The sequence below is a fragment of the Hyperoodon ampullatus genome (assembly GCF_949752795.1).
Source record: "Hyperoodon ampullatus genome assembly, chromosome: 2".
NCBI lineage: Eukaryota > Metazoa > Chordata > Mammalia > Artiodactyla > Ziphiidae > Hyperoodon > Hyperoodon ampullatus.
Window position 1 is genome coordinate 75,634,042 of NC_136915.1, and position 135,906 is coordinate 75,769,947.

General features: G+C 41.0%; 2 protein-coding genes across 4 annotated transcripts; both read right to left on the reverse strand.

Annotated features, from left to right (window-relative positions):
• Positions 1-16,653: 16,653 nt before the first annotated feature.
• MCOLN2 (mucolipin TRP cation channel 2) lies at positions 16,654-80,457 on the reverse strand (the record flags this gene model as incomplete). 2 transcript variants are annotated; one of them, XM_079697487.1, is made up of 14 exons in its annotated part: positions 16,654-16,690; positions 19,066-19,187; positions 20,582-20,788; positions 35,203-35,325; positions 35,429-35,530; positions 37,350-37,499; positions 38,700-38,812; positions 44,020-44,119; positions 45,838-45,934; positions 46,039-46,123; positions 52,767-52,920; positions 54,674-54,847; positions 61,617-61,776; positions 80,381-80,457. In XM_079697487.1, the coding sequence occupies 14 exons, from the start codon at positions 80,455-80,457 to the stop codon at positions 16,654-16,656; spliced, it is 1,701 nt and encodes a 566-aa protein (XP_079553613.1). The 2 variants fall into 2 exon arrangements, with proteins under 2 accessions (XP_079553613.1, XP_079553612.1); XM_079697486.1 differs by lacking the exon at positions 16,654-16,690 and having other exon boundaries at positions 18,948-19,187.
• A 4,353-nt stretch (positions 80,458-84,810) lies between these two features.
• On the reverse strand, positions 84,811-117,903 carry MCOLN3 (mucolipin TRP cation channel 3; the record flags this gene model as incomplete). 2 transcript variants are annotated; one of them, XM_079697291.1, is made up of 13 exons in its annotated part: positions 84,811-84,945; positions 86,874-87,080; positions 87,980-88,102; positions 88,211-88,312; positions 91,448-91,597; positions 91,681-91,793; positions 95,926-96,025; positions 101,510-101,606; positions 101,683-101,764; positions 102,907-103,060; positions 108,788-108,955; positions 112,793-113,022; positions 117,828-117,903. In XM_079697291.1, the coding sequence occupies 13 exons, from the start codon at positions 117,901-117,903 to the stop codon at positions 84,811-84,813; spliced, it is 1,737 nt and encodes a 578-aa protein (XP_079553417.1). The 2 variants fall into 2 exon arrangements, with proteins under 2 accessions (XP_079553417.1, XP_079553418.1); XM_079697292.1 differs by lacking the exons at positions 108,788-108,955; positions 117,828-117,903 and having other exon boundaries at positions 112,793-113,020.
• Positions 117,904-135,906: the final 18,003 nt, after the last annotated feature.

Consider the following 135,906-nt stretch of genomic DNA (forward strand, 5'->3'; position numbering starts at 1 on the left):
TTTTCTTTGTTCTAGAACTTCATATATAGAATCATATACTATATCTGGCTTCTTTCACTCAACTTAATGCTTTTGATATTTACCCCAGTTGTTGTTGTATTAGTAGTTCATTACTTTTTGTTGTTTTTGTTGAGTAGTATTCTATTGTATGGATATTTAAAATGTATTCATTTATCTGTTAATGGACATTTGTGTTATTTCCTGTTTTTAGCTACTACAAATAAGACTGCTCTGAATACTGCTATACAAGTCTTTTTGTGGGCATATGTTCTCATTTCTCTTGAGTAAATAACTGTAAGTTGAATTGCTGAGTCATGGAGCAGGTGTATGCTTAAATGTGTAAGTAATGGCTAAATAGGTTTTCAAAAGGTTGTACCATTTTATACTCTTTCTGGCAATATACGAGACTTCCAGTTGATTCACTTTTTGCCAACATTTGGTATCCTTAGTCTTTCTAATTTTAGTCTTTATAGTGTGTGTGAAGTGGTATCTCATGGCAGTTTTAATTTGTGTTTCCCTGGTGACTTTTGATCATCTTTTCATGTGCTTATTAGCATTCATTTATATTCTTGAAGTGTCTGTTCAAGTATTTTGCCCACTTTAAAATTGGGTTGTCTTTTTATTATCACTCTTGTGTCTAAAAGTAATCACAGAATGCCCAATTATCTAATAAAAATTAGGACATTTATGAGACTTGCCTATGACTTCACCTAAAAGACAAGGAAAAGGCCTGATCATACATCAGGGTTAAATGGGAATTTGGGGAAAGATTACAATTATAATCTGTTTATATCTTATGAGTCCTGCTCATACAAGAAGTTGAAAATATAGCAAGACACTTTTAAAAGAAAATAGGACAGTGAAAAAAGAGAATCAAGAAGAACTTCTAGAGGGTTTCCCTGGTGGCACAGTGGTTGAGAATTTGCCTGCCAATGCAGGGGACACAGGTTCGAACCCTGGTCTGGGAAGATCCCACATGCCGCGGAGCAACTGGGCCCGTGAACCACAACTACTGAGCCTGCACGTCTGGAGCCTGTGCTCCGCAACAAGAGAGGCCATGATAGTGAGAGGCCCACGCACCGCAATGAAGAGTGGCCCCCGCTTGCCTCAACTAGAGAAAGCCCTTGCACAGAAACGAAGACCCAACACAGTTAAAAATAAATAAATAAATAAATTTATTTTAAAAAAAGAACCTCTAGAAATGAAAAATTGAGTCATTTGAATTTCAAAAAAATTCAATGAACCACTTGAACAAAAATTTTAAAACCTCTCAAGAGAGAATTAATGAACTGAAAGATAATACCTAAAGAAATTCATTACACTGTAGCAGAAAGAAAAAAGGGGGATTAAAATAGGAAAGAAAGATTAGGAGATACCAAAAAGAGAGGGTTCAACAGGTTTATAATCAGAGTTTCAGGAAGCCAGATAAGAAAGAATGGGCAGAAAGAAATACTTTTTTTTTTTTTTTTTTTGCTGTACTGGGCCTCTCACTGCTGCGGCCTCTCCTGTTGCGGAGCACAGGCTCCGGACGCGCAGGCTCAGCGGCCATGGCTCACAGGCCCAGCCGCTCCGCAGCATGTGGGATCTTCCTGGACCGGGGCACGAACCCGTGTCCCCTGCATCAGCAGGTGGACTCTCAACCACTGCACCACCAGGGAAGCCCAGAAATACTATTTTTTTAAACTACTGACTCAGTATTTTTCAGAATTTAAGAAAGACATACATTTTCTGACTCAAGAACCGAGGTTCTTATGCAATTAAAGAGTAATATTAAAATTTTGATTAACTTGAAGGACTTCCCTGGTGGTCCAGTGGTTAAGACTCCATGCTCCCAATGCAGGGGACTACCTCAAACAAGTAAATTTTAAAAATACACACACACACACACACACACACACACTTGCTGAAGTATTAAAGATGAGTAAATCTTAAAAGCAACCAGTGAGAAAAGACAGTTTACTTAGACTGATAACATTTCTCAACAGCAAGAGACCAGGGCAGCGGAATACCATTACCATTTAATTTAATTTCCAGCTAAAGAGTTACATATTGACAACCGACTGTGAAATAAAGATGTTTTTCAAATGAAGACAGAATAGATAAAAGAGCTACTAAAGAAAAAAGGAAATTAAACCCAGAAAGAGGAAGTGGTTTGCAAAAAGCATTTTTACTAAAGTAAGTGGTAAAACTATGAGTAAATCTGAATAAACATTGCCTGTACCAGACAATAAGTAAAAATAACAATTAATGAGGGAAATGAGATAGAAAAAGGAAGTAAATTACTAGACAAGAAAATCATGTAAGACAGACAGTAATTGGAAAATGAGGGTGACCTGAGGCAAAAGACCAAGGTTCTTATGCAATTAAAGAGTAATATTAAAATTTTGATTAACTTGAAGGACTTCTCTGGTGGTTCAGTGGTTAAGACTCCATGTTCCCAATGCAGGGGACCAGGGTTTGATCCCTGGTCAGGGAACTAGAGCCCTCATGACGCAGCTAAGAGCCCACATGACATAAAACTAAGACCCAGTGCAGCCCAATAAATATCTTTTTAAAAAAACTTTTTTTATTAACTTGAGACTTTTCTAAGTCAGGTAAAAGATTCAAAAGTTAAGAGTAAATACTAAAAGAAAAGAAATAGAAGGGAATAAAGAAAAGCTCCACTAATCCAACAGAGGAAAGGAGAGGGAAAGAAACGAGAAAAAAAGAGCATAATTTATGAAAATTAAAAATTAGGATTGTAGAAATACGTCCAAATATGTCTGTTGTCACAACAGCGTAAACAAAATAAACTATCCAGTTTAAATATAGATGCTTTGATTGAGTTAACAAATCCAGCTACATGCTCTTTGAATGAGATATATTTAAGTCATAATGATAAGAAATATATACTAAGCAAGGATTAACCCAAAAAAGCCTCTGGGGCTTCCCTGGTGGCACAGTGGTTGAGAGTCCACTTGCCGATGCAGGGGACACGGGTTCGTGCCCCGGTCCGGGAAGATCCCACATGCCATGGAGCGGCTGGGCCCGTGAGCCATGGCCGCTGAGCCTGCACGTCCGGAGCCTGTGCTCCGCAACGGGAGAGGCCACAACAGTGAGAGGCCTGCGTATCGCAAAAAAAAGAAAAAAAAAAAGAAAAGAAAGCCTCTGTAACTCTATCAATATCCAACAAGTGAGACCTTAAGGCAAAAAGTATTTGAGATAAAGAGAATCCTCACATACATAAATTATTCTCCAAGAAACTACTTTGCTAAATAAAAAAGCACAGTTTTGGCTATGAAACTGTTTTTTTCCTAACTTCCCTTGCAACCTTTAGAGAAGTATTTCTACTGGAAAAAAACAATAATAATAACCCCTTTCCATCCCACCTCCCAAATAAATTAGATCTAGAAATTACTAAGTTTAGTTCTTTTATCTTTCCTTTTAAATTAACCCCATGGCAATTTAAAAGGTTTTAAGCTGCTTGCAATTTTCAGCAATGTCAAAAGAAAAGGAAATCATGTTGAGTGCTCGTATTATTTTATTCATTAAATCCTGATTGCAAAGAGCAGCAAAAGGAATTATAGATTTAAGTGAGGGTTCTCTGCAAGGTGGGAACACTGACTATAGTATATCAGCAATTATATTAAATATTAAAAATTATAAAAGAAATGAAAGTTTCCAGGCAGAACAGTAGGTAGTTTCAGAAACTGAGTTCCTCTTTTGCCAGGTTTCAGATGCATTTCTTATAATGCATGGGCATTTCAATTAACTTTCTTTATTTAGTTTTTCTGTTTGTGAAAGAATATAATTTCTCCATATATAAAATAGGGATAATAAAACTTGCTCTACCTAGTGCAAGATTATTGTCAGAATAAAACTAAATAATACATGTGACAGCGCTTTGCAAACCTTTTAGTTTTTACTATTGAATGTAAGAAGTTATTATGAATCCATGGTCCTAGGATGGATTGTTAGTATTAGCTTTACTCACCATTTCTTGAACATGCCTATAAAATCTCAATTATATGTTATTGTGCTTTGTCTAATGTTTAAGAGTAAAACTACTCCCATTCATACAGTTACACAAATATAAGCAAATCATGACCCAGTAAAACAATTCTCACCATTCATCTCTCTCTCATTGGAAATGCACACACTGGAGTTAAATGTATACCAAAGAGAAAGAAAACTTGTTTCAGTGTTTAGTGTAAAGAAGTGTTTTTTCTTAGTGGTTGGTTTTGTAGCTCTTGTAAGTTTGGTTAGAACATCTAACCCATCATTCTTATTTAGGTGACCCTGAATTTTTGAGGTGGAGACATGAGTCTGGCAAAAAAAAAAAAGTGGTAAAAATAGTAGAGAAGAGGGGGTGCGATGGAATATGCAGTGGATATGATATAGCAGTGTTCCCTCCAAAAGCAATGGCCGCCTTCTCTTTCTGTGAAGTCTGTGGATTCACACAAACATATCTGCAGAAAGAGCAGGTGCGCTGACCTGTCAAAAGGCTGGGAGCTGGGTGAATAAAGGCAAGTCACTCCATCTCTCTGAGCCTCCATTTTCCCATGTATAAAATAAGGATAAGAAAGTCTACTAAATACGGTCTTCAATCCACAGCTCAGTCTGTCTGCTTTTGCACTTCAGGAGATCAAGTGCTCTTGTAAGCTACCACCAAGACCTCTGGCTCTCACAGTAGGCCTTTAACTACTTCTCAGCCTTAGTTTCTCACCTCTCTGCAGAGGGCCAGTCAACTTAGAAGTAATCAGCCAACTCTACTGTCTTTGTAAGCATTCTTCTCCCCATATCTTCAAAATCATCGCAGCTGCAATGGCATTCCTGACCACCAGGACGCATTCCCAGGTCACTGGTAGTGAAATCTTTGGCAAGTGGGCCACCACCTTGTATCAGAGACTATGTGTGCCCCACCTACCACTCAGGACGGTATCCTCTTCACCCACCAGGGATGAGTTAACCAGTCCCAAATCTCCATCCTAACACCTGTTTTCAACCACCTCTTTCTGTATCATTTTGTGTTAGTTCAGACCCTCCAAGAGGCAGATGCCGGGAAATGCAAAGGAATTTGCAGGGAGAAGGAGCGGCTGTGAGGGGAAAAAGGGGAGTGAGCCACAGGAGGCAGGGATGGCTGGCAGACAATGCCAGTCTGACCTCACGAGGGAGGGAAGAGAAGATGAGTTCTGGGTAGGAGAGCTTTAGATGCAACCCAGCTCGAAAAGGAATTCAGCCAGGCTGCTGGGAGCCCATCAGAGGGGTCCCCGTCTGGCAGGAATGGGCCTGCCTTATGATTGTTGCTGTGTTCACTCATTGGCCAGAGCAGTCAGTGGAGAGTGGGATCTCCACACAGAGGGATTCTGTGCACAGCAGCCGGGACAGTCATCAGTTAGGCTTCTCACGTTGGGAGATCTGAGTTGTGCATTTTTATGACCACTATAATGATGGAGAAACCAGATAACATCTTGACAGGGTGATCAAAATAGATATCACCCATGAGGAGCACACCAGTGTCATGTGCTTCTAGATATGATACCGTGAGGAGGACACCACAACGCTTCCGTGGTATTCCTACCAAAAATATATAACCTATATGTAATCATGAAGAAACATCAACAAATCCAAATTAAGGGGCTGTACGTAAAATAATGACCAGTATTCTTCAAAAATCTCAGTGTCATGAAAGACAAAGTCTGAGAAAGTGTTCTAGATGAAAGGGAACTAAGGAGATATGACAACTAAATTCAGTAGAGACTCTGGATTGGATTCTGTGCTGGAGGGGAAAGAATGTTATGAAGAATATCACTGGGACAATTGATAAAACTGGAATATGGATTGTAGATTTGATAAAAGCATTGTATCAATGTTAAATTTCCTGAATTTAATTATTGTACTATGATTATATAAGAGGCGATTTTTGTTTTTTGTTCGCTTTTTAATTGAGATATAGTTGATGTACAATATATATAAATTTCAGGTGTACAACATAGTGATTCACAATTTTTAAAGGTTATACTTCATTTATAGTTATTATAAAATATTGGCTATATTCCCTGTGTTGTACAATATATCCTTGTATATAAGAGGCTATTCTTGATCTTAGGCAATACACACTGAAGTCTGAAGGCATAAAGGGACATACTATATACAACTATCTCTCAAATGGTTTAGAAAAATAAATTATATAAATTAGACAGACAGAATATGAAGGGCGTTTTCCAAAAGGTACGTTGATTGAGATGCACATACAACTGCTGACTTTGTCAATGATCAAATACTGCACAGAGGCATGAAAAGTACGTGAGCAATATTAAAACAGGTTTTAACACTGACTCTCCTGGCTTCCCGCCAGTGAGATGAAAGAGGTGCTGAGTCGAGGTTTTATGGGGTGGCTATCTTTTCTCAATCACAACTATATGGTGATTCATCATTGCACATGCCAGAAACTCCACCCCAGTGGATGCAATTATCTGTTTTATTTTCATTTTCTTTTTTCTTTTGAAAAAGCTAGTTGGGTATGATTCTAAGTGTGGACATGTTGTCTTTAATCCATTAATCAGTACTGCCATACTGGTTTACAAAAAGGGGATGGGAGGGAGGGGATGATCAGACTGCCAGTGTACATTTTAAGCTGTAGAAATTTTAAAATAGATACTAGGTCAAGAAGGACACACCCAGACATCTGAGATGTCCCTATCAAGCTCTTATTTTCACAATGCTTGCACACACAAAAAACAGGTTTATAACTTTAATTTTTATCTCCATTCACCCAATGTGTCCAGTTTATCCTTTTCAAACCTTGCTGACATCCCTTATCTCCTAGACATTACATCAACCTTGTGAGCTAGCCAGCTCTAATGATGGACTGCCTGGGTCTGAGTCCCAGCTCTGGTGATTACTGCTGTGTGACCTTGCACAAATTACTTGGCCTCTCTGTCAAGAGAGTCTCAATTTTATTATCTCTGTATTAAAGATAAGGATTCTCAGGTTTCGAGCATCTTGACAACTTGTTTAAATCACTTGGCAATTTAATGTAAGAAGTGGGAACTTCTATGGAGCTTTTAACTCTCCTACAAAGATACCGATTAGTTTCCACTAGCACCAGCATTGTGTGAGTTCAAGGAATGTTGCTTAACAGGGTGTTGTTTGAAAATAGAAGTCACATTTCTTATTAAGGAGGTTAAACATTTTTTTCCTGCCATTCAGTTCTATTCAGCAAGCATTGTTTAGAAAGCAGGCAGAAGAAAGGGAAGATGAGAGAGAGCTTTGGAGTCAGAAGCTTTGGATTTGAAGCCAGGCTCTGTCACCTAATCTGAAGTTTTCTCTTCAGTAAAGTGGAAATCCTGGTACATACACTGTAAGTTTGTTGGGAAGAGTAGCAATAATAGGTGTACGTAGTAGGCATCCAGCTGAATATAGCTTTTCAAAAATATACTGTTTTTTGTGTGCTTGCTACTCGTCAGGAAAAATGCTATACACATGAAATACAGAAACACAAAAAATTTAGTCCTTACCTTTGGGGCTCACCCTCCAGAAATTTGTAATGTTTCTTCTCTGAGAAAGGATACTAAGCCAGTCATATATGCTGCAATTCTTTTTTCCCAGGGCACTTTAAAATTTTTGTTTACGTTCTTAATTCTCTGAAATTTTCCCTTTTTGTGTAGTAAATCTGTCTGATTTTTCTCTTATGGTTTATTTGCAGCTTTAAACTCAGAAAGCCCTTCTCTACTTCTTAGGTCAGATCAATATTCATCTATATTTCTTTCTAGTTCTTTTACAGGCTTAATTTTTCATGTTTAAACCTTTAATCCATCCAGAGTTTATTTGGCTACATGGTTGCAAGGTGCTGAATAGTTCTCTTTTTTAAGACACATTTCTGATGATGCTGGTTGATGAGACTAGCTCATTTGGCTTGTACGCATTTCTATCTCAATAACTTACTGTCTGAACTGCCTGCTGTGAACATGAATTGCCCTTCTTGGAAAAGGCCCATGGGGTAGAAGTATATATCTACGGGGTTTATCCCATTTAGTTGCTTCATTTTTAATGCAGAATAACAAATGTCAACTCTTTTGTCTCAATCGTATGCATGTGGAAACTGTGACAGAATATTTTGCATAAGGGCTAAAGGTTAGAGCCTCCTGAAGCCCAGAGAAAAGTGTGAGAGAGATCAAGCCCTGTCATCACCCATTAGCCATAACCATGCCTGCACCCAAACTTCCCTCACCTGCCTGTCATCTCTTCCCATGTGCTCATCTTTCCCAGATGGACTCTGGAGCCATTTATGCAAGGGAGATAAAAGTCTAGTACAAGAATCATCACTGATCCACCCATCCCTTCCTCAGTCCATTACTATGGTTCCTTAAGTACTGTTCCAGGAACTTGACTTTCTCAAGAAAAGATACAGGAAACAGTCTCCGAGTTAGTCTGCCTGGAAACTCCAATGCATTTTCCCCAGAGATCAGACTCGGGCTGGGCAGCCTCACTGTCCAGGAACAGTTGTGGACAAGACACTTTGCCCGCATAGGGTCTTGCTGGTCACCCAGGGTCACAGTGCTGGTGTAGAGTGCCTGAAGATCACGGTTTGGCCCTCTGAGCATGCTGAGAGGGTGAACCTCCAGCAGCCGAGCCAGGCTGCCCACTGTGCCCCTCAGGATGCTCAGCCTGTAGAGCTTCGAGTGTTCTCTCTCACCACCAATGCCCAGCCTGGCTTCCCTGACCTCCTACTTTGAGAGGTGAGGAAACCCCTGATAGGGTTCCCACCCCCTGCCCTTCACCCATTCCATGAATAAGGAAGTGTTAAGAGTCTCCCACCTCTAGTCCTCATGAGGTGAGTTCACTGGAGCAGGTAGACCTTGAAAGGAGGAATGACTGAGGTTGGTCTCAGCACAAACTGCTGACCTTCTCTGCAGGGGTCTGGAAGGAAACAGTGCACCTGGGCACTTGTACATGCCAGGTTTTCTACATTTGTGAGATGGAAGCTATGCCACCCTCTCTGCCCTGGCTCTCCTCCCAGTCTCAGGCTACTTGAGCCCAGGGATATTCCTCTAACATGACCACGTTCACTACAGACCTCCAAATCACACAGTCTCTTCTCAGAGTCCTTTTCTTTTTTTTTCTTTTTTTTCTTTTTTTTGTGGTATGCGTGCCTCTCACTGTTGTGGCCTCTCCCGTTGCGGAGCGCAGGCTCAGCGGCCATGGCTCACGGGCCCAGCCGCTCCGTGGCACGTGGAATCTTCCCAGACCGGGGCACAAACCCGTGTCCCCTGCATCGGCAGGCGGACTCTCAACCACTGCGCCACCAGGGAAGCCCCTCAGAGTCCTTTAATCAGTTCACCCTGCCGTCCCCTAACCCTCAACCTCTCCACACCCCTCTGCCACGCTGTCCTAGCCTAAGGAGGCAACGAGGCAAAGCACCTCCCAGCACTTCCCAGTGATACCGCTTTCCCAGGTGGCCACACTCAGTCTGACCTTTGTGATCCCACATCCAAATCTTGATGGTTGTCCTGGGTAGGGGGCAGGGAGATGGAAACTTCCAAAAGTCTGTGTGCCACCCGTAAACTTCAGACTATAGATGTCAGGCTGGCTTTGTTAGCGGTCACACCTACAAGTCTCTCCACATTTACAGACACAAACTGTGGCTGGTTAAGTTCAGGGTGCTGCAGAGTGGTGTGTGTGTGTGTGTGTGTGTGTGTGTGTGTGTGTGTGTGTGTCTAAGATAGATGGGGAAGGATGATGTGGAGACAGTCTTAGATAAGCTGCTTTTTTTTTTTTTCCGGTACGCGGGCCTCTCACTGTTGTGGCCTCTCCCGCTGCGGAGCACAGGCTCCGGACGCGCAGGCTCAGCGGCCATGGCTCATGGGCCCAGCCGCTCCGTGGCACGTGGGATCTTCCCAGACCGGGGCACAAACCCGTGTCCCCTGCATCGGCAGGCAGACTCTCAACCACTGCACCACCAGGGAAGCCCTAAGCTTCTTTTTAAATATGTGGGAAGGATAAATACCATGTGATAGAAATATGCATTAAACCCATTCATCCTAATAAATACATTTCTCAATAATAGAAGTTATGAAAAGAGACCCTCCCTCTAAATGCATAGGCTAAAAGCACAAACTCTCAGGGAAATGACAGAGTATTTAGCAGAGAAACCTTTTAAGAAAGAAAAAATATACATACAGATAGATAACACATATATGTGAGAGCTGATATATTCCTCAGAGACAGTTTTCAGGCAAAGTTTCTCATTGTGTTTGTTTTTGAGTTTAATTACAGGGTAATAGCATCACTTTTTTTTTTTTAATTTGGATGATTGCAGCTGCTTTGTAACTGATTTCCTTGCTTATCTCATACCACTCTGATCCATCCTTCCCAGTTCTGCCTTCTCTGGTCATGTACCTACCGGGTCTAAAGCCCTCCTTTGTCATTTCTCGAGTTTTGTCTTCTATCATTTTCCCCAACATGTGACCTATATTCTGACCACCCCAAAACATAGTTTCCCTAACTGGCTGGGTTCTCTCTCAGATGTCCAAGCCATTGCCACACTGTTCCTTTTAGCCAGAAAGCCCTACCCACCCACCCTACACCATGGCCATCTGGTCAAATAAAATGTGTTATTCAAGTCTCAGTTCTAGCATTGTCTACTTCTCCTTCAGAGGCCTTCATTTATACTCCAGGCAGGCAGGAGCTACTGCCATTCTGCTCTCATTTAGTACCGTGGGTGACCTTGTACTATCCTTGCTTGGTACATGGCTGTCCCTCCCACTAGACACCAAACTTCGTGAGGGCAGGGATCGTGTCATTCATTCAGTACTTCCTAAGTTCCCAGCACAATGTTGGAAATCAACAAATATGTATTGAATTACAGTCTTTAATAGCGTCACCATTTTCCATCTACACACGTCTTTATCTAATATTTCCCAAAATTAATGGTGCTTATCACTTCCCTTGCTTAACTTGTCATCCTGGAAATGTCCATGTTTCTTGTCTAAGTCTACCTTTTAAACTCCCAAGCTGGAAAAGATTAAATATTGATAGCAGCTCCCTGATTTTTCTCCAAAGGCAGCCAAGAGCTAAGACCCAACACACTGTCCTGTACTCATAGATAACACATGCAGGATAACACAAAGCTGGAAAAAACTAAATATTGATAGCAGCTCCCTGATTTTTCTCCAAAGGCAGCCAAGAGCTAAGACCCAACACACTGTCCTGTTTTCATAGATAACACATGCAGGGTAACACAAACAGCCGGTGCTGGGTCTGAAATCAGGCATTATTAATACCCTCTCCTTCTGTAGACCCGGCATGGCAGGCTCACAAGTGAGGATGTAAATTCACTTTGTCAAAGCAAACATTTCTCTTGGGGGACATGGGCTCAACTGCCAGGAGAGAGTAATGACCGTAGCCCACAGGAAGCAGGGGATGAGTAATTTACTGCTGCTAGGCAATTAGTGCTGCTAGAAAAAAAAATTGCTTTCATTTAAAATTCTCTGTAAACCATATGTATCATGGCTCATGGGATAATTTATGTATCATTAGAAACTAAGGAACATATATCACGCTAACAAATTGTCTTTTCCATCCACCACAGCTGATAGCTCCCAGGGATCTTTAAGAAGTCAGAGTTTTGCTGTCCTTATTACAAAAGATGGTGTGGAAATGTTCATGTGTACCCATTTATCTTCTCGTTCACTCCCTGGTTCTCTGGCAGAGACAGATGGCAAGAGAAACATTGGCCATCAGTTTCATCCTCTGGTTTGCAGCCTCATTTGCTGTAAATGAGCCTATGGTAGAAATGCCATGAGTTGTATTGTTTTCCCTAACAACTTGAGTGTCTGTTTTGAGATTTGGTTCATCTTGAAGTCTTCCCAGTGCTACTGTGTTATTTTCTCCAATACACAGCATGCTGAACAATTCTACGGCTTCCCATTCAAAGATGGGTCTTTTATTCTAAAAGCAAATGACTGCAAAGACCTTGGAGCGAGTGCTTGACTATCCAGTGGGTGGAGCAGGTCCCAAAGGACTTTGTTGAGCAAGGTGAGAGGTCATATGGCAACTAGGCAAACATGCTCGAGTTTAGAAGAACCACCCTAAGCTGATTCTCTGTCAAGGGAAAAACATGAAGTGGACATTGGGAAAATGAGGCTCTTCATTGTTGGGGGGTAGGGGGCAGGGTGGTGCACAGGGAAGGGGGTAAAGTTGAGCAGCCCAGCTCCAACCTGCCAGCGTGACATGCAAATGATATTGGCCAATATCACCAACCACAGTAGTTTAATCTGTGAAACAAAGATGTGAGATGAGAAGAAGCCCCACAGCCACTTACTTGTGAGAATAGAAACTGAGAAAAATGATGCACCCAAAAGTCTGTTAAAAAGTATTCCCAGGGCTTCCCTGGTGGCGCAGTGGTTGAGAGTCCACCTGCCAATGCAGGGAACACAGGTTCGTGCCCAGGTCCGGGAAGATCCCGCATGTCGCGGAGCGGCTGGGCCCGTGAGCCATGGCCGCTGAGCCTGCGCGTCCGGAGACTGTGCTCCGCAACGGGAGAGGCCACAACAGTGAGAGGCCCGCAAAACAAACAAACGAAAAAAAGTATTCCCACTCAGCTTCACTCTTTCCTTTTGTTACACTTCAATTGTTTGAAAGAATGTACAACGCTGGGATCCTAGTCTTTTCCTAAAAGGCCATGCTTTAATCATTTTGTTAGTCGCTGAGTTACACAGTCCCATCATCAGAATTTGCTACATCAATTGTGAGGCCCTCTGTTAAAAAAATATTGAGAATTTCAAGACTGTGAGGGCAGAGCATTAAACCTTTTCAGATACACAGGTCACACAGACACGAAGCTGCCTTTTATCAGTACTGAGAGCCCGGAACCTCTCAATTAGAAAAAAAACAAGGAGGGGAGGCAGAGGTGTTCGCACAAGCTCCAGCACCAGTTCCCAGGCCATCATTCACTGTCCTTAAGTGCCTAAGATTAGGATGCCGCGCTTAGGGTTTCGCCTGTGAGGTCCTCAATCATCCTGTCACACAAGAGCAACTTCGTGCATGTTCTACAATTATGGGAAATTCTAGATATTTGTTAGAGAAAGACTCTGCGTCATTGGAATACTGTGGTCGAGACGTTCAAACTTCAAGTCAGGGGTAGCAAAATAAGATTTGCTCAAGTTACATGAAAATAAAGGTGAACCAGTGAGTAGTAAAATGGGGTCTAGTTATTCAATGTTATTGGAAGAAGTGGCCGACACACGAGTGATACAGATATCTGGAATCGTATCTCTAAGCATCACGGCTCTTTATATTGTCAGGAGCAATCCATGGCCAAGACCATAGTTGCAGTTCAGGGAACATACTTTCCCAATGACTCTAGGGACCCTAAACCTCAATGACAGTGCTGGGCTATTTTTACAGGGAGGCCCTCGGGCACTATAGGGTGACTGGCTAGTAACCTCTAAATCAAGAGGCTGGATCACTGTGCTTTTCATAAACCTAAGATGCTAAGCCTAGGCCTCCTCGGGCAGGAGGGTGGGTCAGGCAACCCTCCCACGATTGTATGATGTGAGCCTTCAGCAGGGGTTGGGGACGGTGACTGGAATCTCTTGAAGACCTTTTCCTAAATACCCTTTCTCACCTTTTCACATTTGCTACCTCAGATCAGCAATAGCTGACCTGTACTTCACACATTCTGACAAATTTGGTTGAGACAGTGGGCTCCTAGCTGAGGCCAGAGGGTCTCACCCAAGGTGAAGGACTGGGGATTTGTGACACTTGTACACCTCGGGGAATTTTACCCTCTCATCAGGACTGACAGATTTGCCCCTGAAGGCAGGGCATTTAGGCTGTTCATGTCCACAGTCTCCTGTACAACTGCGTGGACTTTAGAAGCTGAATTGATCACTGCCTCCAGGACAGGGCTGGATATGGGTGTTTACACACTTAGAGTCCTAACAAAGTCCACCAAAAGTGTGTGATGAGCTCACTTCAAAGCAAAGATCTTCCTGGCTGGCCCAGGTGATAGATTTGTACATTTGTAGACCGTGAAAGAAAAGCTTTTTGAAGATCTAACATTCACTGAGCACTTATAAGTCATGCCCTGCTCTACTCACTTTAAATTTGACTCATTTAATCCTTGCAAGCCCCACTTTATAGATGAGGAAGCTGAGGCTGGTATGACCTGTCCAAGGAGACTCGAACAGTAGGAGGACAGGCACCCAGGCAGACTAAATGTCTTAACATCTTCACTCCTCCATGATCCCATGGAACCTACTTACTAACATGGCAGAAAATCAAAAGAAAAGAATGGCTCAAGTTTCAATTCAGTGCCAGGCTTTGCATGAGTTACCTGACTTAAATGCCAATCCCACAGTTTAAGGTTTGTCATCATCACTTAGAAGCAGAAAGTAATTTGCTCAGGGCCCCAAAGCTACAGGATAAACTGGGATTTTGACTCAAGTCTGTCTAGATGTCCTCCACGCCCATGATCTTTTCTACCACCCCAAGTCAACAGGCCTAACGATGCTGCATCTGGCTTTGAGCAAGTCACTGCAAGCCAAGGAGGTACATTCGAAAAGAACAGGAGATCCCATAATGAAACCAATAGGCAGAAAGAATGTGTCTCCTAACTTTCACAGTGAACTCTCCAAGTGGAGGCCTAGGGAAGGAGAGAAAGTGGATTGTCCCAGATATGTCTATTAGCAGAGTTATGAGAAAACATTGTTCAATAAAATCCAAATAGATAATACAGTTGGCAAGGTGACAACTGTTTAAAATTATTAAAAAGAGAGAAAACAATGTTTCCACAGATACAGGGTAAACTTGAAAAAAGATTTTTCTTCCTGAAAGTGTTTTGTCCAGCTGGAGGGAAAAGAAATAAAAGGAAACATGAAAGCCAATAAAAGAAAAATATGAGCATAGAAGACTGTCATTAATCTTCAATTCAAATGGTAGTCACAGCGGCATCACAGTGGCAGATTACATAAAAGGCATTAATAGCAATTCTATTCAGAGATAAATGATGTACTGGGGGTATAGTGAGAGGTGAATAAGTGATCTAACTGCACACTGATTTTGGAGTCATGGGAATGACCCTAGAACCACAGGTTAAATGGTTCTTAATTTTAAAATTGAGGGCTTCCCTGGTGGCGCAGTGGTTGAGAGTCCGCCTGCCGATGCAGGGGACATGGGTTCGTGCCCCAGTTCAGGAAGATCCCACATGCCGCGGAGCGGCTAGGCCCGTGAGCCATGGCTGCTGAGCCTGCGTGTCCGGAGCCCGTGCTCCATGACGGGAGAGGCCACAAGAGTGAGAGGCCCGCGTACTGCAAAAAAAAAAAAAAAAAAAATTGAATATAATTCTTGACATTTTTGGTAAGTAGTTTATAACTAAAATAATTTTAGCAAAGTATTTTGTGTATAGACCTGAGTCACCCACCTACAGACTTTAATGGCCTTAACTGGAAGACTTTCCTGGCCTAGATTTGGTGTGGGCACATGAAGAAAGTATGGGGGCATGGAGAGAGGAGTGGGGCACCAGAAGGACTCTGGCAGGGGCTTGGTGGGGAGGAGCAGGATAAAAAGAGGGAGAGCCCTGGGATGAGAGTCTTACTTAATTCAAACCCTACTCTTCACCAGTAAATTTAAAATAGTTGACCCCTAAAATAGCTCAGGTATGAACTAAATCTATGCACGAAGTGATCTTAATCTGAAGTCATTCTCATAAACATTTCTTGAATAACTAGCCCCTATATCTCCTTCACTGTTTTTAAGAAAGTGGGAAATCCCTTTTGGAGACCAGATAGCTGATAGAGATGTGATCTGAATTTTTCACTAAGTGTATGTTAAGAGACAATACATTTTAAAAAAGTAGTAGTAGTTCCATATATTATGATAAAAATTAATTTAATTTATTTGGGAAAAAATACCCTCTTCCTTGCTTGACAAGGGTAAATCCCCACCACGGTGGAGTTCGGTTGTTAAAATGAGTGACCACTGCTGTAGTATAATGTCCACATGTCATGTGTGTACAATCAACAATTAGCACAAGTAGTAACAAGGTGTCCAAATGACTGTTTCCAGTTTATCCCACTGACTTTACCGATAGTTTCATATCATGCTGAGAAGAAGACCACAGGAAAATAAGCCAAGAAATGTCCACTGCAAGAGGTCTTTTTGTTGATTTAAGTGTAATCTTTACATGGCTTAACAGTTCTCCAGCTTTGAGTGCCTAAATTGTTATTGCAACCAATTTCAGTTTTGTGCAGACCATGAATTAACAAATGTCTTCTAACCCAAGAATCACTTTTAAGACAAACCCATATTTGATGATAAACTTATATCTTCAAATGCATGGCTTTAAACACCATTGTTTTGCACACTCTGAAATGTGATTTTTTTCCATCCCAACATTGTGATGTCATAAATTAAAAGACTAATACAGAATTTCATCATCACTGCTCTATTACACTAATGCCCACTAGCTGACTCTGGTCTATTCTTCATCATCCAAGTTTATTTAAAGGAATTTTGAAACTTCAGTTCTATTCAGACAGCTCATAGCCAGTCCTCTTTCCCACTCCGCAATCAGTATTTTTGGAAGTGTTGGTCCAAGCCATTTGGGATCCCTCTTCATTGTCACTTGATACGGAGACCTGAAACTTGATTATCTTCAGCAGGAGAATTTTAGTTAATAAGTATCAAGTGGTCATCGCTTCCATTCCTGTAATAGAAAGGAAGACAAGGAAAGAGAAAAGAACAATGGCTTAAAAATCTTTAAGATGGAACAGGAATACATACTCTATCATGTATGCATACGTAGGTTATTGACATGCTGAGTGTGACACTTAAGAGGAAGAAAACTTAAGAAGGACAATTTACATTATTGGGGGTTTGACTAGATGCTTTTGGTAATTTTGAGGAGCTGTCTACCCTCCATCTCCCTTTGACAAAGCTTCTCAATGGCTAGAACCGCAGATTTGCCTCCTTGTGGTAGAGAAGGAGAAAGGTTAACTCTGCATCTGCTCAACCAAGCACATCTCTCCCAAGAACCAGATCACATTAGAACTAGAAGAGGTTGCAGAGGCTACTTGTTCCACTCTGATGACACTGGAGGAACCAAGAGGTTTAGGAAAGGTCAGGGGACACATTCAGTAATTGGCAGGGTCCAAAAGGAAAACCCAGGTGTTCTGACCATCAGGCTAGGGGCTCAGTCAACTATTCAAGGGAGAATCAGTCTGTGGGAGATTGAATCTGTGGTGGTTGCTGGACTGCTTGGTTGAAAAAGAGCAACCCGGCCACGCTCCAGAGTAGGTGGAGCTGTGATAGCTGGGTTGTATGTCATGGGCACTGGAGAGGGGCCCAGACACCAAGTCTTATGATGCCCTTAATTCCCCAGGTTCCCTCAGTGAGGTCTGTCTCCAATATATACTCTCCATTCATAGCTTTCCTCAATTTTATTCCATTCTTAGGTTTCCGGCTGTTGAACACATCCAGGTGTATTTAATTTTTGGTGATTTCAAAGCCATCACTTGTTCCAAGGCCCCAGTACAACCCATTTCCTTCATCAGGCCCTATGACCCTCATTGACTCTCTGCAGGGTCCATCCAGACTGCCTAGGTTCCAGGCTTTGATCTGATTATTCAGCTAAAACTGATCTAGCTGACTTCACCCATGACCACCTTCAGCTACTTCTGTTTTTATTTTTGATATCCTCTGTTTTCAAAACTTTCAGCATCTTAGTTCTTCACCTGATTTCCTTTGGTGGACTCTTCTGTTCCATTTAATCCTTTCATTCCTCACGATGGGCAGACCTGCCTCCGCACCAGGCACCCTCTCTACAACCCTTAGCATGTCTTAGGGAAGACTGTCTGCTGATGTTGCTCTGTTCTTCTCACCACTCAGGTCCGATCTTATCACTCAGTCTTCCAAGTTCACTCCTTAAGTCTTTCACTCATTCCATATGGCTGCAAAGAAATCATTTAACAACCTCCCAGGGCTTTTTGTGGTATAAACTGAGGCCCAAAAATCAAACACCAAAGCCTATCCATTACTTTCTAGGATTCACAACAACATTCTCAAATGTTTTTTTTTTTTTTCTTTACAGTTAACTACATATTAGAAAAGCAACTTTGAGAGACTTTCCTTATAATGCAAGGTGCCTCCTAGGAGGCAGCTGCCTATTACGAAAAGTAATTTCCCTTTATCCTTGCTTCCATGGCAACACTTTAATGCTCTGAGAGGATAAACTGTGATTGTAAAAACTTAACTCTTCTCAGAAGACCTCATTTCATATTTACCAGACATTCTTTGGAAATGCTCCAACATACCATTTCAAATCCCAAGTTGCAGTATGACTTGATTAACGGAAAATACATCCTGTGATTTTAAGTAGCAATTATGTTCTCCCATCTTCCTTCAGGAATCTGGTTTAGAGAATCCTTCTCGAAACACATGAGTAGGGGGCACCTGCCGTTAACAACCCCTACTCCTGACTTCAGACGAAAACAAACATGGGCATAATTAAGAAAATTATCCTCATCTGACCCCCTTTCTAGTCCCCAAGCCACTATGTGGAGGCTTTGCCACTGAGGTCCAGACTATTTTTGTAAGTGCACTGATGAATGGCGAGCAAACAGCAGGTGATCAGCTCATTTGTGTTTGCAGCCAAGGACACTTACTGCTTCCTCTCAAGCAAGTTTCCTGCTCTGCTCAAGGAAGGTTATTTGTACTACAGATTGCGAAAAGGGGAAAACACCTTTGACGTTCCCAGAGCTCCACCTCTAAAAAGAAGGGCTTTGACCTCTTCCTTTGGCCAGCTCACCCTCTCGACTTCAGGGACATGGTTCATGCCTTCTCAAAACAGTCTCATAATATTCCCAAGAGATTTCAACCATGTCATGTACCTTTCTACCTTGTTTTATAAGAAACAATTCATTTCTAAAGTCAATTACAGTGGGAGGAAAGCAAGAAGGGATGCATTATTTCCCCCAGTCAGCTGATTCCTGAGTGTAGCATTTGAACTGGGAGGACTCTTTGTTAAGGCAGCAGGGCGTCTCATCCCCGGAACACAGAGACCCGACTGAACACGGTACTGACCTCCTCAGACAGCAGATGCAGGACAGGAAGGCTGATGACTCTTTTTGACACTTCTCTTTGCTACCACACTCCTTCAGGAATTCCTGAAGATCCGTGGCAGGAAACCCATTCTGTTGGTATTTCTTTAAAAAATACACAGTGTTGTTACCTTAGTTATACTGAGAGAAATTGCTTCTTGTCAACAAACCAAATCCATCTCTGCTAAAATAAAATTCTCCTACGTTGCTAGCACAGATCCAAGAACTGACATTAACAATCATTAATCATCAATCAATCTATCAGTCCCTTGAAAGCCAAGCCAGGGTCACCATGGCTTCAACAGAGAGCCATGGGAACAGACAGCTATCCAGAGGAAAACTCCAGAAATCAAGCTATGGTGGGGCAGGGGAGGGGTGTGTTAATTAAAGGAGTGAAGGAAATAGAAGTCTAAAGCTTTCATGTTAATTGCAAGACCAGGTAAGACCTCTTCTTCCCCACACTGCCCATATAGAGTCTGGCTGGGAAGTAATCCCTATTTCCTTTACTTTTGTAGAAGTTGGTCACTTAGTGAGGTAGAAGGCAGTAGGTCCCTCCAAGCAGACATAAAGACCCTGAGAGACCCCTCCCCTCACACTTAGTGAGGTCATCCACCAGGTCACTGAGGCTTGGCGCACTCACGGGGACATGGCCGCATCAAGGACAGGCTCCCACGGTGAGCAGGGCACTGCTCATCTCCCCACGGCCAGCCCCGCTGCGGAGCCAACCACCCATTCCTACAGGAACACTCATCTTCTTGCGCACAAAGTGCTCAGAAGTATTTCCAATCGACTGGCTTCTTCTGAGATAGTCTGAGAAGGGTTCAAGAAGAGGACAACACCCCAAGACACGGACATGGCACCCCTGGTTGCTCAGATGCTGGCCCCGAAAGAGGATTTTCTGAGTATGACCATCTGCTGCGGAGACACCACTGCCCCCGAGGCAGCAGAGCTTCCTTCACGCTACAGATAAGTTAAATGGACCTAGTCTGAAAGGACACACAACCCACCGGGTGGCTTAGGAGGGCAGGAAGCTAAACAGCCACAAAAGCCTTAGCTTTCAAAATGTAAAGGAAACCTGCACCACATGAGCGGCATCCAGTGTGTGAGGTATGCCAATATCTGGACACTTGTCAGGATGACGGTCACCCCTTATCACTGAAACTTACTACTCAAAGTCTAAGTTCCGGGACAGGCAGGTACACCTGTCAGTGCCAAGACCGACAGCCCAACTACTTGATTTACCAAACTCAGCCCATCTTTACCCATTTCCTTTCTCTTTCCCACCACACCTCCAAACCAATCCACTGGGCACCAGGGACAATGTCCTAAATGCATATTTAAATTAACCTCCAGCATCTAAAAAGTTTCTTTTCTACAAAACCTCAAAATCTAAGTAAAACTACAGTATTTCAAGTAAGTAAAATATTATAGTATTTTCCCATGTTCTGATCTATACAGAATTTGCAATAGTTTTTTGGCAGGAAATAATAACTGCTTACCTTAATGGTGTCATAAGAATCTGTAATAATTGCAATGAAAAGGCTGAGAATCATATATATGAAAAGACTGATGAAGGAATATAAATACAGGCGACTGAACAGCCACACCAAGAGGCTCTTCTGCTGGATGTGAGCAAAGGTCGCATACATGTCATCACCGTTGACCAGAGAAAACAAACACTCAGCAACTGTGTTCAGATTTTCAAACTGTGCGGGGGAGACCAAAAGTAGCTTTTGAGACATATTAGCCAAAGAAGCAGAGAAGTATCTAGTTAGCTGGTTTTGTTGAAGATGTTGCTGCCATTGTTATTAACATTCACTTTAGGGAATCTGGAATACCACGCGTAGGAAAGCGTTACTCAAAACTTTCCTCCACACTCACAAAGATCATCTCTTGACACTTCCCTCAGTTTTTTTCCTTTCTACTTTTTATATATTTGTGGTCATATCATCTAACAACTTTGGATCCAGATTCTTCTTTCTTTTCTATTTAACATAGTCTTATGTTATTCATACTTAGCATTTGTTAGATAATGGAACCACTCCTTGGAAATGTCAAATTTAACTATTTCCCTGTCACTGGACATGCCAATCATGTTTGCTATTATAAAGAACAATGCAATGCACGTTTCTTAGCATAATGTTTTTTTCCTATTACTGGGTCTAAGCAATTAACTTTTTTTTTTTTTTTTTGACTGCGTTGGGTCTTCGTTGATGCACGCAGGCTTTCTCCAGTTGCAGGTTTTCCCGAATCAGCTGCTCCTTTAACCCCATTCTGTCTGAGCAAAGAACAGATACCCTCAGGTGACCTACACGCAGAGGTAGGGTCAAATCCAAAGCTGAACCCCGGGAGCTGTGCGAACATAGAAGAGAAAGGGAAATCTCTCCCAGCAGCCTCAGGAGCAGTGCATTAAATCTCCACAATCAACTTGATGTACACTGCATCTGTGGAATACCTGAATAGACAATGAATCATCCCAAATTCAGGAGGTGTACTTTGGGAACAATGATATATATATGTATTTCCCATTTTCTCTTTTTGTGAGTGTGTATGTGTATGCTTCTGTGTGTGATTTTGTCTGTATAGCTTTGCTTTTACCACTTGTCCTAGGGTTCTGTCTGTCCATTTGTTTTTTTTTCTTTCTTTTATTACTTAAAAATTTTTTTTCTTAATAATTATTTTTTATTTTAATCACTTTATTTTATTTTACTTTGTTTAATTTAATTTAATTTTATCTTCTTTCTTGCTTGCTTTTTTACCTCCCTTTTATTCTGAACCGTGTGGAGGACTGGCTCTTGGTGCTCCAGCCAGGCGTCAAGGCTGTGCCACTGAGGTGGAAGAGCCAAGTTCAGGACACTGGTCCATCAGAGACCTCCCAGCCCCACATAATATCAAACAGCAAAAGCTCTCCTAGAGATCTCCATCTCAACGCCAAGACCCAGCTCCACACAACGACCAGCAAGCTACAGTGCAGGACACCCTATGCCAAACAACTAGCAAGACAGGAACACAACCCCACCCATTAGCAGAGAGCCTGCTTAAGATCATAATAAGGCCACAGACATCCCAAAACACACCACCAGACGTGGACCTGCCCAACAGAAAGACAAGATCCAGCCTCATCCACCAGAACACAGGCACTAGTCCCCCCCACAAGGAAGCCTACACAACCCACTGAACAAACCTTAGCCACTGGGGACAGACACCAAAAACAAGAGGAACTACAAACTTGCAGCCTGAGAAAAGGAGACACCAAACACAGTAAGTTAAGCAAAATGAGAAGATAGAGAAACACACAGCAGTTGAAGGAGCAAGGCGAAAACCCACCAGACCTAACAAATGAAGAGGAAATAGGCAGTCTACCTGAAAAGGAATTCGGAATAATGATAGTAAAGATGATCCAAAATCTTGGAAATAGAATGGAGAAAATACAAGAAACGTTTAACAAGGACCTAGAAGAATAAAGAGCAAACAAACAGGGATGACCAATACAATAAATGAAATTAAAAATTCTCTAGAAGGGATCAATAGCAGAATAACTGAGGCAGAAGAACGGATACGTGACCTGGAAGATAGAATAGTGGAAATAACTGCTGCAGAGCAGAATAAAGAACAAAGAATGAAAAGAATTGAGGACAGTCTCAGAGACCTCTGGGACAACATTAAATGCACCAACATTCAAATTATAGGGGTCCCAGAAGAAGAAGAGAAAAAGAAAGGGACTGAGAAAATATTTGAAGAGATTATAGTGGGAAACTTCCCTAATATGGGAAAGGAAATAGTTAATCAAGTCCAGGAGGCACAGAGAGTCCCATACAGGATAAATCCAAGGATAACCACACCAAGAGACATACTAATCAAACTATCAAAAATTAAATACAAAGAAAAAATATTAAAAGCAGCAAGGGAAAAACAACAAATAACACATAAGGGAATCCCCATAAGGTTAACAGCTGATCTTTCAGCAGAAACTCTGCAAGCCAGAAGGGAGTCACAGGACATATTTAAAGCGATGAAGGAGAAAAACCTACAACCAAGATTACTCTACCCAGCAAGGATTTCATTCAGATCTGACGGAGAAATTAAAACCTTTACAGACAAGCAAAAGATAACAGAATTCAGCACCACCAAACAGCTTTACAACAAATGCTAAAGGAACTTCTCTAGGCAGGAAACACAAGAGAAGGAAAAGACCTACAATAATAAACCCAAAACACTTATGAAAATGGAATAGGAACATATATATCAATAATTACCTTAAATGTAAATAGATTAAATGCTCCAACAAAAAGACGTAGATTGGCTAAATGGATACAAAAACAAGACCCATATATATGCTGTCTACAAGAGACCCACTTCAGACCTAGGGACACATATAGACTGAAAGTGAGGGGATGGAAGAAGATATTCCATGCAAATGGAAATCAAAAGAAGGCTGGAGTAGCAATTCTCATATCAGACAAAATAGACTTTAAAACAAAGACTATTACAAGAGATAGAGAAGGACACTACATAGTAATCAAGGGATCAATCCAAGAAGAAGATATAACAATTGTAAATATTTATGGACCCAACATAGGAGCAACTCAATACATAAGGCAAATACTAACAGCCATAAAAGGGGAAATCAACAGTAACACAATCATAGTAGGGGACTTTAACACCCCACTTTCATCAATGGACAGATCATCCAAAATGAAAATAATAAGGAAACACAAGCTTTAAATGATACATTAAACAAGATGGACTTAATTGATATTTATAGGACATTCCATCCAAAACCAACAGAATACACATTCTTCTCAAGTGGTCATGGAACATTCTCCAGGATAGATCATATCTCAGGTCACATATCAAGCCTTGGTAAATTTAAGAAAATTGAAATCATATCAAGTACCTTTTCCAACCACAACGCTATGAGACTAGATATCAATTACAGGAAAAAATCTGTAAAAAACAAAAACACATGGAGGCTAAACAACACACTACTTAATAACCAAGAGTTCACTGAAAAAATCAAAGAGGAAATCAAAAAATACTTAGAAGCATATGACAATGAAAACACGACGACTCAAAACCTATGGGATGCAGCAAAAGCAGTTCTAAGAGGGAAATTTATAGCAATACAATCCCACCTTAAGAAACACGAAACATCACAGATAAACAACCTAACCTTACACCTAAAGCAATTAGAGAAGGAAGGACAAAAAGACCCCAAAGTTAGCAGAAGGAAAGAAATCATAAAGATCAGATCACAAATAAATGAAAAAGAAATGAAGGAAACGACAGCAAAGATCAATAAAACTAAAAGCTGGTTCTTTGAGAAGATAAACAAAATTGATAAACCATTAGCCAGACTCATCAAGAAAAAAAGGAAGAAGACTCAACTCAGTAGAATTAGAAATGAAAAAGGAGAAGTAACAACTGACACTGCAGAAAACAAAGGATCATAAGAGATCACTACAAGCAACCGTGTGCCAATAAAATGGACAACCTGAAAGAAATGGAAAAATTTTTAGAAATGCACAACCTTCCAAGATTGAAGCAGGAAGAAATAGAAAATACGAACAGACCAATCACAAGCACTGAAATTGAAACTGTGATTAAAAATCTTCCAAAAAACAAAAGCCAAGGACCAGATGGCTTCACAGGTGAATTCTATCAAACATTTAGAGAAGAGCTAACATCTATCCTTCTCAAACTCTTCCAAAATATAGCAGAGGGAGGAACACTCCCAAACTCATTCTACGAGGCCACAATCACCCTGATACCAAAACCAGACAAAGATGTCACAAAGATAGAAAACTACAGGCAAATATCACTGATGAACATAGATGTAAAAATCCTCAACAAAATACTAGCAAACAGAATCCAATAGCACATTAAAAGGATCATACACTATGATCAAGTAGGGTTTATTCCAGGAATGCAAGGATTCTTCAACATATGCAAATCAATCAACGTGATACACCATATTAACAAATTGAAGGAGAAAAACCATATGATCCTCTCAACAGATGCAGAGAAAGCTTTCGACAAAATTCAACACCCATTTATGATAAAAACCCTCCAGAAAGTAGGCACAGAGGGAACTTTCATCAACATAATAAAGGCCATATATGACAAACCCACAGCCAACATCGTCCTCAATGGTGAAAAACTGAAACCATTCCCACTAAGATCAGGAACAAGACAATGATGTCCACTGTGGCTACTATTATTCAACATAGTTTTGGAAGTTTTAGCCACACCAATCAGAGAAGAAGAAGAAATAAAAGGAATCCAAATCAGAAAAGAAGAAGTAAAGCTGTCACTGTTTACAGATGACATAATACTATACACAGAGAATCCTAAAGATGCTACCAGAAAACTACTAGAGCTAATCAATGAATTTGGTAAAGTAGCAGGATACAAAATTAATGCACAGAAATCTCTGGCATTCCTATACACTAATGATGAAAAATCTGAAAGTGAAATTAAGAAAACACTCCCATTTACCATTGCAACAAAAAGAATAAAATATCTAGGAATAAACCTACCTAAGGAGAAAAAAGACCTGTATGAAGAAAATTATAAGACACTGATGAAAGAAATTAACGATGATACAAATAGATAGAGAGATATACCATGTTCTTGGATTGGGAGAATCAACATTGTGAAAATGACTCTACTACCCAAAGCAATCTACAGATTCAATGCAACCCCTATCAAACTACCACTGGCATTTTTCACAGAACTAGAACAAAAAATTTCACAATTTGTATGGAAACACAAAATACCCCGAATAGCCAACGCAATCTTGAGAAAGGAAAATGGAGCTGGAGGAATCAGGCTCCCTGACTTCAGACTAGACTACAAAGCTACAGTAATCAAGACAGTATGGTACTGGCACAGAAACAGAAATATAGATCAATGGAACAGGATAGAAAGCCCAGAAATAAACCCATGCACATATGGTCACCTTATCTTTGATAAAGGAGGCAAGAATATACAGTGGAGAAAAGACAGCCTCTTCAATAAGTGGTGCTGGGAAAACTGGATAGGGACATGTAAAAGAATGAAATTAGAACACTTCCTAACACCATACACAAAAATAAGCTCAAAATGGATTAAAGACCTAAATGTAATGTCAGACACCATCAAACTCTTAGAGGAAAACATAGGCAGAACACTCTATGACATAAATCACAGCAAGATCCTCTTTGACCCACCTCCTAGAGAAATGGAAATAAAAACAAAAATAAACAAATGGACCTAATGAAACTGAAAAGCTTTTGCACAGCAAAGGAAACCATAAACAAGATGAAAAGACAGCCCACAGAATGGGAGAAAATATTTGCAATGAAGCAACTGACAAAGGATTAATCTCCAAAATTTACAAGCAGCTCATGCAGCTCAACATTGAAAAAGCAAAAAACCCAATCCAAAAATGGGCAGAAGACCTAAATATACATTTCTCCAAAGAAGATATACAGATTGCCAACAGACACATGAAAGAATGCTCAACATCATTAATCATTAGAGAATTGCAAATCAAAACTACACTGAGATATCATCTCACACCGTTCAGAATGGCCATCATCAAAATATCTACAAACAATAAATGCTGGAGAGGGTGTGGAGAAAAGGGCACCCTCTTGCACTGTTGGTGGGAATGTAAATTGATACAGCCACTATGGAGAACAGTATGGAGGTTCCTTAAAAGACTAAAAATAGAACTACCATATGACCCAGCAATCCCACTACTGGGCATATACCATGAGAAAACCATAATTCAAAAAGAGTCATGTACCAAAATGTTCATTGCAGCTCTATATACAATAGCCAGGACATGGAAGCAACCTAAGTGTCCATCAACAGATGAATGGATAAAGAAGATGTGGCACATATATACAATGGAATATTACTCAGTCATAAAAAGGAACGAAACTGAGTTATTTGTAGTGAGGTGGATGGACCTAGAGTCTGTCATACAGAGTGAAGTAAATCAGAAAGAGAAAACCAAATACCGTATGCCAACACATATATATGGAATCTAAAACAAAAACAAAAAGGTCATGAATAACCTAGAGGCAAGATGGGAATAAAGACACAGACCTACTAGAGAATGGACTTGAGGGTACGGGGAGGGGGAAGGGTAAGCTGGGACAATGTGAGAGAGTGGCATGGACATATATACACTACCAAATGTAAAACAGATAGCTAGTGGGAAGCAGCCGCATAACACAGGGAGATCAGCTTGGTGCTTTGTGACCACCTAGAGCAGTGGGATAGGGAGGGTGGGAGGGAGGGAGACGCAAGAGGGAAGAGATATGGGGACATATGTATATGTATAACTGATTCACTTTGTTACAAAGCAGAAACTAGCACACCATTGTAAAGCAATTATACTGTAATAAAGTTGTTAAATAAATTTAAAAAATAAAAAATAAAAATATATTCCAGAACAAAAAAAAAAAAAAAAGAAGAGGGACAGGATCTAATCTGGGTTTCTAAACGGTAACCGTGGCTTGTGAAGATCTCCTAGAATGAGAACAGCCCAGGGCCTGGATGCCAATGAGAGTGAGTGCAGGGGGCCCAGGACTGCAAGGAATCCACGGGAAACTGAGGAGGAAACTGGGGAGAAAGTAAGTCCAGAAGGGGGAGGGGGAGGGAATCTCTGCTGGACTTAGTTCTAGACGAGGCGAGTTTGAGGGGCTAGGTAGAAGCTGTGACATGAGGCAGTTAGCTGGAGGCTGACTGAACACCTGACAGCCTTGAGGGGCAGAGCTGAGCCGGGGCCGGTGTGGAATGCCCCCGGAATCCCTCAGCCCCCATCTGGCTTACGCAGTTGACAAACGACTTCCACATCGACTGAAAGCAAACAGCAGGTGCTTAATGAATGAACATCTCTGGGGTCAGAGGGTTAAACATTAGATGAATGCAAAAAACTTCTATGTAAAGAATGATAATGACTTAATAGGCAAAAGGCAATATAGTTTTCAGAAACGCAGATGCAACAAGTTACTGTAGAGTTGTGAACCAATTCTGTCCTTAGTGGTGGGGGCCTATACATCCATCAAGTCAGTAAGTGTGGCTTTGGGGACAGCCAAGTCCCTCATGAATGTCTCTGGGACATTTCCAGTTGGCAGTCGTGCTACTAGTTCACATGCAACACAATAAAACCTCCTACCACCTGAACCCAGAAAACATGCTGTCCTTCCAAATTTCCCTATTTCTGTCAGTGATTCCAGTCTCCTACCAAAGAAAAATTACTCCAAAATAATCAAGTGCTTAAAACTGTGTGTCGCTTATATGTGGAATCTCGAATATGACACAAAGGAACCTACCTACGAAGCAGACTCATGGACATAGAGAAAAGACTTGTGGTTGCCAAGGGGGAGGGATGGAATAGGGGGGTTGGGTTAGCAGATGTAAGCTACTATATAGAGAATGGATAAACAACAAGGTCCTACTATTTAGCACAGAGAACTATATTCACTATCCTGTGATAAACCATAGTGGAAAAGAATATTGAAAAAAGAATGTATATATATATATATATATATATGTATATATGTATAACTGAATCACTTTGCTGTACAGCAGAGATTAACAGAATATTGCAAGTCAGCAATACTTCAATTTAAAAAAAACAAAACTGTGTGTTGAATCCATTTATCTTTGCTGCTCTACAATCCAATAAGGTCTGTCTGTTCCTATGATGCTTCTCTGACCCACTCTTTCTACTCCATAAAAAAAAAAAAAAAAAAAAGGGGACTTTCCTGATGGTGCAGTAGTTAAGAATCTGCCTGCCAATGCAGGGGACACGGGTTCGAGCCTTGGTCCGAGAAGATCCCACATGCCGTGGAACAACCAAGCCCGTGCGCCACAACTACTGAGCCTGTGCTCTAGAGCCCATGAGCCACAACTACTGAAGCCCGTGTGCCTAGAGCCCGTGCTCTGCAACAAGAGAAGCCACCGCAATGAGAAGCCTGCGCACCGCAATGAAGAGTAGCCCCCGCTGGCATGGACTTATACACACTACCAAATGTAAAATAGATAGCTAGTGGGAAGCAGCCGCATAGCACAGGGAGATCAGCTCTGTGTTTTGTGACCACCTAGAGGGGTGGGATGGTGAGAGTGGGAGGGAGGGAGACGCAAGAGGGAGGAGATATGGGGATATATGTGTATGTATAGCTGATTCACTTTGTTATAAAGCAGAAACTAACACAGCATTGTAAAGCAATTATACTCCAATAAAGATGTTAAAAAAAAAAAAAAAGAGTAGCCCTCGCTCGCCGCAACTAGAGAAAGCCTGCTCACAGCAATGAAGACCCAACACAGTCAAAAATAAATAAATAAATAAATTTATAAAACAAAAAACTGCACGTTGAATCCATTTATCTTCCCTGCTCTACAATCTAATAAGGTCTGTCTGTTCCTATGATGTTTCTCTGACCCACTCTTTCTACTCCACTCTGATGTCAACACTTACGTACTTATTACAGAAACCTCCAAGGAAGCCTTCTTTACTTCAGCCTCTTCAGCTTCCAGTCCAAGCTGCAGTAAAATCTAAACTTCAGAGAATATAGCCTTCAGGTCATGTCTCTTGCTTAACAATATTCAAAGTGCGGAGGCAAAGTAGAAATCCAAACCAAGAAGTTTGGAGTAAGTTTCCTCCTTTGTGTGGCCTCATTCCATCCCTTCATGGCAGTATTAACATCCTGTGTGTGCCCCCTCCTCTCACAACACCCAGTCATCTTCTCTGTCTTTAAATCATGGGGTTTATTCTCTTCATCTGGTATGTTTGTTGTTGTCTGTGTCCGATGAAGCCAACGTTGAAGGGCCATTTCCAAGTCTGCATCAAGACAGACTGCCCTGGCAGCTCTAGTCTGCTCTCTGTGTCAGTAAGAACCACAGAGGAAACTACTGGTTGGTCTGCTAATTGTTCTCTATACGCTTCTCTGTACCCCAACCAACTAGCAAACACCAGGCCCTACCCTCCCTGCTCCACGGCTGGATGCATGGGGTAAAGTCTGTAACCAAGGGAGAGTACATAAATGTACCCCAAACAAGAATCATGCCCATGGTCTTGCTGCATCAGCAGCAACTCTGAGAGCAGTACTAAAGTCGCTCTCTACAGAGATCTGGAGGGAACATCCATCTGAGCGAATCACTTATTAATATGCAGCTAATTTACCAGTAAGGCAGCCAGTTCCCAGACTAAATAGTTTCCATCCCCACCACTAGCCTTAAGACAATGAAGTTCAAGTTGGTTTCTATGGACGTCAATTACAACTCTGACAGCACCATTAATAATTCATATTTCTCAGAGTTTCTTTTGGAATCTGGCCAATTCCTTTCTGCCCTACAAGTCTGTGTTTCGGGTTCCAGAATTGCAAGTTGGTGGGCACAAAGCAAATTCATCCCTTAGTTTTCTGTGTAGCTACTTAGAATCAGTCTAGACACAAAATCCATCTCAGCATTAATGTTATTCATCTCCCTCTTCTCTGGGCATGTGAGATTTATTTTAACCCACCAAAAAGTTAAACAGAGACCCAATAAGGTAAGTAATTGGTACATACTCTATCATTTCGTCCCACAAGAAGTGGCTGTGAGCCAGTTTCAGTGGTCAAAATCCATAGTAGAAATCAGCTTTTAAAATACCCAAGGTGGAGAACAGTATGGAGATTCCTTAAAAAACTAAAACTAGAGTTACCATATGATCCAGCAATCCCACTACTGGGCATATATCCAGAGGAAACTCTAATTCGAAAAGATACGTGCACTCCAATGTTCATAGCAGCTCTATTTGCAATAGCCAGGACATGTAAGCAACCTAAGTGCCATCAACAGATGAACAGATAAAGAAGATGTGGTGTATATCTATACAATGAAATATTACTCAGCCATAAAAAAGAATGAAATAATGCCATGTGCAGCAACATGGATGGACCTAGAGACTATCATACTAGTGAAGTAAGTCAGACAGAGAAAGACAAATATTATATGATATCACTTATATGTGGAATCTAAAATATGATACAAATGAACTTATTTACAAAACAGAAATAGATTCACAGACACAGAAAACAAACTTACGGTTACCAAAGGAGAAAGGCTGGGGAGGGGGGAGAAATTAGAAATTTGGAATTAACAGATACATGCTACTATACATAAATCAGATAAACAATAAGGACCTACCGTATAGCACAGAGAACTATATTCAATATCTTGTAATAACCTATAATGGAAAAGAATCTGAAAAAGAATATGTGTGTGTGTGTCTGTAACTGAATCACTTTGCTGTACACCTGAAACATTGTAATCAACTATACCTGAATAAAAAAAAATTAGAGCTTAAAAAAAAATACCCAAGGTAAGGAGAAATAAGGTCCTAATGTGCTTCTGGTCTAGAAGGACTGCATTCATAGAAAATTGTTTTTTGGTTCTTACAAGCTTGTAAGTCCTTGGAAAGCAGATACTGCTGTGTCTCTGTTTCTGGTTCATTCAGCAAACTTGCTGAGCCCTTACCATGTTCTATGCACCACACTCAACACGGGGAATGCAAAGAGCAATAATCCATGGTCCCTGCCCTCCAAGAACCTGGGCTAGAAGAACCCGATAGTGTTTGGTGCAGAGTAGACATTTAATAAATATTAAATGAATATCTCCATAAAGGGTCCTCCCAGGTTCCAGAGGAACACAGTGAGAACCCAAGCATTTGTTCCACAAATGATAATTTTGCAGTTGAGCCAAAAAGAACTTTCATTTGAATGAAAACATAACCTGCAATGGCTTATGTCAGAGAATGACATAAAAATTTGCTTCAAGAGCTGGTGCTAAGAACCTCATGCAGCATTCAGATAAAACGTTTTAAGCAGCTAATAGTTGTTTTGAATAAGAGAGGTGCTTGGCTAAAAGCAGAGGCCTTGAAAGCACAAATGTAACACGGGTGCTGCTGAACTTTTACCGAGGGCATCAGCCAAGTCCAACGATTTTTCAGTGCTTTGCCTTCTCATTTGTAAAATGGGGACAATGAACGCAAGACAATGGTTTATTCCTCGGAAAGTCCTCGGGAAACGTCAAAGCCACATGAGAGTAATGTACCTCCTTTCCTCATCTTGAATTATTAAACATCAACAGTCTCCAGCCTGCCGTGCCCAGACATTTTGAAAGGGTGCTGTGCCAACGCCCATTAGTGCTGGAGTTAACATTGGTGGGACAATTCTTGTATTTTTATACTCTTTCAGTTGAACCATTGAAATCCGATGTCTCACCGGAAAACTCGAAGCTGAAATGTGGGATTCCAGCTGCCATACAAACAGCAGGGTGAAATTCTAGTTTTCCCGATACCTCCTCTTTAGAGTTTTTTGTTTGTTTTTTTAAAGAAAGAGTTAGCTTCCACACCCAGGCTAGCTGTGGTTCTAGAAATTCTAGAAAATGCTCACTATGGTGCTGTTTTTCAAGGCTCCAGGCAATCCTGAAGGTCTTCTGATTCAACAGATACTGACTGACTGGCAGAACCTGAAAATTCTGACAATTTGGGTTAATTTGGAGAGAGACGTGCAGGGGCAATAAATATTTCTAACTTCAGACTCAAAGAAGAAGTAACACAGAGAAGAAAAGCACATACGTCCAGATCCAGACTGAAGGTTTTCTCATTTTACTGACTAGTGCATTCACTGAACTAACTCAACTCTGCATTTCCACAATATATCAGCCTGGTTAGAGCTGGGAGACAGAAGCCATAAACAGACCTGCTAGACAACCCCAGAGATACAGTTCTTATCTCTCTACTCCTTGGGGAGAGAAGTTAAAGGCTGGCATTAAGTGAGAGGCACAAGTCGAAAGGTGAAACGTCCAATATGGCAGCGACCAGCTACAGGTGCCTATGGAGCATCTGATGTGCAGCCAGTCCAAAGTGAGATATGCTCTCAGGATAAAATACACACCACATCTCAAAGACTAAGTACCTAAAAAAAGGACTGTAAAATATCTCAATGTTTTATATTGAATACAGGCTGAAGTAATATTTTAAATATATTGGGTTAAATAAAATATATAATTAAAATCAATTTCATTTGTTTCTTTAAAAAAATTTTTTTAATGTGACTACTAGAAAATTTAAAAGGATAGACATGGCTCTAATTTGTAGTTCTCATTATGTTTTTCTTGGATAGTGCTGATCTGGAGTGTCCCAATCTCCCCTGGATTCTTTGAAAGGACAGAACTGAACATATGAAAATGCAGTCAGACTCACAAAGCAAACAACATCATTTTTCACAAGGTAACCTTGATGCACACTGAAAGAAATAAGACTGATTACTTGGCTTTCCTCTCACGGTTGATCTACTCTTGAGTCAGACTGAATGCTCTCTTGTAATGGTCTGTTTTAGATAATACCAAGAAAAGAAGAAAAGCCCTCCAGGGTATTGCTCAAAGCATGTGTACTAGGGTCAGGCAGACCTGGGTGTGTGTCCTATCTCTGCCATTCACTAACTATACAACCTCAGGAAAATTAACATATTAAGATCGCTATTTTCTGTCAAAGGATAATATTTCCCCACAGGGTTACTGGAAGGGTTAACCTAGCAAGGGAGGTAAAGAACATGGGCACCATATCTATCTAGCACACAGCACTTCAGAATGGTAGCTAGTTTAGTGAAACTCAAGCAACATTTTCTGAGCACCCTCCAAAATAATGATGGCGTAGGCAAGACAGAGGGCAGCGGAGATAGGACCACTTGATTCACTCACTGGCCTCAGAGGCTCAGTATTTATGCCGCGTGGCGCAACACTGCCCTCTAGTGGCAAAAATGTGGCAAAGCATCCAGACCATAAAGCAAGCAAGGAAGAAAAATGTAAAATTTCCTGGGCACTAAGACAGTTCTCCGGATCAGAGAGATCACATCGAAGAACAAGTTTTACTCATGAGTCACCTTTAAGCAGTGGAATGGAACTGGAAAGCAATAAGATTACCAAGATTTACTATTAACCCAGAGATTGGCACTTTGTTGATTATACAGTTTCTCAGATAGGAAAATGGTAATTCTCTTTAGACGTATTAAATGAAACACTTAAAGAGGAGCAAGCCTGGGTGGTTGCCAAGTTACTAGGATTTATCTTAGTAGGACAATACCGAACGTTTGAGTTTTGTGGATTGCTCGATTTTTGTGAAGAGTTTGTCAACTAGATTTGACCGTGTTTTGTTTAATGCAACTATCAAGGTCAAAACTTAAGGCCGAGCTGTTATACCAGCATCATTATATTTTTATTTCTCTCCTTGTAGAGCACCTAAGCCAAGATAACAGTACTCTGGGCTATTGACGAGATTAAATGAGAGAGAAGAGAGAAATGCTTAGTATAGCATCAAGTGTTAGCTGCTATTATTTTTATTTTTGTTGTTTCTGTTGTTCCAACTGCCAGAGGCCCATGGAAGAAAAACTGTAAGATGCAGTCATTGCTTTTACTTTTTTTGGTTTGAAAACAAGGCCTACCTAATTTCATTTCCTGCTATATCTTTGAATCAAATTTATCATTTTAAAACAAGAACATCTGAACATAACTTTGATGTCCTTGAGATTATGGTACTGACTGAAGTCCAGCAATAGTTTAGAATTCAGATACTGACCTTTAATAAGGCGCTAAGAGGACACTGAAATCAAAACCACCTGCAAAGGCAAGATGTGTTATCATTTTAATCATAAACTGAACATGGTCACTCTGGGCAGTCTTTATCCTCTAGTCTCCTCAGTTAATTTGGATGAAAACCTTAATACTTTGAATTAGAAAGATTTTGTAATACTTTTCCTCATTTAATTTTCATTTTTATTACAGTGATCTCACGTCCAAACACTTCTTACTTGGTGACTGGCTGGGTTAATATGTGACCCCTTAAGCCAGACCCAGACAACCATGAAACGTGATTTCTGGTTCCCTGCAGTTCTTGTTTCAATATCCCGAAGCCACTTCAATATCCGGAAAAGGGAAAGAAAAAGAAAACCGATGCAAAGATACATGCTTACTGATGTCCAGGGTATGTGCTGGAGAAAAGTGGGATGAAGATCGGTGCTGGAAACCCACATTTAAGGGTCTCAAGGGCTTCATGTGTAGAAGGAAGAATGAGGCTACGCACCTTGTCATGATATGGTCCTAAGACAATCCAGCCGCAGAAGGTGTAACCCAGATAGATCATACCGGCACACGCGCAGAAGCGAAGAACTTTTGGCAGTGAGGCTTGCATTGTTAAAATGAGCACCTGAAAAAAATCAGCACAATGGGGGGGAATTAAAAAGTAGCTACTAGAGCCCAAAGAAATGGACCTCAACCCCAGTGGTGCTACCCAACAGCCATATCCTTACATTATATGCTTGGAAGTAACCCAAGTATCTGATGACGCCAAGCCAGACAAAGAGCGTAGATGTTCCAAGTAAAATGCTGCACAGATCGTAATTTGTGAGATTCTAGGGAATGAAAAAACAGGCACGAGTAAAATATTCTACTCCACGCAGCTTATGAATCTCACTTTAAACTGACAAGAATGGACCGCCTGCCTCTCTGCAGTGATTCTGAGAGTTTTTACACTGAAGAAGGAAATCATAGAGAGCACAATTCCAAATGTGTTCCTCAGTTCCTTTTAGTATTAAGATTGGTTGAACTGAATTCTTGTTCAAATAATATCCTGAAATAGAAATTGCATTTACCACTGACCTAGGCACTAAAGCACATAAACTAATGGTGTTTGTTAAATATCAAACCATACTTTTCAGCTACTTTTTTTTTTTTTTTTTGCGGTACGTGGGCCTCTCGCTGTTGTGGCCTCTCCCGCTGCGGAGCACAGGCTTCGGACGCGCAGGCTCAGCGGCCATGGCTCACGGGCCCAGCCGCTCCGCGGCACGTGGGATCCTCCCGGACCGGGGCACGAATCGGTGTCCCCTGCATCGGCAGGCGGACTCCCAACCACCGCGCCACCAGGGAAGCCCCTCAGCTACTTTTGAAAGAACACTCCAGCGAGATTTGCTAACAGTTCCTGCTCTCAAGGACTCTAACTGAGGAGACGCGCACACAAGCGTAATTCTAATACAATACGCTGTATGCAATGAGAGACACAATGCCGGGCTTGTCATGGAGGGCTTCCCGAGGGCGTGACCCCAGAGCAGTGCTGGGCCTGGAGGACAGGCTAGGGGAGTCTTGCAAGCAAACAGAGATAGGCTGAACAGGGCCCAGTGCTGAGAGCCCGCACGACGGGCCAGAGGGGCAGCACTGAAGGGTCAGGGAGAGCGAGGGCGGGAGGGGAAGGCAGAACCAGATCATGAGGCCCCTGGAGGCCACGCTGAAGAAAGGCCACTTCATCCCAAAGGGGGTCCCTGAGGCAGAAAGGATTGTCACAGCAAGACAGACACTCCCAGAAAAATGACTCCAACAGCTGTGTGAATGGCTGCGAGGGGTATAAGCTGAAGGCAGGACAGCAATGAGGCAGCTGCAGCGATCGGGGTCAGAGAGGAAGACGGTCTGAAGGAAGCCGAAGCAGTCAGGGTGGACAAGACGGAGGTACCTCGAGGTCAGGAGGGAAGGCTGGTAAGATTTGCTGACGGCAGAGCACAGAGGAGAGAAGTCAAGACTTAGGAGACTAAATTGACTAAGTTACCCAAAAAGCCAGGTGCCTAGAGGCACTCAAATATTCCTGCCCTCGCGCCATCCATCAGAGCCCCCATCACTCAGGGATGGGCACCTCGGCTCTTGACATGATTGGTTCATGGGCTAGCTGCTGTTGTTTTATTTATTTTATTTTTTGCGGTACGCGGTCCTCTCACTATTGTGGCCTCTCCCGTTGCGGAGAACAGGCTCTGGACGCGCAGGCTCAGCGGCCATGGCTCACGGGCCCAGCCACTCCGCGGCATGTGGGATCATCCCAGACTGGGGCACGAACCCGCGTCCCCTGCATCGGCAGGCAGACTCCCAACCACTGCGCCACCAGGGAAGCCCCAGCTGCTGCTTTTGCAACTTAAACAAACAAAGCCTGCCCAAACAACCAGTCTTCTCAAACTTCAGTTCCTATTCTGAAGATGCTGTCAAGTTTCCTAGAGGCTATTCATAGGAGTATCACCTTCCACAGAACATCCGCTTCCTCATTTTCCCTTCATGAGAAACCAAGTCAGAGGAGGCTTCCATTTTATGGGCGTGAGAAAAGAGAAAACCTGAGAATCACTGCATATCTTACAGTATTTGAGACCATCCAGAAGAACAGAAAGAACAGAAGATTTACAATGGGTTGCCGCTTACCTTGGCTTTAATTTCCATTTTTAATATGGATCCAATTATTGTCATTAGGTCGCTGATAATCACCAGGATATACCATCTGTTGATGAACTCCCATTGGTCAGCGTTACACACACATCGCTTGTACTTCTCCAGGAAGAAATTTAAGAATCTCTGCGGCAAACATTTTAAAAAGCATTTCTTACAAACCACACTGCCCTCTGGAAGGAGAAAAGCGCAAAACAGTGCTCTCGCCTGTCCAAAGACACGGCATTGCCTTTTCCAATGTGATGGATCCTCACTTGGAGGGTGGAGATTACAGCCCACACCTTCCTCCACCATCCACCCCAGCTAGAGGTGAGCATTCCAGTTGACTAAGTGACTCAAACACTCAATGCTGTGCTCTCACTCCAACAGACTCTTGTTGAAATAGCTAACACAGAGCACATTCCAAACACTTTACATATTCTCAACGCATTCAACGAGACGACAACCCTATGAACTAGGCACCATGGACACTTCTTTCCAGAGGCGGCAACTGAGACATGGGGCGGCCAAGCCAGGACTTGAGTGTAGGCAGTCCGGCCCCCGAGCGTGTGCTCCCAATGGGCCACCCTCGCATCGGCAGAACCCAGACCCTGGCTTTGGATTCAGAATATCAAGCGGCTTGTGGGGTGCGGGAGGGTGGCTAAGAGGAAGTGGATATTTACAAAACAAATCGACACAGGTCAAGCCCTGGAAAAATAGAATGTAGACTGCTTCCTTCCTCTACATATGGTACTCTGATGACTTCCTATGTCCACTGACCCCAGTCTGTATTTACATACATGCCACACACCAGAATAAGATTTGTGGTGACCTACAGTATATATTCACAAGAGCCCTAAGGGTAAAAAGGTAAAATGAAACTCAGGGAAGAATTTTTAAACTAGTTTAAATAATAGAATAAAGTCTTTTATGCTTCATTATAACCCATTTACCATGCCTCCCTGTCAGAAAGAACTCTGATTTGAAGACAAAAGATGAAACCCACACGTGTTATTACTCTGTTCTTAAGATCACTCCTGAATTTAAAAGGGTCTCATTTATTCTAGAAGCATTCAAAAGCTTGATCATTCACCACTGTGTATCTGTGCTTATTAGCTCAGGTTTAAGCGGTATAATTGTCTGATTCCACCTGACACGCTGGGAGCTTTGACTCACTCTCTACACCCCAGGTTGATAATGCCTTGTAGGGGGACAGTCACTCAAAGGAATCCAATTCAGTCAAGGGCCCCAGAAAGGGCAGGATGACCCAATGTCGAGGCCCCACTACTTGGACAAACTGCAGGTGGAGGTCGGGAAGGGAGGGAGGAAATTCCAACACACACTTACCTTTCGTAACCTTAGACCAAGAACAATGGATCTTGTGCACAGAATAAGAGATGCCAAGCAAATCACAATGACAAATGCATCAAACACCAGGACATACTGAGTATTTTTCTGAACTGAGAAACGAAAACAGAATTCAAACGTCAAACACGCCTTACTTGGGAATAATTTCCAAACAAGATGGCAGCTGGAAAATAAGATCAAATGATAAATGCTTCAACATCAGAAACAAATCACACTGTACTCAGTCAGAGGTTCACAAAAAAGGTAATCATTCCCTGATGTCGAGTTATACATTTAAAAACATATAAATTCTTAAGAGATGTACTAAAGTGTATTCATAAATATTTACTATAGAGTGGAATTCAGTAGAAGCTGGTCCATTTGGGCTCCATTCAAAAGAGGCAAAACTACTGACATACTCTGGGTTCTTTCACATAAAAACAAACATCAAGCTCTCCATTAATGGGGGAACACACGTTTTAAAGTCCCACCACTCAGAATCCCCATGTCTGCTTCTCAACCTTACTCTGTACTTTGCCAGCAAAGAGTGCCAATTCAATACGCTTTTTCTGCATGTGGGAAAAATCACTTCTCAGAATGAAAGTAAGGAGAGTAGTAATCAGATTTTTGCCTTGGAACACAGTAACACAGGGAAGGAACTGGAAGAAGATGAAATGTAACCTTCGCTTCTCTCAGATTTCATGGTATTGTCCCAAATCCCAACCACGGCTCTCCCCTGCCCGGCCCCTGCTCACCCCCTGTGGTCTCATCAGCTGCCGCCTGCTGCTTTCTCCCGGGCCCCACCTTCCCCACCCTGACACCACTCTCTTCCTCCTTCCCTGCTCCTACCAGGCGCTGGAGCTCTCTCCCTCCCTCTCTCCTCTGTTTCTTGCCTCAGGGACTTTGCACATGCTGATCCCTCTGCCTGGAACAGCACCCCCTCTCCATCACACATGGGGATTATTCAGCCTTGGGTTTCAGACTGAGTATCTTCCTCCCCAGAACAGAACAGGACAATTCCCTAAATTCCCATCCCCATCAGCCCTCCCCCCAATACCCTATCATAGCCCTGTCCATAAGTATACACACCTATATCTCCATTTACTCCCCTCTGCTTGATGGTCACTGAACTTATAGTTGCTTCTTCAAAGACAGCACAGCAAGGAGCACAGAGACAGTGTGAAATGAAAAAGGACATCGTCTCTGGAGCCTGAGACCTGGGTCTGAATCTCCATCCTGCACTCAGAAGCTGTGGAGCCTTGGGGAAGTTGCCTCAGTTTCCTCATCCAAAAAATGGGTAGAATGAAAAAATACCTATATTGTAGGGCTGTTGTGAGGGTTAAATAAGTTCACACATGAAAGCACTTGGAGCAGCCCCATGCACACAAGAACAGAAAACTCAGTGGTTATTATATCATTCAATGTCCATCTCCCCCCTGGACATGACCGGCTCTGGGAGGCAGGGACCGGGTGTGTTTTATTCAGCATGAGAGTGCCTGTGCTTATGTGTGTCCCCATAATGCTTCAGTACGCTTACAGATAAGTGCAGAGACCCCAGCAGAGCACAGGAAGACCACTGAATAATCTAAGTCAGAACTCGTGAAGGTCTGAACAAAGTTAGAGGCAGAGAAGGCACACAAAGATAAGGCACAAAGTGGTGAAAGATGACGAAGAGAGACTCAACCTGGTCTTTAATGGGACTTAGGGAGTAAGGAAGGACTGACCAAGAATGACTCCTTTTCTGTCTTGGGTCAACTGAGCTCAGTCTGAACATTCATGACAAGAGCAGACAACTTGGTGGCAGTTGAAACCATGGGTGTGGATACAGCCACTCAGAGAGATGACAGAGCATAATGCAGACTAGGAAGGATGGGAAGGCGTGGGTGGCAATGTTTGGGAATTAGGAGAGGAGATGCACTCAGGAACAAGACGGAGAAAGGCCAGGGGAGAAGGAAGCAGCGCTGGGGACAGGCAACCTTCAGGAGAGTCTAAAGTCAGGGTGTTCCACAGTGACACCTCTGCAGAGAAGGCATTTAAGAGAAAGATGGGAGTGTGTCCACGGATTTAGAAATAACAGCAGCGTGAGTGACCATGGCACGGGTGTCTGAGGGCAGCTCATCCTAACCCTAAGTGGGTTAGGAGCATGGCCAGCAAGTAAATGTAATTCACCGAGTGAGTTATTTAGCCTTGCTAAGCTTCAGATACCTCGGGTAACAAATGGGAGCACAGCTGTACCAGCTTCACACGCTGTCAGGAAATCAGGTCAAACAATCCCTGTTGAGTGCTTGTCAGTGCCTCGTACGGAGCACTTACCTCCACCTTTGGCCATTTTATCCTTCACAGGTTTAAGTTATCTGGAGATATCATCTAATGGGTAGGTAAGAAAACAACCTGACCAAAACCCAAGACCATTTTTGGGGGGAGGAGCCATGGAATGAGGCAGAGGGAAGAGGGGCAGTTCTTGGGAAGACGGGACTGCAATCTTAAAAAAAAATGCAAGAACAGCCTCGAGTACCTTCCTTTCTGACCTATAGCTAGAACAAAATCTCTAAGATTACTTGAATTGGGCCTTAGTTACAGATGAGAAAACTGAGGCCCAGAACTAGGAAGATAAACCATCCCTCCTAACAGAGAAATCAGTATTGTATTGTTTCAATTTGATTTATTGAGAAGACTAGTTTGATGTGGCTACAAAAAGTATCTTATAAACATCATAACTGCTTTCTTCTTCTACTGAAATTATGTTATTCTCACAGGAACAGTTCCTAAACCTGGGTTTGTATAACACTAGTCCAGAGAGATGCCTCTGGAAATGTGGTTAAGAAAATCCTACCCCACTCAGTCCTTCCAGGGGCCTGAGAAGTCCCACACACACCACCACTGCCGCCTGTGTGACCCTAACCAGGGCTTCCCACACTTACTAAACCCCATCTCCCTGGGACATATATTTACATCACCCATCGGTGGGGAGTCCTGTCCATCAGTACCTACCTCCTCCAGCTCCCATGCCCAAATGGCTACATTTATAAAATCAAGTTAATGTGAATATTAGTGGTACACTGGGCATGGGTATTAGAAGTCAGAAAAGGCAACTTCAAGTTTGTATGTAAAAATGCACATTCCCTTATATTTCACCTTGAGATCACATAGGTAATGACAAGAAGGAGAGAGAAGCTTCAAGGTAAGCACATGGATGTGAATGAACCTCAGAATGTTTTGCAAATAGCACAAGGATCCCACCAGCTGTCACCCTTGCCTTTGTTCTACTCCCCCAGAGCCAGGGCAATCAATTCACCAGACAGCTTCCTATACAAGAAAAAAAAATCCATTTCCTAAGCTGGTTTCCAAACTTCAGCTTTTTAAGACTTGTCACATCATCTTAAATTTGCGCTCTCCTAGTGATGGCGCAGCCCTGGGAGAAGCATATATAAATGTCAGTGCTTCTAGCTGTGAGATTGTGTTTCTCCGCACTGGCCACAGGAGGGAGCCAGAGCGCCTCTCTTCTGAGCAAAGGCGAGGACAGCTCCCCAATATTATAAGGACTCCCGTGGAGAGGAAGGAAACCTTGTCCTGGCAAACGTGTTTGACTGACTAACTTACTTGGTCAAATGACTATACCAAACCACATTTCCTATTTGACAAGGGTTAGCTTTTATCACATAAAATGGCTGCAGCCTACACTCGGACTTGGAAGACACGTGTCTGACCTGCGCGTTTCTGCTGGGGAGAGTGTGTCTGCTGAGGAAGAGTACCCACTTTTTAACAGAAACTAAAACTGTGTACTCTGATGAGAGGCTGGAGTCAGCTAATGGGACTAAAAAGCCAAAAACTTCAGGGGGCTTCCCGGGGGCTTCCCTGGTGGCACAGTGGTTGAGAATCAGCCTGCCGATGCAGGGGACACGGGTTCGTGCCCCGGTCCGGGAGGATCCCACATGCCGCGGAGCAGCTGGGCCCGTGAGCCATGGCCGCTGAGCCTGCGCGTCTGGAGCCTGCGCGTCTGGAGCCTGCGCGTCTGGAGCCTGTGCTCCGCAACGGGAGAGGCCGCAACAGTGAGAGGACCACGTACAGCAAAACAAAAAAAAACAAACAAAAAAAAAGCCAAAACTTCAAAATCATCAGAACATATTATGCAACCAAAAAGCAACAGGCCACAAATTGAGTCTAATTTAAAACTAATATAAAATAGTTAGGAACCACAGGTATTTTACATTTTATTTTGTTCTGATAATCTGGTCAAAGGCAGGTTTAGTCAAACAAAACTTGTAAATGAAAAAATACTGATCACCCATCATTAACATCATCCCAACCCCCCCAGTGAGAATGGGGTCTGAGTAGCCCACTTTAGTCTGTGGATCAGGAGGTATTTCCTGAGTAATGACTAAGTAAATGACCCAGGTTTGTCCAGGCTGCCCTCTGGGCTCTGAAGGCCTTGATCCCACTCCACTGTCACAGGCTCAGATCAAATCATACCTTCTCCAAGAAGCATTGCTGGACTCTATGTCTCACTCTGTCCCCATCAAAACGAACCTTTGCTTTCTTTTTTTTTTTTTTTTTGGTACGCGGGCCTCTCACTGTTGTGGCCTCTCCCATTGCGAAGCACAGGCTCCGGACGCGCAGGCTCAGCGGCCACAGCTCACGGGCCTAGCCGCTCCACGGCATGTGGGATCTTCCCGGACCAGGGCATGAACCCGTGTCCCCTACATCAGCAGGCAGACTCTCAACCACTGCGCCACCAGGGAAGCCCCGAACCTTTGCTTTCTTGATCCTCATATCTTCTGTGCCTCCACCACTTACTCCTAGTCAGGACACGCTAGAGATTTTATAAGCATGCCAGTGCCCCTCACGAAGGCGTTTTCTTTCTTTTCCAGAGCGCCTACAATTACTGTGTGCCAACTGTTGTTCTCAATGCTCTGCTTTACATACTCATTTAATACTCAACATCCTGGAAGGTAAGTACTATTATTACCTTCATTTTGCGGAGAAGGACCCTGAGACACAGAGAGGTTAAGCAATGTGTCCAAGATCACAGGCACAGGAAACAGAACCAAAACTCGAACCCAGGTAGTCTGGCTCCAGAAACTGCTCTTAACTGCTGGGGCACACAACCTCTCCTACAAGGTCTGTAATCAACATTTGCTGAATTGAACAAAAATGCAAAGCTTCGGGGTATGCTTAACAGAAACGAATGCTCAAAATGTGTTTTTTTGGAGCCCTTTATTCTTATCATCATCCAAATAAACCATTTATATACCCCAAATCCCAAAATGAAGTGATAAAAATCTTCCATAATCCACAATGGGCAAGCATATAACATACTTACTAGATCCGGAGATGTTCAAGTCTTTACATTCCTCGATGTTAGCGTCAATGTCGAAGTAGATTTTGATTTTGCCACTGTGAGCTTTATTGTCAAAGATAATCTGGAGACACAAATTGATGAAGAGGTTACGGCCCAGCAGAAAGTATGACTGGTTAGATCAATTCTGCTTAAAATATCAATGGCATCCAGATAGCGTGCTGATCCAAAGAGAGTTAGACTGAGGAAAATGTCCTCATCACATGATTCCTTCACAACTTCCTATTATTAATGAAAAAATGTGGTCCAAAGGGGGAATACATGAAATTCTACTACAAGCACATTCGTATTCAGAGAAATTCTAAAGCTAAACAGCCAACCAGTCCAAAGAACAAAAATGAGAATTCACCACCAATTTTTGACAAGAAAACACAAAGACCTCATTTATTACACTGAATAGAATTTACAAGCATTTGCCTTAATTTAGTCCTTTGGGTATGAAACTCTAGATTTTCACTAGGCTAGAAATTATTTTTTTATTTGCTTCAAATGCTATATATATGTTTTCAGAAGTGCTACATGTGCTTTCAGAAGTGGCAAAGATTGCTCCAGGGTTATGGGTTGAATTTAAGATTTCCAAATGCCCTCAATCTTCCACATTATGTTTCAAGCATTTAAAGTTTATAAGTGAAATATGCAGTGTATTTTAGGGGCTTTCCTGGGGGAAAATGAGGCCTTGACTACCAGGGCTAGTGAAAGTTTTGTCCTAGCTCATAGGTATAGAAATGAGGTCTGTATAGCTTAATTCTTGAATCTCTGGTTTGGTCATAACGATATTCTTAGATTACACTGAGAATGTGTAATGTGCACATGGCTTGTGCTCAAAGATGTTCAGGCACCTGTGGGTTTAATCATAGATCACATACACGTTCAGCTAGCTCTCCAAGCTTTGCCTTGCCTTGGATTTCATAATGCGTTTTGTAATGTGTGGGTCACCCCAGGGAGATTAATCATGCTATTCTCTGGGGGAGACATTCTTCCTTACTACATGTCACAATTTATAATTAATTTTTTTGTTGACTTGTTTTTCTATCTCTTCTACTAGGCTGTAAGCTTCCTGAGGGCCATGGTACCTCTAGAGCATGGCAACTTGCCTGCTGCCTCGTAGGGACTCATTGAGTATTCAGCGATTGTTGTTGAATGAAGCATGCTTCTGAATTGCTAAAACAGCAGCTACATATAACGTCCAACTGAGCATTCAGTTCTGCCCATCAGGAAACATGAAAGAAGGAAGGGAGGGAGAGAAGAAGGGAGTAAGGGAGGGAGGGAGGGAGAGAGGGAGGGAGGGAGGGAGGAAGGAAGGAAGGAAGGAAGGGAGGGAGGGAGGGAGGAAGTCCATGGCACATGCCTGCCCCTCCCAAAATAAAAGCTGCAGCAATTGATCCTTTGCAGATTGGCCTTCAGATCAAGGGGGCACTTTCTGCCTTGAGGTTTGAAAACATTTGCTACAACATTTGCAAAGACCTTCCTTCGAAGGTGGGAAAAACATTATAGGCACTTAAAACACAGGTCATAAGCCGTTTTTAAAAATGTATTCGGAGAGTAGGAAGTCAAAGTCCACTTTGAAAACTCTTTTCAACCCAAAAATCTAGTTTTAAAAAGTTGGAATGGGCTTGTATCATTTTTAGAAGTCACGGCCTCTGGACCAACGATGCTATAAAGTGGCATTAAAACTGTTTTAAACACAACTGCATCAAACACATCTATAGGCGGATGTGCTTTGCACTCTGCACCTACAAAAGGAGAAAAATGATAAAATGGATTAGGAAAACAGACACTTGCCGTATTCTGAAAGATGTAACAGTCTGGTAGCTCTCGGGAATGAATCGTCTGCAGGTCAATGCCTTTGAGATGAAAGGAGATTTCAACTTGCAAGAGGCTGAATAAAAAATATTACAAGGTATAAATTGCCACAGTCTTCCTACCCTACTCTCCTTTCCCCATCTGCGTCTCCTGGGCAATGAGACTTTAAAGCATATTTACCGATAAAATGCCAGTCTGAAGAATGATGAGTTCTTCCAGTCCTGAGGGTTCTTGGAGAGGGTCTGGAGGTCTAGGTGAATGCAGTCTAGGGCCATGAAAAAACCACAGTGACTGTCAGGCAAGAATCAGATGCTAAAAGCAGCGGGCCGAAGTGTGATGAGAACAGAAGACTCAACAAGTTCCAAAGCATCTCTCCACAGAATACTTATTAATCACAACAGGGAGACCAGTAACTTTACAGTGGGGAACCTGGCAGATCCCACCCTAGCCACGTGATCAAAGTTCACATCACCAGGATTGAGATAAAGAGACATCATGTGCCTCCTGAAATAACGTACCATTTGTGTGGTATTTCTGCCCCAAATGTGTAACCTCAATCTAGGCACAAAGAAACAGGAAAACTAGGGGCTTCCCTGGTGGCGCAGTGGCTAAGAATGCGCCTGCCAATGTAGGCGACACGGGTTCGACCCCTGGTCTGGGAAGATCCCACATGCCCTGGAGCAACTAAGCCCGTGCGCCACAACTACTGAAGCCCGTGTGCCTAGAGCTTGTGCTCCGCAGCAATGAGAAGTCACGGCAATAAGACGCCCACGCACCGCAACGAAGAGTAGCCCCCGCTCGCCGCAACTAGAGAAAGCCCACGTGCAGCAACGAAGACCCAGCACAGCCAAAAATACATTAATTAAAAAAAAAACAACAGGAAAACTCAAAGGAGGGACATTCTACTCTTTAAAAATGTCAAGGTCATTAAAAAAAAAAAAAAGCCAAGAACTCAATTTTTCTCCAGATTATAGGAGACTAAAGATACATGACAACTAAATGCAATATGTGATCTTGGACCAGGGAGGTTAGGCATGGCTTTTGCTGTAGATAATGTTAGGGCAATTGATGAAATATGAATAGGGTCTGTAGATTATAGTACCACATCCACGTTAACTCATGCTTTTGAGCACTGTTCGGTGGTTATGAGGAGGACGTTCTTGTTTGGGGAGATGCACACAAGTATTTAGAGGTAGGGGCCTTGTGTCTGCACCTTAGTCTCATAGATTTCAGGAGAAATTTTTTTATGTAGGAAGAATGATAAAGCAAATGGGTAAAATGTTAGCATTTGGGAAAGTTAGATGAAAGCTATACAAGGACAGCTTTGTGCTATTTGGCAACTTTTCTGTTTAGTCCAATACTTTTCCAAAAAAAAAAATTAAGAGAAAGAAAGGAACTTACATTGTATTCAAATAAAAATAAGTTATGAGCTGTAAACTATAAAAGAATGATTCCAAGAGCCGCACATAAAAATTAGTCTCATTATTGTGTAGCCTAACACCTTGGCAGGAAACTGAGGAGGTCTGGAGACAATGAACACCTTTCATGGTCAACGTCCTTCAAGGTCACTCAGCCCTGATGCCAGAACTGGTGTGAACCAGCCTGGCTGACTCTCACCTGGGCTGCTGCTGCCCGCTTTGTGCTGCCTCAAAAATGGAAAAGTCAGGGCCTCCTGCAGTGCCCGACACTCAGTAGGTGCTTGAGAACCCGAGTAGGCCCTATGGCTTGTTCTCTAGAATCTTCTCTCACAATTTGACTCTTTATTTGCTTATCTATCTCCTCAACTAGAAGATAAGGTCCTTGAGAGCAAGGGCACAACTGCTGTGGCTGTTGAACACCCATTGCCTAGTATATAGGACACTCAAAATATGGAGGACACACTTACATTTTATGACAATCAGGCATCCTGGGCCAAAAACAAGGACACAGAGCTGAATGGACAGCTCAACAGCCACAATATTTAAGAAAGGCAGGTGTCAGAGGGGGTGCCTCCCTGTGTTTGGCAAATGGACCATTAGTATCAAGAAACAATTCAATGCTGGTTTTCCTGACTGGGCCTTGATTGATACAGTGAGGGCAGTTGATCAAAAGAAGCTTTTTTTATAGGAAACTAAAGATAGGATGATAAAGATAGCAAAAACATACGGGGACTTACTCTCTGCCAGGCACTGTGCTCGGGGCTTTATAGGTTCTCTCATTTAATGCATCATCCTGTTTAACCCCCGAAGCAACCTTGTGAGAGATACACTATTGTTGCCATTTTACAGATGGACAAACCAAGGCACAGAGAGGCCAAGAAACTTCCTCAAGGTCACATAGCTAGCTGGTGGCCAACCAGAATTTAAAGCCACATGTGCTCAGTTCCAGAGCCTGAGCTCTTCACCAGTACACTGATGAGGCTGACCTCTGAGCACCTATTTCGGAAACTCAAAAGGCCGAGGCTCCCTACCTGACTCATTCACTTATTCAGTAAATATTTACTGAAAGCTTTCAGGGAGCAGGCATTGTGCCAGGTACTGAAGGTAGAGCAACGAACGAGACAGACGAGGTCTGTATGGAGCTCACACTGTAGTGGGGGAGATAAACCAAGAGTGAAAAAATATACACAAGACAATTTCATGGTGTGCACAGTACCGCCAAGACAGTGAAGTGATGGAGGTTAAGTGGGTGGGGAGGCCCTACCTGAGGAGAACTGTTGGGAAGGGCTCTGAGGCACTGGGGCTGTTTAAAGCGACACCTGAGGGAGGAAGGAGAGCACAGCTGAGCACAGATCCAGGGGGAGCGCTCCGGGCAGGACAAAAGTGAGCACTAAGTCCCAGGCAAGAAAGAGCCTGACTTGTTCAACAAACAGCAAGGAGGCAGGACCAGGGAAGCAGGGGCTTGGAGAGGCAGGCGGGTGGCTGGTCCTACAGGGACTTGCGGGTTTTATTCTAAAAAGATGGGAAGCCACTCGTGGTTTTTAGGCCAGGGAATGAGATGTCCCAATTTAGCCAATTAAAAAACAAATATCATTCTGATTGCTGATGGGCAGGGCAGGGGCTGGAGACCAGTCCAAGCAAGAGTGGCAGCGGCTTGGACTACAGAGGTGGCAATGGAAATGGAGAAACCAACACATTCAAGTTTGGGGCTTGAGCAACTGGGAATATGATGGCATGATGTGAAAATGTTGGTTTCGTTTTCTGAGATGGGCAAGAGTAGAAAGAAACAGGTTGAGCCAGGGGTGGGGGGTGGAGGAGGCTTGAGATGTTCTGTTTGGGACACAGCAGGTTTGAAATCCCTATTAGAGTCACAGCGGGGTCGTCAAGTGGCCTGTCAAGCAGCCGGCTGAATGGAGGAGGAGTCTGGAACTCAGGGAGGAACTGAGCTCAGAGATGCGAATATGTGTGCAGAGAGAGGGAGGCGGCTTCGCAGAGCTGAAAGGGGTGGGCCCTGGTGCTGTGGGAGGCCTTTGGGCGCGGCCTCGCCTCTGCAGCACCGGGCTGACGGGAAGCCTGCTGGAGGTGCTGTGTGCGGAGGTGTGGCAGTGTAAGCGTGTTCCACTCTGGCCCGTTTCTCCAGAAGGTATCAGCAGCTGGGGCACCGGGGCTCGGCCACAGAGGACCCTGGTGATGGCTGGCAGGATCCAGGTGAGAAAGAAGGGAGAGGCAAGCGCCCGAACCGCTTCTGTAAGGGAGTGATACTGATGGACAGAGGTGTCCAAGCTGGTACAGGGGGCACTGAAGGCCGATGGTGATGGACAGTATAAAATGTGTGAAGTTGGTAAAAGAGAGGTCTGTGTGAAGTCAGAGACCTGCAGCTGCAGAGTACTGAGCCGGAGCTTCCCAAGCTTAATGTGCGTATATGTCATTCAGAGATCTCGTTAAGATGCAAATTTGGATTCTGCAGGTCTGGGGGAGCGCCTGGAGATTCTGCATGTTTCACAAGCTCCTGGGTGATGCCCATGTTACCGGGTTTAGAGTAGCAAAGACCCACGGTCACTAAATCACTACATGACCTTGACCTAGTCACCAAGCTTGACTGAACATCAGTTTCCTCAACTGTAAAGTGAAGGCCAAACTGAGGCTATTTAAGGCCCTTCTACCTTTAACATTCTTATTCTAAAGTAAAGGAAAAGGAAAAAATAATATTTAAATTAAACTTATCTGGGTAAATGACTGTATTCTGAAAGAAGGAGGAATATGTTAAAAATCTGTGTGCCAGATACTGTCCTAGGTCTTTTTCTCCTGTATTTCATTCATTCTAAGACATTAATTCACTTCGCTGTACAGTATAAGCTAACACAATATGGTAAAGCAACTATACACCAATACAAATTTTTTTTAAAATGAAAAAAGACATTCAGTTTTTTCACTTTCAAATGTTTATAAAACAGGTGAGTTTTTAAAAAATTGATGACGGATTCAGAGAAATATGACAGCCCATGTTAGTTAATGTTACACTATCTGTAAAATTTGCCTTATAAAAATCTATTTGATTATTCAGATTCTGTAATTGTAATGGGAGAACTACACTTTAGCTACATACACATTCAGAACTCTCTGGAGTCTGCCATACCTCATGCTACAGTCATTGCTCATGAGGCCACCAAGCACCTGGTGGCAGCAAAACCTAAGAACTGAGATTTTTTTTTTTTAAGAATGGCAAAAGCCCTGAGTAAAACCTCAAACCTCAAACAGAACAAACTGATATTGGAGTAGCAGCCTCATCACTCAAATGAACCTCATTTACAAGGCAGAACACTCCAGCAAATGAAATAACAACCCTCTCAGAGACAAAGGGAGGGTGGATTCAATATGTTCTTAAAATGACAGGTAAAATGATGAAATGGTCATAATGTTTCATGCTAAGGATATGTGGAAAGGAGAAGATAAGAAATTCAAAATCTGCATTATAGAAAGTGAAATATTGTATTAGAATGATATCATCTAAATGTTGTAAAAAAATATATTTTTTAACAGGATTCATTACAGTGCCCCCAGTGAAGCTGAACTGTAAAGCTATAGGTCTAGAGGCAGGGATAGAGGGACATGCCCTCAGCATGAATTAGGGGAAACCCTTAGCTTGAACTGTACAATCAGTCATGCAGCTAAACATAAACCCACCAGGAAAGCAGCACACAGGCAGATCTCTGCACTGAGCACACTGAAGGATGCTTCTCTTAATCATAAAGATACTGCAAAATTCATAAATAGGTAATCTAGAACAGCTTCTGCTAATTCACCTATTTAAACTATAATGCCACACCAATGAAGTCAAACTCAATCCCTATTTATACCGTCTGCAGGCTTCCTCCAATGTGTCCAAGACAAGAAAGTCTAAAATCCAGTATCAAGCATTTTTGCGATGATTTTTTACACCTTTTGAATAGATACATTAAAAAGTTCTCTTTGATAAGTTATATTTAATAAGTCCAAAAATATAATTAGCTTGCTTCAACAGTCTCTCTTAAAATAAAGTCAAATTAATAGTCAACTTCTCTCCATTTGGTTAAAAATATTCCATATGATGGAAAGGAAATGACCAAGGACACCACTGTCCAATGGTCAGGGAATAAATCCTGCTTTCTGCTCTGTCTCGCCTAGCCACTGATACTGACTTTGGCCACATTTCTTTAATCAATTTCCCAAGAAAAATCAGTTGAGGGAAACAACACATGAATCACTGGAAAATAGTCGTATGATTCATCCAATTAAGGCTCACATTTTTAAGAGGACAAGTAGCCATGGCTCATTTGGAGCAGAGGGTCACTGCACAAGCTTTCAGCTCCACCTCTCAGTACTCCCAGTTACAGGAACTGCCCACGGCGGGGAGCACAGCTGACAGCTCAGGAGAAAGATGCAGGGTGAAACTGGATCAGCCCCTGCAGACTGACTACCACACAGATCTCAGGATAGCAGAGCCTGCAGGGCAATAAGATAAGGGACATTTCAAGGCTGCTGGCCACAGAATCAAGCTACTGATGGGTCTCTGGAAGCAACCTGGGGACCCTGACAGTGCTGGCTTATGGGCTGTTTTTTTTAGAGTCAAGAGGGTAGGACACATTTACTCATGAAAAGATTCTGAACAGATAGCCTGTGGAAAATGAATTAGAACCTTTGTTTTACAAGGATGTTCTTCTATTGTATTACCAAGGCACCTTAAAATCAGGTTATAGGAAATATGGTCAAATGAACTCTGGAGCTCTCTTTTTAATAAAACCACTCCAAATTTACACTGCTACGAGGACCCCGATTTCTGACCTGTTAGCTACTTGAGGAGCCATGACTGGTTAATCTCTGCAACCCCAGTTCATAAAACAGGGAGTGCTTTAGGCGTGATAACTGTACACCAAAGGTTTGTTGAATGAAAGACAAAACCTCCAGAGCCTCAAGTCAAATACTTTGCATTTATATATGGTATGCTTTTAAATTCTTAACAGAATGTCACAAAACAATTCTACTTGATTAGATGTTAACTTTTTGCCAATCTCCAAACAGAGAAAATGAGTTATTAATCACAATTCACCTCTGAAGAGCATTAATATATTTAACAAATGATAAAAGCAAGAGTACCAAGCATTTTAACTCACATTATTTCATTTAACAAATACAGTCTCATTTTTTTTCAAATAGCCTAATCACCCCCTCACGGAGGGAAAAAATTAAACAAACAGGAAACATCTGTGCATTTACCCCCAAAACCAACAATCTTGAGTTGCACCAAAGAGATCCACAAATGTTCCTGGTCCTGTCACAGCAGACCCATAGTTTCCTGAGCCAAAGCCCTTTGCAGGCAAATGTTAAAGCCTCAGATAGGTCAGCCATCACAAAAGCAAAGTTGTTTCATTTGGGCTGCCAGTGCATGAGGGTGTTTTTTGCTCTTACCACAGAAGATGATAAAGAAATATAATGAAATTATCACTGTATTACCTATTTCAATGTCGCTGTCAATATTTAGCGTCTCATTAGAAGGAAACATGGTCCCTTTCTTGTAATGCTGCTTACAGACTTTTAATCCAATTCTGTTGTCTTCATTTTCTCCATAACCAAGGGTCCCCAGAGATAAATTCCTTAGCCGATGAAACTATTAAAAATAGTTAAATAAAGACACTTATGAGCTTAACAAGTTTCATCAGAAGTTACAGCACATGGAATATACTTTTAGCTATTTTTTATTGTTTGTCTCATATCCCTCAGTAGAATTCCCCAATGTAAAACACCACAAGGTAATTTTCTTGGGTTGAGCAGAAACACGTGGCGTCACAGAACTCGAAACTAAAGTGCAGCCAGAGGCTCCCACCTACTGAGAGCCAAAGACAAGGTCCTGCCTATCTCTCTGAACTCCCAGCCCACTACTGGCCACTGGCTCCACACCCCCACCTCCAAAGCCACACTGACCTCCAGGCAGTTCTGGAGCTCTCTAGGTACACTCCTGCCTGGGCCCTTTGCTGTTCCCTCTGCCTAGAAGCCCAGGTATCTATCTGCAAGGTTCACGTCTTCAGACCTGACTCAAATATTACCGCCTCCATGAGGCCTTTCCTTACCACCCAAAGAAAACTGCAAACATCCATCTCCAGTGCACATGCACCATCAGGCAGTCCAGTCTCTTCCCCTCTTTATTCCAGTTATCATTTTCAACATACCTCTGAGGACCCAAGCCATCCACACCCACCGCTTACATTAACACAGCTTTACCATCTGCCTATCTGTACTACCAGGGCCTTACTGGCCCCTATCTTCACTAATATGAATTTATTATTCCAGGAAACTTTTGCCCAGGAACATAAAAATTGCAGATAACTGCATTGTTTACTTCAGGAACATCCCAAAACCTCATTTAAATAGATGATCATTTTGAGGATGTAGTCTAATAACTCCCAAGACTCTCTGAACATCCCCCACCAAAACCCTCATCTTGTTATGCCCACCAATCATAAACTATTATATGATGATCTTTACTCAGTTCTTATCCAGCTCCCCTCACATTGAAAGACGTGCCTTAAACCAGACTTCAAAATCTATAGCCAGACTTTGCACTCTACAGCCTATGGAGAATCGTCAAGGGACCATCTCTGCTACCACTGTTAGCAGTGAGCTCAGTCTTGCTTCTCAACATGCGTTTTTTTTTTTGTTTGTTTGTTTGTTGTGGTGGCGTTTTCAAGGAGTCAGCATTCTGTACTGTATTTTTCACTTCTTTTCATTTGTCTGGCTCTACCCTCTTGAATTAAGCTCTATAAGGACAGGAGTTTTGTCTGTTTTATTCATGCTATATTCCCAATGTCTAGAACAGTACCTGGTACATACTAGGTACCCAAATATTTACTGAATTAGTAAATGAATGAATGAATGAATAAGAAAGAATAAGAATTTCTCTCCTTTAAATATTTTCTTCAGGCCTACCAATCTGGTTTCTCAATACTACCTAGACACAAATATTATCATATCCTACTCTATATTCTTAAGGTTCAGCTAGGCTTATTAATGCTAAGACATCAAAATTGAGATGCTAGAATCTTAGATTTGGTCTCTCATTCATCAAAGCTTCTGAGATTATAAGCCTACTTTTAGCTATTTGGCTATTTGATCTGCGGTAATCTCCCAATTGTAGTGGGTGGGAAGGGATAAATACAAACATAAATCTTAAAGAAAAACTTAAAATAGGCAAAATCTATTGTGTGGAAATGTAGCTACAGAAAAAGCAATAAACATTTTTGGCAGACTATGCAAAACTTAAATCAGAATATGTTAATATATGTATAATTTTTTCTTTGCTAAGACAACAAGGTCAAGGATCAACATATTCTCAAAGTATAGGTAAGTCACAACAAAATACTTGCCTGACTAATAGCAAAAAAGATGCTCTCATAGGTGTCCTCTTGAGTATATACACTGCAGCTGTATTCATCTTCATCTACACCGGAATATCCTTTCAAAAACAAGTGCTTAAAAGCAACAGTGTTTTCTTCTTTGAAAGCAACCACCAGCTGGTTACTTAAACCAAAACGAACAAGCTAGGAAAGAAAATCAAATAGAAGTATATGAATTTTACCGTTTACCAGGGGAGGCAAATGTCTTCTTGTTATCATGAATCCTCACCTATAAACATCAGCCAGAAAAATCTCACTGCTTTGGTTTTTACTAATCATATCAAGGTCAAAATACAGGAATTCTTTCCCCCCAGAAAAAACCTCATCAAGCTAAATCAGTAATTCAAAATAGCATAAAATTAGAAGAAATGAGCACTCCCAGTGACTAACAACCTTATTGGCCTTTAATGATGGAGAAGAAGAGGAAGGAGGAATCCAAATCAGTTACGTCTGAATCCATTTTTCTTTTTCTTTTTTTTATAGTTTTGCTATTTTTTTCTTTTCAAAAAAATTTTTATTGAAATATAGTTGATTTACAATGTTGCAATAGCTTCAGACGTATGGCAAAGTGATTCAATTATACATATATATATATATATATATATATTCTTTTTTATATTCTCTTCCATTACGGGTTATTACAAGATATTGAGTACAGTTCCCTGTGCTATACAGTAGGTCCTGGTTGTTTATCTAATTTGAATCTATTTTTCTTTTTTTTTTTTTTAGAGGGAAGGATTATTTATTTATTTATTTATTTATTTATTTATTTTTGGCTGTGTTGGGTCTTCATTTCGTGCGAGGGCTTTCTCTAGTTGCGGCAAGCAGGGGCCACTCCTCATCATGGTGCGTGGGCCTTTCACTATCGCGGCCTCTCTCGTTGCAGGGCACAGGCTGCAGATGAGCAGGCTCAGTAGTTGTGGCTCGCGGGCCCAGTTGCTCCATGGCATGTGGGATCTTCCCAGACCAGGGCTCGAACCCGTGTCCCCTGCATTGGCAGGCAGATTCTCAACCACTGCGCCACCAGGGAAACCCCTGAATCTATTTTTCTTATACTTGCATTTCAAATTTATTGTTTTCAAAACTGATGGACATTTGAGCCTTGAACAAAGCGGGGGTTAATCCAAGTATAATTTATAGTCCAACCTGCGAATTCGAGGATTCAACCAACCATGGTTCATGGATCATGTAGCACTGTAGTATTTACTACTGAAATACATCCTCATATAAGTGAACCTGTGTGGTTCCAACCTGCTATGTTCAAGGGGCAACTGTGCTTAGTAAACCACTAATTCACATGCTTGACTACTATTGGACAGTTAAATCTAAATGATTTCACATTTAGAAATTGTAAGTATTTTAACAAATCATAACAATGTTTTGCACGTGGCTTTTGAAGAACATTTTTGAAAAGTGGCCTGTATAGTACTTCCTCCAGCTAAGAGGTAATTGTTGTCAAAGGAATTCAATTCCTCTAGCTCTGCGAGAACTCGTATGAGATTTACACCTAAGAGCTCCTGTCTCCAAGATCTACAGCATCAAAGCACCACAAAGGATAACAGGGGTCACTCCACCTCTATGATGTCGACCCAAACATTGTCACCATGCACCCAACTTCTTGTGATAAGACTCCTACTTATTCCTCCTTATACTGTATCATAGTACAGGGTTAGATGCCAAGGGCTCTCTTCACCAGGAATGAATGTATTCTTTCTGCCCTTAAGTTTTCTTCTTGGAATCCAACAAGTAGGGAAAATTAGCAGGCATTAAATGTTTACCCCCCAAACCCAGGAAATTCCATACACAAACAGCCTCTCTCTCCACTCACAATGCACACTCTGTCACATACTCTTTTGCACTCACTCTCACACACCCTCTCTCACACGTACACCCTCACATGTGCTCTGCTGCTCTTGCTCTCTCTCCTTCTCACATCAACACACATACAGACACACACATGCCATGGCAGAAGTCAAACCTTTATAAACCCTGTCCCACACACCCTTCCCCATCTACCCACTTTATCTCCTCATCTGCTTTATAAGACAATGAGAGTCCAGAAAACTTAACCCAAACCTTCACCATGCTAAGTCACCAAAACAATCTGGGACTCTGCTATCATGTGTGAAGCCAGCAAGTTCAACAAGATGACCTTGATATTTGTGTTACCTGCTGTCACTCCATGGTTCAACTACCAGACCTTTCAGATGAAACAAATGTTAATTTGCACATGCAAACTTACATAATTTTTTTAGTGATTTGTATTTTTTTAAAACTTATTTTATTTATTTTTATTTTTGGCTGGGTTGGGTCTTTGTTGCTGCATGCAGGCTTTCTCTAGTTGTAGCGAGAGGGGGATACTCTTCTTTGTGGTATGCAGCCTTCTCATTGCAATGGCTTCTCTTGTTGAGGAGCACGGGCTCTAGAGCGCAGGCTCAGTAGTTGTGGCACACGAGCTTAGTTGCTCTGCAGCATGTGGGATCTTCCCGGATCAGGGATCAAACCCTTGTCCCCTGCATTGGCAGGCGGATTCTTAACCACTGCGTCACCAGGGAAGTCCCTGTATTTTCTATCTTTTAAATTTTGCCTGACTTTTTAAAAAGGCTAAATAATTAAAAATGATTACCACTTTTCAGCAATTATCACACTCCAGGCACTGTACTAACTGCTTTACATGCACTATCTCCCTTACTAACACAACAATCTTATGAAAATGTTAGTACCGTTAACCCCACTTTACATATGTGGAAACTGAGATTTAATCTCATTACACTGCCCAAGACACCTAACTAGAATGAAAACCAGGCCTAAATCCAAAGTCATTTTTATTATGTTACAGGAGTTCCATCTGCTGAAAAATCTGACTTTAGGACTCCTGTTAAAGAATTTAGGTGTTAGCTTTCCAGACCTGCAACTATTGTTCAAGAATGTACATAGATGACACTCTTTAGCATCTGAGCCTCACCAGATCACATTCCTCAAATACCAAGTCAAAGGATTGAGCCATTGCTTAACCCAGCTATTCTAAGGAAAATATCAGATAAGAAGTCCCACAACATCCAACCTGTGCTGAAAGCTAAGCAACCAAAGGCTAAAGATTCTTTCAAGCGTGTGATGTCTATCAATGATGCCTGTAGGAACTGCCAGCAAAGGAAAGGTCACGTTGCTTTTCAAAAGCTAAAAAAGTAAACCAGGGAAACAATACACACATGATTGTTTGGGGGTTTTATTAAATACTGACATACAAATGAAAAAAAAAAAACTGGTACACACACATGAATCAAGCTCTTCAGTCGAAGTTTACTGAGTGCTTATTCTGTGCCAAGCGGGGATACAATGTAGGCAAGGTTGACACTGCATAGTGTTGAATAACAGCTCTTATGTCCTGAGTGCCAGGCACTGTGCCTAAAATTTACAACTTTTATTTCTCACTTAATTTCCCAATACCCTCTGAAGGAGATATTACACTAGACTCCACAAGGACAGGGATTTTTTTTTTTTCTTTTTCCCACTACTATGCACTCAGGAAGTGGAATAGTGGCCATCACGATGTCAGAGTCAAATACCGAATCTGTCCATCCCATTTTATACACCTGCAACCTGAAGTCAGCTACTTTATCCAGGTTGAAACAGAAAAGTGTGAGAGTGGGGATCCAAACCAGGTTTGTTTGACTCACCTGTTCTCTTGACCACATGGCCTACAACCTCTCAAACTGAAATGTTGCCAACTTAACTCTAGAAGTGGGGATTAGAGCCACTCTTCCCATGCTCCTAGCTAAGCTAAAGAAACCCAAAAAGTGAATGGGGAGTGAATAACTTGACCAAGACAGCAGCATTCAATTTGCTGCTATTTTAAGCTACCACCTTATTTAAACTCAAAGCTCATTACCTCAATTTTGGGAATGAGAGAACATGGAGGTATAATCTCTGCTTGGAACCACCTCCATCTGGCATCAAGAACAGGAAATGTTCTCCATCCTGTTGTTCACAGAACAAGCAAAGATCCACATGTATGGCCCCAAATCAGGTCAGGGGTAGGATTTTCCAAGCATCTCTCAGTAGAGGAGAGAAACCCTGGAGGGGGAGATCATGAGGTCCCCTTCCTGAGATGGCAGAACAAAACACCCCCCACAGAGCAAGAGTGAAGAGATGATGGAGGATTGGTCAAATAATTTCATTTGTTAAAAGGGGCTGACAGAAAAGTGCATTCTAGCCCCACTAACTAGATCTTAAGATTTGCTGAGGTTATAAGACAAAAATAATTACACATTAAGTGCAGCCTGGCAAAGATTGTGAATTTAAGACCTGATTATGAAATCAATGGAGGAGAAAATATTCTGTACCAGGTAAAAACAAGATACCACTCTAATAATATACAAAGAATATGGGAGAGAAAGAGCAGATCTAGCAAAAGAATGTAGACACCTCTCTCAAGATTATAAATCACTGCAGAATACAGGGCAGGAATGTCTAAAAAAAAAGTTTCCTTCCCATCAACCGTGATAAAACAGAACCCATCCCATTAGACTTGAGGATGGAGCGCTAAAAGAGACAGAAAAAGAGGAGGAGAGAAAAGTGGGATTTGAAGGAAAGAAAGATATTTGAGAAATCTGTTCCAATTACATATCACCCAAGTAGCAAAACTTATTAGAATGACCCTACAGGGGAACACAAGTTTAATCCACCACAGTTTTGTTAGGGGAGGCCGGGTACAGTTACACAAAAAAGTAAATGATCGATTCCCAGAAATATTCTATTAAAAGTGAAATCAGTGATGTGGCCAGCAAGGGGTACTAGTGGACCAAGAAAAACTACATGTTGAGTGATCAGGCAAGGCTGGCAGGGGAGGTGGACTTCAAAAGGGAGAATAAGAATCCCTCTGGACTTGGAGAAACAACAACAGGGCAGGGATGAGAATCACTGGGTGGGTCCATCTGTCTGGGATGTGGGGAGGAAACAGGAGATGAAAACCTGTTGGAAAGGCAAGTTGAAGGAGACTGTGGAAATCTGTGAATTTCAGGTCACAGAGTCAAAATTTTGTTCTGTGGAAAATAGGGCTCTACAGAAGTTTCTGAGGAGAGACACAATAAAAGCATTCTAAGAAAAATTAATCTGACATGTATTGAATGGACTGGTGCATATGGAGACAAAAAAGGTAGGCCTAAGATGAATTCCAGAAGCAGCCTAGTTAACTTATGTGTATTCCTCGAGTGCAAACTCTGAAGATCAACATCTAGAAAGAAACAGTATTTGAATAAGAGTGCAGACTCTGGAGCCAGACTGCCAGAGCTCAAATCCTGGCTCTGCCACTTACTGGCTGAATGGCCACAGGCAAATTACTCAGCTCTTTTTGGTTCAGTTTCTTCATCCATACAAAGGGGGTAAAAACTGAACCTACCTCATAGATTTCAGTGAGGACGGAATTAGCTAACACACATAAAGCACTTACTGCGCCTGGCACATGGAACGGCTGGCTATATGTGAGCTGTCAGCAGTGGTAACACATTCACAGCTTATACTCCCAAGACAATGCAGAGCATACGACGTGCTTCATACACATTTTTAATTAACTAACAGTGTAAGAGTTTGTGCTAGAGAGAAGATAGTGAATATGGCAAAACATAAAGAGATACAGTTTTGAAGGAAGACTCCATGGGATTTAGTCGTTATCAGGACAAAAAAGGTAAGTCAAAGAGGGTGATGATATTTTATGCCTAGGTAAGTTACAATTTTAATAACATTAATAGATCAAAAACTTGAAATGACAGCTGGTTTGGCAAGAGAAGTAATTGGGGAAAAATTAAAATTAACCAAATAGCAAAAGGGGACATTATTTCTCCTTCTTCCAAACAATACTAGCAATGCACCTACTTTATAGGTAGGTTGCCAAGATTAAAACTTCATAACCAAGAATTAAAATGAAAAAAATTTTCAAAGAAAATAGCTAAGCATATACATTTAACACTGGCCCTGCCTCTCATCTTTGTCTCTTTGGAAGTAACTTGTTTACCCTAAAACGTGATGAGCTGGTACAGCATGTCATGCAGTGACAAGACCTCTTTATGAACACAGGATAAAGATGCAACTTCAGTTATGGCAGGAGCCGCCTCTCTCATTTCTAAAACTATATGGAAGTGATTTTTAGAAAGGTATTTACTTTTGTGTTCCAGAAATCACATCTTTACAAACAGTTGTTACACTGATGACAGAATGATTATTTTCCCATGGAGCCTAATATCCCAAATTAGTACTGTTTTTAAAAGGACACGTGTTTCAAATGTAGTTACCTACAGAGAAGCCTCCCTAAAACTGGTTCAGTAGCACAGGCCCAAAAACTAGATGACAACTGATAATAAAGTGCTTAACAATATGAATTTAAGCAAAAGGTCCCAGTGTAGTCTTTAGACATTCCTTATAGTGCCTGGGAAAGGGGACGGGGCATAGGTAAGGTGGGGGAGTGTTTAGTTAAGCACTTAGCTACCGATGAAAAGAAAACTTAGCATTCCATAAATCCAAAATCAAAACGGTCCAAAATGCAGATTTCCGAAGTGTATTTATATAAGATGTATTTGAATAAAGATAAAAGATTTCAAGAACACAGATCACTTTGGACTGGGCAGCCTTCACAAGCCCTGTGCCTCATTCAGATATAGAAACCCCACACCCCCTTCAGATCTAGTATTATCTATATTTACAGAACCTGTGAGAGATGACCTCAGAGTCCCTTATTAAAACAAAGTCGGCATCTAAACCGAACTTCGACCTACCACCTGCCCTCCAGAATCAATATAATTTTACAGGTTTATGAACATGAGCATGGCCTTTTCAGGACAAAAGTCAAGTGGCAGAACATGGGAAAACAGTTTCATCCTGGGGTAAGAAAAAGAACAAATGAACTGATAATATAATTTACCTGTGTGGTGACCATGACTATCTTCAAAATCTGCAAACCCATTTTCCACGGAATCTGTTGTCTGGCTTGGAATTTTTCACAAGGGTTCATGAAGTAAAACTTCAGGTCTTCTCTCAGACATTCTTCTGTCACCTCAGAATCAAGATGAGCCATTGCATCTCTGCCAAAGAAGATTAATTGTTGTTGTTGTTTTTGTGGTACGCGGGCCTCTCACTGCTGTGGTCTCTCCCGTTGCGGAGCACAGGCTCCGGACGCGCAGGCTCAGTGGCCATAGCTCACGGGCCCAGCCGCTCCACGGCATGTGGGATCTTCCCGGACCAGGGCAGGAACCCGTGTTCCCTGCATCGGCAGGCAGACTCTCAACCACTGCGCCACCAGGGAAGCCCGCTTTACCCATTCTTACAAGCAAAACTCTCTCCAGCCAGTGAAGTCCTTTTCACTTTAGAAATCTGAAAATTATTCAGGACCTTCTATCACCTGCCTTTACATATAGCTACCCATCTTGTTCCAAGTGACCATTATCAAAATTACAAAAATAGGATTTTATTTGCAAGACTTGTCAATTCCTACATCCTAACAGATAGCATTCACTTGTCACTGGAGTATTAACAAAAACTAGGTGGGATACTTTTGTAATATGCCAGGTGTGAAATCACAGAAATGTAGTACAGACTAATGGAATTAAATTGTTATGGAAATAGAGAATCTCTGTTCTATAATCCTTGAAAGAAGGATTATGTCTCTTTTTTTTTGCATGATATATCAGTGATTATAAGATCCCAAATTATAAATATCTTTAAAGTTAAAATAGCATCTCTCTATTTATGCCCAATCAGATAATCGTGTCATCCTATATATTAGCAAAATTTTGCTTTTACTATTTCAAGGACTCTGGACTCAGAAATGGGCACATGACTCAAGCTAGGCGAAAAAGAACCAATGAAATGTGGTCACAGGACTGTAATTATAACCAATGGAAGAGACGTGGTCTTTCCACTGAGTAGTCCCCAAAATGGGGTGTGCAAAACAATCCACTGGGAGAATAGAAAATATTAGTACTTCCATTTTATTCTTTATCTTAAAAGCCTCTTGGAGGCTTTTATTAGCTTTTATTAGCTTTTATTAGCTCTGCTAATAATATAACATATAAAATAACAGTGGAATATAGTAGCATATAATTTATAAATAATATATACACATTGGGGATATGTGCTTAACTTTTACTGTTGAATGCATAATCAGTAAAGTTTGGGGATCACAGACTTAAAGCATAGGCTGAGTCTAGAATTCCTGGAAGTCATCTCACCATCTCGCCTGGAAGCCAGCATAGAAGAGCTTGCCAAAGAGTGGAGCTAACACAGAAAAACAGTTAAGATTGCCTAATGCAATGTTTGAGTTCCTGGAGCTAGCTGTGCCTGAAGCCATGATTCCAATACTTTCAAGTTGAGCCAATAAACACCTTTTGGATCTTAAGCCTGTTTAAGTTTGATTTCTGTTTCTTGAAACAGGAAGCATCTTGATGGTAAGTTTAATGAATAAACTCTATTAAGTTTAGCCGATCATTCAAGTTACTCATTTCTTAGAAAGATTTTATAATTGGGGGTCATTCTTAGGGATCTTTTCACCTAAAATATCTTAATGACATTTATATATTGACTTAGGACCTATGTTATTTAGCTTGACTAACAAATTTAAAAGAAGCTCAAAAAAAAAAAAAAAGAGAGACTATATTAAGGCTTATTTTAAGACTTTTTAAGGCTTATACTCAGTTGTTAATGATTTTCTATTTTTAAGTTAATATTTAGACCTCCTATTTCCAGAATTAGTAGGCCAGGTTATTTTGCTGGAAAGAAGAAGGGAGGGAAGGAAGGAGGTAGGGAGGGAGGGAGGGAGAGGGAAAGGAAGGGAAGGACCCATACTGAGAAATGATGGTCACAACCCAGCCCTTTGAGCCTCTTGCCTGGGTGAGCCAGGGAATGTTAAACTGTGAGCTTGCTTGGTTCAGGGGGCTCCAGACTGGAATTGCCCTCGTCTCTTGGTAAACACATGCAGACCTCTCCAGACGCTCATCCTAGGACTTGGGGAGCTCTAACAAATAACTTGTAAAACACGTTGACTAACAGGTACTAATACAAACCAGGCCCACGAAGAAACAAAGTAGCACAAAGCAGTCAACTTAAGAAACAGTAGAAATAGGGCCAAGCATATCAGAATCAGACGCAGATTAGAAAACAACCATGCTTACCATATTTAAAGACATATAGGTAAAAATATCTATAAGAAAACCTTGGGAAAAACAAAAAAAAATGAAAAATCAATGACCAAAATGAGTCTCATTTCAAAAGAATAAGAAGACTTTTTAACTGTGTTTGCCTTGCAGCTGCTATAGTTACCTCCTGATTTGATCTAACCAACTTACTGAACACTTACTGTGCTGAGCAATTTTGCTGGGTGCTCAGAACCCAAAGCTGAATAGATGCTCAGCATCCAGTAGGAGAGACAGACTTGTGAGTGCAAATTCACAAGTTATCAAATAGCTCAGTGGCTGCTATACCATAAGTAAACAAAGTATTATGGAAGCAGGGGTCTGCCTCTGGGGAGACAGGTTCAGAGCCAGAGGGGGAATCCTGTAACATGTCCTAATACACGGAGTGGCAGGTGCTACGGAGCACTTGATGAAGAGCATTGATCAAGGGAGGCATTTCCAAGAAGAAGGTGGCATCTTAACTGTGCCTAAGAGCCACATCCTCCAATATGAACCTTCAGACCCCTGAGAACATGCCTGTGGAAGCTTCACGGGCATGTTTGAGCGATACCGAATTCAGTGTTAACCACCATCACCTCAGTGGATCTGTGTTGCTAATGTATTCATCCTGATGATTCACAATGTCTTTTCATGTAGTAAAATAAAAAGGGCATCTGAAAAGTTGTGATAGAACCCTGAGAATAAAGGCATGGAAACTCCTCCCCGCAACATACCCTCGGCCTCTAGTGTGAGAAACACTGTACTGAAGAAAGAGGAAGTTGTTTCCTGGAAAACAGTGGTGTGAAACACAGTGTAGTAGGTCAAGTGCTTGGTGAATACCTTGTGAGCAAAGCTCTGACAGAGACATTTTCCTGCCTTCCAGGAGCTCAGTCCAGTGGAAGGGAGAGATGTGAAGAGATAAAAGTATAATGAAATGTGTCAAGTGATATAATTGAAGTATGCTTTGAGGGCCCTGGAACAAAGAGAAGGGAATTGATGCAGCCCAATTGCTCCAAGAGGCTTCAAGTAATTCTTCCAGCTGCTGGTTTCCTCAACTAATATGGCCACTCAATGTTCAGGAAATGATAACTGCTCTTAATATTACCCTAAGAAATCTGATTAACAAGGTAAGTCTCGGCCAAGAAAAAAATAAAAAAGGCAAAGTAACAGATAATGAACATGGGGATCACTCACTGTATCAAATTATTTACACTAATTATTTAAAAACCTCCCAAAGTTTTTCACTTAGGTGTTTAGAGAACCGCTGCAGTACTCATACCACTGTGAAGAATAAAAAGAAAAATGAAAAAGCTAGCATGAAAACCTTTCCCCTCAAGCGTGCAGGAGCCAATAGTTGAAATATAGGATAGTACTAGTCAAATGTGATCAACTGATGATACAATGATAAAAATACAGAAAAAATATTAATGATATTTTGGTTCAAAAATTCTGGTATCTCAAGGAAAATGCAAGTGTGTAAGCTTTCTAAACTCTACATTTCTGAAGGCACTTTAATGCCCCACTCTTCTCAATTTGTGGGTTTTCCCTAGTTCCCCAGTAGGTGAAGGGTATTAAACATGGGCATGCACAGGTGCACACACAACCACACATCTTATCACTATATCAAAAATACAACAGTGCCGAAAAAAAAAAGTGTCAAGTGAAAAGAGGGAACACTAAAAAACAAAAGAGAGACAGGACAATGTCATAAGATTAAAACATTAATACATTCCTGCATTTGACACATACTTATCCAACACACTCTAGGGCTGAGTACCGGGCTGGATGTTTGGCACAGGAGGCTTGAAAGCTGCATTCACAACTTGGTAAGCAAGAATTAGATCAGCAGGAGGAATACTGCAACTTCCAAAGGACAGAGAGTTGCTAATTGGTGGGAACACAACCAGGAGAAGTGACTACACCATAAAAACAGTTAAGGAACAGAAATCCATGAAGATCTAAGTCACACTGATCCATCAGTTGCAGGGCAGTCACGCAACTGAAATTGCAGGAAATAAATAAGAGCAATCACGACACTTATGGATTATTTTTGTTTCACGAAACCATAGGAAACATAGATTTGTATAAGCTTAATAAATGGCACAAATACCCAAATATCAAAGGAAAAGAACACAGTATTTGTAAGAGTAAAAACAAGATCTGGAATAGAATGAAAAGTCATCCGCACAGTGGGCTAAATAAAAGCTAGAGAAGCTGGACTTAGGAAGGAAGCCTGACACTGGTACTGTGGGGAGAAGTCAGGAAGGAAGCCCATCAGAGCTACCATCAGTTATTAAGAAAATCTACTCTTTGCCCAGATAATCAGGGCTGGGTGATGTCAGCTAATTTTAAGCCTATCATACGACCAAGGGCAACTCCAGCTTTACCAAATCAATGACCAAAGGAGTCTATGGAAGCTTGAAGTTTTGAAAAAAGCAAAACAGAACAAATTACTGGCAATTCTTAACCTCAAGGAACTTGTGAAGGTTTTCGACATTTGCCTCAGAAAAATGCACACATCAGTTTCAGTGATGGTACCTTGTTCCCATTAGCACGATCTACTTAGCAAATAAGCTAACCAGCTCAGACTGCTACTGATTTTCAGCTTGTATGACCCTTACCTTACTCAAAAAGAGGGATGAAAGTTTGTTTTCTACTGCAGTGGCCTCCAAAGTGGGGTGCGTGCACACAAGTCGCGTATGCAAGACCATCCAATCGGATGTGAGAAGACAGGGCTAGGGCTTCTAATTGTATTAACCAAGCAAAAGTAAGTTAAGATTTACAAGTTTCAATGTATGAATTATACACCTAACATACCCTCATGTGGTCAGAAAGCCAGATGCCTGTATTTCGATTAGGTGCACAAGGCTATCTGGGGGAGGAGTGCAAGTTCCCAGAGTATGGTGCCCTCATGGCTTTTCAGCAGATTCCCACCACTTAAGGTTTACATAGGCCCATTTAAGCATTTGTTAGAGTATATTATCCACTTTAGCTTATCCTCACAAAATGGACATAAAGATTCTTGCAAAACATTAGACTCCTTGTAAAACTAATGTAAGCCTAAATTAACATCAAGAAAATGGGAGAGCTAATACTCCCCTAATACAACCTTTGTTGGCCATGAGTTAAAAAGAGATGAAAAGCAAATCTGATCTGAAAAGAAGTTGGGAAAAAAAACCCAGATTTATCACAAAAGTACTTACAGTATTGACTAAATCTACTATTGTTGAACCTTGCCCTAAGTGTATATATTGCACCTAAGATATTAGGTAATGATACTGTGAAGTCATAATGATATTATGAAGTCACTGCATTTAGAATTTTTCCTTAACATCCTCATCTATCTCAGCCCTTAGAATGTTCATTTTACCTGTTTTATAGCATATATGGTTTTTACATACAGTATGAAAATAAATATCCATTCAGAGAGAGTAGATGTTCTTTTAACTGCTGGGGATAAGTTATCAAAAATATTTGGGACTACTTCTCTAGTGTTTCAGAACTGCAGCTACACCTGAGATGTGGTTTCTCTTTTGTTATCCCAGCTGATATTATACACTCCTTAGCTAGAGAGAAATTGATGTCTGTTCCCCCAGCTCCAACAAATAAATGGAAAATAATCTTGATAGGTAACCCTTCTCCTATCAGGCCTGTATAGGTATCATGTACTGATGTAGCAGCACTAGAAGTAGAATGTTTTTTCTAATCCACAACTAGCACTTCCTAGTCACAGAGGATGGGGCAGGGGAAGCAGGGTGAACCAGTTCCCACATCTGTCCTTCTTCTTGCATCCTCATCACAGTGAAGAGTACCACCAGGCTGCCTTCTCAGAACTGACATCTGTGTAGCTCTGCATGACCTGGTCCCACTGTCATCTCCCCCCCAAACTTAAGTGTGTACTTCATTTTAAATGGACTATAATGAACCCCTCTTCTGATTTCTGCCCCTTAAGGGGCAACCACTTTTATCTGCTTTGTTGATGTTATTTAACATTTCTAAATAATATCATTTCACTATTTTTTCCTCTTTAGTATATTATCAATTTATATCCTCCTATGGAAAATAGGGATGTAGCTCTTAGAGCTGCCCCCCCCTCAGCCAACACACACATTTTACCTCCCCACTCATTGTCCCAACAAAGTTTTAATAAAAATTTGATAATAAATAAACATTCAGATAAATTAACATTCAGAACTTATGAAGTGAATATGCAAATACTCTTCAGAGTTGAGCTATCAGTACAACTATGGTTTTATTTTTATTTATATATATATTTTTTAATAAATTCATTTTATTTATTTATTTTTGGCTGTACTGGGTCTTCGTTGCTGTGCACGGGCCTCTCACTACGGTGGTCTCCCTTGTTGCGGAACATGGGCTCTAGGCACACAGGCTTCAGCAGTCGTGGCACGTGGGGTCAGTAGTTGTGGCTCACGGTCTCTAGAGCACAGGCTCAGTAGTTGTGGCGCATGGGCTTAGTTGCTCTGCGGCATGTGGGATCTTCCCGGACCAGGGCTGGAACCCATGTCTCCTGCATTGGCAGGCGGATTCTTAACCACTGAGCCACCAGGGAAGCCCCCAATACACTATGATTTTATATTCTCTCTTATAAAAATTTTTTTCTGGAGTTAATTGCCTTTTTCTCCATTTGCTTAGTTTTCCATATACCAACCAGGACTTTATCACCAAACTCCAGCTGAATCTGCCACCTCCTTTCAGTACAGTCAACCAAGCTGGGCATCCTGTCAATTCCCTTCTCCCAGAGACATCATTCCTGGAGCCCTCATCCTCCTGTTCCAACTACATGGGTTGCTTTCTAATCCTTATTCAAGGCCATCAGTTTGAGAATTCCCTTCACCTCCTTCCTAAATTGGATTCTGCATTCTCCTATCAGGCCCATATAGGTATCATGTATTGACGTAGCAGCACTAGAAGTAGAAGCATTTCCTGGATCCCATTTCCACCTCTTTCTTTACTCCCTCATTTTTGTGGAGAGTATCCTTCAATCCCTTCCTGTGAGAGGAAGTCTGGAAGGTAAATTTTGAGACCTCCCATGACAGACACTGCTAGCTGCCACCTAGTATCTATTCATTCCTCCCTTTTTTCTGATTTTGTCTAAGGCAGGAATGTATTTATACCCAGGACAGAATAACTCAAAGTATTAGAGCTAGACAAGAACTCAGATCATTGTTTTCACTCCTGATTGCACACCAAGTCACTGGGGGCACCTCAAAAGTGCTGAAGCCCTGCTTCTCCCCTCAGAGATTCTGGCCTGATTGGTGTGGGTGCAGCCTGGGCATGGGGGTATTTAAAAAGCTCCCCAGGTGATTTTAACGTGCATCCAGTTTGAAATCCTTACCTTAGAGATTACTTGTTCCTATCTCCTCATTTTACAAATGAGGCAACTAAGGTGCCCTGAGGTTGCGACTTGCCCCCAACCATAAGGATCCAATTTAGAATAAGAATTGGACCCAAGAATCCAATAAGAATCCTTGTCCAGTGTTCCTTCTGATCTCTGAATTAATATTTCTTAAAGGGCAATGGCCTGTAAAATGGTCACGAATGAAGGGAAAAAAATGTTACATTCAAATAAACTAATGTTTCCAACATAATTTCTCTTATTTAAAACAGTGTGATACTTTGGCAGACCACAGCATCCTAGTCTGTAAATTCAGGAGACTTCTAAATGTTACTGAAAGGAAAAGGAAAAAGCAAGTAAAGCCATGATGGAATGAATCCAGCATTTACCTTCCTCGAGGTACTTTTGTGCTTCAGGTTCTCTACAGCAAACACTGGGTTTCCGTTCTAAACCCGCTCAGAGGGAACCATCGCCGGCTGCAGATTCCAGCGGCCATTTCTCAGGTCTCGGCTTGGTGGCTTGGCAGCACTTGATCCAGCTACCCACCACGTCCCTGGAACAACCTCATCTCTCCACTTCTAGGATATCCCACTCCCCTAGTTTGCTTCCTACCTCACTGGGCTTCTCTGGCTCTCCTTTACTGGCTCCTCTTCCATCTGACTTCCAGATGCCAGAGTGCCTCAGGACTGTCTAGGGCACTTCTATCCTCTATCCTCCCTTCTAGAAGAGTTCATGGAGTCCTGTGGCTTTAAATACTATCCACAGGATGTGGACTTTCACATTTGCACCTCTGGCAAATCTCTCTCTTGAACAGACTCCCTTATCCGACCTCTTCCTTGAAACTCCACCCACATGACTAATAGGTTTCTCATACCAACCTTCCACCCTCTTCTCCGCACATCTGCTCAACGCCTGATCACACACTCTCATCTATATGTTTCAGCTGCAATCCCTCACTCTGTCAATGGTTCTCCACATTGGCTTCATAGTCGTCTCCTGGGAATTTTTTAAAGGTTTCAGTGTCTGGCTTCCAACGCCTAGACATTCTGATTTAATTGATGCCTAGGTATAAGCTGAGCATTGAGATTTTGATAAGTTTTCCAGGCGATTCTAATGTGCAGCAAAGTAGAGGAACTTTTGCTCCAGAGTCATGCTTTGATTTCCCCTTTTCCTCAACCCTCACACCCACTCGATCAAGTCTTCCTCCAAAACACTACATGGAGTGGTCCCCTTCTCTCTACACTGCAGCCTCCTTGGTCCCAGCAGCAGCATCAACTCTCACCAGACAACTGCAACAGTTTCCCAATTCTCCACATAGTAGCCAGAGGGGTTAATTCTAAACGTGTTAAGACAGACATCACTTCCCTACCCCGTATAGCTTCCCCCTGCTCTTAGACTAAAATCCAATCCTCTTACCATGGCCTGAAAGTTTCCTGTCCATTCCTTCCCATACCCTCTCTTCCCCTTCCTTACTACCCCACTACACCTCCTTCCTGGCTCTAAGCATGTGCACTTAATGTTTCATCTACCCCACTGCTACTCCCCCAGCTCTGCATGTCTGGATCCTTCTCACCTTCACGTCTCAGCTCAAGTGGCACCTCCTTAGAGCGGGCTCCTTGATCACTCTATTAAAAGAGGGCTTTCCCACAGCCTCTCTCATCAATTTCCTTCATAACTGAGACTGCAATTTTTGCCGGTCTTCCCTACAAGGGAACTCCATGAAGGCCTGGTCTCGCGTATGACTATATCTCCAGCATAAAGCAGACTACCTAACACATAATAGGTGTTCAGTGAATAATTTTTTGGAAAAAAGAAATGAGTCAGTGAAAAAGATGGCAACCCTAACTATGTGAACTTTTCCTTAGCCAGTACCCATTAAGATCAAATTATAATAATAAAACAACAAATATAATAAAAACAACAAAACAATAGAAAATCTAAAATAATTGATATGAAAAATTACGTTAAAAATATACTGAAAAGTATTGCTTAGCCAAGATACATTAGAGGGTTTTAGGTAATCTAGTTGCTTGGTTTGCCGATAAACACCCTATTTTGTTTCAATTAATATTCCTTAAGTCTTTCCAAAGAATGAATTATTCAATGAATTGTTATGAAAACTTGCAATCCACTGGGGAGAGAGAAAGTTAGAACCCACCTTGAAAACAAATGCAAAAATAAAACTTAGACACATTTAAAAAATAAAATTGATAGACGCATAACATTTAGAATTTTTAAAAATATAATTTAACATGGCTTTCTAAGCACGAGAAAATTCAGAAGCCAATGAAAATAACTAACAGATCTTAACCAAAATTAAGACTTCAAAAAGTCAAAAGACAAACATTCTCCAGGATAGATCATATCTTGGGTCACAAATCAAGCCTTGGTAAATTTAAGAAATTTGAAATTGTATCAAGTATCTTTTCCAACCACAACGCTATGAAACTAGATATCAATTACAGGAAAAAATCTGTAAAAAATACAAACACATGGAGGCTACACAATACACTACTTAATAACGAAGTGATCACTGAAGAAATCAAAGAGGAAATCAAAAAATACCTAGAAACAAATGACAATGGAGAAACGACGACCAAAAACCTATGGAGAGGAGCAAAAGCAGTTCTAAGAGGGAAGTTTATAGCAATACAATCCTACCTTAAGAAACAGGAGACATCTCGAATAAACAACCTAATCTTGTACCTAAAGCAATTAGAGAAAGAAGAACAAAAAAAACCCCAAAGTTAGCAGAAGGAAAGAAATCATAAAAATCAGATCAGAAATAAATGAAAAAGAAATGAAGGAAACGATAGCAAAGATCAATAAAACTAAAAGCTGATTCTTTGAGAAGATAAACAAAACTGATAAACCATTAGCCAGACTCATCAAGAAAAAAAGGAAGAAGACTCAAATAAATAGAATTAGAAATGAAAAAGGAGAAGTAAGTGACACTGCAGAAATACAAAAGATCATGAGAGATTACTACAAGCAACTCTATGCCAATAAAATGGATGACCTGGAAGAAATGGACAAATTCTTAGAAATGTAAAACCTGCCAAGACTGAACGAGGAAGAAACAGAAAATATGAACAGACCAATCACAAGCACTGAAATTGAAACTGTGATTAAAAATCTTCCAACAAACAAAAGCCCAGGACCAGATGGCTTCACAGGCGAATTCTATCAAACATTTAGAGAAGAGCTAACACCTATCCTTCTCAAACTCTTCCAAAATATAGCAGAGGGAGGAACACTCCCAAACTCATTCTACGAGGCCACCATCACCTTGATACTAAAACCAGACAAGGATGTCACAAAGAAAGAAAACTACAGGCCAATATCACTGATGAACGTAGATGCAAAAATCCTCAACAAAATACTAGCAAACAGAATCCAACAGCACATTAAAAGGATCATACACCATGATCAAGTGGGGTTTATTCCAGGAATGCAAGGGTTCTTCAATATATGCAAATCAATCAACGTGATACACCATATTAACAAATTGAAAGAGAAAAACCATATGATCATCTCAAGAGATGCAGAGAAAGCTTTCAAAAAAATTCAACACCCATTTATGATAAAAACCCTGCAGAAAATAGGCATAGAGGGAACTTTCCTCAACATAATAAAGGCCATATATGACAAACCCACAGCCAACATCGTCCTCAATGGTGAAAAACTGAAAGCATTTCCACTAAGATCAGGAACAAGACAAGGTTGCCCACTCTCACCACTCTTATTCAACATAGTTTTGGAAGTTTTAGCCACACCAATCAGAGAAGAAAAGGAAATAAAAGGAATCCAAATCAGAAAAGAAGAAGTAAAGCTGTCACTGTTTGCAGATGACATGATACTATATACAGAGAATCCTAAAGATGCTACCAGAAAACTACTGGAGCTAATCAGTGAATTTGGTAAAGTAGCAGGATACAAAATTAATGCACAGAAATCTCTGGCATTCCTGTACACTAATGATGAAAAATCTGAAAGTGAAATTAAGAAAACACTCCCATTTACGATTGCAACAAAAAGAATAAAATATCTAGGAATAAACCTACCTAAGGAGACAAAAGACCTGTATGCAGAAAATTATAAGACACTGATGAAAGAAATTAAAGATGATACAAATAGATGGAGAGATATACCATGCTCCTGGATTGGAAGAATCAATATTATGAAAATGACTATACTACCCAAAGCAATCTACAGATTCAGTGCAATCCCTATGAAACTACCACTGGCATTTTTCACAGAACTAGAACAAAAAATTTCACAATTTGTATGGAAACACAAAAGACCCTGAATAGCCAAAGCAATCTTGAGAACAAAAAACGTAGCTGGAGGAATCAGGCTCCCTGACTTCAGACTATACTACAAAGCTACAGTAATCAAGACAGTATGTTACTGGCACAAAAACAGAAACAGAGATCAATGGAACAGGATAGAAAGCCCAGAGATAAACCCACGCACATATGGTCACCTTATCTTTGATAAAGGAGACAGGAATGTACAGTGGAGAAAGGACAGCCTCTTCAATAAGTGGTGCTGGGAAAACTGGACAGGTACATGTAAAAGTATGAGATTAGATCACTCCCTAACACCATACACAAAAATAAGCTTAAAATGGATCAAAGACCTAAATGTAAGGCCAGACACTATCAAACTCTTAGAGGAAAACATAGGCAGAACACTCTATGACATAAATCACAACATGATCCTTTTTGACCCACCTCCTAAGAAATGGAAATAAAAACAAAAATAAACAAATGGGACCTAATGAAACTTCAAAGCTTTTGCACAGCAAAGGAAACCATAAACAAGACCAAAAGACAACCCTCAGAATGGGATAAAATATTTGCAAATGAAGCAACTGACAAAGGATTAATCGCCAAAATTTATAAGCAGCTCATGCAGCTCAATATCAAAAAAACAAACAACCCAATCCAAAAATGGGCAGAAGACCTAAATAGACATTTCTCCAAAGAAGATAAACAAAATGCCAACAAACACATGAAAGAATGCTCAACATCATTAATCATTAGAGAAGTGCAAATCAAAACTACAATGAGATATCATCTCACACCATTCAGAATGGCCATCATCAAAAAATCTAGAAGCAGTAAATGCTGGAGAGGGTGTGGAGAAAAGGGAACACTCTTGCACTGCTGGTGGGAATGTGAATTGGTACAGCCACTATGGAGAATGGTATGGAGGTTCCTTAAAAAACTACAAATAGAACAACCATATGACCCAGCAATACCACTACTGGGCATATACCCTGAGAAAACCATAATTCAAAAAGAGTCATGTACCAAAATTTTCATTGCAGCTCTATTTACAATAGCCCAGAGATGGAAACAACCTAAGTGTCCATCATCGGATGAATAGATAAAGAAGATGTGGCACATATATACAATGGAATATTACTCAGCCATAAAAAGAAACGAAATTGAGCTCTTTGTAATGAGGTGGATAGACCTAGAGTCTGTCATACAGAGTGAAGTAAGTCAGAAAGAGAAAGACAAATACCGTATGCTAACACATATATATGGAATTTAAGAAAAAAAATGTCATGAAGAACCTAGGGGTAAGACAGGAATAAAGACACAGACGTACTAGAGCATGGACTTGAGGATATGGGGAGGGGGAAGGATAAGCTGTGACAAAGTGAGAGAGTGGCATGGACATATATACACTACCAAACATAAGGTAGATAGCTTGTAGGAAGCAGCCACATAGCACAGGGAGATCAGCTCGGTGCTTTGTGACTGCCTGGAGGGGTGGGATATGGAGCGTGGGAGGGAGGGAGAAGCAAGAGGGAAGAGATATGGGAACGAACACATGTTTATGTATAACTGATTCACTTTGTTGTAAAGCAGAAGATAACACACCATTGTAAAGCAATTATACTCCAATAAAGATGTAAAAAAGAATTAAAACAGCTTTAATGAAAAAAAAAGTTAAAAGACAGACTGGGAAAAAATGTCTACAATATATTTAAACAGGCAAAAGTTTACTATCCATTACCTGTAGGGAGTTCCAAATTATTAATAAGAGAAAGTCAACTCAATATTTATCCTGTTATATATAAAGGACCCGAACAGGCCAATGAACATTTAACAACAAATTTACTAACAGTCAGAATGGTGAAAATCTACCTATCTTAAATTTTATTTATCAATAACGCAAAAAAAAAAAAAACCCACCTCTATTGAAGGGAAATGTAAATATTTTGAAGGGCACTTGGCAGTAGAAGAGAATGAGATCAGAAGAATATCTGTGATCTAGGAATCAAACCTCTATGGATTTATCTTACAAGTGTTTAAATAACCAGTCAAAAGGATGGTTACAAAAATGTTCATTGCAAACCTATTTGTAACTCTGTGTTGACTCAAACATGTCTATGACATATTGTAAAATTTTTTCAAAGTTACAAAATAAACACATTGAGATCTCATTTTTCCAAAAATGTGAACATTGATTTCTATATGTAGATATTTTAAAAGTCTAGAATTACATAATCCAGAAAAAAATTTTTGGTAATCTCTGTGAAGTAGTATCGTAATCTTAATTTTCTTCTTCAAGTTTTCCATATTTTCTTGATTTTGGATAATTAACATGAATTCTTGAATTATCATTATGAGTTAAAATAAGCTATTTCACAGAGTCTAATAATACATATCAGGTAATCAAATATTTCCCTGTCCTTAGTTTGTGTGTGGTGGATGGGAAGTGCAGAATCAGGGGAAGTAAAACCAGAGACTAAAATTTGGTGTTTCTACAGCAATGATCATGTAGGGTGAATGTCCCAGGGCAATCTGGTGGATGGAAGATTTTAGCCCAATCTCAAACTCCCACATGGGTTTTTTCTTTGTTTTTTCTTTTCACTCCAGTTCCTACAATGAACTGATTTTCTCATGATTTGCTAATCTCACGAGAGAGAGAAAAAAAATGTTCAGATAGCTCAGGCCCTGGGTAGTTGGGCCCCAATTAAAGGAAGTTAAAAAGAAGAAAAAAAAAGGTCAAAGAAAGAAACCTTAGTTACCTTCTCAGCACAGCTCTCAGAACATAAATGACATGGTCATTCTAATTCTGAGAAATACCCAGAAAAAAGACTGTAGAGGCTTTTCATTTTCCTGTAGAGCCACCCGTAAAAGATGAGCATGCTACAACTTTCAGGAATTTCCCTAAAGACAACTGTGCCACCAAGTTCCTATAAAATCATCTCTCATCACCACTTTGCTGCCTCAGGCCAGCAGGAAAGCAGAACTAGGACTTGACATCTTAAAACTGCTCGTTCTGAACAAGCCATACCTCCTATGAAAACATATCCTGAAGCATCAGCTCTCTGAAAGGAAAGAGAGGAAAGTAAAGCAAAACTCCATTTCTAAGCAACACAGGATTCCAAATGCAGTTAAATCTGGAGAAGATGACTGGAATTATGGCATTCCTTCCATTTTGCTTTCTCTAACATTTTCAGTAAGTGCTCAATTTCAATAAGTGCTCAATTTTTCAATAATGCTGATGACTCTCCCTAAGGAAAAGTAAAATTAAAAGAAGGTATAAAGCCTATGAACCAAGAGCCAAATGTAGCCAGTAGACTGCTTTTGTTAACAAAGTTTTATTGGAACATAAAAAAAGTTATAAAATTATAACTAAAGTTATAATTAATCATTTTTCCTCAAACCATTGGATGAGTTTACCTTATCTTCGGACAAGCCCACCTCACTGCCAGTTGGGGAACCCCTAGATGCACACTATCTCTAGCAATTCCCTCTAGTTGCTATAGGTGACAGGATTTTTTTAAAGCTCACCCCTTAAATTGTGGGTCTTCTGGAATTATACCAAGGACAATTTTCCAGAATCTTTAGCCTCACTAGTCACCAATTCTAGCCTGACAGGATTTTTTAAGCTGAAAACACTAGATGTATTCAAGGGGAGATAACAAAATACAACCTTCAAAGGAGGTTCAAAGGAAGCAGTCCCCCCAACTGAAGGGAGAGAAATATCTATGGGCAACATACACTGAAAGCTCTCTCCTCACACCAGGGAAGAGAAAATGGGGTCCAAGCTCAAAACAGAATAGAAAGCTCAGCTAGAGTTAGGCTGAGGAAAATGGGAAGGAAAAACCCCAGAAGATTGCCAAAGCAAACAAATATGTAAACAAACCAAAACATGGCTTTACGCATTTGATACTGAAAAGAATACTGCAGTTTGATAAAGAAAATGAGATCTGGAAATAAGATTACTTTTCTCTATGAAGCCCAGAACACATGATGTAAGAGCTCACTGAAGGGTGATCTCATTCTTGGGAACTGACAGGTGGGGCTTGGACTCCAGGCCTCAGCTAGAGAGAACAGCCCAGCCTCAGAGAAGATTCCACATTTAATTTTTGTAGCCAAAAAGGCTTTCTTTGGCCACTATTTTGGTCACTTTAAAAATTGTAGCCGGGCTTCCCTGGTGGCGCAGTGGTTGAGAGTCCGCCTGCCGATGCAGGGGACACGGGTTCGTGCCCCGGTCCAGGAAGATCCCATATGCCATGGAGTGGCTAGGCCCGTGAGCCATGGCCACTGAGCCTGCGCATCTGGAGCCTGTGCTCCACAACGGGAGAGGCCACAGCAGTGAGAGGCCCGCGTACCGCAAAAAAAAAAAAAAAAAAAAAGTAAAAACTTGTAGCCACAGAAAGGCACCTGTTTTTTCATTAAGTTTCAAAAATTGTCTTATTCTGGGTTTCACTTCACTGAGACCTAGCCAAAGTGATTAGCTGCCATATACAATCATCCCTGGCTTTCAGTTCTGTATTCTCTGCCATTCTGTACAAAATTTGTCTCCCTCCTCTTCCTACTTGCTTCATTAAGACATTTTATATGCATTATTTTATTGTTAAAAACAACACTTTTTATATGCTCCTCCTTGGGAGAAAAGAACATGGCCCCCTCAAACACTTCATCAGGATTTACCCGTTTTTATGTGCAGGAGACTAAATACGATTGGCACTATTACTATGGCCTCTGCATGGAAATCGTCAGGAGACGTGTGGGAAATGTGCCTGTTTTTAAAGGATCCAAGCCACAGAACCTGCTTTACAGAAGGTTTGCTAAAGAAGAAGGGAGAGTTCACAGTAATGGGAGTTTAACTCATCTTAAAGTATTTAGAGGAAGATGAGCTAAAATCTCGAGAATGCTGACTCAATAGGAAGAAGCTACCAGATTCCCCCAAACTTGTGCTGTGGGGTTAGTGCATCACAGAGATGGTGAGCGGGTCCTGAAGTGTGAAGTCCACATCCCACGTCTGGGAGAACCATATAGGTGATTCCCGCAACATTACATATCAGAATTTGCATCCTAACATCCCTCTCCTACCTCTTTCTTACGGACTTACTCCATTCTCAGTGTGTGATGAAACAAAATCCTGTCTCCCACTGGTACTGTACAACCGGACATATGTATATTTCAAATTAGAAACCGTTCAAAACCTACTTTTGTGCACACCCAAGTGTGTTTCCTCTACTCTAAGAATGGTAGCTTCTGAAGATACTCACTGGACATGATAAAACCATTTAAGTCCTGAGGAAATGTGCTAAGAAAAACTTAAATTCAAGTTAAAAAAAAAAAAAAGTTTATACACACCATACCTACCATAAGCACAAGCCTGTTTATCAGTCCAAGCAAAAGATAGTAAATAAATCCAGGGTCAATTTGCTCCCTACCTTTTAGGACAGTGATTTTAGGGCTACGGTAGATGGAAGCAGTGTATAACTTCTACCCTTCTGCTCTATTAAAAATAAACAGCATTAAGAGAGATGGTTTATAAATTACACGATACCCAGTCATTTTGATGTGACATTCACAGGTATCCAGTTGTCCAAAAAAGCTGCACCAAAGTTTTGTCTTCTAATTCAAAACTGGTCTGTCAAAAGACTAAAAAACATATACCACAGTTGCTTGGAATTAGTGAAATACTTATCTGGACAGTGACCAGAGATCAAATAAATCCTCCTCTTGAATTCTGGCTTTCCTTGCTAGCGTTAAGTTCATTTGTACTTAATATCGAGAGCGCTGTGCAGGAAAGTCTCCACGCTATTTTAAGAAAGTTTAACCACCCACCACTGTACTTGTTTTGCGAGCTTTAAGAGGGGAGCGAAGGCCTGTTTGTACGCACGACCCGCCCCCGGCTCAGCTGCACGGCTGGGTGGTTGGAGCTTTGACCAAGAAGTTGGGGCCCACTGGCAGCGCCACCGGGCTGAACTGTACGCCTTTTCATAAAGGCAGAGGAATTGGGGTTAAACACGCTATCACCCTCCCACCTGAGGAAAAGGCCTGTTTGTTCCGGAAGGCAAAGCCCAGCCTGATTTAACTAACTGCAAGCAGTTACTATAAGCAAGGCAGCAAGAAAGCTCTAGTCTAGAACAGGAAAGCCATCCACTTGATGAGGGTTTCTCCAGAGTCCAATACCCAAAAAGACACAGCTCAGGCGCCTCATCTGACAGTTAACCTGAAATCACCTGGTCTTTCCTCTGCTTCCTGGCCTGGGGAAAAGGACGGGGCTGCCGGGCCAGGCCTGCGCCTTCAAAACTTTCCACGGCTCTCGGGATTCGGAGCAGGAGAAACCGTTCACTGCACGCGTTTCAGCCTTGCCGGGAACGCCTCCCCTGAAGTCGGATCCCTCCTAGGCGGGCGCCCCTCCTCTTAGCGCCTCTCTCTTACCCTTCCTACCAGCCGCCCGGGGCGCGCAGACCCCGGCCCTCTGGCAGACGCGACGAGTCGCGGGGGCGGCTGGTCCCCCTCGGGCGGCGTTGGCGGCGGGCTGCCCGGCGGGTCGGTGCGCGCCGGCGGGTAAGGGGCTCGTGGCCAGGCGTTCCCGCCCCTTCCCGAGTCCCCACCTCCCCCCAGTCGCCTCCCGCCCGGGCTGAGGAGCCTGCGGAGAGCGTCTCAACTTGGTGCCCTGGGGCACTTTTTCCTCGAGTCAGCGAGCTGGCCTCTCTGAGCCCCGGGAGGCAGGTGGAAGGTGGCGGGCGGTGGGAGATAGAGCAGAGGTGCGCGCGTCAGGAGACCCGTGGAGGAAAGCAGCCCGGTGAGGGGGTGGCGGTGGGCGCCCGAGGAACGGCCGTGCGATAGAGGGGGGCCCCACGGCGATCGCCCCTGGGGTACTGACCTGCACTGAGGCCCCCGGGACGGACCTGAGGCTCTGCTCCACACCTGCAGGTCCAGCGCCTCCACGCCACGAGCCATGGTGCTGCCCGGAGCGACGGGGGAAGGAGGCCTCCTGGGTGGCGGCCGGGCGGTAGGGCCGGGGAGAAGCGCCTTCAAAAGGGGCCCACGCAGTGGAACGCTGGGCTGCCGGTGCGCCCTCCACACCGCCCCCGGGCGGCCGGGCTGTGCACTCCCTGCCCTGTGGGGCCCCTGACTCTACATTCTTTCCTTGATTTCGGCATTCTTTTCTTGTTTCCTACATCCATTCCTTTGCCCATTTTAAAAGTCATTTGTATTTTGATGCGTTCAAGACACAGGCCATATTCACTGAATGCCAAGCCCAGGGCTGAGTACTGTGGGCACCGAGATAAGGAAGACCAGATCCTTTCCCTCCAGGACTTCACGTTAAATGAAAAGGTCGTTCATTTTGACGTGTTTTTATTCTGAAGTGCACGATCACAAAACTCTGTGACAAGGGTCATGCTTCGGAGATGTTAAAAGTGCTACGGGCGCACCAGGGAAAGAGAAACGAATCGCTGTTAGCTCGCGCGGGGAAGGTGGGGCGGGCCTCCTGCGCGGGGAGTGAGTGTCCACGTGGCCGGGGCGGGCACAAAGGGACGCAGACCTGCAAAACCCGAGCCTTGGGATCGGTAAGCCCACGTGCTGGTCTGCAGCCACAGCTGCTCTTCCCTCCCGGAGCTTCAAAGGAAGACGCCTGTCGGAAACGGGACATGAATCTTAGAGATGAGGGTCGCGGTCACTTACCCAAATGCCACTTTCAGCTGTGGGTGATGTTGACTTGGAAGCTCCGACCAGCCAATAGCCTCTTTTCCAGGGAGGCCTATTCCTACTGGTGGCAGCAGCAGCAGCAAAGTCCGCTGAGTTCCAGGCTGTTTGAATCAGCAAATGTTTAAAAGGTCTCTGGGTTTAACAAGGGCAAAGAATATTCTGCCAGGTAATTATTTTAATATGCATCTCCAGGTAGAAGCAGTTGGAAATACATAAGGTATATAAAAGCATACATAACTGACTCCCCTGTCCACTGAAAGACAAACACACGACTCAAAAGTTGTGAGTTAAGTTTTATTTAAGGACCTTACTGAGGACTATAGCCCTGCAAACAGTCCATCAGATAGCTCCGAGGAGCTGATGCGACGTAAGGGAGGAGCCAGGATATGCCTGAATTTTTTTGCTGTGGGAAAAAACAAAACAAAACAAAAACACGTCCTGGAACATCCAAAGATTACTACTAATCACAAAGAACAGACATCTCAAGTTAATGATTTTAGTGCTTTTCTATGTATGAAAAGAATCTGGGGTCACTGAAATTTTCCCTTAGATATGCATCTTAACTATCTAGGTGTATACAAAGCCCAGAATGCTCCCTATTTTTCTTCATCCTGAATTCCCCTCAGGGGGCACTGTCCATGGGCGACTGTAGTGGCTAATGGCTTGATCCTTGTAAAACTGAAATGGCAGGCAACATTTTTTTCTTTTTTTTTTTTTAAGATTTATTTTTTAAATTAATTTATTTATTTTGGCTGTGCTGGGTCTTCATTGCCACATGCAGGATCTTTTTAGTTGCGGCATGTGGACTTAGTTGCATGCATGCGGGATCTAGTTCCCCTACCAACAATCAAACCCTGGCCCCCTGCATTGGGAGCGCAGAGTCTTACCCACTGGACCACCTGGGAAGTCTCAACATTTTTTTTTTCTTTACGCCCCCTTTTGAAAGTCACTTCCAGTAGGCTATTAGGCAAATGCCTTATTTAAGAGTCCGTTTCATCAGAGGTGCCCACTGGGTAGAGACAGACTTGGAAGTTCCCATTTGTGTAGTCACAGTCCCTGCAGGTGGGTGCAAAGTTGGCATGGCTCCTTTTTAGAAGAAAAGGAGAGGAAATGTTACAGCGCTGTTCTTTTGGGAAGGATGTGGACTCTGGTGTAAAGAGGCAAACTGTGACTTCATTGGAGAGTGTTGGAGGAAGTATAAGAAATATTATATTTATACATATAAGTATATATATATACTTATATGATTATATATATATAGTATCTATATATACAATTTTTATGCTAAAGAATTTTTAAGCCTTTTTAATTCAAAGAAAAGCCACTATAAAGGGACATCCCTTAACTTCAAAATACTAGGACTCCATTAGGGACCACAGTCCCTTTAGAAGGGGACTGTAAACTGGGATAACATCTTTTTGTATCAGCAAACTTCTCGTTATAAGTGTTTTCTAAAGGCAGGGCAATTCTACTGAATAACTTACCAGTGGGTAGTTAAAAGGAAAATCCATTGTTAACGTTGCATTTATTAAGAACATCTACCATGTACAAGGGCCCTGTGCTTCAAAGGGGCCAGAAGAAACCCTGAGCCCCACTAGGTACCAAGGTTGATTTATACGTTATCTCACTGAATGCTCAGTGTTCTGTGTACTGTCATCTCCCTATCAAAATGAGGACATGGGTTCAGAGAGGTTTAAGTTACTTCCCTGAGGTCACCCATAGAATATGTAGTAGGTCCTAGATTTTTATTCAATCTTTCAGTCTCCTAAACCTTTATTCTCACCACACCACTACACTGCTAAGACATGACTAACCACTGCTACACTTCAGTAGCTCTCCTAATTTGGAGCAGTTTCTGTAAACAGTTTCACATCTGTAATAATCTACAACTAGTTTCACAAAGTAGAGAAGAGATACGTGTACATAAATAACTGTAACTAGTGATGCATATATTATTGATAGACATAAAAGTATCATTTAAAAAATAAACCATAGGTAAGTTCTTATAAAACACTATAGAGGGAGAAATAGTTGTAAAAGGCAGCTCCAAGTATCTCAGATTTGAATGTGCACATGAAACGCCAGGGGATGGTATTGAAACGGACTCTGATTCACTGGGTCTGGAATGGGACTTGAGGGCTTGCATTTCTAACTAGAAGATGTTGCCGGTACTGCTGGTCCACTCACCACTCTTTAAATAGCAAGGCTCTACGAAAAATTTCACCTGCATGTTTGAGGGAACTGGGGTTGGGGAAGAGGGGAGGAGTATGAGACTTAAGGATAGTTGAAGTCAGATCGTTGACAGTTGTGAATATCACACATACTAAGATATGAATTATAGTTTCTAGGCACCAAATCTAACAATTCTAAATTAGTAAATTAATTCACAATAGGTATTATGTTTTTCACTTTCAAAAAATCATTTGTTTATGGCAAAGATCCTGGCTCATTTCTCACTGGGCGGTAATAGTCATTGTTTTGTGCTGTGCTTTGTTCCTTTCAAATGTCTATGTTCTGTTCTGTATATGACAGTACAAAGAGTTCTGTACCCTGATTCACATTTATAATGACCAATAACCAAATAACAGAAGAATCTTTTGCTCAATAATGTACTCTAACATGGAAGTTTAAATTTACAAAACTTTTTCTTGAATTTCTCTAGTAGGTTGCCTTCATATAAAACTTTCACTGATTTACAATGTTAAAGGGGATTTTTTTAAAGTAGTCTAGAAAACATGAGACAGGCTAACAGTAAAAATGCAACAATTTTCTGGGATAGGCAGACAAGAACAATATTCACAGTGAAGTTTATGTGGAGGAAAAAAATGCTAACATTTTCTGTGAGACTGAATGTGCCTAGGAGGGGCACAGCACATCATGCACTTTTCACAAGGCTGTGCAAGTACTAATAAAACAATCCTTGTGGGATCGAATATGCATTTGGTATGCAGTTTAATTTCCATAGGTGTATAGAATACTCTTTCAACTTTGTCCTTTAACACTAAAGGAAAAGAGAAAACTTATACTAAAAAACCTGATCTTCTCCAGAACTAAAAGCAGTATCAAATAACACTTGTCCTTCATAGCCAAATACGAGACTGTTAGCTGGTGATGGTTTTTTCTTTCTTATTCTTTCCTTTGAGAGATTTTAAAATGCAATGGTTACTGAATATACAGCAATCATCCTCTCTCTCAAGGACAGCCCCTGAGAATGGTCCAGGCCAGGGTTGGTGAGTTGTCTGAGGTCAGATCAGGCATTGTTTCCACGATGACACAGTCAGCACAGTCAGAATAACTGGAAGCAAGAGTAGAGAAGCGTATGGAAAACACATTCTAAATCTATGGCAAAAATAAACAGGACAAGAATCCAACAGTTTCCCTCATCAAAGTTAGGTTTAAAAAAAAAAAATAAGCCCAGCCTAAAGCTGCAAAGACATTAAATATTGCTTTAAAATATAAACACAGTTCTTGATGAATTACAGCCATCAATTTGCTCAAAATAATAGTCTTCAAACATACTACATCTGATCTTAAAACATCCATTTTGTCTCCCAACTCAGCTGCACATTATAGTTCCCTCCAGGGCATAGATTAGCCTAATAGCTACTTTTTACAACAGCAGAATATAGATACTGCACGGTCTTCTTCTAATCTGTACTTTCCAGAATTGGGCAGATCTTTGCACTCTGATATAAATACACGAAGTTCAGTCTCAGGGAAGCCATCTTGTTGGTAATGCTATACAGAAGAATAAAAAAAAAAGTTTTCATTAATAAGTCCCTTGAAAACAGCTTTATTTCAAATTCAAAGTGGATCATTTGGCTACAGAGGTGGGGATTTTTCTAAAGGGATAGTTTACTTGCTTCCAAGTATTTTCATGGGCATGTAGCCTCTAGAGCCAGTCTTAGGTTTGGCTAAGGAAAAGTGGGTCTAGGATTCTGCAGTGCCCTCCTGGGCTCTCTTTTGTGGGTCTGATTCAACCCAAAATGGGCATGTTGAATCTGAATCTGAGAGCTCCTTCCAGGTAAAATCCAGCTGCACACCCTTTTGGAGTCTCTCTTCCAGACAGACAGATTTATTTAAAGGCCTAATATTTATATCAGTTTGGGGGTCTAAGATCTCTAGAATGGGCCCCGACCAGCAAGGATCAGAAAGGACTCACCCATTTGACAAGTGCCCTGAGACCATGGAAGCAGGTTAACATCTAAACTACAAGTTTTAGGCTTGTGTCATCCAGAGCTGTCAACTCATGTTATTCTTTGAGACCTCAGATGTCACCCTCGAATAATATATATATATATATAGCTCTCTGCATGCAGAGTTGAAGGTAGTAAATTTTTAGAGTACCATGGGAAGGGATTTGGACGGGTACAACTACATTCTTTCCCAGTCTCCTTGGTGACTCTAAGCAAGTCTGCCAAGCAAGTATTGAGGACAGTTGGTTCCTGACGTCTGATTCGGTAAGAATGAAGTCAGAACCCTGGCTTCGTGAGCAAGGTATTTGTAATTATCAATTCATAATCCATCAACTCCTGATGGCCTTTCTCCTTATCCATTCGCATGGCATCATGTTTCATTACCCCTCTCATGCTCAGAAATAAAAGTCCCCAAGTGGAAGTGTCTATGCCAATAGTATACCTAACAGTATAAAGTTATTAGAAATTTAAATACATATGGATATTTATTCTGCCTTTCCATATTTCAAAGGGCTCAAACTGATTTTTAAATATTCAATGTGGAGTGACAATATGAATGATAACAGCTTTTCAAATCATGTTCCTGACTGTGTAGCACACACATGGCTTGTACTTGACATATTAATCCCTTGACTGTTCTGGAGAACAGGCCTCTGGTTTGAACCCCGCAGGGGTTCATTCCAAATGAAGAGGTCAATTTTTCTTTATGAAAAGTGGATTTGAAAAACTCCCACAGGGCTTCCCTGGTGGTGCAGTGGTTGAAAGTCTGCCTGCCGATGCAGGGGACACGGGTTCGTGCCCCGGTCCGGGAAGATCCCACGTGCCATGGAGCGGCTGGGCCCGTGAGCCATGGCCGGTGAGCCTGCGCGTCTGGAGCCTGTGCTCTGCAATGGGAGAGGCCACAGCAGTGCGAGGCCCACGTACCACAAAAAAAAAAAAAAAAGCTCCCACAAAATTTTGACTGTCTGTTTCACTCACTCAGTATCTACTGATCCTTATAATTCTAATAAACAATTTGAGATCCTGTCTGAAAAAGCACAATACTCAGAGACAAAACTTTCAACATTCTAGAAATTCTATTTCTCTTTCATTTCTGTTTTTAGTATCTAAAATTGAGATCCTTCTTCTCTACCCTGAAGAAATTACCATTCCATTGATCCCCTCCCCCTCAGGTACTGGTTTTTGTTGTGTGTGTGTTTTTTTGCGGTACGCGGGCCTCTCTCTGTTGTGGCCTCTCCCGCTGCGGATAGCACAGGCTCCGGACGCACAGGCCCAGCGGCCATGGCTCACGGGCCCAGCCGCTCCGCGGCATGTGGGATCTTCCCGGACCGGGGCACGAACCCGTGTCCCCTCCATCGGCAGGCGGACTCTCAACCGCTGCGCCACCAGGGAAGCCCCAGGTACTGTATTTTATTGCCACTCTGCAAGTTTTAGGAAAATGCTGCTCCTCCTTGTTCTTGATGAACGTACCTTAATTGTTTCATACGTATCAGTGATCAGTGCAATAAAAAGACTTAAAATCATGTATATAAAGAGGCTGATGAATGAGTAGAGGTAAATCCTGCTAAAGAGCCAGACCAAGTAACTCTTTTGCTGCATTTTTGCAAATGTGGCAAACATATCATCTCCATTTATCAGCGAGAAAAGGCACTCAGAGACCATGTTCAGAGAACGGAACTGGAAAAACAAAAAAGAAAAGTTCACTTTACTTCGTGTTCCTTCCCACTGGAGACTTTGATCATGACACCATATAAAAAATAGTGGGACTAGATATCCCAAGTTACCCCTTCAAACAAATAACCTGGGGTAACCACAAGCATTTTTTTTAACAAGAGAAAATCACACCAAAGTTTAATAACACGTACACATTGGAGACACCCAGGAAAACGGAGTCATTCCTCCAGGCATTTGTCTTGTGATGTACATAACATGTACACGCCTACTGTTTTTCTTGGAACAAGCAGCTCCTTCAGATGCTCCTCTTAATAGGAGCAGCCTGAACTGAAGATAGGAGACCTGGTCTGAGCCTTCAGTGCTTTTCTGAGTCAAGCTTTACCCTCCCATTTACCTTGGTAGAAAGAGATCCTTGAAATGCTTCTGTGAGAAACACAGGTCCCAACCATGCATATTCATGATTCTCATTTTAAAGTTCATGCCATTTAAGATGATGGCATTACAGTCAAGACCATAACTCTGGTAAACAAAATATTCAATATTTCTACAAGTTTCTCCCTATACTACTTTTTAAAATAAAGTCAAATTTCAATAAGACTTAACTAAATAGCCCACTCTAGTATATATCGATGAATCAAATTGGCAAGCTTGACTTCGCTGACAGTAAGAAAGACTTAATTATCTGATATATTCCACAAAAGGAGTTGAGGCAGTCAAGTGAATCAGTTATCCTCTCAAGGTGGTCTTACCTTACCAATTTATAAATTTGGCAATAGATACATTACCTACAACATTTTAAGGCTGAGTCACAAAGTAAAAGGAGCTTATTTTAAAAGGATAACAAGCCATTGCCACTACTCTGAGACCTTAATAACAACAGGAAAAAAATTGTTTATCAGTACCTTATCATGGTAAGGCCCCAGCACAATCCATCCACAGAAGCAATAGCCTAAATAAATCATAGCTGCACAGCAGCAGAACCTGATGACATTGGGCAGCGCTGCCTGAAGGGTGAGAATAAGGAGCTGGGAAAGTAAGAGAGGTCATTAGAATCCCTTTGCCCTTTAGACAAAGCAGTGCAATAACTTTGAAAGAGAAATACCAGCAGCTTGGAGAACCATGGAATTCCTTACATTGTATTTCTGAAAGAAACCAAGGTATCGGATGACTCCTAGCCACACAAGCATGGTAGAGGTACCAAGAAGTATGCTACAGACATCATAACTTGTCAGACTCTAAAACAGAGTGGAAAAAATAATCAGTTATGTAGCAGAAATTCATTTGGGGCAAAAATTATTTGTTGAGTAGCAATGAGTTGGCACTGTTCTAGATGCTAAGGACAAAGCAGTGAACAAACAAAATTCCCTGCCCTCATGAAGCTTATATTCTAGTGTGGAGAGAGAGATGATAGAAATAAATAAGCAAAACCCTTAGTACATTAGCTGATGGTAAGTGCTGAGGAGAAAATTCAGGGGAGGGGATAAGGGAAGGCTGTGTGTTGCATTTCAAATAGCGTGGACTGATCACTGAACAGGTGGCCTTTGAGTAAAGACATGAAGGGAGTGAGGGAGCAAGCCAAGCAAAAATCTTGTGGAAGAGCTTTCCAAGCACAGGGACCTGTAAGTGCAGAGGCCCCAAAGCAGGAGGGTGCCTCGCAAGAGTGAGTCTGGCTGGAGTGAGCTATGGGGGAAAGTGTGCAGTCACAGAGGTGAGGGGGCAAGTAGTTTAGCGCCTCACGAGTGTAATTTAAAAATTTTACCTTTTATTCTGAATAGACTGGGGAGATTGAGGCTCTGAACAGGAGTGATATGTTGGGAGCAGATTGTTGGAAGAGTGAGACGGTTACTGCAATAATGAAGATGAGAGCTGACAGTGCCTTGGACCAGGCTGGCAACAGTGAAGGTGATGAGGTGATTTTTTTAAGGTAGACAAATAGGATTTCCTCTTGGATGAGATATGGAGGAGAGGGGATTAGTGAAAGAGAGGAGTTGAGGATGAATCTATGGCTTTTGTAAAGAGTTGCCATTAACTGAACTTAGAAAGGCCATGGAGAAGCAGGTTTGGACTGTGGAGGTGGAGAATTCAGGAGTCCTGTTTCAGGTATGTTAAATTTGTGAGGCCAGGTAGACATCCAAGTGAAGATGTGGAATAGACAGTTGGATATTTGAGACTGGAGTTCAGGGAATAATTCCAAGCTGGAGATAGAGATTTGAAAATCACTGGAAAATAGACACTATTTAACACAATGGAACAGGATGAGATCACCAAGACAGCGGCAGAAAGAGAAGGTGTCCAAGCACCGTGCCTTGAAATACTGTCACTTTCATAGGTTGGTGAGATGAGAAGGAACCAGCAATGGAAAGTCAGAAGACAAGCCAGTGATTTAGGAGGAAAACCAGGTAAGTGACAGCCAGTGAAAAAGTTCATCAACAAAGAGGGCGTGCTTGCAGTGCTAAAAGCTGCTGATAGGTCAAAATGAGGATAAGTGATTGATTATTGAATGTAGCGACATGAGAGATCATTGGAACGTTGCCCTGGAGTGGCAGGGCAGCCTGACTGGAACAGATACAAGAGGGAGTGGGAATCGCAGAGTCAGAAACAGGATTAAATACTCTTTTGAGGTCTTTTGCTATATAAAGGGGAGCAGAGAAATGGGGAAGTAGCTGGAGGGATAATAGGTTGAGATTTTGCCTTTTTAGAAAGGAGAAAAAAAAAACATGCTGATGGAAATGTCATGGTAGAGAATGAGAGATTGAGGGTGAATGAGAAAAGGAGGAAGAATAGCTGGACCCATGCCCTGGAGTAAGCAAGCAGGGACGGCATCTGAAAGGCAGGAGGTGGAGAAGCTGGCCTTGGATGGTAACCTAAATAATATATCTACAGTAGCAGAGAAAAAGCAAAGCATATGGGCACTGATGTTGGCAGGTATATAAGTGAAGTGGGAATTTGTGGAATTCCTATTTTGTTTCCATTATTTTGTGAAATAGGAAGTGAGGTCATCAGCTGAGAGTGAGGATGGGGCAGGGAGTATTACAAGTTTCAAAAGAGAAGAAATATGAAATGATCAGCTAGAAGACAGGGGAATGAATAGCTTAGAAAAATGTAGAAAGATTGTTGGACACCATTAAGGGCTCATTGAAATTAATGGTAGTTGAGGTTGGTAAAAATAAAGATTTGCTGCAAATCTCCCCCTACTCCTCTTTTTTTGGTCCCTACAGTTAAACATCTATTCTAATGATATATACTACATTGACATATAGTGACAGCTGCTCCAGGGCCTCCTAAACCCATTCTCTCTTTCTGAGGTACATGCCTGGGCTATCTCCCCCAGCTCCCTTGCAGTTAGATGTGACTAAATTCTTTCCAGTAGGACTGAACAGAAATGAAGGCTGCCATTCTGAGCCAAGGTTATAAGACTGTGAGAGACCTACTACCATACCAGGTTTTCCCTTCCATGGGTTGCAATCTGTTTGTGAGGCAACCCAGCATCAATCATGCAGTCTGGGTGAGCCCTTAATGGTTGGCAGAGAAAAAGATGGGACAAACTTGGATTCCTGAATGGTGGGGAGCTGAGCAACTTGCCAGCACGTAAAATCCACCCTGACTATTACATGAAGGAGAGATAAACTCCTGTCTTAACCGAGCCATTGCATTTGGGGTCTCTGCCCAGGAATCTGAACCATAAGAGGCTCCCCATGTGGATCATACTCATATTTAGTTGTAGTCAGGCTAGAAAAATATAAATTTGAACAAGATTAGTTTGAACAGTATTCGTTTTGTTTTGTTTTGTTTTTGATTTTTGTTTTGGGGGAGGGTAGATATCCAGGCTGGATTAGTCCTAACTTAAAATGGGAAACCTTGTAGTACATAAATAGGAAAAATAGGAAAATGGGAATATTCTCAATTTGAATGGACAAAGGGAAAAACTGCAAGGACTCACACAATAGTAGTTTGGCCTCACTTCCCTCCACCTGCCCCCAGCCGACTCTTTTTGTTGAAGGTTCTGGTATTTCTTGTAAGAACAACAAAAAACACCTTTTACTTTAGTTACCTTGTAGTGTGTATGACTTCTGGTGTCTGTAAGAATTCACAGGCCCCACCCCCAGAGTTCACATTCAGTAGGTCTAACGTGGGGTATTTACCAACTACCCAAATGATCCTGATACAGAGGACTGTGAATCACACTTTGGAAAACTCAGCCTAGAAGATTTCTAGACTAGATTTTTACAGATTACTGTTATTTCAGGTTTACTCAATACAATGTTTGAAAGAAATAATTTACTCTGCGAATTCTTAACGTTTTCGACAAAATAAATGACCGTTAATGCAAATCTGATACTAACAATGACATAAATAGGAAAAAAATTTACCTTAGCTTGGATTTCCATTTTCAGAATTGATCCAGTAATGGTTAATATGTCACTAATAATAATCATAATATACCATCCATTGACAAATTCCATTCGATCAGAAACAGAAACTTCCTTCTTATAATGGAGAAGGAAAAAATTGACAAATTCCTTTCGGGAAAAGAAGAGAAGCATGGTGAATTTCTCTATCAATCAAAATGTCCATCACATTCCTAGAAAGCAGTGATCCCTACCTGCTGAAGCTGAAGTCCTTTCACCACAGATCGAGCACACAGGATTAACGAAGCCAGGCATGTCAGAATAACGAAGGCATCAAAGATCATCATGTAATGAGTGTTCTTCTGAACTGGAAGGAAAGTGGATTACCTGCTTATGCAGTGAAACATTAATATGGTGACATATACTTCTTTTTTTTCTTTTCATTTTTACCCTCATTTATTTTAACTGCTGAATTGCATACTTCCGTATAGATGTACAATACTATGTTTGTAAAGACACTTGGATTGGAATCTGGTTTTCCCTACTACAAACCATTCTCCAGGTCCTCTTTGTGCACAGGTGCAAGTGATCTTTTAGGTGGATGAATATCCAAAGATGGAATTATTGGGGTAAGGCATATGCATCTTTCTAAAAAAAGATCTAAGAAATTGCTCTCCAAAAAGATCATGCCAGTTTACATACCTACACATACCTCCACATCTTCCCCATATTCTTTAGTTTTTGCCAATTAAAAGAGCAAATGATTTGAAATGCCGTCTTTACCATGTACCAAATGGCCGTTTGTATTCACGTACCATACCTTACTCTTCTGACGTTTTCGTGTATTGATTGTAATGCCTAAGAAAAATACCTCTCATTACTCTTTCCTAGAATTTCTGCTGGCTAGTCTTGCTTGTTATATTTCCATATATTCTTCAGGACTAAATTGTCAAATTCCAATAAAAATCCTACAGGTAATTTTGGGGGGGAATCATGTTGAATTTATAGATTAATTTAGGAAGACTTGACATATTCATCATGTTGAATCACTTGTCCAAAAACATAGTGTGCCTTTTAACTGATTCAAGTCTTCTTTTTGCATCCTTCAGAAGCATTTTCAAGTTTTATACAGATCCTTCACACTCATGTTTAGAATAATTTAAATAATTCAAGCATTTTTTGCACAAAGACAACAAAGAGAAAAGACTCTGATACAGATTCTTCCATGAGTATTTAAAGGAGACTAAAAGTCCTTCTTTTAAAAATCATCACAACCTGGAAACAACCTAAGTGTCCATCATCGGATGAATGGATAAAGAAGATGTGGCACATATATACAATGGAATATTACTCAGCCATAAAAAGAAACGAAACTGAGCTATTTGTAATGAGGTGGATAGACCTAGAGTCTGTCATACAGAGTGAAGTAAGTCAGAAAGAGAAAGACAAATACCATATGCTAACACATATATATGGAATTTAAGAAAAAAAAATGTCATGAAGAACCTAGGGGTAAAACAGGAATAAAGACACAGACCTACTTGAGAATGGACTTGAGGATATGGGGAGGGGGAAGGGTAAGCTGTGACAAAGCGAAAGAGAGGCATGGACATATATACAGTACCAAACGTAAGGTAGATAGATAGTGGGAAGCAGCCGCATAGCACAGGGAGATCAGCTCAGTGCTTTGTGACCGCCTGGAGGGGTGGGATGGGGAGGGTGGGAGGGAGGGAGACGCAAGAGGGAAGGGATGTGGGAACAGATGTATATGTATGACTGATTCACTTTGTTATAAAGCAGAAACTAATAAAAATAAAATAAAATAAAATAAATAAAAATCATCACAACCATCCATCAAAGATCTTTATTTATCAGCTTGTAGTCTTTTGTTCTTAATACCATTAGGGTTCCTGCATATCCTATTTAAATATACTTATCTAGGTATAAAATACTTATTAAGCATCAGGTGTGTTTCTACATGCTGAGAGTATAATGGGTGAACAAGACAGACAAAGCCCCTGACTTTGTGGAATTTCTATTCTACTCCAGCGATATAAGAGAAAAAAGTGAACAATTAAATGAACAAATTATTTTCTGATAGGAGTAAGTGATATGAAGAAAGTAAATCCAAATAGCTAACATGTATTGAGTGCATTTCCTGCAGGGCATAGTTCTAAGAATTTTATAGGTTTTAACTCACTTGCATCTCACAGCAACATCCACGAGGTAGGTGTGATTATCCCACTTTGCAGATGAGAACTGAAGCACAGAGAGGTCACAGAACTTGCCCAAGCTTCCACGGCCAGTAAGTGGCAAAGTCAGGATTCAAACCTTTGCAGTCTGTCTCCAGCATCCATCACTCTGTGTTAGTGGCTCTTAGCATCCCTTGGGAACTTGTTAGGAATGCACATTCTCCTGCCTTACCCTAGACCCAGTGAATCAGAAACTGTGTTTTCCTAAGCTCTCTAGGTAACACTAAATTTTGACCACCACTGCTGAGGGAGCTTGGGGTGGGGGAATGGGGAAAAGAAAGGTTGACTTATACCACACAATGAAGGAAGGCCTCACCAAAGAGGCAGTGGGTTTTAGCTGAGACCTGAGTGACAAGGCAGAGTCACGCATGCAGAGATTCTGCGAATCAGTCCTCCCAGCATGAGCAGAGCCAGGTGAAGAGAGGTGGGCAGAGGGCTGGCCGTCACATGCTCTCTTACAGAGCGTGTCTTTAAGCGTGTCTTTACTTAACAAGTTGTACTGCTCTGTGCTGATAGAAAGAACTCAAGACTATTCTGAAATGAAGCATCCCGTAATTTTGTCAAGAGGCATCTAATTGTTACATGAAGGACTAAATCTACTTCAGAGAAACTTAAAATTCAAGAAACAAACATTTGAGAGAAAGCCTGTGGTCCAGGCACCTTCATATGCTCTCATTTTCCCTATTCTCAAGTTTGTGGAGAAGTATTACAATGTTTACAGATGACAAAACAGGCTTGTGTTTCAAATAAACAACTTTGTGATTGAAATAAAAGTTTGTGATTCAAGATCTTTATATATTTGAAGTTACCTATTACTGAAAAGAATACTAGAATGAAGGAATTTTATTTTATTTTATTTACTCATACTATCTCATTACTACATCTGAACTTCGTGAATCCATTAGTAGGAAACCCTAAAGCAATTATTATACAAGTATGGTCTGAATAAGGATTCCCTGCACATTCCTGGGTCTCACCCCCAGACCTACAGACTGTCTTGTATGAGGCTGGAGAAACTGCATCTTAGCAGGTACTTGGAATGATGCTTCTGCTCACTAGAATCCGAGACCCTCTGACCTAATCATTAAAGTCTAGCACAACACACCACTACATATCAATACAAGGGTCTAGGAAATTAGATCAATTCTTCCCAGTCAGTTTTATTCAGTTCAGCTCCAAAATTCTCAGTGATTCTCAGTTTATACCTGAGTTTGTGTCCATATTTCTAGGAATGCACCCTTTCCTTATTTCGTCTACTTTTTTGACCTAGATAGAAGATAATTATAAGGTGTGGGATACTTCAGGGTCAAATCCTACCTGACTTCTCCCTGGCTGTATGACCCCATACACACCAAAATTCAGTGAGCCTTAATTTCTTCATCTGTAAAAATAGGGATGTTACCTATCTCAAAGATATTTTAAAATACTGAAGTGAGGGGCTTCCCTGGTGGCGCAGTGGTTGAGAGTCCGCCTGCCAATGCAGGGGACGCGGGTTCGTGCCCCAGTCTGGGAGGATCCCACATGCCGCAGAGCGGCTGGGCCCGTGAGCCATGGCCGCTGGGCCTGAGCGTCTGGAGCCTGTGCTCCACAATGGGAGAGGCCACAGCAGTGAGAGGCCCACATACCACACACACACACACACACAAAAAAAAAAAAAAAAAGATTTAGGGCTTCCCTGGTGGCACAGTGGTTAAGAGTCTGCCTGCCGATGCAGGGGACATGGGTTCGTGCCCCGGTCCGGGAAGATCCCACACGCTGTGGAGCAGCTGGGCCCGTGGGCCATGGCCACTGAGCCTGCGCGTCCGGAGCCTGTGCTCCGCAACGGGAGAGGCCACAACAGTGAGAAGCCCATGTACCGCAAAAAAAAAAAAAAAAAAAAAACTGAAGTGAGGAAGATGTAGGTGGAAGTATTATACTTATGCAATAAGCACTTGATAAACATTGGTTTGAGTATATGTGATTTTCTTTTTGCTGGGGGGATTATAAGCATTTTTTTCTTTTTGGTAAGGAGTGGGCCAGTGAGGGCACATGGAGAAGGCAGGAAAAGCCATTTGATTACTAATAACTTGGGAATTACTTGGAACATCAGACAACTACAATGAATTGATCTACTTGCAGAGAATTAGGGACTTGGGTATGGTCCAATTCTTTCATTTAATGTTCCACACATCCTTGGGACAAGTAATTTAATAACCATTTAATATTATTTAATAACCATCTTTAAAACTATTAAAATTCATCACTTACTTGATCCAGATACATGCCAGTCTTTACATTCTCTGATGGAAATGTCATTATCTAAACTTATCTTAATTCTTCCACTGTGGGCTTTGTTGTCAAATGTTATCTGTGAAGAACAGGAAAAGGGTAAAAAACATACCTATAGTTTTTAAAGCCAAGATGCCTCTATGCATTAATTAGGAAAAAAGTCTTCCAAAGTTACAGGAGACCCAGACTCTCATCTTTGACCTGTTGCTAACTCTGTTCAACCTTGGGAAGTTCTTTTTATTTCTCTGTGAGCTGAGAAAGTTGAACTAGATCTTCCATAGAGAACATTTAGTCTCTATAATCCTGCTTCCAGGACAGTATTCAAGCCCTGAACCACTTATAAAACAAAAGAATTTCCCCCCTCCTTCCCATTCTAAGCACCTCTAGATGCCCTCTTACAATGAGCAAGAGCGAGTACTAGTATGTTTTCCTCTGCCTTCCAGCAGGGCCTCAGCTAGGGATAGATTTTTAATGTTGTTGTAATTCTTACTAACACAGATGCTCATTATTTCTGTCTTGAAACATTTCAAATGGAGCTTTTTTGATTTTCCTTCTAGGACCAGATTTCTTCATCACTATAGAACCACATGTATTACAAAAGGTGTGGTCACAGGAAACCAACAGCATGTCTGGCTTCAGTGATAACCATTTTGGGACATGAGGCACCAAAGAGGACAAAGCCATGCCGGAACACCTTTCATAGTTCTTCCATTGTCTTCCCCTTCTAGCTCCTTCCACTTTCCCCTTGCATACACCAAGAAGGCAAGCTAAGGAAATTAGTCTGGTTTGGGGGTTTTGTTTTTGTTTTTGGTGCCTCTTCTCTCAAGTCCTAAAGAAAAAGAAAAGTTCTTTTAAAGTCTGTCATTTAAATGAGTTTTATTGAAAATCTTCGTGTGGGGTAATCAGATACCACTTCAGATATAAGATTTCAAATCAACTTAATAAGTTTAGTTACTCTGTTTCTCCTCATGTTGGACTGTAAGTTTCTTCCCTTGACAAGCAACCAAGGACATTGCTAGTGTCTGCCCATCTCCATAGCTGCTGAGGGAACCAGCCCACAGCCTCACATAAGAAAGATGCTCAGTATTATTTGAATGAGTCAGAAATCCTTGCCAAGGAAAAATTTTTCCCATACAAAAAGCCTCAGGGTCTTACAAATAGTAGGTGCTCATTAAATAAATTTTGGCTTAATGTCAATCACATCTAAGTAAGGTTTAGAAGAAGCTGAATTCTTTAAATGAAGAAGAAAAAATACTGGGTGTAATTAACAACAGATTAGATAGTACAGAAAAAAAAGATTGGTGAATTTGAAAACACAGAAATAAAACTATTCAAAATGAAAGAAAGAGAAAAAATGACTGAAAAAAAAAAAAAGAAAGAGAGCTGTGGGACAACTTCAAGTGCCCAAATATACATACTATTGGAATCTCTGAAGAGTGGGGGGAAAGAGACAGAAAAATATTTGAAGAAATAACACTGAGTAAATGTCAAATATAATGAAAACTATAAACCCATAGATCCAAGATACTCAATGAAGCCCAAATACAAGAAACACAAAGAAAACTACATCAAGGCATATCAGAATCAAATTGTTAAAATCAGAGATGAAGAGAAAAATTTTAAAGCAGCCAGAGGGGGGAAAATACATCCCATACAGAGGAACAAAGATGAAGAAGACAGCAGATTTCTTAGCAGCGACAGCACTTTGTATTGTTTGTATTTTTAGTTTGTAAAAGAGCAACATCTTTAAAGTACTGGGGAAAAAACAGTCAAACTAGAGTTCTATACCTAGTGAGATTATCCTTAAAAAACGAAGGTGAAATATTTTTTTCAGACATACAGAAGCTGAAAGAACTTATTACCAGCAGGTCTGCATTATAAGAAATGTTAAAGGAAGCCCTTCATGCAGAAGGAAAATGATACCAGATGGAAACCTGGAGCTACACAAAGGAATGAAGCATGGAAATGATAACTACATGGGCAAATATAAAGACTTTTAATTATTTAAGTTGCTTTAAAAGATACTGACTGTTTAAAATGAAAATAATAACAATGTATTATTCCAGTTTATATCTGGAAGTAAATTGTATGACAACAATAACGCAAAGGCCAAGATGGGAGAAATGGAAATATACTGTCAGGTTTTTATGCTATACATGTAGTGGTATACCATCACTTGAAGGTAGGCTGTAATAAGTTACGTATGTGTACTAGAAGCCCTAAAATAATAAAACAAAGAGTTATAGTTAATAAGATAACATATGAGATAGAATGGAATCTGAAAAAATACTCAATCCAAAAGAAGGCAGAAAAAGAGAGAAATCATATTAACAATCACATGAAATTTAAATGATGTAATAAGCACCTTAATTAAAAAGTAGAGATTTTTAGGTTGGATAAAAAAAGCAAGACTCAACTGTATGCTGCCTAACAAGAAACCCACTTTAAATATGACACAAATAAGTTTAAAAGGGTGGAAAAAGATATGCCATACTAACACTAATCAAAAGAAAGCTGGAATGGCTATATTAACATCAGACAAAGTAAATTTTTGAGCAAAGAATATGACTAGGGTTAATGAGTGCCATTTCATAATGATAAAAGAGTCAGCTCAAGTGAATACAAGAATCCTAGATGTTTATACACCTAATAAAGAGCTTCGAAATACAGGATGAAAGAATTTATCAAACTACTATGAATGAATGCTAATGCACTACTTTTACATTATAAATCCAACTGGGCACACACAAGATAGGCTTAATAAATAGCTGTTGAATGAATCAAATATCTACCACATACCATACTTTGGTAGGTCCTTCATATATGTTATCTTCTATCTCGACAAAAATTTTGTCAGGTAGGTGGGCATTAATTCTGTTTTACAAATGAGAAAACTGAGGCTCAAACCAATTAAGTAATTTGCCTAAAGTTACATAGCTACTTACTGGTGAGCTGACATTAAAATCTAGGCTTGTCTCACTCCAAAGACCTTGCAGGGCTTCCCTGGTGGCGCAGTGGTTGAGAGTCCGCCTGCCGATGCAGGGGACACGGGTTCGTGCCCCGGTCCAGGAAGATCCCACATGCCGTGGAGCAGCTGGGCCCGTGAGCCATGGTTACTGAGCCTGCGCGTCTGGAGCCTGTGCTCCGCAACGGGAGAGGCCACAACAGTGAGAGGCCCGCGTACCGCAAAAAAACAAAACAAAAACAAAGACCTTGCATTTTATATCAGGCATGCTGCCCCAGTTCACTAATGGCTTTTATTATCAAACTACCTGATAGGATATAAGTTCCACCACAGTTCTGTGAGATGCACTGCTAAATCCACACTGCACAGATATAGCTTGGGATAATTCTACAAGAATGGCAAAAATATGACATTTGCATGTGGCTAAAGGCCAAGTTGCTTTTACTGATGTAGTGAGTCATGACAAAGGATCTAATGTTTTGTTTACTCAATCAACAAATATTTTAGTCACCTACTATGTTCTCTGAGGGATGAAAAGATAAAATGGTTCCTGCCTTCAGGGAGCTTTCAGTCTAGTAGAGTTGATGATAAAGATCTACAAAATCCTAAAACAAAGGAGAAGGTGGTAAGACATACAAAATACAAAAATGAAAACAAAATCTGGGAGTTCAGAACACAGAATGTATTGCTAACTGAGGAATCACAAAAGGGTCCATGAAGGAGCTGTCAGTTGACCAAAGGCTTTAAGGATTGTAAGACTTCTGAAAAGTATCATTTTCCATGAGAGACAGAGAGAAAGAGAGAGGCAGACAGACAGACAGAGATACAGAGAGAGAAGAGAGAAGACTGTGTATAATAGCTCAATTTTTTAAAAATCAAGTAATTTTGAAAATTCATAACTTGCTGGTTAATATTAAGATCAAAATCTGTAGCCCAAATAAAAACAGTCTTATAGAATTAGTGATTTTTCTTATTAAGTAATATGCATAATTATTACATTATCCTATATTCTGAAAATATTTTTAACCTCAATTTCTGAAAACTTGATTTCTTACAGCCAATTAGTTGAGTATCGTGGACATAACTTTTGATACAAACTACTGCTGAAGTAATAGAAATTTGGACCACATGAAGGCCAGCTGTTATCAAATGCTGTCCTGCATATGCCAATACAGCATTGTGTTACTACTGACTCAGATCCTCGTGAAGTGATGAACTCACATGAGGGGCATCTTGTGCTGCCTAGAAAGCATCAAAAGCTCCATTTGCAACTGGAAGACAGAGAACATAGATGCGATAGGGTAGGCTGAAGGCAAGGAAGCTAACCAGAGCATTAGAGGCAGCACAAGGGAGGCACTGTGAGCAAAACCCAAAGGCTACAAACATCCACAGTGAGGAAACTCTGTATCAAGAACCCTTGGCAATGCCCTTAAGCAGACTGCCACCGACTGCTGAGAGCTGACCATACAGAGCCTACAAACTTCTGTTCCTTTTGTATTTGAACACCTACTCTGTGCCAGGCACTGATCTTGGTACTAAAGACACAGCAGTGAACAAGACAAGGTCCCTGCCCTCGGAGAACTTACACTGAGGTACAGAAGACAGATAATTAACAAGTAAACAAGTTAGTACAGTAGCCACCCCATATCCATAGGGGATATATTCCAAGACCCCTAGTGGATGCCTGAAACTGCAGATAATACCAAACCTTATATACAATGTTTTTTTCCTATACATACATACCTATGATAAAGTTTAATTTATAAACTAGGCACAGTAAGAGAGTAACAACAATAACTAATAATAAAATAGAACAATTATAACATATACTATAATAAAAGTTATGTGAATGTGGTCTCTCTCTTAAAATATCTTGTACAAATTAAATGCTTTTTTCCATCTTAACCACACACTTATCACACACTCCAGACATAATTTTTGTAGTTTGGGGTGCAACAGCAAAACTAGCATGGATTTCTTTTTCCGTCTTCACAATGTCATGGATAGAAGATTTCTTCTTCCTGTAGATTTAGCAACTTTAGCATACATTTTTTTTCTTTCTTTATTAAGTTGGGAACTTTCACTTTTTCACTTAAAGGAATCTTTTAGCATATCAGAATTACCAGCATCACTACTTTTGCCCTTTGGGGCCATTATTGAGTAAAATAAGGGTTACTTGAACACAAGCACTGTGATACTGGGACAACTGATCTGATAACTGAGACGGCTACTAAGTGACTAACGGGTGGGATACACTGGACCAAAGGATGATTCATATCTGGGGAGGGTCAGAAATTTTTCATTATGCTACTCAGAATGGCATGCAATTTAAAATTTATTTCTGGCATTTTCCACTTAATATTTTCAGACCGAGGTTGACCTAGGGTAACTTACCTCAGAAAGCAAAACCGCAGATAAGAAGGGACTACTTCATAACAAAATAGAGCTAGCTGAACCAATGCTTCCCCTGTGCACATCCAAGTGGGATGGGAACATCCTATACATTTCATCACCCCTTAATACAAGTAAATAAACCTGTAACTAGATAAAACTATTTTTCTCCAGATAGGAATCAAATTCAGCCTAGCCCACACTTACAGTCAGAGTAAAGTCGTAACAATCCGGGAGCTCGTGATGACGAATAGTCTGCAGATTAATGGCCTTCAATTTAAACTGCAGCTCCACTGTTATGAGTCTAGAAGACACGAGACTTTAGTGCAGTGAAAACATATACACACAAACATGAGTTACACTCCCATCTGTTCCCTCACCTGTGAAAGTCCAGCATTAAGTTGATTTTTTCTTCTAGTGTTCCAATGTGAAAAGGTTCATCTGGCACCACAAAGAAACATTCTGCCATAGAAAGGAACAAACCATAATATAGTGCCTAAAATAAATATAGAAAACTGCATCTTGAAAGGATCATATGTTTAAAACTAGATATTGAGATTCTGGTATTTTTGTAAATTAAGATTTTTAAAGCTAAACATCCATACCACGTGGTTACAGCGATTTATTTGTTTTTAATATGTGACTATACATTTCTGGAGTGGATGGGGGTAGAGAAAGATCTGAACTCTATCTCACTAGTCTTCTATAGAACGCCATCATCCTTTCTGTCTTTTTAAGCCTAAACTTTGAGGTCCTTCTTCCTTTTTGTATCCTAAGCATAGGTTTGAAGCATCTGTAGCATCTAAGATAAAATTTTCTACGTTTAAAGGATCTTTTTTTAAAAATATTATGTGTTGACAATTTTTCCTCAATAAACACTGTTTTAAAAAAGGAAGATAGCATACTAGAAGGTTTCCACTAGTCAGCACTATAATCCTTTACTATTCTTAAAGACAAAGCCCCAGTGGCTATTGTTAGAAGTACTTACTTTTTGACTCGATGACCTAAGCTAATGTTTTAGATACAAACTGCAAGTAGAACTTTGCTAATAAAAATAAGCTGTGCTATTCTAAGTTCTGGTTTTCATTCCCTGCCCGCCCCCGCCAGGCCCAGCCTACCCCAAAGACATTGAATAGTGAAGTGCTGTTGAGCAGAGAGAGTTTTATATACATCAAGAATTTGCAAGCATACTGTTTTATAAGGACAATATCTGTCTATTTAACTGGCTTATCCAGCAGAGAGGCTATGGAATAAAGTGGCTAAGGGCATGGCCTGGGTCAAATTTCAGCACTGCCTATTACTAGCTCCATCATGAGCAGATCACTTAACCTTCTGAGCCACACTTCAGTCTTCTGTAAAATGAGGATAATAATAAACTTGCCTCGTTGGTTTTTGTGGGGTTTTTTGTTTGTTTGTTTTAAGAATCATGAGTTATAGTGAAGTACCTGACACAATTCTGATAAAGTTCTTACTATGACCTAATAGCACAGGCCAAATCAATGTTTTCAGAGATGAAATTAGTATAAATAAGTATAAATTGATTTATAAATAAGTATAAATCAAGGAGTTAAAAATGGAAGTTCTAGCTTATAGAAGAACATCACCAGTTTCAATTTCTGGATCAATGTCAAAGGTATCATTTCCAGGACAGATGTTTCCTTGCTTGTAGAAGTGCTGACAGATTGCCATGGCTGACTGCTCCGTGCCCTTGTTCTCGTAAGCGTGATTCCCAACTGAGATGTTGCGTAGCTGCAAGTACTTCAACCAAAAATAGGAACAGAAAAAGGGGAACACTCAGCCAGGTGGAAGTGAAGCCATGATTCCCCTCCCTCCCTGCCTTGGAAACGGCAAGTTCCCACCTCCTGTCCATGTGGAGACTTGCATGCTAATATGCAGAGTAATTAACATGCTACTGTGCACCAGGACCACAGAGGTCAAAGAGCACTCTTGAATTAATTAGAGTTCTGGGTTCAAGTTTCATTTCTGTGACCTTGAGCAAGTCATAGACTTTATGAGCTGCTGCTTTCTTATCTGCAAAATTAAAGGCTTAATTTAACCTTAAATAAATTCTCAGGTTCTTTCCTCCTTTAAAGAACTATGTTTAGGAACTGACTTTTACATTTAATGTGAATATAAATTTTATTTATCTTTGAACTATTTCCTATAAAGTCAGAGTTCTGCTTTACTATAATATAGGAAATGGGATAAAATTGTTCCAGGGTAACCAGCAAAACTTTGTCTAAAAATAATGTATTTTTAAAATCTTTATCTTTGTAAGAATACAGCTTGGTCACTTTTATAGCAATTTTCTCTTACTGAAAGCACTCCCATGGCTTCCTGTCTCTCAGAATAAACTTCAAAGCTCTTTTCCAGGGCCTGTTAAGCCCTGAGAGACCTATAGCCCTATCCCTGGCCCTTCCCTTACTCCTTTGCACACTTGCCTTAAACATACTAAATGTTTTCTAGCCTCTAGGGCCTTCGCTGTTGCCACTCCTTCAGCCTGAAATATTCTTCCCCAGACTTCAAGTCCCCAGAGAGGTCTTTTCTGACCATCCTGAGTCCACTGTTAATATTTTATGCCACTTAATTCTTTTTTTCATAGCACTCATCACTGTTGGAAATCAACTGATTTTGGCTAAACTTGTTTAAAATCCATCTCCTCCATTAGAATGTAAGTTCCACAGGGTAAGGAATTTATCAAGTCCACTGCTCTAACCCCTGCACTTAGAACAGTATTGTAGGCAGATAGGGTAGGGGAGGTCCCTGGAGAAAGAGAACAGGCATGGCTTTCTTGACATAAGAGAAGCCATTTTTGGCCTAAGCCTTTTTGTGATCTAATGCTGGTCCTTGAACAGGTCTCAGTAATTAATAATATTAAGGGAACAATAGAATGCAGAAACAGGCAAGAGAAGTAACGACAGCAAAGATAATACATCAATTGTAAAGATTCCCAGTTCTGTTTCAATGGTAAAGATTAGCCCAAAACACTTAACTGCCAGGTCAACTGAAATCTAAGGGATGATGATGTTGACCTTTTCTGACCCTCGTGACTTCAATCAACTAAAACTTGGACTCTGTTGACCGCCCAAGCCCCTTCGTGATTATACACGTACGCTTAGCTTAAAACTTCCCCAATTTTGCTGTTTGAGGAGACACTGCTTTGGGAAAGATCCCTGGTGTTCTCCTTACTTGCTGCAAGTAATAAATCCTTCCTTCTCCTGACCTTTGGCTTGGTTGTGTCTTTTGGTGTGACATCCACCAAGAGGCCCAGTTTTCAGGTAACAGTATGAGACACAGTCAAATTAACAGTGAGGTGAAAATCACTATAACGTGATAGTGCAGGGGTCCCCAACCCCCAGTCTGCAACCTGTTAGGAATCAGGCTGCACAGCAGGAGGTGAGCAGCAAGTGAGCAAAGCTTCATCTGCCACTCCCCATCACTCACACTACCGCCCGAACCATCCCCAACGCCACCGGTTCGTAGAAAAACTGTCTTCCAAGACACCGGTCCCTGGTGCCAAAAAGGTTAGGGACCACTGTGATAGTGGATCCTTTTTCACTAGAGCTAATCTATGCACACCTAGATTGTAAGTTGCTAGGATAGGATTTGTGATTATGGCACCAACCTTTCTGCTAGCATTGGGATTGGGAAAATGAGCCAGAAATCTACAGTGATATAATTAAGCTGCAGTTATAACTCATTAAATAGCATTATGTCCTACATATAGGGGGAAATAGTATAAGGCTGGAGATATTCAGTTTTGAGCTGTTTGTTTTCCATACAAGGAAATAAGTGTCTTAAATCTTTATAAAGCTACTCTGAGCCAAATTGGTAGTTTTACACTGGGGTGTCGGGGAGTAAGAGGTAAACAGTACATTAAATGAAAAAAGAGGTAAAAGATATTGAATGCGGTAAAGTACCAAGGAGACCAGTGTGCCTGGACTAGGGGATGTGTACCGGGAGGTAAAGCCAGAAAGTCAAGCAGGGGTCATGAAGCAGTCACACCTACATAGGGCCCTGTAGCCCTTCTGAGCACCCGCTCCTTGTGAGGCAGTCCCCACAGGACTTACTTAAAGATCTGAACCTCCTACCTTAGAAACTTGTGTCTTAAACCTTGTAAGGCCTTGAGACACAAAAGATCCAAAGTGCAGGGCTTCAGGTACATGCTAATGTTATAAGTGATGCTACAGCCAGACTTCCTTGCTATCTTAATAAGGCTCCTCATGGAGGTCTGAGCACCTGCAGGAGATGGATGTTGTAGGCAAGGAGTGCTGCCTGCCACTCCAATAAACAACAAGTGTTGCCTGCCATCAAGCCTTCAGCCACTGCAGTGGCATCAAGGGTGTGCTCTGAGGGGAATTCAGGATGGAGAAAAACAGATTACTGGTCCTGGATAGTTAAGATGCATATCAAAGGAATAATTGCCATGAGCCCAGACTCTTGCATTTTCCCATACATAGAAAGGCACTAAAATCATTAATTTGAGATATCTGTTTTTTTATGATTAGCAGTAATCTTTTGATGTTTCATTACATGGGTTTTTTGTTTTGTTTTGCTTTGTCTTTTTTGTTTCAGCAAAAACCCTCTTTGGAACAGTCCCTCAGAGCTATCTGAGAGGCTATCTTCCCGGGCTGTAGTCTGCAGCGATGTCCTTGAATAAAACATAGTTCTCAACTTTTAGGTTATGCATTTTTTTCAGTTCAGGGGCAAGTGTCAGGACCATGTCCAGCTAAAGGGCAGCTCTGGAGCCTAAGTCAGAGGACTCTGGGACCGGAATGTGGTGTGGGACTATGGTTGAAAGGCAGGTGACCTGTAGGACTGACTGATGGGGCACCTAACTGGCTATGGCCTCTGTGGGGCATTAATCAGGCTAGACATCTGTCCCTACTTGTCTCTGCAGCTCTGCCTTGAGGGAAGTACTTTTTCAAGCAGATCCATGGGCCCCAGGTCACCCTTTGGAAGACAATATAAAAACACATTAAAGATCCTTACCTGAGTAATGTGGCACCCAAAGTAAAGCAGATTAAAACCGATTGCTCCTTGATTATAGATGGATTTTTTTGTGGTCCTCTGTGATCACCTGATCTGAACACATGAATCTTTTGAGCTCTTTCATTTATTCACAAACATCTGAGTGCCTGGGATGTACCTCCACCTTCGTGGAATAAATATATTAATATGTGGCACTGAACACTGTTATGTGTATAAAATGAGGAGTATTATGCAATAAAATCTGTGATTTTAGATGAATCCTTTAGAAAACAGTCAAGAAATGGTAGGGAGGGGAAGGAGGGAAGCCAACCAGAAGTAGGGATATACAGACTATGCTTGAGCTGCAAGAATAAATGGTTCCAAGACCCTGAGACCTTTAAATCTAAGCAAGTGATCAGAAAGAGAAACATGTCTGGGAGCAGGTGGGAAGAGAACAGGAACCCGTTCTGGACGGAGTGGTTCTGAGGTGCTCGTGAGCTGTCTGCATGCAGCAGTGTGAGCAAATGGTTCAGGGTCACCTCTCTTGGCAGTGGCTGAGGCTGTGTAGAGGAGGAAATTCTGTAGGAAAAGGACAAACCTTTGAGGACTGCCTTAATTGAAGGGGCGGATGAAAGAAGGAACCCAGTAGAGATGGCCCAAACATGACTGATTGCTAAAAGCCAGGACATAGTATAAAAATAACTAGGTCTTTGATATTCAAATACATAAACATATATACTAAACAAAAGGGATGCTGTTATAACCAGTGTTGGATCAGGATGAACCCTAGAGGTTACGCAGTTAGATGGCATTTTAGGGCTCTACTCTTCAGGAGAACTAATTAGTCATGGAACTAGCTCTAAGGACTGAGAAGCTACTGTCTTATCTGTTCGTTCTCCTTGGTGACTATCACCGCAACTATCAAGAGATTTCCTTACAGCAAACAAAGATCTTTCTTTCATATCAGTCTGTATTTTCTCTATTCAGTTCTCTGGAATCGTGTAGAATAACAGACCTCATTAACAACAAAAACTTTATTTGTGAATATTGTGATCAAGATACTTTTTACCTTCAGCTTAAAATGCCTGATAGTGATGTAGAGAACAAATGTATGGACACTAAGGGGGTAAAGTGGGGCTGGGGGTGGTGGTGGTGGGATGAACTGGGAGATTGGGATTGACATATATACACTAATATGTATAAAATAGATAACTAATAAGAACCTGCTGTATAAAATAAAATAAAATTCAAAAAAAATAAAACAAAATGCCTGATAGTGCCCAGAAGATGGTAGGGAGTCACTTGCCCTAAGTAAACCCCACCCCAATTAATATTATCTACCTATATACTAGCACAAGGAATCTACATGCAATTCTGTAAAGAACACGGAAATCTGATAAACAGAATGGCCTGAATGCCAAATATTATATTTTTAAGACTGCTCTTAGGCTTACTATATAAAAAAGGTTAAAATGTTTTAGGAGGAACTTAATGAACTGTTTACATCTTGCCTCTACTCGCCCCTCCCGCCAAAAACCAAACTACCAATTTGGTTCAGAGTAGCTTTAGATAAACTTAATAATCTTAAAACAAGAATCTCAAAGCTGAATATCTCCAGCATTTTACTATTTTTTACCTTACAAATTGTAGGGCATATTTCTATTTAACAACATATGCAGCTTACTTCTATTACTATAGATTTCTGGCCAATTTTTGTAATCTGAATGCGATCAGAAAGGCTTAGCGTCACAAATACGTATTTTATCTCACGGTGCATAGTTTGTCTCCAGGATAAGGAGAGCCATAATTGGACTATAATAATTTTTTGAAGAAGAATTGTGATATTTTTGAAATGTTATCTACAGACTAACTCAGGTTAGAAATACTGACTTCAAGAAAGCTTCCAATGATTCCCACAAAATAGGAGATTTTGGACTTGAGAAAGTACTATTTGTAGCAAAAACAAATTGATCAGAAACTCTGAATAGAAATTTGAATCATCTGTATGAAAAACAAGCTTCCTTTTTGAGGCATTTAATCAATATTACAATAAAATCATTGTCATGTATGACATAAAGGCCTTATTTATTTTTTAAATGAACTTTCAGGTCTTGGTTACTATACACACTCTGCAAAGTTAATATTCTCATTATTTGTTAAGGGTCCCTGAAAGTATAAACTCTGAAGACTTAATGACTAGTTACAGCCAAGGTCATGGTTAATCATTTTAAACCTTTGAGGTTCTCATGCCAAGCCCTAGCTCTGACTCTTTTAATTAAGTCTTTAAAGTTTCTGTCTCTCTGTTACTAAAGAAAAGCTTTTCTCAACTTCTAGTTCTGTTAAAGTTTGTTGGCAACATTAAAAAAATTTAACTGTTTTATACATGTCATTTACATATTTCATTAAAAAATGTTCACCCTTGTACAACTGAATGTCAGTTTCTATTACGTACATTGCTAACAATTTTCCAGTCTAATCTTTTTCCCAAGTGAAGAATGCATGTGCTTGATTTACCTGGTTCACTGCGAAGATGATCTGATTGTATACATCACTTTGTGTATACACTGCATATGTGTCATCCATTCGGTCTATATATCCTTTTAGGAAGAGGTGTTTGAATGCTATAGTGTTCTCTTCCTTGAAAGCTACCACCATCTGGTTACTTAGCCCAAAAAAGATCAGCTTAAAAGAAAAAAAAGAAAAAGTAAGAGGGTCAAAAAGTAATGAAATAAAAGGCCTCTATAAAATGATCAGTTCATCTATTCAAGATTCAATGCCTAATTAATCCTGAATATATTCAATTAGAAATTAAAAGCTTGGCAGCTGTGAATTAATTTGTCCTTAAAGATAAGGTGGACTTCTAGTTTTAAAATAAAAGAAAGTGATTTTGCATACTTTCAACATTTATTTTCATGTATGATCCCACTTATGACATTTTCCCTACCAACAAAAGCTTTAGGAGTTCAGAGAAGCCCTTTAGGAGTTCTTTAGCTCAGAGAAGCAAGGTAACTGACTAAAGAAGTTGGAAGGTTTCTCTAAGGAAGAAAGAATAATAGAAACCCTGAAATATGTGCATAACTTGGGCAGAGGACATTTGAGGAACACCGGGGAAAGGCCAAGAAGGTCGAGTTGACTTAGCACTTTGGGGGACATTGAGGACACTGGCATAATTCAATTAGAGAAATAGTGAGAAAAAAATGTGAACAGAAAGATGAGTCAGATGGTGCAGGGGCTTGAATGGCAAACAGAAGAGTTCAAAATGAATTCTGTAGAAAAAAAAGGTCTTGAAGCAGGTGTAAAATAAAACCTAAGAAATATCTTACATAAGTATAAGTCCTATAATCAAACTATATTCCTAGGTCTAATTACCAAAACTGTGACAATAAGGCCCAAAATAAAAATATTCTTTCAACTCATCTCTAAATTAAAGTATATTAACATAACATATCCTTAATATTCATGCAGGGTTGACCCCAGAGTTTTACATGAAACTTAGTTGTCCTCTTGCTCTCTCTCTCCCATACACACACACACACACACACACACACACACACACGTGCATGCACACAGTAAGTTTAGAACATATATTTTGACTTAGATAGCAGAGTAAGGGGGGCAACATATATTTTATATGGAAAAGGGGAACAACACTGAAAACCTATGTTCCATACACTATTGCAGGAACTTTCTTCATACTAATCCCATGGCATAGTTCCTAATACACCCATTTTACAGATGCATAGATGAAGACTCAGAGAAGTTAAATAATTTTTACAAGTCACATCAGTAGCAAGTATATAGTCAAAATTCTAACCCAAGTCTAACAGACTAAATCCAAGCTCTAACTATCCAAACTCATGCTACACAAAGTATCCAGGGTCTGATCAGGGAAAAATAGAGACAGTAGACCAATCTTTTCACCTCTCACCTCCCCTTGTGATGTATGCCCTGTACCCCGCACATGTCATCACTCTCTACCTAACTCGACTCTCATTTCTAAAGAGCCTCTTTAAGCTGTGTCCTATTTAGATCTCAGTAAGATGATAGCTTGATATTCCAGGGATTTTACATCTATCGAAGCTGATGATCAAAAAGCCTCCAGAGAATTCCCAAAGATATTTTTACCGATTCATTCAAATATATGAGTACCTTCACAAGCCAGCACTGAGCTAGAAGACACAGTTCCTGCCCTCAAGGGCCTAGGGGCAGACAAGAGTATGACTGGCAGAGAGAACTGCTATAATTCAGAGACTGAGCCAGGCAGTGTGAAAAGGGAAACTTTTAGTAGGGTGCCTATCACCATAGTCATCTTTCTTTTGCTGCTGCAGACACCAAATCTCCAACTTAACAGAAATACCACTGTCTTTTCCCTGAAAAGAGGATATCTGTCATCAAGTCACCCTCATTTGCTTAATTAGAAAGTCTTTATGTTATATTTGTTTGATTGTTCCAATGTAGATTAAGGAAACATCACAGTTAAGAAAACTCTCAGTTACTTCAAAAAAAAAAAAACTTACCTAAATGCCTTTTATATGCTTATTACTAACAGGCTTAACATCTTAAACTGTTAGTCAATTTTCCTCTTGACCACCCTAAGAAACACAGGAAAGTTAAATGAGCTCCCTAAAAGGTTTAGGAGTAATTAAGAACATAAGTCTTACACAGACCTACTAGAGAATGGACTTGAGGATATGGGGAGGGGGAAGGGTAAGCCATGACAAAGTGAGAGAGTGGCATGGACATATATACACTACCAAACGTAAAATAGATAGCTAGTGGGAAGCAACTGCATAGCACAGGGAGATCAGCTCGGTGCTTTGTGACCACCTAGAGGGGTGGGATAGGGAGGGTGGGAGGGAGGGAGACGCAAGAGGGAAGAGATATGGGGACATATGTATATGTATAACTGCTTCACTTTGTTATAAAGTAGAAACTAACACACTGTTGTAAAGCCATTATACTCCAGTAAAGATGTTTAAAAATTAAAAAAAAAAAGAACATAAGTCTTAGAGGGAATAGAATCTGAGTTTGAATCTCAGTTCTATTCTTCTAGTTTCCTGACTATGACAGGTTATTTTACTTCACTAAGCCTCAGTGTTTTCATCTGTGTAATGGGGATACTACTACCTAACTGATTTGTTTTAAGAATTGAATTGATGATATAAAATGTTGAGGCCGAAACACAGTAAACACACAAGTTGTACCTATCATTCTAAGTAGAATATATTCATGTTCAACTGACACAGGCTTTCCCTCCAACTTATCAGAAATAACACAGATAAATATTTTCACTGTTGTGACACACCACATTATCAGCTGGAAGTTAAGAATTTCAATTCCAGCTTGCCAAATATACTGAGAACGGAACATCCATTTTTATGTTGATATGTTAGAGGGAGAGAACACGTGCCTCTAAAGTCTTGATTTCGCCAGTGGCAGTACTAGTCAGTACTAATCATGTGGCTCTATAAATATCAGTTCCTTATTCTGTAAACCGAAGGATTCCAGTATTTATCCAATAGAAGTATTGTTGAAATTAAATGAAATAATGTCCTGGAACAAAATAATCAGTCAAATGTCAGTTTCCTTTACACAACACCTAGCGTCAGAAACTTAGGCAAGAATTTCACCAGCTTCATATGACTGTAGAAATAGCCTTAGCTTCTAACACCTTAAGCATTTGTTCTCAATTATCAGTTAAGATCAGCAATTTCAGAGTTAAAAAAATTCTCCTTGAATACCAGTTGTTTATTTAGTTATGCATTTTTCACCAAATTACGAGAAAGTATTAATAAAAATAAATGTATCACATCTATTTTTCCTATTAAAATCTTTTATTTTTGCCCCTTTGTTTTTAACCAGAGATAGTTACTCTCACCAGCAGGAAAACATACCTTCACAAGAGTAAATCGTAAGTATATATAAAGAATCACAAAATATAATTTCCCCCCAAAATGTTAAGAGAAGGCAAGGAAATGAGATTCAACATCTCCTGAAATGAAGTCTAGTATTTCACTACCTATGCTACTCCTTTTAATCAACTCCACATTCTTCCACTTCAGGGCTCCCATGATCACAGGGATGTGAGAATCCAACTACTCTTAACAAAAATCCTGAAGTTTCTGAAGAGAGAGAAATTCTCAGGAAACTAATCAGGGAAAAAAAAGAATCCTCTGGTTGGGCAATAGCTAGTTTCCACAGTTGATTTAGAAACCTTCAGCTAAGCTTCTTGATTGGAAGCCAAATATTAAAATTTTCTTTACCTGAAAACCAATTACATTATGTGAGCAAAATTATAATTTAATGAAAGATGAGAAGGAAAAGAGTTAGAGAAAACAAAAAAACCAAAGTCTTCTTTCACAAATATTGAAGTGGGAGGGTTTAAGATTGCGTATCTCCTTAATTATTGTTCTTTATTATGCATACAGTTAAAAGTTATAAAAAATAAAACAAAACTGTCCATAGTTCTCTTTGTTAGTAAAACAAGTCTTCACTAAACTCATGATCTGAGATCGTTACCTGGATGGTCACCATTGCCATTTTTAGAATTTGTATGGCAAGTTTCCACGGTTTTCTACCTCGAGCCCAGAACTTCTCACAAGGATTCATGAAAAAAAATTTGAGTTTTCGCCTCATCTGGTCTTCTAATAGAAGCTCCTCAGAGGGAGATGTATGCTGGTTAAAAGTGCAGCGATTTTCTTCTTCATGAGAGCTGCAGCTACTTATAACAGCTTCAGGATTTGCCATCTCTAGGAGGAAAAAAAAAACCTGTAAATGAAGGCAACATCTATGTTCCTTGCTATTGCAGGATAGTTGATGAAATCCAGACAAAAGATCAGCTTTCAAATAAGCACCATTGTTCTAAACTGCACCTTTGAAGATCAATGGCACAGGATAGAAAGCCCAGAAATAAACCCAACACACCTATGGTCAATTAGTCTATGACAAAGGAGGCAAGAATATACAATGGAGGAAAGACAGTCTCTTCAATAAGTGGTGCTGGGGAAACCAGACAGCTACATGTAAAAGAATGAAATAAGAACATCCTCTAACACCACACACAAATAAATGGATTAAAGACCTAAATGTAAGGCTGGAAACTATAGAATTCTTGGAGGAAAACATAAGCAGAACACTCTTTGACATAAATCACAGCAACATCTTTTTCAATCTGTCTCCTTGAGTAATGGAAATAAAAACAAAAATAAAAAAATGGGACCTAATTAAACTCAAAAGGTTTTACACAGCAAAGGAAACCCTAAACAAGATGAAAAGACAACCCACAGAATGGGAGAAAATATTTGCAAACGATGTGACCGACAAGGGATTAGTCTCTAAAATTTACAAACAGCTCATGTGGCTCAATATTAAAAAAACAAACAACTGAATCAAAAAATGGGCAAAAGACCTAAATAGACATTTCTCCAAAGACATACAGATGGCCAAGAGGCACACGAAAAGATGCTCAACATTGCTAATTATTAGTGAAATGCAAATAAAAACTATAATGAGATATCACCTCACATCAGTCAGAATGGCCATCATTGAAAAATCTACAAACAATAAATGCTGGCTGTGGAGAAGAAAGAACCCTCCTACACTGCTGGTGGGAATGTAATTTGGTACAGCCATTATGGAGAACAGTATGGAGGTCCCTTAAAAAACTAAAAATAGAGCTACCATATGATCCAGCAATCCCACTCCTGGGTATATATCCTGAGAAAAACATGGTTAGAAAGGATACATGCACCCCAATGTTCACTGCAGTGCTGTTTACAATAGCCAAGACATGGAAGCAACCTAAGCGGCCATTGACAGATGAATGGATTAAGAAGATGTGGTACATATACACAATGGAATATTACTCGGTCATAAAAAAGAATTAAATAATGTCATTTGCAGCAACATGGATGGACCTACAGATTATCATACTAAATGAAGTCAGACAAAGAAAGACAAATATCATGTGGTATCAGTTGTATGTGGAGTCTAAAAAAAAATGATAAAATGAACTTATTTACAAAACAGAAACAGACTCACAGACATAGAAAACAAACTTAGGGTTACCAAAGGGGAAAGATGGGAGAGAGAGATAAACTAGGAGGTTGGGATTAACATATACACACTACTATATACAAAATAGATAATCAACAAGGACCTACTGTATAGCACAGGGAACTCCACTCAATATTCTGTAATAACATATAGGGAAAAAGAATTTGAAAAAGAATAGATATAGGTATATGTATGACTGAATCACTTTGCTGTGCACCTGGAACTAACACAACATTGTAAATCAACTATACTCCAATATAAAACAAAAAAATTTTTTAAATAAAAAGAGGGGGCTTCCCTGGAGGTGCAGTGGTTGAGAATCTGCCTGCTAATGCAGGGGACACGGGTTCGAGCCCTGATCTGGGAAGATCCCACATGCCGCAGAGCAACTAGGCCCATGAGCCACAACTACTGAGCCTGCGCGCCTGGAACCTGTGCTCTGCAACAAGAGAGGCCACGATAGTGAGAGGCCTGCACACCGTGATGAAGAGGGGCCCCCGCTTGCCACAACTAGAGAAAGCCCTCCCACAGAAACAAAGACCCAACACAGCCAAAAATAAATAAATAAACAAATGTGGGGTTTAAATTAATAAATAAATAAATAAATAAAAAGAATGTGGTTACAAAAATTACAAAAAAATAAACTGCACTTTTGATGCTTACAAAATCAATTAGAACATAGCACATCATTTTTCTTTTTGTTTCAGTTACTGAGTGAATTTTTATCCAATTGAAAACTACCAAATTCAAGGGCTGCTATTAATAAAAGACTATATGTACCTATATAGAGTATGTTATATGCTTTCTGCCTCATTCAGTAACAGGTATAGTTAGAGCAGGGTGTCCTGAAAGCACTGGTAAGGTGTCAGAGAGTAAGGCTGGACTCAGAAATTATGTGCAAAATTTTGTAGATATATGGATATGGCTACTTTTCCTGGGGAGATACTTACCGTTTCATCAGATTATCAAAAAAAAAATTTTAAACCATTGAGTTAAAGGTAAAAGATGTGATGAAGAGCAGGGGTACCCAAGTCCCGGGGACCTGTTAGGAACCCGGGCCACACAGCAGGAGGTGAGCGGCGAGCAGGCAATTGAAGCTTCATCTGCTGCTCCCCATCGCTTACATTACGGCCTGAACCATCTCCCCCTCCCTGCCAGTCCATGGAAGAATTGTCTTCCACGAAACTGGTACCTGGTGCCAAAAAGGTTGGGGACTGCTGATGTAGAGAACCAGATCCTGTTTGGTTTCTAATCCTGGTTCTACAATGTGACACTTCTGTGACCTTAGGCAAGTCACTCAGCCTTTCTGAGCCTCAGTTTTCTCTTCTGCAAAATGGGAAAAAGAATATCTACCCTCATGTGTTTCTAGTGAGAAAATGCAAATAAAACCCTTGCATAGGGTCTAACACTAAACAAGCAGCCTCACTTTCCCTACAGTCCCAGCAGACAGAGCAGCTTCCTAAACAGCCAACAAGGTTCTTAAGAGACAGTGTGAGCTTCAGGGGACTTACAAAGGAGGTCTGAAAAGGAGAACTCAGAATCTCAATTTAAGTCCAAGTCCCGATCAGCAACATCACTTGTATGAGCTTTTTATTGAAGGCCTTAGAGTTATGTAGCACATTTTACTTTTCAAAGCACTTCATACTTTTTTTTTAAATCCCTTTGCAAAGGATGGGGTTGGTTTTATTGTCTTCATAGTCAGCTTATCCAAAGTGATAAAGAAGTTACTCCAGCAACTGGAAACTGTCTTGGATTTTCCCTCAGGCTAATATTGATATTATGGAAACTTGTTCAAAATAAAATGCCCCAAACCACCACGGAGAGGAGAGTTCTTTTTTATAGAATAGAAAAGCTAGCTCTGTTTGATATTTTTACTATAACTTCTACCCAGAGGTTGGGATGGGGTGGGGGGAGGATTCAAACTGTACTAACACAGTATCTAACAAGTCACTGTTTAGGTGCTTTCCAAGTCTAGAATCTGACATCTGGTTCTGAAATCAAACATTCTTAGCAAACCCAACATCTCCAAACAATAGATATTGGCTATAAAAACTATCCATGGAGAAGGTTTTAAAATTCTTGATGAATGGAAAGGTTAATAAGGATAGGGGACTTCCCTGGCAGTCCAGTGGTTAAGACTCCGTGCTTCCACTGCAGGGGGCTCGGGTTGATCCCAGGTGGGGGAACTAAGATCCTGCATGCCTCGCAGACAACAAAAAAGAAAGAAAGAAAGAAAAGAAAAGAAAGAAAGAAGGATATTGCTGAGTCAATGGAGCATGAAACATATTTACAGTAGCATATGCAGTACCTTCAAAATGAAATAATTATGATATAACTCATTAAAATATGGCTGGTGTGTGTGTTAAAATGCCTGTCAAAGTCCGAGTACAATAACTCATAGAAAAAGACATAGGGAGAGAAAAAAGTTAATCCCTCAGGATTTTCACTCAAGAACATTTTATTGCCTTCTTCAAAAAGGTATATTTTTTACCAGCATTTAAGGAGACTTTACCTATGGGATTTATAAGGAAGATGATTCACGCGAGTTCATGGAAACTCGCATATGAACAGAAACATAATAATGAAGTTCTTAATAATACAGCATGTTGGTGAATGACAGATTTGAGGTCACATTCAGCCCTTTGTATTTTGATACAGGTAAAATTAAACTGTAGACAAACTAGCCACACGCCGTGTAACAGTAACCCACAGGAACAAAGAGAAAAAGAGCCAACCACAACTAATTTATTCAGCACATCGCAACAAGCTGTCCCGAACCGTAAGATGTTTCATTCACAAGGACTGACCGCTAAACTCGCTGCAAACCTTAGTTTACCGTCAGAGAAGCCCTTCTGAAGGTGCACTTCAAAAACTGAGACTGTCCAGACCCCTAGCCGCTGACAGAGTGTCGCCCAACACTCCTGCACACCCACCCGGGGCGCAGCGCAGGATGCAGGGTCGGTGGAGACGCGGGTCAGGAAAGTCTCTCCACGATACTATATCTGGTCTTAGAATCTACAAACACACCGAGGTTCCTTATTCACGGCGAGGAGGGGCTTAACTGGAATGAACTGCAGAAAACTAAAGAAAACCGAGGAATATGTGTAAAGAGTAAAAGCCTCACAGTTGACTACAGGGACGCGAGCTCCTTACACGACCCGAGCCCTACTGGAAGCTGCTTTCGCCCAGCGCAGGGACGCCGGCTTTGGGCCCCAAGTCCATCCTCCCCCTACCCTCTAATAAAGGGACATTGAGTCAAGTCTGGCTTGCACAGTCTGGCTGTGCAAGCTGCAGAGTGTCTCCGAGCTCCCCCCCAACACGCCCCCGCCCCCGCCCCCGCCCCCGCCCGCAGGCCGACGGCCGCCCCCTTCCCAGGCCTCCCAGGCGAGGCCCCGCCCACAGGTGGCTTCCCGGGGTTGGGGGGATGGTGGCGCGTCAGGGTCTCCCTGCGCCGCAGCTTGAGTACTGGCCACCCCGGGCGGGGGGCGCCGCCACTGACCTTGGGCGGGCGGCCGACGGGGCGGGGGGCCGAACCGCCGCAGCTCGCACCCCGCTCCCATCTGTGTCCCCTCCATGGCGCCGCTGTCCGGGACCCGACCCTCCCGCCGTGTCTCACCGACGGCTTGAGACGTCGCGGGCTCTCCCTTCGCGCCGCGGGCGCCGTTCCTACGACACCTGATGCCTCCGGGAGCTTCGGGGCTCGGCTCACCTGCGGCCGCGGCGCGCGGAGGGGGAAGCGGGGCGCCGGCTAGTGAGCATGGGGGCGGCCTTCTGTCCGCGGCCGGTGAGCAGTCCTAGAAGCCTCTGAGGCTCAGCTCAGCCCGGGACCCGACGTGAGCCCAGTGGTCGGGAGCCGCCGCCCTTGGCATCCTCCCTCCTCCAGCCGACTGAACCCGTGACCCTCCGCCCCAGCGCTCCGCTCCCTTCCACGCCCTTTCTGGAGCCGTCTTTCAGGACTTGCGGCGAAGGAGGCCGCCTGAAGGAGCCCGGTGCTGTCGCCGTTCTCTGGGCGCCTCTCCCTTCGCTCCCTCCCTATACCAGTAAGGCGACCCGCTCCACCCTCCTCGGGTTTCTCGGGCTGCCCAGGAGCTGCGGCCCGGGAGGTGCAAGTGCGTGGGTTCCCGGCTTCCGCTCTCTGCTCGAGGGGGTAAACAAGACAGGCTGGAGGTAAAGTGCCTGGAAGCGGGTGAGCGCGCAGTCCTCTCCTAAAGCCTTCTATTCTAAGTTTTTTGTTTTTTTAATTTTTATTTATTTATTTATTTATTTATTGGCTGTGTTGGGTCTTCGTTGCTGCACTCGGGCTTTCTCTAGTTGCGGTGAGCGGGGGCTACTCTTAGTTGCAATGCACGGGCTTCTCATTGCAGTGGCTTCTCTTGTTGCAGATCACAGGCTCTAGGCACGCAGGCTTCAGTAGTTGTGGCACGCGGGCTTCGGTAGTTGTGGCTCGCAGGCTCTAGAGCGCAGGCTCAGTAGTTGTGGCGCACGGGCTTAATTGCTCCGCGGCATGTGAGATCTTCCCAGACCAGGCATCGAACCCGTGTCCCCTGCATTGGCAGGCAGATTCTTATCCACTGTGCCACCAGGGAAGCCCTATTCTAAGTTTTGTATACAAAGAAATCAGGAAAGGTAAGATTTTTCAAGCATGAGCCTTGTACCCTCTCTAGGCCTTCCAGTTTGGGAGAATTGCTATGAAATTAGTGGACTGTTGACTAGACTCTTCTAGACTGGATCCCGGGTCTGAAAGAGCCCTGGGAAAGCTCTTAAAACAAATGTGACTGGAAACAGTCGAAGTAAAGGTTCTTTGCTTGGCCAGACTTCGGTCAGGCTCCTGAAACCTCTTAGGCTCACGTGTGCACTTTCTTGTAAAATCCACTTTTAGCAAGAACCCTGCTAAGTCAGTCTAACTAGAACCACTCCACACCCCTCCCACCCCTCCAATATGTGATCAGGTTCCTCATCCTTCACCACTCCCCAGGTGATGTCTGATCATCCTGGCCCTTTTTCAGCAAGAATCCTGCAAGGTCAGTGTAGCCAAAACTCCCCTTAGCCCTATTGTTTTCTTTGAGTAATTTTCCATCCATTGACCCCTACCCTGCAAATTCTCACTTGCCCATGCTATATTAGGGGTTGAGCCCCATCTCTCTCCTCCACTGTAAAATCCCATGGCAGCGGTCCTTTTAACTATCTGAATGGACACTTTAATAAGTGTCATTGAATATTTATTTAAGAGTAGATCTCCAACCATAACCTTTTTTTTCATAAATTCTTTTTTTTTAATTAAACTCATCAGGAATAGATCAGGAACTTTGATTACTTTTAATGACAACCAATTTGGATTTGTTTTCATTGATTTCCTTCTTTCTTTCTTTTTTGGCCATGGGCAAGTTTGTAAAGGTCACTGAATTTCCATAACAGGTAATTCTCAAATTATATCAAGAGCTTTTAGATATTTTACAAAACCTTTTCCAAATCCTAAGCCAGGATAATTGGTGTGGCTACTTTATAAATGGGAATATCTTTTCCTGCAATGGGGTACAAGAATTTTATGCTGTTCATAAACCTGAATTCCAAGTGCTGTGAACAAGGTAGTCAAAAGTGTATAATTGGCACATTCAAACCTCAGGTGCAATTTGGAAAATGTAATTTAATCTCTTATGCCCATATGCCTCCACATGATTTAATACTATCTCCTTACCATAACAGTGATTGTGGGAGTTTGAAATGCTTGATTGTTCAGGAACAATCTGAACTTTAGAAAGGTTTGCAGGCATAAGTGATGGCCCTAGTTAGAGCTGAGTTAAGTAGACTGGTGAATAGAAAAAGCCAGGCGTCAGACAGCTGGGGGCCCACATTCCCTTCTATGACACCTACTGCCTGACCTCAGGGAATTACTTAACCTCTCCACCTTCCCGTTTCCTTCCGGGTATAATTTGCCTAAAAAAAGGAATGATGAATTTTAATTAATTGGATGCATGTAAAGCCCCCATTACTATGCCTGGCATATTTTTGAAAAATCTAAATTAATGAAAAAGTCAACCGTGTTCATAGATTGCAAGACTCAGTATTATTAAGATGTCAGTTCTCACCAAGTTCATTTATAGATTCAACCCAATCTCAATCAAAATTCCAGCAAGCTGCTTTATACATATTGACAAGCTAATTCTAAATTTCTATGGAAATGGAAAGAACCTAGAATAACCAAAGCGATTTTTAAAAATAAGGGCAGGAGACTTCCTTGGTGGCGCAGTGTTTAAGACTCCATACTCCCAATGCAGGGGGCCTGGGCTCGATCCCTGGTCAGGGAACTAGATCCCACATACATGCCGCCAACTAAGGAGCCAGTGAGCCACAACTAAGGGGCCAGCGAGCCGCCACTAAGGAACCTACCTGCTGCAACTAAGACCTGGCACAACCAAATAAATAAATTAAATAAATAAATAAATATAAAAATAAGGACAAAATTGGAGGACTTACCCTACCTGATTTCAAGACTTATTATAAAGCTCTTTAAGCATGACAGCTTGGTGTTTATGAAAAGAGACATATAAAAATAAATGGAATGGAACACACTAGTGGGTCCAGAAATAGATTCCTACATATATACAGTCAATTGATTTTTGACAAAGGTGCCAAAACAATATAAAGGGGAAAATTAAACCTTGACAATCAACATAGTGATATTATTGGCTCAAAGCAATATACTGACATCAAGTCAAAAGGAAGACAGGAAACCTTGACATGCAGAGTCAAAAATTAAGGTCAACATTTCTGGCAGCATGACAGGAACATATTAGAAACAGTTAATATCTAAGCAGTCCATCTTGCTTGTAATTTTTGTCATGTTATAAATTGTGGTATTGAGCACTTTTACAAATAACATAAATAGTAATATGTTTAATATATACTTATATAATTAATTTTAATATATATGTATATGATTAATAATTATATACATAGAATACATTGTGCTAATCCTGTGGATGGTATTTCAAGAAATGACATTTTGCAAGCAAAGTAGCTTCATAAATTGGTGATTTCAACATATTTCTATGTAACACTATTGATCTTGCTAGGAGATCCAAGCGTTACACTGTTTGAATATTATGTAATTCTGTGTGCTGCATTTTCCAGATCACTGAAGTATATAGTTCTTTGTAAAACAGACCAAATATTTTCATTGTGAAAACACTAAATGAGCTTATAAAAAGCAACATATGCCCTAATGCCCAATCTGATAATACTTTTGGAAGCACTTTTAACAGCTGAACCAACGTCAAATACATAATAAGAGGAATTTTCTCTCATTTGTCACAAAACAAAGATCAAATCTATTGGATAAGGCTATTAAAGTTTTATGTGTTTTAAATTGTCACTTGGGCTTCCCTGGTGCCGCAGTGGTTGAGAATCCGCCTGCCAATGCAGGGGACACGGGTTCGAGCCCTGGTCCGGGAAGATCCCACATGCCACGGAGCAGCTAAGCCCGTGTGCCACAACTACTGAAGCCTGCGCGCCTAGAGCCCATGCTCTGCAACGGGAGAGGCCACTTCAATGAGAAGCCTGCACACTGCAATGAAGAGTAGCCCCTGCTCACCACAACTAGAGAAAAGCCCGTACGCAGCAACGAAGACCCAACATGGCCAAAAATAAATAAATTTATTTATTTTAAAAAAAAGAATGATCCTAAAAAAATAAAATAAAATAAAGATAAATAAATTGTCATTTGAAGAATAACTTTTAAAATATTTTTACTTTTTATCTTTAAAAATGATTTTTATTTAGAATTTATTTTGCATTAATGCTTCCCTCTTTTAATGATTTTTATTATGAAATATCTATAACAGGTAGCATGTAACTGAAATATACCATCTTGTCCAATATATTGGTTCATAAAAATAATAAAAGACACTTTTATTATTATTATTTTTTTTAACAGAAAGAAACTTCTGGAACTTTTAGTATAACCCTATAATAAATAATAAATTGCTTATTATGTTTACTCATTATATTTTAAAAACGTTAAAAAAAGTTATGAAAAATGCAAAATAAGTTATTATTTCAGGAATTCCATTTTTTTTTGTTCCTGAATTTCAAAGATTGATTTGGGAATTTGGAAACACTACTACAATAACCAATGAATCCCTACAGCTTTCTTGGTAACTGATGGATGGAAGAGAGCTTTTTTCACATCTTTATCTTCTTGCCATCTCAAAAATCCTGTCTGTTTCAGAGTAACATAGGGCAGCTGAGAGTCTTAGGTAGCATGAGTATTAAGTCATGATTATGTCAATCCAAAATATTTCTTACCTTTCTTTTTACATCTGTGCCACTCATCTTCTTTACCCCTTAATTCCTCCTCTTTTTTAAAATTAAAATGTTTATTTATTCAATATGTATATATTCAAGTATTTCTTGAGGACCTCCTAAATTCTAGTAAGAGTATTAGGTACTATGGATAGGAATATGAATAAAACACACTTCCGGCTCTTAAAGATCTTGAAGTCTAGAAGACAATTTTTTTTAACTGGGAAAATTTCAAATACAGAAAAGTACAAAAAAAATATTAATCTCACTCAATATCCACAACCTCAAATGCAACAAATTTTACATTTTATTTTGTTTCCAGTCTTTTTATCTTATAAGAAATAAAACATTGTAAAATTAACAATCCCTCCCCTAATGGAATCTTCTGTCATGAATTGGTGTGAATCATCTCAATAGTTCATTTGTAATATTTTTCTTACATACATGTACCCATAATAAACAGAAATAGTTTATTCATGTTTTTGTTCACAAAGATGGCACTGCTCTGCACATAGCCTTCAACATTTACCTCACCATTTTGGTTCTGAGCTATATCCATTCAAGTTTATTTATTTTAGCAGTTTTATGGCAATTTATTGACTACACCATAGCATTCTATCCATTTCCCTACTAATGGACATTTAGGTTGTTTCCATCTTTTGCCATTACAAAAACATTCTGCAGTGAACATCTGTGAACCATTTCCTCACGCACATGTGTAAGAGTTCCTCTAGGGTAAATATCCAGGAGTAGAATTGCTGGATTATAGGATATATACATTTTCAGTTTTAATAGCTACTGCTAAATTACTCCCCAAAGTGCTTGTTCCAAATTATTTAATGAACAGTACATGGTGCACTTTCTATTTGGCAAACATAGGTTTAGGCACTGGGGATGCAGCAATGAAAAAAACAGAAACTTCTGACCTTGTAGAGTTTAGAGTTTAGTGGGCAAAAACAGTCAATGACTATAATGAGTAAATTATAGAGTGTTTTAGAAGGTGATAAATACTATCAGAAAAAAATCAACCAGAGAAAGGGGAATGAGGAGAAGTTGCCATTTTAAATATGGTGGCGGTAGGCCTCACTGAGAAGTTAACGTTTTAGCAAAAACATGAAGGAGATCTGGTTTAAGTGTTTCAGGCAGAGGGAACAGCCAGTGCAGATCAGGAGCCTGCCTAGTGTATTCGAGTAACCCAAGGAGGCCAGTGTGCCTGCAGAGGTGTGAACCACAGGCAAGAGTGGTAGGAAATGAGCCTAGTAACAGGGGCCGGGTTAAGCTGGATCTTGTAGGCCATTGTGAGGACTTTGGACTTTGGCTTTTAAACAAGAGTGAAATGGGAGCCTTTGGAGGGTTTTGAACAGACGATTGGCATGATTTGACTTATGTTTTGCAAGTGCATCCCTCTGATTGCAGTGTAGAAAATATATCCCAAAAGGGTGAAAGATGGAAGCAAAGGAGTCAAAGGATGACTCTTGGGTTTTTGCCTGAGTAACCGTAAAAATGGAGTGACCATCACTTGAGGTGAAGAAGACAGCAGGATGAGCAGGTGAGTGGAGAGAATCAGGAGTTCAGTTTTGAACATGTGTTTGAGATGTCTATTAAGTGCTTCTCAGACTGTCTGTTGGAGGCGACTTGATTTGGTTTTGTTTCCATTTCTCTCACAGACTGATGCTTATGTGAAATACAATACAAATAAATTGCTAGAAAATGCAATAAAGACATTTAGAATACAAACCAGTTTTGTTCATATGTAACATAAAACAGTTACTCTATTAAAAATGCTAGAAAGGGCTTCCCTGGTGGCGCAGTCGTTGAGAGTCCGCCTGCCAATGCAGGGGACGCGGGTTCGTGCTCCGGTCTGGGAAGATCCCACATGCTGCGGAGTGGCTGGGCCCGTGAGCCATGGCCGCTGAGCCTGCGCGTCTGGAGCCTGTGCTCTGCAACGGGAGAGGCCACAACAGTGAGAGGCCCGCGTACCGCAAAAAAAAAAAAAAAAAAAATGCTAGAAAGTCTTTAAGCATTTTCAATTTCCGTACTTCTTTTGTTGCAGACAGGTAGCAAATATTTCGTGGAGGGGTAAACTAGTAACAAATATTTCCTGGCTGGTTCTGATCTGAGGGGCACACTTTGGATAACTCTGTATTAGACATCTGAGTGGAAATGTCTAGCAGACAGTTGAGTATTCAAATCTACCTTTAATTGTCACCAAATGGCGGAGGCAATGTCTATCATTCACTTTGAACAGAATTTCAGATAATTTTAATTCAACAACTGTTCATTGAGCATGTACCATGTTTGAGGCACTGTGCTGGCCTTTTTAATGGCAGTACTGTGGGGAAGGAACAGATTAAGATCTGTGGGTAATCTGGATAGGATAATAATCTGGCATCCCGTCATACTAATATTCTTTAAAATTTTATTTTACCATATATCTAGTGGAAATAGGGAAAAACTGATTTCCACTAACAAACATGTATACTCTTTCTGTACATTTGAAATAACGTATTAAACACAATTTTCTAAACTAGTTATTTCTAAATAAATTGTTATTGGGAACATATTGAACTGTTCAAAATTTAAATATGAAAACTGGCTGAACTCAGGGGTGGCAACATTGCCTTTTGTTTAAACCTTGTGATCTGTACCCTCATATGGCAAAAATATTCAACATAGATTTTATTTCAAATCTGAAACTGTCTACTTGGTTGAGGGAAGCATCAATTTTATCTCTCTCCTGGTATGTACAAAGTCCCCTGTGGAAACCTGAACTAACTGACAACGTATTTCCAATTCACTACAGTGAAGTTTCATCTCTTTTGAAGAATGCCATTTACGGCAGCAGTGTGGTTGCTCTCACCCTTTATCTGACTTGGCTCTGAGGGAAGCATTATTATCCCAGATTTTGCAGATGTAAAACTGAGGTATAGAGATTTTAACAGCTTGGCTGATGTTACTTAACCAGAAAGTGACAAATTTAGTCTCCAACATAATTTTCTAACTTTAAGGACAGTATTATTTAAACTGTCCTAATGGTAATAATCATTATACATGTAGAACTGATATTTCACTGGCTCTTTTTTTTAATATGTGTTACTTAATTTATTTATTTATTTATTATTTATTTATTTATTTATTTTGGCTGCGTTGGGTCTTCGTTGCTCTGTGCGGACTTTCTGCAGTTGAGGCAAGCCCTCGGAGGCTACTCTTCGTTGTGGTGTGCAGGCTTCTCATTGTGGTGGCTTCTTTTGTTGCGGAGCACAGGCTCTAAGCACACGGGTTTCAGTAGTTGTGGCGTGCGGGCTCAGTAGTTGTGGCTTGCGGCCTCTAAAACGCAGGCTCAGTAATTGTGGTGCATGGGTTTAGTAGCTCTGCAGCATGTGGGATCTTCCCGGACCAGGGCTCGAACCCTTGTCCCCTGCATTGGCAGGCGAATTCTTAACCACTGCACCACCAGGGAAGTCTCCCCCCCATTTCTTATTGAAGTTTTAGTTCATGTTTTTTACAGAATTGCCACAACTGGTCGTCTCCTCCAATAGCTAAAGGTTTGCTCCCAGATCAGACTTTTTTGTCTATTTTCTCATTTCTGAAGCTGAGTTCTCTTCTGGGATGCTCCTCGGTTCCTCATGTAGTAGGTTATGATAGTTTCCCCAAACACGGTGCAAACATATCATAATCCCAGCAACGTGGGGCTCAAACAGAGACACTTCCTTCTCTCCCACTCTCTCTCACTCCCAGGCATACTGATGCAGACAAACAAAAGGCATGAAGACTCCTATTCAGGGTCCTCAAGCCCTAGTTTCTGAACTCTTTTTTAAAAAAAATCTTAAAAGGGGTGAGGGAGTCAAGCACTAAAGTAATAAATAGTCAAAAGCTGTCTCATATTTAATTTGTCAGATTACCCTTCTGTAAACCCAATCTAAAACTTATCAAGATGTCCTTAAATCATCAGAGAAGTATCTTCAGTAACAGCTTCTTGACTCATTACATTTTCACTCAACTAATAAAACTAAAAATAATTTTTAAATATCTTCAAATTTCAGGCAAATTTAACTCAGCATCCCCTGGAAGAGCATAGAAGTGTTCACTACCCACCATGGGGATGTTTTGTTTCTGACCACTCCCATGAAAGAACAGATGTTGGGTCATTCATTTATAATTTGAATTTTTAAAATGAAGAAATTACTAAAAATTTTCCATTTGATTTCTAACTTTCTTGGTATTGGGATTTATGACTCATTCCTCCAAATGGACATCCCTTTGTTGTGTCTGTAAGGATGATTTGGTTTGTCATCCAAATCACAAGGTCATAATATTACTTCCTTAAATCTGACTGCAATGGATTATGAATCTTTTTAAGAAAAGGAAATTCTTTGGAAGAATACAAAGAAATTTTTTTAGAGAGCTTTTTCTAGGTTTGCTATCAAGAATAGTCAATCAATTAAATGATTCAACATATATTAAATACTCATGTCAGATACTGTGCTAAACAATGGAGATAGAAAGGAATGAGACACCATCCCTGCCCTAAAATCCAGTGGGGGGGACCTCCATATCAACAAGCCATTGCAACACAATGTAATGTTTGCTATAATGGAAAAACAGAGGAAAAAAATGACTAAGTCTGTTGGGTGTCTGGATGGCTTTCAGAGAGGATGATATTTGAGTTGGGTCTTGAAAAATAAATAGGAGCTCACCAAATAATGAAGATGAAGGAAGGCATTAGAGGTTGAGGTAGAGGTAGAAGTAGATGCACAGCTATTAAAAGACAAGGCATCTTTAAGGAGCATCAAGGGCCCTGCATAACCAGAGCTCGGCCACCTCTCATCCTGGGACACACAAACTCCCGGGCCTGTGCAGCAGAATGCCAGGAGCTGTGGAAAGTCACAGGATGAGCATGTCACAGTTGCCTGGGGCTTCTTTGAGTTTATTCAATTTTATGTCAATTTTAGTTAATAGTAATTTTAGACATTTTTCTCCAGTTTATTGAGATATAATTGAATAAGGATTTTAGACATATTAAAAATGAAAACAAACATGAACACATTGTAGAGCAGAATACAAAAACCTCATGAATTCTTTGTATGAAACAAATATATCTCAGTTGCAGAAGTCTATTTCAAGCTGTAACCCCTCTTACTATCAGCCTATTATGAACCGCCAGCCCCTATGGTTTCATGCCTCTCAGCTCTTAAGGGGTTCAGTTGAGAAACACCGCGCTAAAACGTGAGTTGAGTTGAGGCAAGAGGCAGGAAGTGAGGTTAGAAACATAACTCATTATCTTCCAGATATCTTTAAGGTATCCTTCAGAACCCTATTTGTACAGGGTTTCATATGCCAGATGAAATATGTAAACAGGGTGATAACAGGATTGAATCTCTGTTTCAGAACACTCCATGGCACCGTAGCAAATAAATTAGGAAGAGGCAGAACAAGTCAAGTGACCATTATTACCAACTAAAATAAGTCAGAGGTTTATTTTAGTGAAGATCGCTAAGAAGAAATGGATTATCTGAGAGAGAATTTAGAAAAGGAAAATGACAGGATTTAGTAACATGGTGACTGTGGGTGGTAGGAATCATGGATGACTCAGATTTCTTGCTTTGCAAAATAATGGACAGTGGATACTATTACCTAAGGTAGAAAACAAAGAAGTTAAAAAGGTTTCCCAAAGATACCTGAAAGACACATGAAAGATAATAAGTTGATTTTTGCTTTTGCGAAACTGTGATACCTCTGGTATAGTAATTATTCATTCAATATCTTTATCCACTCATTCACTCAATACCTTTACTTAGCAACTACTAAACACCATGAACTAAGCTAGATATGTTTGGATATATCCAAGAAATTCAGTGGAATTTCAAGTCTGGAATTTAAGAGATGTACTAGGCTGAGAGTATAGAAATGGAGGTCTCCGATATGTTTGGAGGATGGTTAAAGCTAAGGGGAATATCTATGATGCCACCAGGAGAGTGCAAAGAGTAAGAAAAGAAAACTCCAGGGCTGAGGCCAGGGGAAAACTAACCTTTCAGTGTCAGAAAGTGGAAGAGCCTGGGAAAAGGTTTTCACAATGTCACAATAATAAATCCTCCTCCCAGTTTTGTTTTTTTAATGATTTCTTTAGTAAAATTTATTTGTATTTTGCAAGCACAAATTCTTCAGATATTTGAAAGAATGTACATGATCTTCCTACACACCATGTAAAATCATCTTATTAAATTTATTAAATCATCTCATTTAATTAAATCTCATCTCATTTAATTAAATTTATTAAATCATCTCATTAAATTTCAGATGTTATGAATCTATAAGCCTATTGCCAAATATTTTCGTTTAAATTGGGTGTAAAAAATTAATTTAAATCAATTACAGCAGTCAATTGAATTACTTTATTAAATTCTGCCAGATTACAAATTAGGCAGTTTTAATTATTTTTTAAAGGAGAGGAGGGCTGGTAACTGTTCAGGGAGATGAGCTTGGCTCTAAGAATCCCATAGGACCCATAATCATAGCTAAAATTAATTTTTGTTTTGCTGTGGGATTTAATCTTCTTACCTGAGATTCATACTGCCAGTTTGTCTCAAACTATACAAAAGTTATTTTAGCAAGAAAAAATATAACACATTAAAAGTTCTAGGATATCACGACACCCCATCGAGCCGGATTTTCTCTCAGACGGGAATCTAGGGCAGGCTCCTGGGACGGCCCCAGGTAGTAGCTGGGGTAAACAGAGCAGCAGCCCTAAATCTTCACCTCACCCTTCACTTTCTGCTGCTGGAGACCACACCCTAGAAGGCTTCTCCTTTGATTACGGTTGCTCTCGGTGCGAGGCATGGACCAAGCCTGACGGCCCTGGCGTCAGGCCAGGCTGCAGCCCTCGATACAACTCCCTTGCTAGGGGGAAACTGCGGACCTTGTTCCAGTTCGTGTCAGCATCATATAGCAACCAATCACAAGCCTGCTCTAGAAGAGACTGTTAGGAAGCGGGCATTTTATTGGTGAGGCTGCTTTGTCAATCTCAGCAGAGGACTAGCCTCTTTTCTCTTAGCAACGGATGCGTTGCGGCAACGGTCTGCCGGGGGAACTGCAGTTTGTGTTCTTGGGACTTGTTTTTCTGTGAGAGGAGAATCAAAATCCCATCTCCAGCTCCCGAAGGAATTTTTCTCCAGGGTATTGCAAAGAGGCTTCTTTTCCCTTCAGTTTAGCAGTATCAGGTAAGGGGAGCTCTGAGTGGGAAAGGAGGCTTGGAAAACAAGTATTTCACTTACTCTTTCAAAGGCGTTTGCAACACTCGCTGTGCCAGCGAGGTACTAGATGCAGTGAAGACTACAAAAATGTACAAAACTTTCTCTGCCTTCAGAGAACTTCCAGCCTAGCCAGGAGACAAAAATATCAACGAGAGAGCAGTTGACACTCTAAGAACTTTGAGGGCAGGTACCTGTTCACAGGTTTTATGTTCCCAGTGCCTATCACATTGCCTGGCACGTAGTAGAAACTCAATAAATACTGGATGGATGGATGGATGGATGGATGGATGGATGGTTGGATGAAAAGGAAAACAGTATGATCCTGGTATAGGACATCAAAGAAGAAATGATTAATGTGAGCTGAAGTAATTAGATGACTTCAGGACTTAAGAAAGGGCTGGAGTATATGAAGAGTGAAGAAGATAAACAGGGGAACAATAGCCCTTTGAAAGTAAGGACTTGTCTTATTCCTCTATTGACCTGCAGGACTTGATTGCTGCTCAGTAATTTCTCTCTCCTTCTCCACAGTGTATGCTGAGTGCTAAATGAATGCACAACTATCTTTCAGGCAGCTCTGAGTTTGGGGCCCTCTGCCTTTGCAGAAGCCTGGCATAATTTACTACAGTACAGCATGATTAGAAATTGTCAGGGAAAACAAGATTGTATCAGCCTGAGTGAGAAAGTTGCAGAGGCTTCAGAGAGAAAGTCATATTGGAGTTGAGCCTTTAAGAACGAGCAAGATTTAAGCAAGCAGAGAAATGCGTGCATCGTGTGAAGCAGGAGGGGTGGGGAAGGAAGGGCATTCTCCCCCTCGGTTTGGAGAATGCATAGTAATTCTGTGAGGCCGGAGTAGAACTGCAAGGGTAGGTGTGGCGAGGCAGACTGTGAAGGCTGTTAAAGGTGATGCTTACAAGGTTGGACTCTATCCTGTTTTGCAAAGTCTGGTCTGTGGACCACTAGTGCAAGACTTCCTCATAGTGATTTTTGAAATGCAGTGTTCCAGGGCTTCCCTGGTGACGCAGTGGTTGGGAGTACGCCTGCCGATGCAGGGGACACGGGTTCGTGCCCCGGAACGGGAAGATCCCACATGCCGTGGAGCGGCTGGGCCCGTGAGCCATGGCCGCTGGGCCTGTGCTTCCGGAGCCTGTGCTCCGCAACGGGAGAGGCCACAACAGTGAGAGGCCCGCGTATTGCAAAAAAAAAAAAAAAAAATGCAGTGTTCCAGGCTCACCCAGATCTGCAGAATTGCAGTGGAAGTCCAGGAAATTTGCATTTCAAATGAATTCCATTTCTGTACTACTGCAGGAGAATGCCTCTATGGATGATAGGGACGCACACTGTATTCCCTAGTATACAGGAAAGTGACTTGTTAAGATCTGCATTTTAGAAAGAGAACTCTGAAGGCATGCCCTGTGGGTGACTGTTCTGGTTGGAACAGAGGCAGGAAGGTAAGCTAAATGTTCATGATCTTGTCAAAGGGCAGGGGGGAGAGAAATCTGTGGTTAGAAAAAACTTACATGTTTATTTTTACTAACTGCTAATTGAAATGTATGCATTTGGTAATAAACCACAGTAGTATTAGCAGAACCTGTGACTTTGTCACCAAAAGAAATTATAACTCTTTTCATATATCATGGATGTTATAGATATATTATTTATGCTCATCACTTCTTCAAAATTAAGGCAGTAATTAGAATCACTGTTATATCTTATTTAATTTACTAATAAAGAAGCACATAAATTATTATTTCATAATTTTTAAAATAGTTTGATAACTGTATTTCAATATCATCTGTCTCCCTTGTAATCCCATGTTTTTATTTGATGCATGGGCTTCACCAGGCTGCCAAAGGGGTTCATGGCACAAAATAGTTAGGAATTCCTGGTATAGAAGAACATGTTGAAGGCCTAAGCCAGAGGATGCTATGGGAGAAGAGAGCTTGGAATTCAGGAGATATTTCAAAGAGAAAAGTGATGATTTAGCATCTACTTAAATAAGTAAATATCTAATCTTAGTAAAGAATGGGACTAGGTTATAAGGGGAGAAACAAGAAGAGAAGACTAACAAATATTGTAGGAACAGTTATCTCTGGAGGGTGGGTGTCGTGTACTTCTCAGAAGATGGCAGAAGAACCCAGGAGAACCTTGAAGCTTAATCAGGGTCTTGGTGGAGATTGACCAAGAAGCAGCAGTTCTTGGAGACACTCTTACAAGAATCCCAAGATGTTAGTCTTGGATCTTATTTTAAATCTTTATTTAAAAAAAAAAAAAGATGGGAGGCAAACATGATGAGCTTACAAATACTTTGGGAAGATAAAAGAGGATAGAGAGGATGATGGCCACCTAGACAAGGTCAGCTAATTGAAGAAGACTCAAGGAATTAATACTTTCTTAGGAAGTTGCTAGGTGAAGGTAAGGTACCAGTGCTACAGGTCTTAGAATTAAAGATCTCGTGGCTAGGAGTAAGCCACACACGCGTACAGGTAACAAATGGGAACATGTAAACAGACGTGTGCAATACAGCAGAAAAGTGAAGAGAGGAAGCTAATAACTGTTTAAATCACTGCATTATGTCAGTTATAATTCGCATCACTTATCCCTTCATCTGCAGTAGTTATCCTCCTGAATAATAGAAGCCTCATAAAAAAACACAGTCACAAGCAAGTCTTGAAAGTTAGTTTGGAACCAGGTCATGGACAGCTCTGAATGCAATGTCCCTCATAGTCAGTGGAGTGCCATTACAGGTTTTGAACTGTTACACAGAGCATTTACCCAGTACAGGTGTCCCCCATTATCCCCGGGGATGGGATTGCTTTCAGGCCCCCCGTAGATACCAAAATCTGAGGATGCTTATATAAAATGGTGTAGTATTTGCATAACCTACGCACACCCTCCTGCATACTTTAAATCATCTCTAGATTGCTTATAATACCTAATACAATGTAAATAATTGTCAGTGCATAGCAAATTCAAGTTTTGCATTTTGGAACTTTCTGGAATTTTTTCCTCAATATTTTTGATCCAAGGTGGGTTGAATCCAAGATTGTGGAACCCGCAGATGTGGAGGAGGGCCCACTGAACTCATTTCTTTTGTTACCCCCCTAACGTCTTTTGCTATTAGTGTGGAAGGTAAAAAATGTGTCCTTTGGTACACTGCTAGCAAAAAAGGTATTCTGGAATGGGTGAGTTAATTTGCAAAGAAAATAGATGGTTTTAATATCAACAATATTTAAATGGAATGCTTAAATATTTGTAAGTATTATCTTTCATAAATTCTGTTTTGGAATTCAGTCAGCTATGGTGGCTTTGAAAACCAATTGTAGTACAATCCCCTGTAGTAGGCATAACCTTTATTTTAAGAATAGATGAAGTATCTCTTCTGTTACTGTTAATCATAATAAATTTACTTCAGTTTGGAAAAGGAAAAATGAGCATTTCAGAGTAACCTTAGTAACCTTAGTAAAGTGATACCTGTATTAAAAACAATTTATTTTTGGCTGTGCCACACAACTTGTGGGATCTTAGTTCCCAGGGATAGAACCTGGGCCCTCCGCAGTGAAAGCACGGAGTCCTAAAGACTAGACTACCAAGGAATTCCCTGAAAATCTTTCATGACCTTTTAGCAGTCAATTTAATGGGAAAAATTTGGGAAATATAATATAGCACATTCACTGCATGAAGTATGCCATTAGTTTTATGAAAAAAATTTAGTAAGACCTGCTGTAATTTTCAAATCTTTTATTTGGGATTTGTTTTTAAAAGGAAAATCTGCACAAAAAAATAAACCTTGAATAGTTAAGTGTGTTTATTGAAATTAATGCAGGCCTACATTATTCATCTGATTTTGATATTTGTAATTAAAAGTGATTTATTTTCTAGACACAATGTTGACAGGGCTTTTATTATGTGCAGTTACTAAAATAAACTATAAAATTTTGCCTGAAACACAAATACAATACAAGGTAGGTGCTCCCAAGCTAGCTATTTTCTTTTAGTTTAGACTGTTTTTCCTAGGCTGACCTCAGCTAATGAATTTTTCCATCTGCCTAGCAAATTAGATATTGTGCTTTTTAATTAAGAAGGATTAGGACCTCTAAGAGCCTGTAGAACAACCTGATCTTCCCTTTTCCTTGGTCACTAGTCAATATTTTAGACACGGCAGTTAATATTTGTGAAAGTAGTAAATGAACTGTTCTGGTAAGGCAGCACACATTTAATGTTTGTTTCAATTTTGTCACCTGATATACTGCTGGAAAATTAACTTTGTCTTCCCCCAAAATTGGAAATAACCAAATTACCCACATCATTTAATAGCAACATTTGAAAAGAACTGGGCACATGTGATTATTTTGACTGTTTCTTGGGATGATTGTGTTAAACTGATACCTATATATTCAAGCAGCACCTGGTAATGCCTGAACCTGTGAATATTTTACTACACATGGCAAATAAGAGTTAAGTTTGCAAGTGACATTAAAATTGCTAATTAGCCGACCTTAAAATAGAGAGGTTATCCTTTATTATCGAGGTGAGTCCAAGGTAATCACAAGTGTTCTTAAAAGTGGAGGAGGGGGGCTTCCCTGGTGGCGCAGTGGTTAAGAGTCCGCCTGCTGATGCAGGGGACAGGGGTTCGTGCCCCGGTCCGGGAAGATCCCACGGGCCGCGGAGGGGCTGGGCCCTGTGAGCCATGGCCACTGAGCCTGCGCGTCCGGAGCCTGTGCTCCGCAACGGGAGAGGCCACAACAGTGAGAGGCCCGCGTACAACACAAAAAAAAAAAAAAAAAAAAAGTGGAGGAGGGTGGAAGAAGTGAAGATCTGAGTACCCTATGTGAGAAGGACTTAACCCACCATTGCTGGCTTTGAAGATGTAGGAAGAGGACCTACAAGCCGAGAAATGCTGGGGGCCTCCAGAAGTAGGAAAAGGCAAGGAGACAAGGCAAGATTCTCCCTTAAAGCCTCTAAAAAGAATGGAATGCAGCCTTGTTGACACGTTGATTTGATTTGATTTATTTTTTAATTTATTTATCTTTATTTTTGGCTGTGTTGTGTCTTCATTGCTGCACGCGGGCTTTCTCTAGTTGCGGCGAGCGGGGTCTACTCTTCATTGTGGTGCACGGGCTTCTCATTGCAGTGGCTTCTCTGGTTGTGGAGCATGGGCTCTAGGCACACGGGCTTCAGTAGTTGTGGCTGGCGGGCTCTAGAGCGCAGGCTCAGTAGTTGTGGTGCACGGGCTCAGTAGTTGTGGCTCGCGGGCCCTAGAGCGCAGGCTCAGTAGCTGTGGCTCGCGGGCTCTAGAGTGCAGGCTCAGTAGTTATGGCAGGCTTACTTGCTCTGCGGCATGTGGGATCTTCCCAGACCAGGGCTTGAACCCATGTCCCCTTCATTGGCAGGCTGATTCTTAACCACTGCGCCATCAGGCAAGCCCTGACATGTTGATTTTAGCCCACTGAGATCCATGCCAGACTTTGGAACTACAGAACTATAAGATAATAAATTTGTGTAGTTTTAAGACACTAAGTTTGTGATAATTTGTTACAGCAGCAATAGAAAACTAATAAAGCATGCATACAGGTTATTCCACAGGCCATTAGGCAAAAGCCTTTTGTTCAGATTGGAAATTCACAAACTAAGAGTGGAAGGGGGGAAGGGAGGACCAGGGAATCATTAAGTTAACAATTTTTCTCAGTATGTATTGATACATTTGTCAGGTACAGAGGTTACAATAATAGGAAAGAAAACACAACCCCCATCCTTCCAGAGTTTATAGTCCAGTTTATGGTCTAATTTAACATGCCCCAAATTGAACTCCTGATCTTCCTTTTCAAATCTGTTCTTCCCAGGGGATCCCCATCTCAATAAACAGCAACCCCATACTTTCATTTCCTTAAGCAAAACTCACTGAAGTCATCCTTGATCTCTTTCTTTCTCTCAGACCCTACATCCATGTCATCAGCAAATCCTGTTGGCTCTACTTAAAAAATATACCCTGAATCCAATCACTTTTTCCATCCCACTCTCACCTCCCTT